Source organism: Lithobates pipiens, unplaced genomic scaffold (assembly GCF_037356315.1).
Source record: "Lithobates pipiens isolate NorthernLeopardFrog02 unplaced genomic scaffold, aLitPip1_a1.2 Scaffold_1, whole genome shotgun sequence".
In the NCBI taxonomy this organism is placed as follows: Eukaryota; Metazoa; Chordata; class Amphibia; order Anura; family Ranidae; genus Lithobates; species Lithobates pipiens.
The window spans coordinates 219836416-219980594 of record NW_027507685.1 but is presented as its reverse complement, the minus strand read 5'-3'; the positions used below and the strand labels follow the sequence as shown (position 1 = coordinate 219980594).

The window sequence follows — 144179 nt, the reverse complement described above, 5'->3', positions numbered from 1 at the left end:
TCAAAAAATGCCAAAAAAAAAAAAATTTTTTATATTAAAATGGAATAGTATAAAAATGGAATAGTATAAAAATAAAGAGAAGTAATGCGTATATGTAAGCAAAGTTGAATGAAGATTAGTGGATAGTATAATAGTCATGGTGGATATCCGTGTGGACCTTGATATGACAAATGGTATATTGAAGTCCCGGTAAAAGTCGGGAGCTCAGATAAAATCAGTGGTATTATCTTATGCGTGGTGTGATAAAATTTGCTGATTGGTGGGATGTGTTATATTCTCTCTGCTCAGTCCACATGAATTAAAAAATAGTTAAAAAATAGTTAAAAATAAGTTAAAAAATGGTTAAAAGTTAGTTAAAAAACAGTTGAGGTCCAGGTCTACATTCATTCCTCTAGGGTGTAGCGTATCTAAGTTAAAAATCCACTTAGTTTCATTCTGTGAAATCTTAATAGTCATATCTTCACCTCGCCAGTGTCCTTTGACCTTGTCAATGGCATAGAAGGTCATTTGTTTAGGGTCTTGATTATGGAATTCTTTAAAATGTCTCGAGACACTATGTTTCTCATACCCTATTTTAATATTTTTGATGTGTTCTCTTATCCTTTCATGTAGTTCGCGTGTTGTCCTTCCTACATACTGTTTGTGACAGGGGCACTCTAAAACGTATGTCACATGAGTGCTTTTGCAGGAAATTAATTCTTTTATCGAGAATTCTCTCCCGTTCGTGGTGGAGGTGAATTTAGTAGTTTTCCTATGTGTCTGCTTACTTCTGCGGCAAGGTAGGCATTGCCCACATTTGAAGAACCCTTTTAGGTGTTTGCTGATCTTAATGTTGCGTGGAGGATCAATTGTATTCTTGACAATTTTACTTCTCAGGTTGGGGGCTCTTCTATAGATGAATGCTGGGTTGTTAGGTAAAATTTGTTTTAGCACATCATCGGTTTTCAAAATGGACCAATGTTTCTTTATGATTTTTTCCACTTCCTTGTGCTGTCTGCTGAACCCCGTGAGGAAGGCTGTCTCTATATTCTTATTTTTCTTACCAATTGCTTTGTTTTCTATTAGTTTTTTCCTCTCCATTTTAGTTACGGTATCTTTGAGTGCCCTCAGATAGGGCTCTTTATACCCCTTGTGTATAAATCTTTTGATAATGGTTTCCGCTTGTTTATCAAAGTCCTCTTTTTTGGTACAATTTCTATATATTCTTAGGAGTTGTCCCTTGGGTATATTGCCAATCCATTTAGGATGGTGGCAACTAGAAGTGGGTATGTAGGCATTTCGGTCTGTGGTTTTGAAGAAGGTTCTTGTACCTAGATGACCTTCCGTTTTGAAGATTTGCAGATCTAAGTAATCAATGCTGTGGATATCCCATTTGCCGGTAAATGTGATTCCATAGATATTGTTATTTATTTCTTCCAGAAAGGACTCTAATTCTGTCTGAGATCCGCCCCATATGATTAAAATGTCATCTATGTATCTTTTATACATTTTAAGGTGCTTTCTGGGTGTTCCATAAATTTGTTCCTCCTCCCAATGGTCTAGGAAAAGATTCGCCACACTGGGTGCATATTTTGCGCCCATCGCTACTCCCTTAGTTTGTGCGTAGTATTTACCTTTGTACCAGAAGTGATTGTGGCTCATCGCCAGCTCTAATCCTTCCAATATATAATTTATTTGTGCGTGTTTTAATTCTGATTTATTGTGGAGAGCCCACTCCACTGCATTTAGGCCATCTTTTTGTCTGATGTTGGTGTATAGGGAGTTGACGTCAATTGTAACTAGTAAATCCTGGTCTTCTATTTTAATATTCTCCAACTCCTTTAGTAGTTGTCTGCTGTCCTTCAGATAGGATTTCCCTTTTGTTACTAATGGTTGTAAATATCCGTCTATATAGGCTCCCAATCTAGAAAATACGGAGTCTATTCCGCTTACTATTGGTCTTCCGGGAGGTTGCGTTTGGCTTTTGTGGATTTTTGGGACATAATAAATAACTGGAGTTTTCGGTGCATTGGGTGTTAGATACCTTGCCTCTTTTTTGTTCAGGATCCCTTTAGATAGACCCTTTTGGGTATATTTATGCAGTTTCTTATTGTATTCTTCCTTAGGGTTCTTCTTTAGTTGTTTATAGGTGTTAGGAATGTTGAGGAGGTTGGACATCTCTTGTTCATAGTCAGTCTTGTTGAGAATAACTAGTCCTCCTCCTTTATCGGCCGGTCTGATGACTATATCCCTATTCTTCTCCAATTGTTTGATGTGTTTCCAGATCCCCTTCTTCTTGGAAGGTTTGATTGTTAATGCCCTGATGTCTTTTTCCACCATTTTTTTAAAAACCTTTATACCCTCATTCTGTGGTTGGTTCGGATTAAAAGTTGAGTTGTTTCTTAGTGTTGAATGTCTATAACTAGAACTAGATTCTTCTTCCACTTTCCCTGCATTTTTTGTGTTAGCAAAATATTTTTTAATGTTTAATTTTCTGACGAATTTTTGTACATCAATGAAAGTTTCGAATTTGTCCAGATCTTTGTCTGGAGCGAATTTTAGCCCTAAATCCAATATTTTTAGTTCATCTTCGTTGAAGGTTGCATTACTCAGGTTGTAAATACCTTCTCCTAGTATTCTCGCCTTCTTTTTCTTGACACCTCCTCTCTTTCCCCTCTTGCGCTTTCTTCTGCCCATCTTGGTGGTCTGTACTCCCTTCTCTGGTTCTCTTGGTAGTCCTGATGTTCTAGATGTTCCATCCTCGTATTCCCTGGGTCCGACCATCTGGGGTTCCATCCGTTTCTTCTGAATTGGTCTTGATGTTGGCTTCTTATTGGATACCGGAACGGTCTCCATCCTCCTCTTGGCCCAAATGGGGGGTTCCTCGGGGGTCTGTATCCTTGGCCCCTGTATAAAAAATCCCTTTGGTACCTGCCTTGGGATGGGGTGGTTTGGGGGTATCTTCTAAGAGGGGAGTACCTGTTCTGGTGTCTTGGTATGCTGTGTAGGTCTGGTTCACGTTGTAGTGGTCCTCTGGGAGTGTTCCATTCTCCTCTGTTCTGGTATCTACTATTATTTGTTTCTGGCCTTCTGTAATTTGGTGTATTTGGTACCCTAATTCTTTCTATCCTGTTGGGTGTGGGAGTGGGTGGTTGCCATGTTTCTTCTGTTCCATTCGGTTGGTCTTCTTCTGAATCCTCACCCATAGAAATGTTGTTGTCCTCTTCTATATATGTGGCGTCCGTTTGCCACTTATAGACTTGTTGATTTTTATAATCGAGTACATCCCTCCGAAACTTTTTCTGTTTCTTTTGTTGTATCTCTTTATCATACTTTTTGATCATTTCTTGTAAGTTTTTTTCTTTCTCTTTGTATTCATTTGTGTTAATATGTGGTGATAGTTGGTCTTTGATTATTGAGATTTCCGTCTCAATATTTTTGAGTTTGACCTGCCTCCTAAGTACGATTTTTTGTAAGAGTAAGGTTTCGCTTTCATTGAAGAATTTGTACCAGTCCTCCATCAGATGTTTATCGTTAAGAGCATCGTTAGGGGAGACATCCCATCTTAGCCTTCTTGGAGTGATCTTTTCAGAGATGTACATTTCTAGGATGGCTATGTCCCACCATACTCTTAATTGTTTTTCTAGGCTGTGTTTGAGTTGTTTGAACAAACTATCTAGGTCTTGCTTAATGGCTACATTTTCTTGGTTAAAAATTTCCATTATATTAATTGCTCTGCTTTCAATATATTTAAAGAGGTCCATTGCTGCAACCCAATATAGGGAGTCAGTAGAGGCTCCGAATATAAAGATGTATAACTGGGGGGTGGGTTGCGCTATGGATCCTTAAGAGTGAATGTAGAAAGGAAAAGAAAAGAAAAGTTAAAAGGTAAGAGCAGCCTCTATTGATTTCCACCCACGGGTGGAACGATGCAAAGACAAAGGGGGGTAATAGATATGGCGCTTATACCTATATGTGGGGACTAGTAGTGTGTTGGTGTATAAAAATGTATTGTATTGTATAGGTCAATTTTCACATGTGTGGCAATATATAATTCTTAAAGTGCTGACTAATTTTGGGCCAAAGTGTATATAATATATATTTTCCAGCGTGCTGGTTCAAAACCCAAAATTTTAAAATTAAATGAAAATTAAATAAAAATACAATAAACTCAAAGTGCACGCCAATGGCAACATGTTACAATGTAGCGAACCATATAACTTATTAATCTAAATAGCAATATGCAGTTATTAAAGTATTAATCTAAATGGCAATATGCAGTTATTAAAGTGCGCGTGCAAATAAATTCTTACAGACCTATAGGTGAAGACTAATTGTGATAGCTGGTGGATTAGTCGTGAAAAAAGAATATTAAAGTATATTACGTATACTGTGGTGCCAAACTATAATAAATAAACATATATGAAATATCACGGTGGTAGCATAAACTGGTCTGATAGTGATGCTTTACATAAATTAGTATAAAATTAATGAAAATTAAAAATTAAAATACCATCTACATGAAGCATAAATGTGCTAAAATGATAAAACACAGAAAAATTAAATAAAATTAAAAAATCCAAAAAAAAAAAAAAAAAAAAAAAAAAAAAAAAAAAAAAAAAAAAAAAAAACGTGCAAAATTAGTGCAAGAAAATGTGCAAACAATGCAGGCAAATTTTAAACATTGGACGTGATGGAGCAAGTCTCTATTGGGTGGCGGAAAAAACCGCAGGTGCAGAAAAGGAGGGGGGTGATGTTTTCCAACTGTGTTCTTCACATTCGGTGGCTTAAAAGGGTGTTAAAATTATTATGCTCTCACCAGAAGGAGGACCCCATCCGGGGTGGATCAACATTCACAATATTAGCTATTGTGCGGCTCTCTGGCTTCCTTCCACTTTAAAGATTAGGGATCCCTCGTTCCTCCGTGAGTAGCAATAAGCCCCGTTTATATGGAGTAGAGAAGAGGCACAACCATAGTGTGATACCGTTTTTAAAGAATTTTATTGCAGAAAATAGTTAAAAAATTACTCACAAACAACTGGTTTAAAAGTGCGGTGTGTACAGCTTTTAAAATTCCCGCTGTTGCAATCTCCGTCTGAGCTCGAGGTGTACGCTGCCTGGCCACGCCCTACGCGTTTCGTCACACGGACGTCATCTGGAGCGGCCATTTTCGTACACCTTTCCTGTTTTATAGGGTGTATTGTGCCTGTTGCGCATGCGCGATCAATCGGCGCCATTTTAAGTGAGGGAAATGCCCTCTTACACATGTACTGCTCGACAAGCACTATACGCCAGGGGAATGGAGACGCTGCAACGAAAACAATATCGGACGTATATCGAACCTTATACATAATAAAATAAACTACAGATATATACTGACATTTGTACCGGCATATAAAATAAAGAAAGCGGATGGTATTAGATGTGAAGGAAGCAGATGGTATTAAATATGTGTAGTTTCAAAATAGAAGTGGGGAAGGTTAGGTATGTTATACTTGTTCATAGTGAGTGAAATGAAGGAAAAAAGTTGGAAATTAACAGGGATCAAAATAAAAAGTGTAAAGTGAAAAGACTTATGATAATAGTATATATATACTAGTGAGAGAGTTATTACTGAAAAAGATGTTATAATCCGAGCGAAAATCCAGGTATAATAGGTATATCATAAAATATGGGAAATGTATAAGAGGAATATGTATAAAATATATATAAGAAAAATTGTATATAAAAAATATATATATATAAGAAAAAATAATAAAATAATAAAAATAAATATAAAAATAAAAATAAAAATAATATAAAAATGAGAAAAAGACACTACAAAATGGGAAGAAAAGGGGAGAAATGTATATATTGAGAACCGTAAAAAATTTTTTTGAGAACCGGAAAATTTTAAAACCGAAAAATTCAGAAAAATTTAAAATTGCAAGGGGGAGTGGATATGGAAGGGCTTACTTTGCCAGGGGTATGTGTTGATCTAGTTGTATATGTGAAAAATTCTTTTGTGCTTATATAGAGCATTAGCGAGCTTTGTTAAAGGGGGGGGATCTTACAGAGACCTTCAGCCTTATTCACAAAATTCTTGAATAATTGCTGTATTAGAGGAGATGTCAAAAAATATCAAAAATTATCAAAAAATGCCAAAAAAAAAAAAAATTTTTTATATTAAAATGGAATAGTATAAAAATGGAATAGTATAAAAATAAAGAGAAGTAATGCGTATATGTAAGCAAAGTTGAATGAAGATTAGTGGATAGTATAATAGTCATGGTGGATATCCGTGTGGACCTTGATATGACAAATGGTATATTGAAGTCCCGGTAAAAGTCGGGAGCTCAGATAAAATCAGTGGTATTATCTTATGCGTGGTGTGATAAAATTTGCTGATTGGTGGGATGTGTTATATTCTCTCTGCTCAGTCCACATGAATTAAAAAATAGTTAAAAAATAGTTAAAAATAAGTTAAAAAATGGTTAAAAGTTAGTTAAAAAACAGTTGAGGTCCAGGTCTACATTCATTCCTCTAGGGTGTAGCGTATCTAAGTTAAAAATCCACTTAGTTTCATTCTGTGAAATCTTAATAGTCATATCTTCACCTCGCCAGTGTCCTTTGACCTTGTCAATGGCATAGAAGGTCATTTGTTTAGGGTCTTGATTATGGAATTCTTTAAAATGTCTCGAGACACTATGTTTCTCATACCCTATTTTAATATTTTTGATGTGTTCTCTTATCCTTTCATGTAGTTCGCGTGTTGTCCTTCCTACATACTGTTTGTGACAGGGGCACTCTAAAACGTATGTCACATGAGTGCTTTTGCAGGAAATTAATTCTTTTATCGAGAATTCTCTCCCGTTCGTGGTGGAGGTGAATTTAGTAGTTTTCCTATGTGTCTGCTTACTTCTGCGGCAAGGTAGGCATTGCCCACATTTGAAGAACCCTTTTAGGTGTTTGCTGATCTTAATGTTGCGTGGAGGATCAATTGTATTCTTGACAATTTTACTTCTCAGGTTGGGGGCTCTTCTATAGATGAATGCTGGGTTGTTAGGTAAAATTTGTTTTAGCACATCATCGGTTTTCAAAATGGACCAATGTTTCTTTATGATTTTTTCCACTTCCTTGTGCTGTCTGCTGAACCCCGTGAGGAAGGCTGTCTCTATATTCTTATTTTTCTTACCAATTGCTTTGTTTTCTATTAGTTTTTTCCTCTCCATTTTAGTTACGGTATCTTTGAGTGCCCTCAGATAGGGCTCTTTATACCCCTTGTGTATAAATCTTTTGATAATGGTTTCCGCTTGTTTATCAAAGTCCTCTTTTTTGGTACAATTTCTATATATTCTTAGGAGTTGTCCCTTGGGTATATTGCCAATCCATTTAGGATGGTGGCAACTAGAAGTGGGTATGTAGGCATTTCGGTCTGTGGTTTTGAAGAAGGTTCTTGTACCTAGATGACCTTCCGTTTTGAAGATTTGCAGATCTAAGTAATCAATGCTGTGGATATCCCATTTGCCGGTAAATGTGATTCCATAGATATTGTTATTTATTTCTTCCAGAAAGGACTCTAATTCTGTCTGAGATCCGCCCCATATGATTAAAATGTCATCTATGTATCTTTTATACATTTTAAGGTGCTTTCTGGGTGTTCCATAAATTTGTTCCTCCTCCCAATGGTCTAGGAAAAGATTCGCCACACTGGGTGCATATTTTGCGCCCATCGCTACTCCCTTAGTTTGTGCGTAGTATTTACCTTTGTACCAGAAGTGATTGTGGCTCATCGCCAGCTCTAATCCTTCCAATATATAATTTATTTGTGCGTGTTTTAATTCTGATTTATTGTGGAGAGCCCACTCCACTGCATTTAGGCCATCTTTTTGTCTGATGTTGGTGTATAGGGAGTTGACGTCAATTGTAACTAGTAAATCCTGGTCTTCTATTTTAATATTCTCCAACTCCTTTAGTAGTTGTCTGCTGTCCTTCAGATAGGATTTCCCTTTTGTTACTAATGGTTGTAAATATCCGTCTATATAGGCTCCCAATCTAGAAAATACGGAGTCTATTCCGCTTACTATTGGTCTTCCGGGAGGTTGCGTTTGGCTTTTGTGGATTTTTGGGACATAATAAATAACTGGAGTTTTCGGTGCATTGGGTGTTAGATACCTTGCCTCTTTTTTGTTCAGGATCCCTTTAGATAGACCCTTTTGGGTATATTTATGCAGTTTCTTATTGTATTCTTCCTTAGGGTTCTTCTTTAGTTGTTTATAGGTGTTAGGAATGTTGAGGAGGTTGGACATCTCTTGTTCATAGTCAGTCTTGTTGAGAATAACTAGTCCTCCTCCTTTATCGGCCGGTCTGATGACTATATCCCTATTCTTCTCCAATTGTTTGATGTGTTTCCAGATCCCCTTCTTCTTGGAAGGTTTGATTGTTAATGCCCTGATGTCTTTTTCCACCATTTTTTTAAAAACCTTTATACCCTCATTCTGTGGTTGGTTCGGATTAAAAGTTGAGTTGTTTTTTATACAGGGGCCAAGGATACAGACCCCCGAGGAACCCCCCATTTGGGCCAAGAGGAGGATGGAGACCGTTCCGGTATCCAATAAGAAGCCAACATCAAGACCAATTCAGAAGAAACGGATGGAACCCCAGATGGTCGGACCCAGGGAATACGAGGATGGAACATCTAGAACATCAGGACTACCAAGAGAACCAGAGAAGGGAGTACAGACCACCAAGATGGGCAGAAGAAAGCGCAAGAGGGGAAAGAGAGGAGGTGTCAAGAAAAAGAAGGCGAGAATACTAGGAGAAGGTATTTACAACCTGAGTAATGCAACCTTCAACGAAGATGAACTAAAAATATTGGATTTAGGGCTAAAATTCGCTCCAGACAAAGATCTGGACAAATTCGAAACTTTCATTGATGTACAAAAATTCGTCAGAAAATTAAACATTAAAAAATATTTTGCTAACACAAAAAATGCAGGGAAAGTGGAAGAAGAATCTAGTTCTAGTTATAGACATTCAACACTAAGAAACAACTCAACTTTTAATCCGAACCAACCACAGAATGAGGGTATAAAGGTTTTTAAAAAAATGGTGGAAAAAGACATCAGGGCATTAACAATCAAACCTTCCAAGAAGAAGGGGATCTGGAAACACATCAAACAATTGGAGAAGAATAGGGATATAGTCATCAGACCGGCCGATAAAGGAGGAGGACTAGTTATTCTCAACAAGACTGACTATGAACAAGAGATGTCCAACCTCCTCAACATTCCTAACACCTATAAACAACTAAAGAAGAACCCTAAGGAAGAATACAATAAGAAACTGCATAAATATACCCAAAAGGGTCTATCTAAAGGGATCCTGAACAAAAAAGAGGCAAGGTATCTAACACCCAATGCACCGAAAACTCCAGTTATTTATTATGTCCCAAAAATCCACAAAAGCCAAACGCAACCTCCCGGAAGACCAATAGTAAGCGGAATAGACTCCGTATTTTCTAGATTGGGAGCCTATATAGACGGATATTTACAACCATTAGTAACAAAAGGGAAATCCTATCTGAAGGACAGCAGACAACTACTAAAGGAGTTGGAGAATATTAAAATAGAAGACCAGGATTTACTAGTTACAATTGACGTCAACTCCCTATACACCAACATCAGACAAAAAGATGGCCTAAATGCAGTGGAGTGGGCTCTCCACAATAAATCAGAATTAAAACACGCACAAATAAATTATATATTGGAAGGATTAGAGCTGGCGATGAGCCACAATCACTTCTGGTACAAAGGTAAATACTACGCACAAACTAAGGGAGTAGCGATGGGCGCAAAATATGCACCCAGTGTGGCGAATCTTTTCCTAGACCATTGGGAGGAGGAACAAATTTATGGAACACCCAGAAAGCACCTTAAAATGTATAAAAGATACATAGATGACATTTTAATCATATGGGGCGGATCTCAGACAGAATTAGAGTCCTTTCTGGAAGAAATAAATAACAATATCTATGGAATCACATTTACCGGCAAATGGGATATCCACAGCATTGATTACTTAGATCTGCAAATCTTCAAAACGGAAGGTCATCTAGGTACAAGAACCTTCTTCAAAACCACAGACCGAAATGCCTACATACCCACTTCTAGTTGCCACCATCCTAAATGGATTGGCAATATACCCAAGGGACAACTCCTAAGAATATATAGAAATTGTACCAAAAAAGAGGACTTTGATAAACAAGCGGAAACCATTATCAAAAGATTTATACACAAGGGGTATAAAGAGCCCTATCTGAGGGCACTCAAAGATACCGTAACTAAAATGGAGAGGAAAAAACTAATAGAAAACAAAGCAATTGGTAAGAAAAATAAGAATATAGAGACAGCCTTCCTCACGGGGTTCAGCAGACAGCACAAGGAAGTGGAAAAAATCATAAAGAAACATTGGTCCATTTTGAAAACCGATGATGTGCTAAAACAAATTTTACCTAACAACCCAGCATTCATCTATAGAAGAGCCCCCAACCTGAGAAGTAAAATTGTCAAGAATACAATTGATCCTCCACGCAACATTAAGATCAGCAAACACCTAAAAGGGTTCTTCAAATGTGGGCAATGCCTACCTTGCCGCAGAAGTAAGCAGACACATAGGAAAACTACTAAATTCACCTCCACCACGAACGGGAGAGAATTCTCGATAAAAGAATTAATTTCCTGCAAAAGCACTCATGTGACATACGTTTTAGAGTGCCCCTGTCACAAACAGTATGTAGGAAGGACAACACGCGAACTACATGAAAGGATAAGAGAACACATCAAAAATATTAAAATAGGGTATGAGAAACATAGTGTCTCGAGACATTTTAAAGAATTCCATAATCAAGACCCTAAACAAATGACCTTCTATGCCATTGACAAGGTCAAAGGACACTGGCGAGGTGAAGATATGACTATTAAGATTTCACAGAATGAAACTAAGTGGATTTTTAACTTAGATACGCTACACCCTAGAGGAATGAATGTAGACCTGGACCTCAACTGTTTTTTAACTAACTTTTAACCATTTTTTAACTTATTTTTAACTATTTTTTAACTATTTTTTAATTCATGTGGACTGAGCAGAGAGAATATAACACATCCCACCAATCAGCAAATTTTATCACACCACGCATAAGATAATACCACTGATTTTATCTGAGCTCCCGACTTTTACCGGGACTTCAATATACCATTTGTCATATCAAGGTCCACACGGATATCCACCATGACTATTATACTATCCACTAATCTTCATTCAACTTTGCTTACATATACGCATTACTTCTCTTTATTTTTATACTATTCCATTTTTATACTATTCCATTTTAATATAAAAAATTTTTTTTTTTTTTTTGGCATTTTTTGATAATTTTTGATATTTTTTGACATCTCCTCTAATACAGCAATTATTCAAGAATTTTGTGAATAAGGCTGAAGGTCTCTGTAAGATCCCCCCCCTTTAACAAAGCTCGCTAATGCTCTATATAAGCACAAAAGAATTTTTCACATATACAACTAGATCAACACATACCCCTGGCAAAGTAAGCCCTTCCATATCCACTCCCCCTTGCAATTTTAAATTTTTCTGAATTTTTCGGTTTTAAAATTTTCCGGTTCTCAAAAAAATTTTTTACGGTTCTCAATATATACATTTCTCCCCTTTTCTTCCCATTTTGTAGTGTCTTTTTCTCATTTTTATATTATTTTTATTTTTATTTTTATATTTATTTTTATTATTTTATTATTTTTTCTTATATATATATATTTTTTATATACAATTTTTCTTATATATATTTTATACATATTCCTCTTATACATTTCCCATATTTTATGATATACCTATTATACCTGGATTTTCGCTCGGATTATAACATCTTTTTCAGTAATAACTCTCTCACTAGTATATATATACTATTATCATAAGTCTTTTCACTTTACACTTTTTATTTTGATCCCTGTTAATTTCCAACTTTTTTCCTTCATTTCACTCACTATGAACAAGTATAACATACCTAACCTTCCCCACTTCTATTTTGAAACTACACATATTTAATACCATCTGCTTCCTTCACATCTAATACCATCCGCTTTCTTTATTTTATATGCCGGTACAAATGTCAGTATATATCTGTAGTTTATTTTATTATGTATAAGGTTCGATATACGTCCGATATTGTTTTCGTTGCAGCGTCTCCATTCCCCTGGCGTATAGTGCTTGTCGAGCAGTACATGTGTAAGAGGGCATTTCCCTCACTTAAAATGGCGCCGATTGATCGCGCATGCGCAACAGGCACAATACACCCTATAAAACAGGAAAGGTGTACGAAAATGGCCGCTCCAGATGACGTCCGTGTGACGAAACGCGTAGGGCGTGGCCAGGCAGCGTACACCTCGAGCTCAGACGGAGATTGCAACAGCGGGAATTTTAAAAGCTGTACACACCGCACTTTTAAACCAGTTGTTTGTGAGTAATTTTTTAACTATTTTCTGCAATAAAATTCTTTAAAAACGGTATCACACTATGGTTGTGCCTCTTCTCTACTCCATATAAACGGGGCTTATTGCTACTCACGGAGGAACGAGGGATCCCTAATCTTTAAAGTGGAAGGAAGCCAGAGAGCCGCACAATAGCTAATATTGTGAATGTTGATCCACCCCGGATGGGGTCCTCCTTCTGGTGAGAGCATAATAATTTTAACACCCTTTTAAGCCACCGAATGTGAAGAACACAGTTGGAAAACATCACCCCCCTCCTTTTCTGCACCTGCGGTTTTTTCCGCCACCCAATAGAGACTTGCTCCATCACGTCCAATGTTTAAAATTTGCCTGCATTGTTTGCACATTTTCTTGCACTAATTTTGCACGTTTTTTTTTTTTTTTTTTTTTTTTTTTTTTTTTTTTTTTTTTTTTTTTGGATTTTTTAATTTTATTTAATTTTTCTGTGTTTTATCATTTTAGCACATTTATGCTTCATGTAGATGGTATTTTAATTTTTAATTTTCATTAATTTTATACTAATTTATGTAAAGCATCACTATCAGACCAGTTTATGCTACCACCGTGATATTTCATATATGTTTATTTATTATAGTTTGGCACCACAGTATACGTAATATACTTTAATATTCTTTTTTCACGACTAATCCACCAGCTATCACAATTAGTCTTCACCTATAGGTCTGTAAGAATTTATTTGCACGCGCACTTTAATAACTGCATATTGCCATTTAGATTAATACTTTAATAACTGCATATTGCTATTTAGATTAATAAGTTATATGGTTCGCTACATTGTAACATGTTGCCATTGGCGTGCACTTTGAGTTTATTGTATTTTTATTTAATTTTCATTTAATTTTAAAATTTTGGGTTTTGAACCAGCACGCTGGAAAATATATATTATATACACTTTGGCCCAAAATTAGTCAGCACTTTAAGAATTATATATTGCCACACATGTGAAAATTGACCTATACAATACAATACATTTTTATACACCAACACACTACTAGTCCCCACATATAGGTATAAGCGCCATATCTATTACCCCCCTTTGTCTTTGCATCGTTCCACCCGTGGGTGGAAATCAATAGAGGCTGCTCTTACCTTTTAACTTTTCTTTTCTTTTCCTTTCTACATTCACTCTTAAGGATCCATAGCGCAACCCACCCCCCAGTCATACATCTTTATATTCGGAGCCTCTACTGACTCCCTATATTGGGTTGCAGCAATGGACCTCTTTAAATATATTGAAAGCAGAGCAATTAATATAATGGAAATTTTTAACCAAGAAAATGTAGCCATTAAGCAAGACCTAGATAGTTTGTTCAAACAACTCAAACACAGCCTAGAAAAACAATTAAGAGTATGGTGGGACATAGCCATCCTAGAAATGTACATCTCTGAAAAGATCACTCCAAGAAGGCTAAGATGGGATGTCTCCCCTAACGATGCTCTTAACGATAAACATCTGATGGAGGACTGGTACAAATTCTTCAATGAAAGCGAAACCTTACTCTTACAAAAAATCGTACTTAGGAGGCAGGTCAAACTCAAAAATATTGAGACGGAAATCTCAATAATCAAAGACCAACTATCACCACATATTAACACAAATGAATACAAAGAGAAAGAAAAAAACTTACAAGAAATGATCAAAAAGTATGATAAAGAGATACAACAAAAGAAACAGAAAAAGTTTCGGAGGGATGTACTCGATTATAAAAATCAACAAGTCTATAAGTGGCAAACGGACGCCACATATATAGAAGAGGACAACAACATTTCTATGGGTGAGGATTCAGAAGAAGACCAACCGAATGGAACAGAAGAAACATGGCAACCACCCACTCCCACACCCAACAGGATAGAAAGAATTAGGGTACCAAATACACCAAATTACAGAAGGCCAGAAACAAATAATAGTAGATACCAGAACAGAGGAGAATGGAACACTCCCAGAGGACCACTACAACGTGAACCAGACCTACACAGCATACCAAGACACCAGAACAGGTACTCCCCTCTTAGAAGATACCCCCAAACCACCCCATCCCAAGGCAGGTACCAAAGGGATTTTTTATACAGGGGCCAAGGATACAGACCCCCGAGGAACCCCCCATTTGGGCCAAGAGGAGGATGGAGACCGTTCCGGTATCCAATAAGAAGCCAACATCAAGACCAATTCAGAAGAAACGGATGGAACCCCAGATGGTCGGACCCAGGGAATACGAGGATGGAACATCTAGAACATCAGGACTACCAAGAGAACCAGAGAAGGGAGTACAGACCACCAAGATGGGCAGAAGAAAGCGCAAGAGGGGAAAGAGAGGAGGTGTCAAGAAAAAGAAGGCGAGAATACTAGGAGAAGGTATTTACAACCTGAGTAATGCAACCTTCAACGAAGATGAACTAAAAATATTGGATTTAGGGCTAAAATTCGCTCCAGACAAAGATCTGGACAAATTCGAAACTTTCATTGATGTACAAAAATTCGTCAGAAAATTAAACATTAAAAAATATTTTGCTAACACAAAAAATGCAGGGAAAGTGGAAGAAGAATCTAGTTCTAGTTATAGACATTCAACACTAAGAAACAACTCAACTTTTAATCCGAACCAACCACAGAATGAGGGTATAAAGGTTTTTAAAAAAATGGTGGAAAAAGACATCAGGGCATTAACAATCAAACCTTCCAAGAAGAAGGGGATCTGGAAACACATCAAACAATTGGAGAAGAATAGGGATATAGTCATCAGACCGGCCGATAAAGGAGGAGGACTAGTTATTCTCAACAAGACTGACTATGAACAAGAGATGTCCAACCTCCTCAACATTCCTAACACCTATAAACAACTAAAGAAGAACCCTAAGGAAGAATACAATAAGAAACTGCATAAATATACCCAAAAGGGTCTATCTAAAGGGATCCTGAACAAAAAAGAGGCAAGGTATCTAACACCCAATGCACCGAAAACTCCAGTTATTTATTATGTCCCAAAAATCCACAAAAGCCAAACGCAACCTCCCGGAAGACCAATAGTAAGCGGAATAGACTCCGTATTTTCTAGATTGGGAGCCTATATAGACGGATATTTACAACCATTAGTAACAAAAGGGAAATCCTATCTGAAGGACAGCAGACAACTACTAAAGGAGTTGGAGAATATTAAAATAGAAGACCAGGATTTACTAGTTACAATTGACGTCAACTCCCTATACACCAACATCAGACAAAAAGATGGCCTAAATGCAGTGGAGTGGGCTCTCCACAATAAATCAGAATTAAAACACGCACAAATAAATTATATATTGGAAGGATTAGAGCTGGCGATGAGCCACAATCACTTCTGGTACAAAGGTAAATACTACGCACAAACTAAGGGAGTAGCGATGGGCGCAAAATATGCACCCAGTGTGGCGAATCTTTTCCTAGACCATTGGGAGGAGGAACAAATTTATGGAACACCCAGAAAGCACCTTAAAATGTATAAAAGATACATAGATGACATTTTAATCATATGGGGCGGATCTCAGACAGAATTAGAGTCCTTTCTGGAAGAAATAAATAACAATATCTATGGAATCACATTTACCGGCAAATGGGATATCCACAGCATTGATTACTTAGATCTGCAAATCTTCAAAACGGAAGGTCATCTAGGTACAAGAACCTTCTTCAAAACCACAGACCGAAATGCCTACATACCCACTTCTAGTTGCCACCATCCTAAATGGATTGGCAATATACCCAAGGGACAACTCCTAAGAATATATAGAAATTGTACCAAAAAAGAGGACTTTGATAAACAAGCGGAAACCATTATCAAAAGATTTATACACAAGGGGTATAAAGAGCCCTATCTGAGGGCACTCAAAGATACCGTAACTAAAATGGAGAGGAAAAAACTAATAGAAAACAAAGCAATTGGTAAGAAAAATAAGAATATAGAGACAGCCTTCCTCACGGGGTTCAGCAGACAGCACAAGGAAGTGGAAAAAATCATAAAGAAACATTGGTCCATTTTGAAAACCGATGATGTGCTAAAACAAATTTTACCTAACAACCCAGCATTCATCTATAGAAGAGCCCCCAACCTGAGAAGTAAAATTGTCAAGAATACAATTGATCCTCCACGCAACATTAAGATCAGCAAACACCTAAAAGGGTTCTTCAAATGTGGGCAATGCCTACCTTGCCGCAGAAGTAAGCAGACACATAGGAAAACTACTAAATTCACCTCCACCACGAACGGGAGAGAATTCTCGATAAAAGAATTAATTTCCTGCAAAAGCACTCATGTGACATACGTTTTAGAGTGCCCCTGTCACAAACAGTATGTAGGAAGGACAACACGCGAACTACATGAAAGGATAAGAGAACACATCAAAAATATTAAAATAGGGTATGAGAAACATAGTGTCTCGAGACATTTTAAAGAATTCCATAATCAAGACCCTAAACAAATGACCTTCTATGCCATTGACAAGGTCAAAGGACACTGGCGAGGTGAAGATATGACTATTAAGATTTCACAGAATGAAACTAAGTGGATTTTTAACTTAGATACGCTACACCCTAGAGGAATGAATGTAGACCTGGACCTCAACTGTTTTTTAACTAACTTTTAACCATTTTTTAACTTATTTTTAACTATTTTTTAACTATTTTTTAATTCATGTGGACTGAGCAGAGAGAATATAACACATCCCACCAATCAGCAAATTTTATCACACCACGCATAAGATAATACCACTGATTTTATCTGAGCTCCCGACTTTTACCGGGACTTCAATATACCATTTGTCATATCAAGGTCCACACGGATATCCACCATGACTATTATACTATCCACTAATCTTCATTCAACTTTGCTTACATATACGCATTACTTCTCTTTATTTTTATACTATTCCATTTTTATACTATTCCATTTTAATATAAAAAATTTTTTTTTTTTGGCATTTTTTGATAATTTTTGATATTTTTTGACATCTCCTCTAATACAGCAATTATTCAAGAATTTTGTGAATAAGGCTGAAGGTCTCTGTAAGATCCCCCCCCTTTAACAAAGCTCGCTAATGCTCTATATAAGCACAAAAGAATTTTTCACATATACAACTAGATCAACACATACCCCTGGCAAAGTAAGCCCTTCCATATCCACTCCCCCTTGCAATTTTAAATTTTTCTGAATTTTTCGGTTTTAAAATTTTCCGGTTCTCAAAAAAATTTTTTACGGTTCTCAATATATACATTTCTCCCCTTTTCTTCCCATTTTGTAGTGTCTTTTTCTCATTTTTATATTATTTTTATTTTTATTTTTATATTTATTTTTATTATTTTATTATTTTTTCTTATATATATATATTTTTTATATACAATTTTTCTTATATATATTTTATACATATTCCTCTTATACATTTCCCATATTTTATGATATACCTATTATACCTGGATTTTCGCTCGGATTATAACATCTTTTTCAGTAATAACTCTCTCACTAGTATATATATACTATTATCATAAGTCTTTTCACTTTACACTTTTTATTTTGATCCCTGTTAATTTCCAACTTTTTTCCTTCATTTCACTCACTATGAACAAGTATAACATACCTAACCTTCCCCACTTCTATTTTGAAACTACACATATTTAATACCATCTGCTTCCTTCACATCTAATACCATCCGCTTTCTTTATTTTATATGCCGGTACAAATGTCAGTATATATCTGTAGTTTATTTTATTATGTATAAGGTTCGATATACGTCCGATATTGTTTTCGTTGCAGCGTCTCCATTCCCCTGGCGTATAGTGCTTGTCGAGCAGTACATGTGTAAGAGGGCATTTCCCTCACTTAAAATGGCGCCGATTGATCGCGCATGCGCAACAGGCACAATACACCCTATAAAACAGGAAAGGTGTACGAAAATGGCCGCTCCAGATGACGTCCGTGTGACGAAACGCGTAGGGCGTGGCCAGGCAGCGTACACCTCGAGCTCAGACGGAGATTGCAACAGCGGGAATTTTAAAAGCTGTACACACCGCACTTTTAAACCAGTTGTTTGTGAGTAATTTTTTAACTATTTTCTGCAATAAAATTCTTTAAAAACGGTATCACACTATGGTTGTGCCTCTTCTCTACTCCATATAAACGGGGCTTATTGCTACTCACGGAGGAACGAGGGATCCCTAATCTTTAAAGTGGAAGGAAGCCAGAGAGCCGCACAATAGCTAATATTGTGAATGTTGATCCACCCCGGATGGGGTCCTCCTTCTGGTGAGAGCATAATAATTTTAACACCCTTTTAAGCCACCGAATGTGAAGAACACAGTTGGAAAACATCACCCCCCTCCTTTTCTGCACCTGCGGTTTTTTCCGCCACCCAATAGAGACTTGCTCCATCACGTCCAATGTTTAAAATTTGCCTGCATTGTTTGCACATTTTCTTGCACTAATTTTGCACGTTTTTTTTTTTTTTTTTTTTTTTTTATTTAATTTTTCTGTGTTTTATCATTTTAGCACATTTATGCTTCATGTAGATGGTATTTTAATTTTTAATTTTCATTAATTTTATACTAATTTATGTAAAGCATCACTATCAGACCAGTTTATGCTACCACCGTGATATTTCATATATGTTTATTTATTATAGTTTGGCACCACAGTATACGTAATATACTTTAATATTCTTTTTTCACGACTAATCCACCAGCTATCACAATTAGTCTTCACCTATAGGTCTGTAAGAATTTATTTGCACGCGCACTTTAATAACTGCATATTGCCATTTAGATTAATACTTTAATAACTGCATATTGCTATTTAGATTAATAAGTTATATGGTTCGCTACATTGTAACATGTTGCCATTGGCGTGCACTTTGAGTTTATTGTATTTTTATTTAATTTTCATTTAATTTTAAAATTTTGGGTTTTGAACCAGCACGCTGGAAAATATATATTATATACACTTTGGCCCAAAATTAGTCAGCACTTTAAGAATTATATATTGCCACACATGTGAAAATTGACCTATACAATACAATACATTTTTATACACCAACACACTACTAGTCCCCACATATAGGTATAAGCGCCATATCTATTACCCCCCTTTGTCTCAACAAATATTAGTGTCTGCTAATATCATTATTATAAGAAATAGCACTGTATAATGATATGACTGTATATATGATAAAGAATATTTTACCGCAATACAGAATCAGCCTTTCTCAGTCTTAAAGGTGGAATATTAGAGGTCTGTTTAGACCCCTAATATCTATGTATGGTGTTATCTGGATGGATTTCTGCCAGACATATCGTTCGGTGTTGAGACCAAATAATTACATTTTAGTCTCATCTGACCATAACACCTTTTTCCATGTGGCATCAGAATCTTCAAGATGCGTTTGGCAAAGCTCAGTCATGACTGCATATGGCCTTTCTAGAGGAGTGGCAACCCTCCCATACAAGCCACATTTGTGAAGAATTTGTGATATTGTTGTCACATGCACACAATGACCACTTTTTGTCGTAAATTCTTTCTACTGCTTCAGAGTTGCTGTAGGCCTCTTGGTATAGGGTGACCAGACATCCCCGATTTCCGGGGACAGTCCCCGGATTGAGGACACTGTTCCCGAACCAAGTTTGTCCCCGGTTTTGTCCCCGGATTGGATTTGAACAGGGGCTGGGGCAATTTTAAAGACAGTCAGTGTAGAATTAAAAAAAATATATGAATTACACCCCCCCGCGCGCCCTGCCGCTCCTACTAGCTTAGGGGGTGGGGGTGTATTATTTTTTCATTATCTGTGCCCCTTTCTGATGATTATGTGCTGGTCAGAGCAGAGAGAATATTTCTTCAGTTTCGGGTGCATGCCCGTTCCACTCCTGCTTGCATGTTCTTCTGCCTTGGCTCAAGTCCTGGCCAGCCACCTGCCCATCTCCTTGCCTTCCCTGGCGGAGTGATGTTTCTCCGCTCCCTACCCAGTAGCCCGGAGAATAAGACTTGACAGGCTGTGAGGCGGGCGGCAGAGAGTTGCTAATTGCCACCATTACTAGTAAAAAAAAAAAATGTCTCCGGATTTCATTTAAAAATTCTGGTCACCTTATCTTGGTAGCCTCTCTGACCAGTTTCCTCCTGGCTCTTTCATCCAGTTTGGAGCGATGTCCTGATCCAGGGAGGGTCTGTGTTGTACCAAATACCTTCCACTTCTTGATAATAGACTTCACTGTGCTTCTGGGCATTGATAAAGCCTTTGAAAATTTTTTGTATCCATCTCCTGACTTATGCCTGTCCACAACTTTATCTCAGAGATCTTTTGATAGCGCCTTGCCACCCATAGTTGTTTGTTTGCTTCAGTGAATGATACTTTGTGGTTAGTGTTGCATGGCCGAATGCTGATCCCATCACATGGCTGTACTTCCTCCATAGTGCTGGTATGATGCCTTCCTGCCAGGACTGCAGACATCTCAAGTCTCTCGCGAATACTCCTGCATTTGACGGCAGGCTCACGGACACCCGCGAATGCGGTATAATCTCCCAGCTGAGCCTGCATTGCCACTCAGCCTGGAGTGATCATAAACAGCGGGTGTCTCTCGCTGTGTCATGAAGCTGCAGTCTTAACTGTTCGGCGGCCATCCACTGTAACAAAGCCATGCTAGACGGAACACTGATTAAATTTCCCAGGATCGTATCAGTGTTCAGTTGACCGTCTATCATGGATGAAGAGGCGGGGCTTTGTTACAGTGGACGGCCGCCGAACAGAGACACCCGCTGTGTGTAATCAAAGGACTGGCAATGTTGTAGATGGGCACTGATGAGCATACAGATGGGCACAGTGAGGCTGCATTGGTGGCACAGGGAGGCTGCAGATGGGCACAGTGTTGCTGCAGATGGGCACTGATGAGGATACAGATGGGCACAGTGAGGCTGCAGATTAGCACAGAGAGGCTGCATTGTTGGCACGGATGAGGCTGAAAATGGGCACAGTGAGGGTGCATTGTTGGTGAGTGTGACACAACAACTTTTATATTTATCTTTAAAGATAATTAATGATATAATGCCATAATAAAATAATACTTTAAAAGTATTATTTTATTATAGTATTTTATTATGAATGGGAGGGTTTGTTGGCAGAGAGTGTGATCGCCCTGAAATGAGCTTGCCACCTCCCTGAAATGAATTTTTGCAGGTTGGGATGTCTGTGACTGTTCTTGTGCCACCACCACCCGCACATTTGAAATGGTGCAGATTAAAATTACATACAAGGAGCAGAGAGGCTTTGACATGGGTGCCTGTGGCTTGTTGCCCGGCAGGTGCCCGGTGGTAGCCCTACTAAACAGGATTATGGGTTCTTGCTATCTGTCGATGTTTCTCATTGCCATTCCTCAATGTTCTTACTATACCTGCTCAGGGTCCAAGTTGCCTTCTCGCAGATCCAGGCCTTCTCAGAGGGTTTTTATTACCTTTTCATGCAGCCTTTTCTCTTCCCTAATCAGTGCCATGCTTAGGACATATGGCTGAAAATCTAAAACAAAAGGTGCCCTTTACATAATAATCACTGCAGGGCTTTTCTTTTTACAGCATTTTAAATAATATTTTAATACCATATAGCTATTTAATCAGATACATAAATAAATACAATATGTGTAGCCTTGTTTCCCCATCTTCTGCTTTCTCAGATTATAGTTCTCTGAGGACATCCAGTGGTCTTGTTTTAAATCTACAGTGTTATGTTCTAATGATGGGCATATACTATACACTACAGTGTATATGGCAATTTTCTACTCCAACTTCTGAATGCAAAAATCATCAAAAATAGATCAAGACAATCTATAATCCATGGTAAATCACTTTTCAGAGGAGGGTGAAAAGAGTTTTTCAGGGGGTGAAGCTGCTATCTCCCCTGATGCCTGTTTTTTTTTTTTTTTTTTCCAAAACAGCAATTTTGCATTGTGGGCCTGCACTACAAATGTGAGCCAAGAGTTTGTCTTGCAGTAGCAGTGCAGTCTCATTCATTTACATGGGAGAGTTTGACAGGTGGTGCAGCCTGTCAAACTCAGCTGGTAGCATTAAAATTGCTGGCATGTAGTGTTACACCATGCAAAGCATTCTGGGTGATATGGCACCATGCCTGCTTTTAGGTGGCGCTTGGGGGCCGTGTGGTAAAAACACAAATCAACTAATTGTTTTTTACTTCCCCCTGACTGCCATGTGAAATGAGCTTAATTGTTGGCTAATATATACAGTATACATACCATATATATATACAGTATCGCACAAAAGTGAGTACACCCCTCACATTTTTGTGAATATTTTATTCAATCTTTTCATGTGACAACACTGAAGAAATGACACTTTGCTACAATGTAAAGTAGTGAGTGTACAGCTTGTATAACAGTGTAAATTTGCTGTCCCTTCAAAATAACTCAACACACAGCCATTAATGTCTAAACCGCAAAAGTGAGTACACCTCTAAGTGAAAATGTCCAGATTAGGACCAATTAGCCATTTTCCCTCCCCAGAGTCATGTGACTCGTTAGTGTTACAAGGTCTCAGGTGTGAATGGGGAGCAGGTTTGTTCAATTTGGTGTTATCGCTTTCACTCTCTCATACTGGGCACTGGAAGTTCTACATGGCACCTCATGGCAAATAACTTTCTGAGGATCTGAAAAAAAAAAAGCATTGTTGCTCTACATAAAGGGGGCTGAATACAAATGTACGCCACACTTTTCACCTATTTATTTGTAAAAAAAAAAAAAAAAATGAAAACCATTTATCATTTTCCTTCCATTTCACAATTATGTACCAGTCTGTGTTGGTCTATCACATAAAATCCCACTAAATACATTTACATTTTTGGTTGTAACATGACAAAATGTGGAAAATGTCAATGGGGCATGAATATTTTTTCAAGCACTGTATATCCATTGAGAAATCACTGCACACTGTCCAGAGAATATATGCCCAGGTGTGCTGCAGCACCACACCCCAACTCTGTTCAATATATGGACATATAAAGAATATGTAAGACCAGTAATTCATATTCCTGATATGCAGGACTTTTTTTCTCAGAGATTAGGGAGTTACCCATTGTCTTTGCCCCTACCTACCTCTGAGCACCAATCCTTGGTTCCACCCCCTACCCACCTCCCAGTACTGCTCCTTTTAGAGAATACAGAACCAAGTAACATTTGTGGTACTAAGTCATTTGTATGGAATTTGTTATTGATAATAAAAAAAGCAGTAAAATAACCCCCCCCACAGCCAACAACAATAGCCCCACCAGCAACAATAGATCCCCCCTGCAACAATGGGCCACCTACAACAAAATACCACTAAGCAACAATAGACCCTCTAGCAGCCAGCTATAATAGACTGATCCCTCAACAGTAGATCGCTCCTAGCGACAACTGACCCTCCAGCAACATAAGACCCACCCCAGCAACAATAGACCCCCCACCAGCAACAATGGACCTCCCCAGCAGCAATCAACCCTTCTGCAGAAATAGATCCCCATCCAGCAACAATAGATCCATCAACAGCCAGCATCAATAGACATTGTAGCACAACCTAGCACTCCTTGCCATTACATACATTAACTGGTGGGGGTGCCGGAACTGTGTTCCCCCTCGTTCCCCCACGTGACCCCGCGTTTCCGCTGAAAAAAAAGCCCTGCTATGTGCCTGCTGTACCATGTACTTTTATGAGAAAGTCTCCTGTTCTCTTTGTATTGCTTCCTTTGTGTGAAATCTCTGGTGTTCCTGCCAGTCCCTCTGCTTTACTATTAACAACATGGGAGATGACTTCAAACTAACTGGATGAAAGTTCAAAACGAATCTTAGAAAGTATTATTTTACTGAAAGGGTAGTTGACGATTGGAATAAACTACCAACAGAAGTAGTGAGACAGTCAACAGTAAATGGCTTCAAACATGGTCAGGATAAACAAAGATCTATAGTCAGTCAACGAGGTTAATGAAAAAAATAAATACATAAATAAATGAAATGGGAAGACTCGATGGACTACTCAGTCTTTTTCTGCCATCACTTTTTTATGTTTCTATGTTAACAACTAACCACACTAGGCATGAGAGTATAGCATGGTCAGTTCTCTAGCTATGCTGGGAACTCAGTGTACTCTCCTCCAATGATTGGACTTATCCTGACCCCCCCCCCCCATCCCCTCCCCTTGCACAATCACTTATAAAAAGGGGGAAAAAGCTCTTTTAAATGTTTTTTTTTATACCTATACACAAATGTTTTGCCGTTTATTTCTATTTTAAACGGAATGGATTGTTTTACAAGGTGAGGATTCACATATACTTTAGGAAAGATGGACTGCGCTAAATAAAACTCTTCTTGTGAAAAAGTGTCTATCTATCTCATGACTGTTGAGCGGTTACTTTGATCTATTTTATTGTTCTTGTAGTGTTTGAAATTGTTTGAAAATTGCCAATGTTTTTAACCAATTGTATCTCTGGTGACCTGCAGATATCCATATCCAAGGGGCTGGGGCGATATATAGTAATGGACAGTGGTGGCTCGTCCATTAGGGGCACTCGAGCGCTGCCCCCCTATCCATGCATCTGACCCCCTAATCTACATGCAGAGCGCCAGGCGCATGGACTCCAATGAAGAGGGGGTGTTTTTATACTGAAGCATGTGATTCGAGCCAGAGGCTCTAATAGGCTTCAAAAAAGGGTGGGCTTAGGGTACAAAGCACTGCACTCCGAGCCCACCCAGTTGTGTGACATAAGCGAATGAATATTTGCTATTGCCATACTGCTCCTCCTCATATCACCCACTTGGCTGAAAGGACAGACAATCCTATTGGAGGGAGAAAACACACAACGGAAGCCGCTGTGATGCAAAAGAGGAGGAGATGTGATAGACCCGATGACCCGACCGACCAACAGCTGTGTACTAAAACTCTTCTCTAAACTCATTCAAATCTAAAAACTTTTTTCTTTAGACAAACTTTCATGTAATTGTCTCTTTTTTCCTTTATTTTACCGTGTATTTCTTTGTAAAGCAATTTGATAAGCTACCTTTAAAGGCGCTATATAAAATAAAGATTATTTTTATTATTATTATTATCATTATTATATAGGTTATATTTATATTTTATGTATATGTCTGTATGTGGGCTATACACTTCTGGATGGACTGGTATGAACATGGATATACAAGATTGATTTCAGGATGTCCAAATCCTTTAGCTTAAAATAAGAAATAAGCACCATGTACTTAAATTGATCTGAGGATTTGTATACTTATAAGTGTAGCACTCTGATGTTTAGACAGGGTTGCTAGTAAACTTACCTGCCAGGTATAGTTGCCTTGGCCAATTGATAGGAGATCAATTGATTCCACCCTAATTCTGGAATTGCTGCACTTCTCTCTTATGCCACTAGGTGGCCGGGTATCTGGTGATATTAGATAAGACAAGGGAATTGCAAGGGCAGATTAGAAATAGATGGGGTAATGGCCAGGGATCTTCTTAGGTCCCTTGGCCTGCTGGGAGAGCCTATTTATTTGGGTGAGGTCAGGTGAACGGGGTTCTGAGCCACCTTTACGGCTGTCTGGGTGGACTTGTGTTGTTCTACCCTGAGCTGCTAGGCCAGAGTCTGAGGCCTATCCCGGGGACATCTGGCTGCTAGGCTGTCTGAGGGCCTATCCAGAAGCAAGCGAGCAGCATAGGGTTGGGACTGCGGCTTGCAGTACAACCATAAGTGACATAAGTAATTACCAGGGATCACAGTGAGTAGCTGAAGCAAGTACCAGAGCAGTATTCTCACCAACTGGGGATGGTGAAGAATTGGGAAAATTTAGCAGGCGTCAAGCCAGGGACCCAGCCAGCAGAGGTGACTCTTGCAGAGCAGCCTTGTGTGCCAAGCCAGGCAGGTCATCCAGCTCCCAGGGCAAAGATGCCAAACTGTGCCCCCCTTTCCCTTAGGGTTAGGGTTAGGGTCAGGGTGCCCCCTACCCCTGCAATAAACCATTGCGCCAGGGGCAGCTGTCCCTCCTGCCCACCCCTTGTCCCAGCCCTGAAGCCAGGGACCGAGCAGGCCAGTGGGGTGACGCTTGAGGAGTATCTGTGAGTGGCAAGATAGGGACCCAGCAGGGAAACAGGGGTGACACTTGAGGAAAGTACTCAGTGAGAAGGTTGGAAGAGCTTGGGAAGTTGGGAGATCCAGTGGCAGTGAATCTGCAAGTCTAGTGAGAGAGACTGGGAGCTCAGTGGAGTGAAGATCTACAAGAAGTGATTGTAGAGGAAGTACAGAAGTTCATTACAACTTGTGTTAGAAACTGTTATAAGACTGTGCCATAGGAGACAGCAATCCATCACATGTAGGTGTGGTGTCCTGCTGGATGGCTTTCCCTGCATGGCTGTCTACCTATAGAAGTCTCGGAGTCTGCTAATTAACATGCAACTACTAAAGGGTGTCCTGGTCCTAAACTCTCTCTCACAGAATTCTGTTTAAGAGAAAATAAATCTCTTTGCATTCGAGAAGTGTCTGGCACCCATGAATCTACTTTGCACTACATCCACCATACCTTGTAACACACTCTACATAGAAGAATGTCAGCTGTCCCTAACCCTGGAGGTAACTATAAGGAACATCTAGAAATATTAGTTGTGCCTAAGCAGTACCCTGAAAAACAACTCTTGTCTAGAATTGCTCTTGAAAAAAGGTAATGCACTTTTTTTTTACCCACGACGACACTCCTTTGCCTTCAGTGTTGTCACTGTATATCTGCTGTGCAAATCTACACGTTCACAGTCCCGCTCTTCTCTATGGGGAAACCAAATGGAAACTAACCGCTTGTCCGTTTTCATCCGATCCTATCCAATCTAATCCGCCAGGCGGATGGAAAATTAGGACCACCATCCATTTGGATTTTGCAGGCAGGATCGGACATGGGTCCGCTGACATCCACCTTTCTATAAGGGTGACTGCAAGGTCCGATCAGGCCCACCTGAAAAACTGACACCTGCTTTATCCAATGTATCTAGCCCATATGAACCACTTCTGCTGCTTCTTGGATATTCCCCCACCAGTCATCAGGGGCAACTCTAAGATTAGAAATCAAAGCCCTGCCTCTACAAAGATGGCCACCCCCGCAGATACGCACTGCAGAACAAGACATGGTAGGTCAGTAATGGAGAAAGTCTGTGCATGGAGACCATGGGCAATACTAGTCCTTCAATGTCTGTTGCCATTTTGGGTACAGCTTCCAGTATTTAGGTTTGTAAGGGTTTAAATGTGATCCTATACCTGAAGTTCCTGACTTTCCTCTTCATTGGCTGCATGCTTCTTCCAAATCAGTGTTTAAAAAATGCTGATGCCAAAGACAGCCAGACAATTAGCATTTTCATAAGTATGTCAAAGATGGCAGCCTCTGTAGCTAGCGTTATTTTAGCAGGGCAAATCTGTTTATGCACATAAGAAACTGATAACATTGACATTTCCTCCATGTGTAACGATGTTCCCAAGCTATATTAATGAAACATATGGCTAATGGGATTTCCAGCAGAGAAACAGCTCATTAGTATAGAAAGAGAAGGGAGTATTAAAGCATGGGAACTATAATAAGGCTTACACTGACAGCCGCAATAAAACATCTGGTATAAAACTGCTGCTTTTGTAGTTTCTACATTTACCTGCTACTTATCTGTGTCCAAGCTGTGTCCTATTTTTATTTTGTTTTCTATTGCTCTCTTTGGTTTTTCTAATATTACCACATTTTATATTAAAGCGATATTTTAAATGATACCAGGGTTATGATGATAGAAAGTCAGCAGTCTGGAGAAAAATACAATTTGTGCCTATGAAGCATAGCTGCTTTACTTCAGTTTTTTCAAAGGGGAAATGCCAAATTTCCGGGTTGCAGTGGTTATGCAGAACTGTTTCTCAACTCAATGAATTCTATACCCCATTATAACAGCCATGGTTTACAAACCTGGAACTTGTGTGGTAGCTGGGGCTTTGGGCCAAGCAGTCCTTGACCCGTATACTTGAAGTCTCAGAACTTCCGGTTAGTGCCAGAATTTGCTCAACCATCTTTACCTCCTACAGTTTCCTATTGGCCAGTGGAACTAGCTATCATAGTGATGGACCAAGAGTTATGTGTGGGGCAGAGCTTAACACCTATCTGTGACACAACCCAGAAGTGTTGGAGGTTTGCCTACCAGAATGGTCCAGCATTTGAACACGACAGGAAGGTTTGGTAGTATGCTAGATTAGGTACCTACACTCCATAGCACTTTCTGCTCCCCAGAATTTGTATATTTAAATGATTGTCTGATTGTCTACTCATCTTCTATTTGCTCTCTTGCTTCTCCACTTGTCTGCCTGTGAAGTGAAATATCTAAGCCCTTGTACACACGGTCGGACATTCCGACAGAAAATGTCCGATCGGACCGTGTTGTCGGATAATCCGACCGTGTGTGGGCTCAATCGGACTGTTTCCGTTGGAATATCCGACCGACAAAGTTTTAGAGCTGGGCTATAAAATTTTCCGACAACATGATCCGATTGGACTTTGTCCGATCGTTTGTAGAGAATTCCGATCGGACAAAGTGCCACGCATGCTCAGATCAAATTCCTAGACCAAAGCTATTGGCTATTAGCCTGAACGTAGTCCCATCGTAACGAAATAACGTCATCACGTTCTGAACGATCAGATTTTCCGACAACTTTGTCCGACCGTGTGTATGCAACACCAGTTTCGGACAAAATCCTTCAGACAAAATCCGACGGATTTGGTTGTCGGAATGTCCGAGCGTGTGTACAAGGGCTTAGAGTCTGCAAAAGACTTGAGACTGAGGTGGAGGTTCACCTTTCAGCAGGACAATAACCCTAAACATATTGCCAGAGATACAATGGAATGGTTTAGATCAAAGCATATTCAGAATGGCCCAGTCAAAGTCCAGACCTTAATACAAATTGAGAATCTTTGGTAAGACTGGCAAACTGCTGTTCAGAGACGCTCTCCATCCAAACTGGCAGAGCTTGAGCTATTTTGCAAAGGAGAATGGGCAAAAATGTCACTCTCTAGTTGTGCAAAGCTAGTAGAGACATACCTAAAAGAAGTGCACACCACACTTTTCACATATTTATTTATAAAAAAATTGAAAACCATTTACCATTTTCCTTCTAATTCACAATTATTTGCCACTTTGTGTTGGTCTATCACATAAAATCCCAGTAAAATACATTTATGTTTTTGGTTGTAACATGACAAAATGTGGAAAATTTCAAGGGGTATGAATACATTTTCAAGGCACTGTAATGCCGCGTACACAAGATCAGACTATCCAACGGACTTAGTCTGGCGGACAAACCGCCGTAAAGCTTATACTTCTGGTTATGATGAAGATACTTGTACTTTAGGAGCACCCACCTTATTCGATGCTTGGTGCCTGGATGAAAGCTACTTTAGCAACTGGACACGGTGGGAATGTCATTGTGTTAAATGAGAACTTGACCAGTTTTGAACGGACATGATTTTGTAAATGAGTGAAAGAGCTTTTAATACAAAGACCTGTGTGTGTGTATGTACTTTGTTTTTGCATTGTTATGACAAGGATATGACTCTTTAATTACAAAATGCAGTGCTGGGTGCCAATTGCCAGACCCAAGAGCTATCACTTGAGGTCAGTAGATAACCCTTAGCCCAGTGTAAGCTGGAACAAGATGGCCAAGAGTTGTCAGGGAACTCACCGTACTTATGCCCGCTCCCGTATAGCAGTAGTTCCCGTTCGTTCCAGGCGCCATGCGAGGTGTCTCCGTCAGAGGCGTACGAATTCCAGGACGAACGGACGTATGCTAATCCGAACACGTGGCTGTACGCCAATCCGAACACGCGAAAACACCCGCGCAAACTGAACGGATGTACGTCTTCACGCACGGACGGCCACTTCCACCAATCCTGGCTCACTTCCCTCTATATAAACAGGGTCCTGGCCTGACACCAATGCTGGATCGTCTTCAGCTGTTCCTGTAAGACCTGATCGTTGCTCCTGTGACCTTGTTCCTGAAACCTTGCTCCTGTGACCTTGCTCCTGTGATCCTTGCTCCTTTGACCCGTTCCTGATACCCACTCTTGGATTCCTGGACCACCTCTGACCTTGGCTTGGACTTTTGACTTCGGCTTGTCTCCTGATTCGGTACCTCGTTTTGCCTGCATGTTACCAGACCCCTTGCTTGTTCCTGATTTCGCACCTGTCTCCTGTCATTGTGCCGCATTGCCTGCCAGTTGCCGATCCTGCCTGTTTCAGACACGTAGTGTTCCCTGCACACCTGCTGGTCTTCTGGTGCCTACCTACGTGACCAATCTACATCTCTTCTACCGTGAGGACCCAGCATCTTCAAGGCCTTCTACTTCCATCTGCAGGCACCTGCACCCTTTCGTGTCCTCACGTTCCCTGTTCCCATCTCCAGGGGCGTGGTGACCGGAACCGTGCGAGAGGCCACCCTCAGCAGTCTGACTCCGCTGTAAGGTACGTGACAGTACGATCCAGCCAGAAACATGGAGTCAGACAGGGGGGCCTCACCTCTGGACGCTTTGTGCCAACAGATCTCTGCCCTTACCCAAGCAGTTCAAGGCTTGCAAGATGGTTACCATCAACTCGAGCAGAGGGTGGAGTTATTATCTCCAAACACTACTGCCTCCCAAGGGGCTACAGCGTCTCGGTCCGCCAGTCCGGCAACTCCAGCATCCATGCCTGCAATAGTGGTGCCATCCCCGGAGCCTCGAGTTCCTATACCAGAGCGGTTTTCCGGAGATCGCAGCAAATTCCGTGCTTTTCGTAATGCATGCCAATTATACTTCCTGCTACAGCCTCGCACCTTCTCCTTGGAAAGCACAAAAGTTGGGTTCATCGTCTCCTTGCTTCTCGGGGAACCTCAGACCTGGGCCCATCGCCTCTTGGAACAGGCCAGCCCCCTGCTTGATACCACGGACTCTTTTCTGAATGAGATGGCTAAATTATACGATGATCCTCAGCGTGCCACCACTGCTGAGGCCAGTCTCCATGCTCTACGACAGGGTCGCAGACCTGTAGAGGATTACGTGACGGACTTTAGGCGGTGGAGTTCTGACACTCAATGGAACGACGCCGCCCTACGTTACCAATTCCGCATTGGACTGTCCGAACCATTAAAAGACGAATTAGCCCGCATCGAAGTTCCCAGTTCTTTGGAAGACCTCATACAGGTATCAATCCAAATTGACCGCCGTCTTAGGGAACGGAGAGCTGAAAGAGTTGGTCAGTTTCGCCCCACCTGGATGTTACCCAAGGTTCCTAATTATCCTCCTACCTCTACACCTGCTCCCATCTCCGAAGCTCCAGAACCAATGCAACTAGGATTACTTCGCTCACCATTGTCTTCAGAGGAGAAGCTACGCCGGCGTCAGAATAACCTTTGCCTCTACTGTGGGGAAACTGGTCACTATGCGAATGCATGTCCCAATAAAATTCGTAAGTTCAAAGACTCACCTCTTGTATCCAATGCATTACCTCTGACGAAATCAATTCATATAGCTGTTCCTTTTTCCTTACAGCTTCCAGGAGGAACACTACAGGTCCAAGCTATAATTGATTCGGGCGCCTGTAGTTGCTTCATTGACCATACTCTCGTTCTGCAACACAACATTCCATTGGCACTCAAGCAACGCCAACTTTCTATACGGTTAGCAGATGGATCCAACATCAGATCAGGTCCCATTACCCATGAGACTCAACCACTGCTCGCCAACATTCTATCCGGTCACCAAGAATTAATCTGCTTGGATGTCATTTCTTCACCACTCTTTCCAATCATCTTGGGAATGCCATGGTTACAAGCCCATAATCCCCAAATAAACTGGATAACCGGTGAGGTAGTGTTTCGGTCCACTTACTGCCTCCAAAATTGTGTCAGGACCTCAAACAACCTGGTTCCGGTCATTGCCTGTTCGGGTCCTACATCTGAGCTCCAGGGGTTGGTCCCAACCACATACCACAAATTCCTGGACGTGTTTGACAAAAGAAAGGCGGACACACTACCTCCTCACCGGGTCTACGATTGCCCAATCGAGTTATTGCCTGGAGCCGAAATTCCATTCGGGAGGATATTCCCTCTATCAGAACCCGAACTCCTGGTCCTCAAAGAATACATTGATGAGAACCTCAAGAAAGGATTTATTCGACATTCATCTTCTCCAGCCGGTGCTGGAATATTTTTCGTTGAAAAAAAAGACCATTCGCTCCGCCCATGTGTGGATTATAGGGATTTAAATAAAGTAACGATTAAAAACCGCTACCCCCTTCCATTAATTCCAGAATTATTCCAGAGACTTCGATCAGCCAAAATATTCACAAAGCTGGATTTACGAGGGGCCTATAATCTAATCAGAATCCGTAAGGGGGACGAATGGAAAACGGCTTTTCGGACACGTTTTGGCCACTTTGAGTATCTGGTCATGCCATTTGGACTTTGCAACGCCCCAGCCACTTTTCAACATTTTGTTAATGACATTTTCAGGGACTTTTTGGATTTATTTGTAATTGTTTATTTGGATGATATTTTGGTATTTTCAGACTCTCTAGAAACCCATCGTGACCATGTGAAACAAGTTCTCCTGAGATTAAGGCAACATGGGCTTTACGCCAAGGCCGAGAAGTGCGAGTTCGAACGGCAGACCATTCACTTCCTGGGTCTGGTAATATCAACTGAGGGAATAGAGATGGATCCTCAAAAGGTTTCAGCCATTTTATCCTGGCCACCTCCAACTGATAAAAAAGGGGTACAACGCTTCATTGGATTCTCTAATTTTTACAGGAAGTTTATCAAAAACTTTTCCAGTGTTATAGCCCCCATCACGCAACTGACCAGCAAACAAAACCGTTTTCGATGGTCCATCGAGGCCCAAGCTGCGTTCAATAAACTAAAAGGATTATTCACATCAGCCCCAATACTCAAACACCCTGATCCTGCTCTACCTTACACTCTGGAAGTAGACGCTTCAGAAAACGCCGTAGGTGCCATTCTGTCTCAACGCCAAGGGCCTAAATCATTAATGCATCCTGTAGCGTTCTTTTCCAAAAAACTCAATACATCAGAAAGAAACTACGATGTGGGAGACCGAGAACTCCTAGCAATCAAACTGGCTTTGGAGGAATGGCGGTACCTTCTTGAGGGGGCAACACATCCAGTATTGATTTTTACAGATCATAAAAATTTGGAATATCTCAGAACAGCTAAGCGTCTCAGGCCCCGGCAGGCAAGATGGGCTCTTTTCTTTTCCCGTTTTAATTTTCACATAACCTACAGACCAGGATCCAAGAACAGTAAACCCGACGCATTGTCCCGCATGTTCTCTGAAACTGAAGCCTCATCCCCTCCAGACACTATTTTGCAAGCTGGAAACTTCCTATTAACACAAACCAGTTTTCTATCACAGGTTCGACAGTCATCTCGAGGTGCATCAATCCCTCCAGATATGAACCTTCAAGAAAAAGATGGTCTGTTTTGGCGAGGAAGCAAATTATTCATCCCTCAAAACCTTCGCGCCTCCATTTTACAGGTTTGTCATGACTATCCTCTGGCGGGTCACTTCGGGAGTCACAAAACAACAAATTTAGTTCAAAGGCATTTCTGGTGGCCAAACCTCGCGAAAGACTGCAGGAACTATGTTAGTTCTTGTTCAACCTGCCTCCGGAATAAAAACAGCAAAAATAAAGCCTGGGGATTATTGAGGCCATTACCTATCCCTGAAAGACCATGGGATAAGATCGCAATGGACTTTATTGTTGAGCTTCCCCCCTCTGAAGGATTTTCCTCTATCTTCGTGGTGGTGGATCGCTTTTCTAAAATGGCACACTTTATTCCCATGAAGGGAACCCCATCTGCAACCGAGACAGCCAGAATATTCATTAGAGAAATTGTCAGACTCCATGGAATTCCCGGTGATATTGTCTCTGATCGTGGAGTCCAATTCACGTCAAAATTCTGGAAATCATTGTGTGAAACTCTGGGTATCAAGTTAAATTTCTCTTCAGCTTACCATCCCCAAACAAACGGGCAGACCGAACGCACTAATCAAACCTTGGAACAATATTTACGTTGTTTCACTTCTTTTTCTCAGGAGGATTGGGCTTCGTTACTACCTTTAGCAGAATTCGCATTTAATAATTCTATTCATTCCGCCACTAACCAGTCACCATTTTATTCTAACTTTGGTTTTCATCCCTCTTTCTTACCAACATCCTTACCGGATTCTCCTGTACCAGCTGTCCAGGATAGGCTGAATTTCTTTGTTACCAACAATCAGGTACTTAAAGAAACCCTCTCTAAGGCTCAGGAGGACGATAAAAAATTTTTTGACAGGAAGAGAAGGGGAGAACTGGATTTAAAGATCGGTGATCGTGTATGGCTGTCAACCGCAAATCTGAAACTGGCGTGTCCCTCTAAAAAATTGGGACCCAGATATTTGGGGCCTTTTCCAATTAAGAAGAAAATTAATTCAGTAGCCTATGAACTTGAACTTCCCGGCTCATTTAAAATTCATCCTGTATTTCACACTTCTCTACTTAAGCCTGATGTACCCAATTCCTTTCCAGATCGGGAATTATGCTCTCCAGAAGCTATTTTGATAGATGGTGAGGAGGAGTTTGAGATCGAAGCCATTCTAGGTTACAGGAAGCGCCAAGGACAAAACCAATATTTGATTAAGTGGAAAGGCTTCGGCCCCGAAGAAAATTCCTGGGAACCCGAAGCGAATCTTCATGCCCAGAGGCTTATACGGGCTTTTCATCGCTCTCAAAGGTTGGTTCAAAGGGGCACCCGGAGGCTGCCCTTAAGGGGGGGGCACTGTCAGGGAACTCACCGTACTTATGCCCGCTCCCGTATAGCAGTAGTTCCCGTTCGTTCCAGGCGCCATGCGAGGTGTCTCCGTCAGAGGCGTACGAATTCCAGGACGAACGGACGTATGCTAATCCGAACACGTGGCTGTACGCCAATCCGAACACGCGAAAACACCCGCGCAAACTGAACGGATGTACGTCTTCACGCACGGACGGCCACTTCCACCAATCCTGGCTCACTTCCCTCTATATAAACAGGGTCCTGGCCTGACACCAATGCTGGATCGTCTTCAGCTGTTCCTGTAAGACCTGATCGTTGCTCCTGTGACCTTGTTCCTGAAACCTTGCTCCTGTGACCTTGCTCCTGTGATCCTTGCTCCTTTGACCCGTTCCTGATACCCACTCTTGGATTCCTGGACCACCTCTGACCTTGGCTTGGACTTTTGACTTCGGCTTGTCTCCTGATTCGGTACCTCGTTTTGCCTGCATGTTACCAGACCCCTTGCTTGTTCCTGATTTCGCACCTGTCTCCTGTCATTGTGCCGCATTGCCTGCCAGTTGCCGATCCTGCCTGTTTCAGACACGTAGTGTTCCCTGCACACCTGCTGGTCTTCTGGTGCCTACCTACGTGACCAATCTACATCTCTTCTACCGTGAGGACCCAGCATCTTCAAGGCCTTCTACTTCCATCTGCAGGCACCTGCACCCTTTCGTGTCCTCACGTTCCCTGTTCCCATCTCCAGGGGCGTGGTGACCGGAACCGTGCGAGAGGCCACCCTCAGCAGTCTGACTCCGCTGTAAGGTACGTGACAAGAGTGCAATGGTGTAGCACAGGGATATGCAATTAGCGGACCTCCAGCTGTTGCAAAACTACAAGTCCCATCATGCCTCTGCTTCTGGGTGTCATGCTTGTGGCTGTCAAAGTCTTGCTATGCCTCATGGGACTTGTAGTTCTGCAACAGCTGGAGGTCCGCTAATTGCATATCCCTGGTGTAGCAGAATAAAGGACTGTAATATCTGAATCATAATACATAGGTGCCTCATGGACACTGGCAGATGCTCATTTCTTAGCCCCAAACAGATGGATGACCCAGCAAGAAATTAAAAAAAGCTCACCTCTCCACCCTTAGATGCTTAGTGTGCATATAAATTAAGACATTTTTGAGGGCCATACTTGATCAAGATAGGCTTTCAAGACCCACTACGTTATTTGAGAACCTATTCCGAGTAGATTTCAATGTTCCCTGCTTGTCACCTACTTATACAAACTCTAATCTCTCTACCCGAGGTAATTGCCCCCTCATACTTCATACGCAAATGGGAAAATTTATTGTAAACCTTGCGCTCCCTTTTGCAATTTGACAGAGCAATCATGTTCATACATAAATCTTCCATAGCAATGAGATTTTAGGAACAAGGCTTTACATCACTGTCATGCTAGTATCAGGTCTTGGTGCTACTAAACAAAGTCTACCTACAGGTTCCCATTACTGGTTGACGACATAAATAGCACTCAAGTACGCTACTGCATATCTTTCAGGAGGTGCTCTCTGATTCAATCAGTCTAGTCTGCAGTCCACAAATTAATCCTCCAATTTATCTCAGTAGACATAGGATGGAACCCAATTGGATATCTGCTTCATATCAACAGTCCACAGCAAGTATGCAGCATGAGCCTGCATACCCTTTATCTGGAAGAAGACTGAAACTCCTCCAATGTCCTTGTAGTTTGCTTAATTGAATGAGATTCATTAAATGGAAGATCTTACAGCCTCCTATCTATAATAAAGAGGAAACATTTTGGAACATATGGTACCCATGGAAAGCCTTAATTTATTTGTCTACTTACAGGAATATACTGAGTCCTGTTGTCCCCAACTAGGACCACCTGTAGAGTTCAGCCACCCTACCTGCTCATCTTACCTGAAGATGCTTGTCAATTACTCAGACATGATAGTCTATTACCCAGAAGACCCTCTTCTCTAGATCTCTAAAACCCTCCCGTGTGTTCATACTGCGGCACCCCCCTCGTTCCCTCCCTTAAATGCCCCCTTTCCCCCCCACACCTATTCTCCCTTCAGTCTCTCATTTCTTCCCTTCTCTGTAGGGTTCCTCTCTCCCCACTATTTAGGCCTTTGCTCTACTCAGATATCCCTGCACACCAACGTTTGTCAGTGAGCCCCCAACCCTTTATTTTCGTTTCAAGAGTTTATATAAAGAAAACATTGGATGACACAAATGTAGACCACCTTCTTTATTTCAAATGATGGACACATCTCCAACAGGCTGTAGAGGAGCGCAGTATAATTTGGGAAATTTGAAATATGAATATATGTCTACTCTTGAACACTATGAAATATTTATTTTTTCTTGACTTTCGTTGACTTCCATAGTAATGTATTGTCTCACCCAGCATCGTTTGGGAGGTGTTTATGCAAGCATTTGTTTGTACTTAAGAAGAAACCTACAAAAAAAATTTTTTTTAATTAATTATTAAGGTGGGCAAATAAGTACATTTTATAAGTGATTGCCAACTTAACAAATCCATACTAACACTGCTAAATTACTGCATGTCTGAGCATCTAGACCAGCCTTTCTCAACCTTTTCAACACAGAGGAACCCTTGAAATAGTTCCCCAGTCTTGGGGGAACCCCTGCTAAAAATTAGAAATCTACAACTCATGATACATTAGTGTGATGGTCAGTGGGAAGAATGGTCCTTACACTTGTAGTCATTGGGAAGAATTACCTCCTTACAGATAGCTAAAAAGATCAAAGTTGTGAGTGGGAACTTATCTGAGAGGCAGAAATTGCCCAATGCTATAGGAACCCCTAGCAACCTCTGGAGGAACCCTAGGGTTCCACGGAACCCTGGTTGAGAATCACTGATCTAGACCATAAGGGTTAACCAGCTGCCATCTTTTAGTCATCATCATGCACTTTGGCTGCACCTCTTAGGCCTCTTTTACATTCTGTCCCCCCAACTTTAAGCCTACTATACAGCCGGAGGGTGCCAGGCTGGTTGACAGGCTGCACCCCTCACTTTTCAATTACCAATTGTGGACTTTGCTTTACCTCTACTCCTTTATGAAGGCCACAGGAATTGACAGACAGGCTGCAAAGTGCTTGAACTTTTCAATGTCTTCGGGTTTCACAAGGCCAGATTTAGCTATAAGAGATGTGAATGGTTAAACTCTGTAAGAGAACACTTCAAAATCAATATTACCAATTGCACAACAAATAGACGAATGTACATAAGGTGATAAGAGGTGCTGACTAAAATCTTATGGGAATAACATAGTTAACTACCATATTGACTATACATTCTGAGTTAGTAGAGTAAGGTTTTAACCCTTTTACTGCCAGCGATGTATGTCATAGGTCGACAGCAGCAGGGGGGCTTTACACACACATCTCACTTTCAAGCGAAAGTGATCTGGCATTTGCGTCCTTCAGACACAGCTGATCCCAGATTGTGGTAAAGGGCCAATCACAGGGACCCTTTATGTGCTCAGCTGTGTCCAATCAGCTGATCACATGTAAACAAACTTGTCGGTTATTGGCATTTCTTTCCTCACACGCTGTCACAGCGTTATGGGAAGAAGAGACGGCAACTGGCAAGTGTGGCAGGGGACATTTACACAGATAATCAAGGCACTGATCATCAGTGCATCCTATCAGTGCCCATCAGTGCCACATATCAGTTCCCATCGGCGCCCCCTATCAGTGTCGCCTCATCGGTGCCCTTCAGTGCTGCCTAGCAGTGCCCATCAGTGCCTCCTATCAGTGTCCATCAGCGACACCTATCAGTGCAGCCTCAGTAGTGCAGCCTATCAGTGCCCATCAGTACACAGCAGTAAAGGAGAAATATTACTTATTTAAAGATATTATAACAGAAACTAAGAAAAAAATTTTTTCTAAAATGTCTGTCATTTTTTGTTTGTTTAGCAAAAAATAAAAAAACCCAGTGGTAATTATATACCATGAAAGGAAAGCTGTATATGTCCTTAAACATTTTTAAACATTTAACTTGGGTACAGTGTTGCATGAATACACAATTGTCATTTAAAGTGAGACAGCACTAAAAGCTGAAAATTGGCTAGTTCAGTGTTGTGAGCTGCTGCCAGTCTGATAGCTCCATCTGCTCTCCAGAGAGCTGTGAGAAGGTTCTGGAACATAGGTGTGTGGTTATGCAGATGGAAGTATGAATGTTAATATAGCCATGGCCAATCCCAGGAAGCAAAGCCCTGAAGGCTGCTGGGAGTCTGTATATATTCTCTGAGCATACTGAGTTTGGGGCTTTTTCTTGGAGAGGATTAGTCCAGCCTGGAGGGCTTGCTGCCCTCCAAGGCAGTGCTGCCATATGCTTGCTGTTCATGAGGCCTTAGGTGGGCGACCTGAGGGCCTGGATGCTGAATCTAAGGAGAGCTAACTGAGGGTCTGTCTGCTGAAAATTTAGGCTGGTATGATTGGAGAAAGGTGTCGCTTGGAGGTTGGAAGGAGGCAACCGGCATTTCCTGGACATTTAGTGAGTACTGCTGAGAGATCTTAGAGACTTTTCGTCTGCTGCTACCCCTCTTGTGTTAGAGAGTCAGCTGTGTATTTGTCAAAGGGGACATTGGCTGATGTCCTCAAGTGACTATGCTCTTTTTGCTCTAAAGAAAGAAGCTTGTGTGCTTTAACTGCTGCTACTACAAAGGATCTGAACCTATCCAGTTTTCTGTGAAGGGACTCTGTTCTTAGTGCCCTAAAGGAAGAAGGCTGCTATTAACTACTTCTATCACAAGCCAAGTCCACAGTTTGCCATATGCAAGGACTTCTTCTTCAACTTTACAGAAAGGAGTTCACTGTCTTCAAGCTGCACATAGTTTCTGTTTTTGAAGTATCTCACGCAATCTTCTCAACCATATCGAAGTTCTTAAAAAATAAAAGAACACTCTAGATCGGTTATTAAGGAGAAGTGTGGCTGAGATTGTGTGCCTGGCTGTGGGGCAAGCCACTGGGGAAGAAACTGGGCAAATTTCCAGCGGCTTCTATGGGAGTAATCACTAAACATGGATAACTCTTAACTGATGATCTGTAGGGGCTTTTAAAGCACCACTTATTGACAATTTTTGTCACCATTTTAGGGGCAGGGACAATTTTTGTGAATACAGCCTGAATCCAAGGATCTAACAACAATATGTGTTGAACATTGATGTCAGATTGACAACATGTGGTTGATAAAGGATGGATCTATTATACTGATAAATCTGTATGCTACATTATCTCCAGGAGGTACAATTGAGTTCTTTATTGGATTTACATTATCTATTGTATGTTATATATAGTGAGTCATTGGTATATTAAACAATTTGAGAATTTAGATATTTATACAGTTATGTATTATTTGGGGCACTATCTATCCAATTCTATAAAATAAGTATTGAACACATCACCATTTTTCTAGGTAATAATTTTTATAAAGGTGTTATTGACATGAATTTTTCACCACTTTTTGGTTACCAAAAAGTGGTGAAAATTTCATGTCAATAGCACCTTTATAAAAATTATTACCTAGAAAAATGGTGATGTGTTCAATACTTATTTTATAGAATTTGATAGATAGTGACTCAAATAATACCTAATAACTGTATACATGTATAAACCCATGCAATCCATACATGCAAAGAAACCAAAACAAATAAGTTCAGAAATTAAGTTATGTGTAATAAAAATGAAATGACACATGGAGAAAGTATTGAACACAAAGAAAGGGAGGTGCAAAAAGGCATGGAAAGCCAAGACACCAGCTGAAATCTGTCAGTCATTAGAAAGCAATTCTACCCCTTGTCAGTACAAATTAATATCAGCTGGTTCAGTCTCAACGGATGGCCTATAAAAAAGGTGTCTCGTTACCAAGGTGTCACATAAAAAAAATTTCATGATGGGTAAAAGCAAAGAGCTCTCTCAAGACCTACCGAACCTTATTGTTCCGAAACATACTGATGACATTGTTTACATAAACTTCTGAATGTTCCGGTGAGAACTGTTGAGGTCATAATTCTATAGTGGAAAGAACATAATTTCATCATAAACTGGCAACGACCAGGTGCTCCTCGCAAGATTTGTGACAGAGGAGTAAAAAGGATTTTCAGAAGAAATGTCCAAGAGCCAAGGACCACTTGTGGAGAGCTTCAGAAAGACTTGGAATCAGCAGGTATGATTGTTTCAAAGAAAATAATAAGTAATACACTCAACCACCATGGCCTGTATGCACGCTTACCACACAAGACTCCATTGGCTAAAAAAAACGCGTTGAAGCTTGTTTAAAGTTTGCTGCTTAACATTTCGACAAGACTGCAAAATACTGGAAGAATATAGTCTAGTCAAGTGAGACCAAAATTGAACTCTTTGGATGCCATAACACACACCATGTTTGGAGGTCATATGACACTGCACATCACCCCAAAAACACCCCCATACCAACAGTGAAGCTTGGAGGTGGGAACATTATGGTGCCGGCATTAAGTAATGGCAAACATCATATCATTGAAGGAAGAATGATTGGAAAAATGTACCAAGACATTCTTGATAAAAATCTCCTGCCATCTACCAGGATGATGAAGATGAAACGAGGGTGGACATTTCAGCAACACAACGACCCCAAACACAAAGCCAAGGAAACTCTCAATAAAATAAAGCTGCTAGAATGGCCCAGCCAATCACCTGACTTGAATCCAGCAGAAAATCTATGGAAAGAACTAAAGATCAGAGTTCATAGAAGAGGCCTGCAAAACGTTCAAGTTTTGAAGACTGTTTGTGTGGAAGAATGGGCCAAAATCACACCTGAGCAATGCATGAGACTAGTTTCTCCATACAGTTTCTCTTGAAGCCGTCATCACCAACAAAACATTTTGTACCAAGTCAATAGCACCTTTAGAAATATATTTACCTAGAAAAATGGTGACCTGTTTAATACTTATTTTACCCGCTATTGGTCTCTCTCTGTAGTAGTCACAAATGTGGTTGTGTGTACTTAGTTTAATATAAATAATAAATGGTAGACAAGAAGAATAGAATGCCTAGCTTTATTGCCACTTTATTTTTTAGCAGCTCTCAACTCTTTTTGTGAGATGAAACAAAAATGTTTCCTATCTTTTTCATTATCCAACACAAAAGGCAGTGACTGATGTTTTTGCCTGTTATTACCACTTGCTATCTGATGTACGCCAAGAGCCGGTTCACACAGGGGCGACTCGTCAGGCGACTTAGTCGCGTCCCACTCTGTGCAATGGAACCTTTCTAATTGGAGCGACTGAAGTAGCTTTGACTTAGAAAAAGGTTCCTGTACAACTTTTGGGGCAACTTGAGGCGACTTGCATTGACTTCTATACAGAAGTCATTTTACAAGTCGCCGCAGTGGTCGAGGTCCAGGTCGCCTGAGGCAGTCGCGATGCCTCAGTGTGAATCGGACCTAGGCCCTTGTACACACGGTCGGAGATTCCGTCGGAATGTGTCCTATCGGACCGTTTTGTCGGATATTCCGACTGTGTGTGGTATGCATCGGACTGTTTCCGTCGGAATATCCGTCGGACCAAATTTTCCAACTTGCTGGACATATTTTCCGACAAACTGGTCCGATCGGACATACTCCGATCATGTGTAGAGAATTCCGATCGGACAAAGTGCCACGCATGCTCAGATCAAATTCCTGCATCAAAGCTATTGGCTACTAGCCTGAAAGTAGCCCCATCGTAACAAAATTACGTCATCACGTTCTGAAAGATCGGATTTTCCGACAACTTTGTCCGACCGTGTGTATGCAACAGTTTCGGACAAGATCCGACGGACAAAATCCGTCAGTCAAAATACAACGGATTTGGTTGTCCGTGTGTACAAGGGCTAAGAGTGTTGGAGAAGCCCTCCAGTGCTCTCAGCATACACTAGATGCAGGAGGTGGTAAGATGAGACGTGTATATTATTGCTCTACTTGTTTATTACCATTTACTTACAAAATAGGACAAGGAAAATTTTGTGTTGTGCATTTCCAACCCAGGCCAGCAGGGAATCTTCTACAGGATCATAAATTCTCATCTCCATCATTGTCTCCTCTCCTGGACAGATAAAACATCTTGAATGAAAAGCTGAAAATTTAATATTAACACATCATCTGTCTAAGCTGTAATCTCATTGTACCTTTTGCATATTGTAGCCGTCTCTCTTGTATCTTCACCACCTTACTCTTCCTGCAGTCACACAAAACTGAAATCATTTTATATTTTGCTCGATTACAGACACAAATCAGGCATTAATAGGGAAGCACAGAGACCACTAACATGCAGCAATCCACTGCAAAAATTCTGTATTTTAAATTTAGTCATATGATTCCTCATTAGTTATTATAAATTGTTGCACTTCGATACATGCCCTATTGAGCTTAGTTGGGTAAGATAAATCAAGTTATGAGTGTGCACCGGCAAAAATAAAAGGCCAAATTCCAGAACTGTTCCACCTGTCAGGGACGACATAAGCATGTGCGCAGGCTCATGGTTTCTATAAGCCCTGTTTATGGGTGTTTAGCCGGTGCGCGACCGCGCACACAGGTTTGCACGAGTGTGCATTTAAACTGTGCTAGTGTCTTGTGTCAGTGATGTTTGGTCTATTACGTTCCTGAAGCATCTGTGTATCTGTTTCTGTATTGGCCACCCATCGCCGACCCAATCTGTTTCTGACTTTGCCTGAACTCTGCCTGCACTGACCCCTGGCTTGCCACTGGACTATGCTTCAGCCTTATTTTTGTGCTCATCTGTCTTGTTGTTACCAACCCCGGCCTGACTTCTGACTACTCTAGTACTTGCCATCTGTGTCTGATCTGCCTGCTAGTTGCCGACCTGGACTGTCTGACCTTGCACCTGATCCAGCTGTAGTTGCGCCTGTCATCAGCCCTTGCTCTTCTGCCAGCATGCTACCAGCCTGTTGCTCCTGCGTATCCCGATGTACAGTAGCATTCTCCAGCAGAGAGTCCTGTGAGCCCTTGTACACACGGTCGGAGAATCCGTCGGAATGTGTCCTATCGGACCGTGTTGTCGGATAATCCGACTGTGTGTGGTATGCTTCGGACTGTTTCCATCGGAATATCCGTCGGACCAAATTTTACAACTTGCTGGAAATATTTTCGGACAAACTGGTCCGATAGGACATACTCCGATCATGTGTAGAGAATTCCGATCGGACAAAGTGCCACGCATGCTCAGATCAAATTCCTACATCAAAGCTATTGGCTACTAGCCTGAACGTAGTCCCATCGTAACAAAATTACGTCATCACGTTCTGAAAGGTCGGATTTTTTGACAACTTTGTCCGACCGTGTGTATGCAATAGGTTCGGACAAGATCCAACGGACAAAATCCGACGGATTTGGTTGTCGGAATCTCCGACCGTGTGTACAAGGGCTTAGACACTTCTGCCACTATGTGCTCCAGTGTTCCCTGTTACTCTACTAGGGCTCCTCAGCCAGAGCTGTAAAAGAGGCCTTCTTCTACACTTTGGGCTCCACCACCAGGTATGTTAAACTATCATTATGTATTTAGATTGATCTTGTTACTCCTCAGGGATTTTCAAATAGAGATCACTGTGCTGGCAGTGCTGGAGGTGGATTTTGTAAATCAAAGCATTTCTTCTGGTTCTGGGATCTTAAAGCGGAGGTCCACCCTAAAGTAGACCTTCCGCTCATCGGAACCCTCCCCCCCTCCGGCGCCACAATTGGCACCTTTCAGCGGGGAGGGGGGTGCAGGTACCTATACAGTACAGGTATCTGCACCCACTTCCGGGATAGCTCTCTGCGGAAAGGGGCGTAGATTACGCCCCTTTCCAAAAGTCCCCCGCTGCCTGCTGGAAAACACACACATCCCAGAGGCAGCGGGTCCATCCTTATTGCGCAGCACGACTCGCGCATGCGCAGTAGGGAACCGGGAAATGAAGCCGAAAGGCTCCACTTCCTGATTTCCATACCCAAGATGGCGGCGGCAGCACCCGAGAGACGATCGAGAGATCGGCTTCGGGTGCCGACATCGCGGGCGCGCTGGACAGGTAAGTGTCACTATTTTAAAAGTCAGCAGCTGCAGTATTTGTAGCTGCTGGCTTTTAAAAAAAAAAAAAAAACACGGAGTCCTGGCGGACTCCCGCTTTAATGATCCTTGATTTCAGTGTTCAACCTAAAGTTTATCTCTATGCCAGCCATTCCCAACCAGAGTTCTGTGGAACCCTAGGGTTCCTCCAGAAGCTGGTAGTGGTTCCTTGAGATGTGGCTGATTGAACTATCTTTTGATAAAACTGCAAAACTCCAGGGTCAAAACCACTAGGCAGAGTCAGCAGCAAAACATCAAGGATCTTTTTAGCCAGGTGTAAGGGCACGGAGACCACCACTCTAAGGGGAGAATTATTTCTACTGACCACTAATGATTTCAGCAGTGGTTTCCCTAAGACCTGAAAATTATTTCAGAGATTCCTCGGACATGGGGGCTCAACCTGTGGCCCTCCAGCTGTTGCAAAACTACAAGTCCCATGAAGCATTGCAAGGCTGACAGTTATAAGCCTGACTCCCAAGGGCTGAGGCATGATGGGACTTGCAGTTCCGAAAACAGCTGGAGGGCCACAGGATGAGCGGCCTTGCTTTAGGGTAAACCGCTGAGAAAGGCTGCTCTAGGTAAAACCTTTTTTTTTGTTTTGAAAAGTGTGAGGAAGAGTTATATCTTCTGTTAATTTTTAATGCTGTCTCTGCCTTCATTGGGGGGGGCAAGAAAGTAATGGTGAATCTGCCATTTTGGAGATGTCCCCAGAACAAGAGATAACTGTCTTTGATGAGATTTTTCCCTCACTTTGAGAGATTTCTCTTAACTTCCTGTTGCATCTCTGGAACAGGAAGTGAAGGAAAATTCCCCAATGGTACACAGACAGCAAAAAAAAAGACCTAGCAGTGGGTTTAAAGCTTCCCTAATTGGGAAGTGTGATGGGCCATGGTGTGTGTAGCTCAGTGGTGAAAAATGTATATATATATATATATATATATATATATATATATATATATATATAAGCCACCTAAAGTGTATATATAGCAAAATAATTTACTCTAGCTAAAACTGAAAACAAAAGATTTTGCTATCCATTTTGCACCACTGAGCTACACTCACAATGGCCCATCTCGCTTTTAAAAAAAAATCAGGCCGTGGTATGTAGCTGGCGCACCCCATACTCATCCCGACAAAGTCCTATCTGTTCAACGAAGCAGAGAGAGTGCTGTGACTCGAGGAAAGCAGGTCATGTGACTTTGAAAAATCACATGACCAGGCTCTCCTCTCGCACTGCAGTGCAGCACTCTTTTAAAATGAGCCTCTAAGTGTTTAGGGAGAGGTTAGGTATCAAGGGTTCCTTTTAAATGTTAGAAACCAGGCTAAAGTGAACCTGTGCTTTTCCTAGGTAAGGCAAAGCAATAGGTTTACTTTAATATCAGTCCTGCTGTAGCATTGTATATTTACCTTTCATTTACTGCCCTGACATCCTATTTTCCACTGGAAGCTAGAAATAAAAACCTTGTGTAAGTTTCAAGCTGATCTGGATCTGAGGATCCCCATCTAGGTGACCACTCCATTTTGACTGCACTGGACCAATCACCAACCATAGCCTGGAACTACTACTCCTGAGAGTTGGAGGGATGAAAGGTAACTATAAAGCAATTATAACATCTATGATGGGGCTTGATTTAAGGTGACCCTATTGCATGATTCTACCCTTCCCTATTTGGCCACAAATATCTTTGTCAGGATTTCCCATCACTTACTGTGGCAATCAGCTTCTCCCAACAAATGTTCTCATGAAATTGCTTGATATATGTAATATCTACAGACAACCCACAACAATTATAGTAAATTCATAAAGGATGTCTCTTACCAGCTACCATCTGTGATGACCAACTCCCCATCATTGATGAGAAACTGTATTTCAGATGGAAAGTTCACATTCTCTTTGGGCACATTAGAGGCAACAGCAGCTAGCTTCCAGCTCCTTGCGATCTGCGGCATAGAGAAGACATAGACATTGAGTCCCAAGCCTTTTAAAATATATTTGGAGTGGTTTCAAGCCAAGATAAAAATGCGATGTACTCTGCACTGTGTACCCTTCACTTTGTATGTAGCACACACCTGAAGCCTACACTCTGTGCATAGTGCACTCCTGAACCCTGCACTCACTCTCTACACACTGCAAGCCTGAACCCTGCACTCTTTATGTAGCACACTACTGAACCCTACACTCACTCTGTACACAATGCACGCCTGAACCCTGCACTCTTTATGTAGCACACTCCTGAACCCTACACTCACTCTGTACACAATGCACGCCTGAACTCTGCACTCTGTACCTAGCACACTCCTGAACACTTCACTCTGTATGTAGCATATTTCTGAACTCTCTACTTAACATACTACTGCAGCCTGCACTTGGGGGCTAAGAATATGCATGCACCATACATACTAGGGGGAGTACAAATGGGGGAATCAGTAGTGGAGAAGGATCTGGGGGTTTTGGTAGAACATAAGCTCAATAATAGCATGCAATGCCAAGCTGCGGTTTCCAAAGCGAGCAAAGTAATTTCCTGTATTAAGAGAGGTATGGACTCCAGAGTGAGAGATATAATTGTGCCCATGTACAAATCATTAGTAAGACCTCATCTGGAATATGCAGTTCAGTTTTTGGCACCAATTGTCAAAAAGGATATCGGGAAATAGGAAAGTGCAGAGAAGGGCAATCAAACTGATAAGAGACATGGAGGAGCTCAGCTATGAGGAAAAACTAGAGGAACTGTATCTAGTCCCTCTTGAGAAGAGGAGATTAAGGGGGATATGATAAACATGTATAAATACATAAGTGGTCCATATAGTGGACTTGGTGTTGAGTTATTCACTTTAACTGTTTGCCCACTAGCCGCCGTCATTTTACAGCGGCAGGTTGGTACGATCCATGATGAAAGGTTTAGCACTGGGAAACACTTTTTGAAAGAGAAAAAGTGCATTTTATATACAACTATGAGGATCAGACCAAAATGAGGGACAAATGAGGAGGAATGAGGGACAGAGGGACATTGCTCTAAATCAGGGACAGTCCCTCGAAATCAGGGACAGTTGGGAGCTATGGGTTCTTTGTGCTTTCCTTTTCAGGGCATGGCATTTCTGACAGGATCAGCAGGTATTTTCTGTGTTTGCCGAAAATGTTCTTACCAAGAAACAGGAAGAACTAATGCAGCCACCACATCTAAGGGCTGGTGAGCTGCAATAAATTACATTTTTGGCTTTAGGTTTATATATGATTTTAATCCCAGCTCTGGGAAATCTAAAAATTCCTTGTTTAGTGGAGAGTAAAAACACTTTTACCTACCTGATCCTCCACTCCCCTGGCAGATGGTGCTTCCCCATGCTTTGGCGGTGGACTGTCATTCTGCGTCATCACCTCCAATGCAAGGCTATAGACCCTGCTTTTGTTTTGATGACGCCAGGACCTTAGAGCACTGGACCGTGGGGGAGAAGACACTTAGGTCCCTTTCATACTGACGGACCGATCGGGTCCACCTTTCAGTTTTTCAGGCGGATGATCCATAGCCCTCTGCTGGCATCCGATCCAGTCTGCTAAAAACAGATGGTTGGGGATCCCCCCCCCCATCCGTCCATTGGATTGAATGACAGTCGGATAGAAATAGACAGGTGGTCCGTTTCATCCAACAGCCCCATAGAGGACAGCGGTGTGTCCATATCTGCTCTACATAGCGGAGCAAACGCAGACCTGTCATCTGCCTGCTCTACAGGGATCAGTGGGCAGATCCCTTGCTGAACAGACGAATCCACTTGGATTGGGGCATAAGAAGTCTAGCAGCTTTGAAGGAGCGGAGGATCAGGTACGTAAACAGTGGCGGCTAGTAGTTTTTTCTTTGGAGGGGGCAGCAAACAATCACCTCAAAACCCCCCCGCTGTCTGCCGGTCCACCGGCACTTACCCCATCTGCAGCAGGGATCGGCACGCACATCGGGCAAGGGATCAGGCTGTGGCAGGCATCTGGCAGCGTCTCCGGTGTTCTCTTCTCTTCTGAGATCACGACTGCTTCTTCCCCTCCTCATAGGCATCCAACAGGATGCCCCAAGATGACGTCAGGTGTGACGAAATGCACAGGGAGGAGTGACGTGCTGACGTCATGGCGATACACAGAAGTCCCAGACCACGGCTGTTACAGAGAGCCGGCCGGCTTGGTTTTTACTTTGCATATGATTCTTTTATATAAATGTAAGTGCAATATCTCCTATTATTTTTTGTAAAGTAAATTATTTATGGGTTTACGCTATGGGAGCTCTTTATTACTCTTTTCTGGGAAACATCTGCTATAACCTTCCTGTATGAGCCATAAACCCCTATGAAGACACTGGGATCTCAGCTGTGTACAACCAAAGGCCCGGACTGGGTATCAAGCCACAGGCGTGTATGATCTCCTATAATTAGAGATCCACAGGAGCCGGTAAGTGGCAGTGTGGAGGAGGAAGACAGACCTTTTTCTTTTATCACCATTCCTGGGTGTTTTGTGTGATACTTGCAGAGTGGAGAACAACTATCAATCTGAATGGACTTTCAATTATACACTATTTGACTAGTTTTTCACTTCACTGTTTGACTGAAATAAGGTTTTAGTACCATATTTATCATTTGTTTAACCTACAGCGCGACTTAATATTTGGAAATCCAATAAGATCGCCTGACCTTTCAGCCAATCGGGAAACGGGTATCAGACCTGCACTTCCCAAATGGCAGAGAGGCGGTTCAGTGTTAGAAACTGTAATTCAGGCGCCTGCCATCCTAAAAGGGGCCGGATGCATGAATAAGAGGTGGCCACGGCTATGCATGAAGCTATCCATTAACCATATGGGGGGGTGGCGTGCCCATGTGCCCCTAAATGGACGGGCCGCCCCTGTGCGTAAATCTTCTTTTCCATGCACTCTAGACCGTAAAGGGATTGTAAAGGCAGAAGGTTTTTTATATTAATACATTCTATGCATTAAGATAAAAAAGGCTTCTGTGTGCAGCAGCCCCCCTAATACTTACCTGAGTGATGTTGCAGGAGTGTTCCAGCTGCCCGGGACTCCCCTCCTCATTGACTAAGACAGCAGTGTGGCATGATTGGCTCCCGCTGCTGTCAAATCAAAATCAGTCAGCCAATCAGGAGAGAGAGGGGGCAGGGCCGGGTCGCAGCTCCGTGTCTGAAGAGCTGTAACTCGGCTTGGGTGTCCCTATAGCAAGCTGCTTTCTATGGGGGCACTCAACAGGAGGGAGGAGCCAGGAGCGCCAAAGAGGGAAGAGCCTCAGATTTCCTGAAGTGGGTCGTTAATGATGACATTGATTGGTTTTTATTCACTTTTTTGTGACTGGTTAATGTACAACATATTTATTTCACATACTAATGATAATACCTACCTTATCCACATCTAGAACTGTAACTTCATCAGGCAAATCTGAGCAAGAAGCTTTAAAAAAATAAAAAATAAAAATACTGTTTTTCTTATGTACACACATCTTTTTTTTTACCATATCAAGAATAAACTTTCAGATTGCCCAAGTTTTTTTTATTTGCAGGAACATGCCCAATTTATTATTGTTTTATCATTGTTCTGTTTTGACAGGGCAAGAGGTAAGACTTTTGCCGCGTACACACGATCAAACAAGCGGGTGGAAAAGTCCGGCAAACTCAAGTCCGCCCGTGTGTAGCCTCCGGCATACTTTTTTGACCCGAAAGTACGGCGGACTTAGAATGCTGTGTTGCACTCCAATCTTCCCGCCAGACTCGCATTTCGGCGGACAATCCGGCCGTGTGTATGCCAGTCCGCCGTACTTTTGAAATGAGCGTACTTTTCCCACCCGGAGAAAAGTCCGCTCATTTTGAGCGGGTCTCCAGATAGGCGGGGCCCGCGAAGGAGACTCCGCCGGTCCCGCCACCTGGTATGGACTTAAAGGGGACCCCCAACGCCGAAAAAAATCGGTGTGGGGGTCCCCCCCAAGTCCACAACAGACCCTTGTCCGAGCACGCTACCCGGCCGGCCAGGAAAGGGGGGGCAAGCGAGCGCCTCCCCCCTAAGCCGTACCAGGCCATGTGCCCTCAACATGGGGGGTGCCTTGGGGAAGGGGGGGCCGCGCGGCCCCCCCACCCCAAAGCACCTTGTCCCCATGTTGATGAGGACAGGGGCCTCTTCCCGACAACCCTGGCCGATGGTTGTCGGGGTCTGCGGGCGGGGGGCTTATCGGAATCCGGGAGCCCCCTTTAATAAGGGGGCCCCCGGATACCGGCCCCCCACCCTATGTGAATGAGTATGGGGTACAATGTACCCCTACCCATTCACCTGTAAAATAAAAGTACAAAAAAAACACAACACACGAGATAAAATACTTTATTGCACACCTCCGGGGGTCTTCCGTCTTCAGGGGTCTTCTCGCCGGACTCCTCCGCTATCTTCTTGTAGCTCTTTTGCTAGCAGAGGAGCCCGGCTTTCTTCCTCGCCGCCGGCCTCTTCTTCCGACTTCGGGGGTCTTGTCCCCCTCTTCGGTTCTTCTGCCGGGCCACCGCGCCTTCTTCTAGCTCTTTTACAGGCGGTGGCCCGGTCTTCTGTCGCCGCCGCTGCCTTCCGTTCTTCTGTTCTTCTCTTCTTCTTCTTCAGATGTTGCCTCGCCGAGTCCTCCGCTCACAATGACAGGGAACGGGCACGCAACGACTTATATATATGTCACAGTCCCGGAGGATGCTGGGACTGTCGCCATGTGACATCAACCCATGTGACACTGTACCCCATACTCATTCATATAGGGTGGGGGGCCGGTATCCGGGGGCCCCCTTATTAAAGGGGGCTCCCGGATTCCGATAAGCCCCCCGCCCGCAGACCCCGACAACCAACGGCCAGGGTTGTCGGGAAGAGGCCCTTGTCCTCATCAACATGGGGACAAGGTACTTTGGGGTGGGGGAGCCGCGTGGCCCCCCCTTCCCCAAGGCACCCCCCATGTTGAAGGCACACGGCCTGGTACGGCTCAGGGGGGGAGGCGCTCGCTCGCCCCCCTTTCCTGGCCGGCCGGGTAGCGTGCTCGGACAAGGGTCTGTTGTGGACTTGGGGGGGACCCCCACGCCGTTTTTTTCGGCGTTGGGGTTCCCCTTTCCGTTCATTTCAAAAGTAGGGCAGATAGTACGGCGGACTTAGTACGCCGTATTAGTCCGATCAAAAAGTGCCGTGTGTGGGCAAGTAGCCCGTTCGGAAAGTCCGACGGACAGTCTGGCGGGAAGTCCGCCAGACTAAGTACGTCGGACAGACGGCTACGTGTGTACGTGGCTTTTGGGATACATTTTTAAGAAATGTTCTGTGTGGCTGCCTCAAGTAGACATGTGCGATTCGTTTAGTTCCAAATTAATTTAATGAATTTTAACAAATTCGTTAATTCCGAAATTTTTCTGAAATTTAAAATTTCTAAAATTCTAAATTCGGAAATTTGAAAATTCTAAATTCGGAAATTTGAAAATTCTAAATCCGAATATTTGAAAATTCTAAATTCAGAAATTCGAAAATTCAGAAATTCAAAATTTTGTAAATTGGAAAATTTGAAATCTCTGAAATTGCGAATTTCCAAAATTCTAAATTTAGAAATTTGAAAATTCTGAAATCTGAAAATTCTAAATTCAGAATTTTCAAAAATTCTGACTTTTGGAAATTCGGAAATTGAAAATTTGGAAATTCAGAAATTGAATATTTTGGAAATTCTAAATTTTCCAAAGTTGGAAATTCGGAAATTCTAAATTTCTGAAATTCTAAATTTCTGAAATTCTAAATTTCTGAAATTGCTAAATTTCGGAAATTGGAACATTTAGGAAATTAGAAAATCCGAATTTGGAAATTCAAAAATTTTAATTAGGAAATTCAAACATTTTAAATTGAAAAACCAAAATCCAAAAATAAGAATGAAAATCTGAAAATTCAAAAACCTAAAAAACCTGAAATAAGTAATAATAAATATAAAGTTTATTCAAGTATTGGAATTTCCTTTCAAATTTGGCTGTTAGTGAACGCAAGTACGAATTTATCCAAAGCTACGAATTATCTGAAATAACGATGCCTTATCTAAACGTATAGAATGTAACAATCTAATAATAATAAGTAATAATAATAATAAAACCTTTTTATTATTATTAATAATTTGTTCCATTCCATTTGTTTAGATGTGGCATTCGTTATTTCAGATAATTCCTAACTTCAGATACATTTGTATTTGTTACATTCACAAACAGCCAAATTTGAAAGGAAATTCTAATGCCTATAATGTAATAGTTAGTTATTATTAGTTAGTTATTATTTCAAATTTTACTGATTTTCTTTCTTTTTTTAAGATTTTCGAAATTTTTGGATTTTCGAATTTCCGAATTTTTGAATTCCGAAAATTTGGAAATTATAAATTTGGAAATGATAAATTCAGAAATTTGAAAATTCTAAATTTGGAAATCTGAAAATTCTAAATTCGCAAATTCAGAAATTCGGAAGTTTGAAATTCTAAAATTCGGAAATTCGAAAATTCTGAAATCCGAATTTTCAGATTTCCGAATTTCCCAAAAAAAAAGCAAAAAAACGAATGAAACTAAAACAAACAAATTTTTTGTCAGTGCACATGTCTAGCCTCAAGTATCACAAATAATGTGTCTAATGCATTTATTTCTTGCCATCATCATCACAAATAATGTATCTAATGCATTTATTTCCTGGCATCATCAGGCCCATCTAGTGGCCATTTTGTAGTATTTTCCTGATTGAGGTATTTCAGGAATATGGCACATTATGGTCACCAAATGAAGCTGACTATCAAAGAAAATAACTTATTAGACACAGCGCTGCCATTATTTGTGACCTCTATGTGAATGCTTGAGGCATTCATACTACACATTTTTTTTAACAGAAAAGTTTGTAATTCATATTTCTTTTATCATTGTTCTGAAGTGTTTTGACAGGGCAAGAGGTAAGACTTTTGGGTCAGCTTTTCAGAAATGTGCTGTGTGGTTGACTCAAGTATTTTTCACAAGCATCACAAATATTGGGGGGTTATTTGCTAAAACTGGAGAGTGCAAAATCTGGTGCAGCTCCGCATAGAAACCAATCAGCTTCCAGGTTTTATTACCAAAGCTTAATTGAAGAAGCTGAAGTTAAAAGCTGATTGGCTACCATGCACAGCTGAACCAGATTCCGAGTGCTCCAGTTTTAGTAAATCTACCCCAGTATGTCTAATACATTTATTTTCTGGCATCATCAGGTCCATCTAGTGGCCATTTTGCAGTATTTTCCTGATTAAGGTGTTTCAGGAAAATGCCACATTATGGTCACTAGATGGCGCTGACTATCAAAGAAAATTATCCTATTACAACACTGCCATTATTTGTGACCGCTGTGTGAATGCTTGAGGAATTCTTACTACATTTTTTTTTTTGTTGTTAAATATACTCCCGTACATTGAGTTTTTACTAAAATCCTTGCAATTTATGTAACTGAGAATTACTTTTTTTCAACAAAAGAAAAGTTATAATTTAAACCACAGACTCTGTATCAATTCTGGCATATTGTTATTGACTTTGGATTTGTGTTGGTAGAGAACTAACTCAACTTTTTTATACTTTACAAATCAAACAAGACCAACACACACAGTATCTTGTCATTGAACTTTGGTCTACTTACACGAATGCCCCCTTATTACTATAGTGTTATATTTGCGACAGTTTGCGTACTGTATGAATTTTGTGATGTCGTCTGATAAAGAGTTATTGTTTGGGTGACCTGTAATAAGAAGTTAGATAGGACATTCATTGAAAACAGCAAGTGAAAAATGCAAATTTTAAGTAGAGGTAGGGCAAGGACCCCATTGTGCCCCTAGTCGCAGATAGGACAGATACGTACAATTCAGGTACAGCTTGCCCGGGAGAAGTTCCGGTAAGAACATGATACAGTTGGGGCTCACTCTGTAGATGGGGGATCTGGTGCCTTCGGCAGTATCTGCAAAGAGGCAGAGAACACGTGTAGGTCAGTGCCATGGGGCTCACATTAACATCATATATACGGTTGCTTGACTTCCATTGTTTCAGCCTTCAGATTGCTCAACGTTATATAGACATTGTAGTCATGTGTGAAATTGTAGTCTTTAATTAAAGCTGAAAGGCAAACAGATTACCAAAAGTATTGGGACACCTGCCTTTACACGCAACTTTATGAACTTTAATGGCATCCCAGTCTTAGTCCGTAGGGTCCAATATTGAGTTGGCCCACCCTTTGCAGCTATAACAGCTTCAACTCTTCGGGGAAGGACCTCCACAAGGTTTAGCAGTGTGTATGAGAATTTTTCATTATCCTTCCAGAAGCACATTTGTGAGGTCAGGCACTGATGTTGGACGAGAAAGCCTGACTCGCAGACACCGCTCTAATTCATCCCAAGGTCCATAAAGACATGGATGAGTGAGTTTGGATTGGAGGAACTTGACTGGCGTGCACAGAGTCCTGACCTCAACCCGATATAACTCCTTGGTAATGAATTAGAGTGGAGACTGCAAGCCAGACCTTCTCATCCAACATCAGTGCCTGACCTCAACAATGCGCTTCTGGAAGAATGGTCAAACATTCTAATGGACACACTCCTAAACCTTATGGACAGCCTTCCCAGAAGAGTTGAAGCTGTTATAGCTGCAAAGGGTGGGCCAACTCAATATTGAACCCTACGGACTAAGACCAGGGGTGGCCCATCCATTGAGGGAGCACGGGCATTGCCACCACAATCACGTCACCCCCCTATATGACTAATGGATAGATTCATGCATTTAATAGCCCTATTCAGGCGTCCGGCCCCTTTTCGGATGCCGGGTGCCTGAATTACAGTGTTTTTTTTTTCTTTTTTTAAAGCACCCGATTAGAGCGATATGCTGTAATAGGCTTAAAAAAAAAAAAAAAAAAAGTGGACTCAGAGCGCAGAGACACCCAGATGTGTTAGAAAAGCAAATTAATATTTGCTTTTCTAACACTGAACCGCCTCTCTGCCAATCAGGAAGCGCGGGTCTAATACCCGTCTCCTGATTGGCTGAAGGCACAGATGCCTATATTGAACGCCTATTAGAACGGAAGAAGAGAGAAGGGGGAAGCATGGAGGACACAGGAGCCATTCCACAGCTCACCGCCATCCCCTGCTACCTGACCCGCCACCAAGATGGGGTAAGTGCCAGGCAGACAGCAGGCGGACGGGGTCACAGTGGCTGCATATGATGAGCACAAATGGCTGCATATGATGAGTACAAGTGGCTGCATTTGATGGGCACAAGTAGCTGCATTTGATGGGCAGAGTGGTTGCATTTGATGGGCACAGTGGCTGCATTTGATGGGCGCAGTGGTTGCATTTGATGGGCGCAGTGGTTGCATTTGATGGGCACAGTGGTTGCATTTGATGGACACAATGAGGCTGCAATTGATGGGGTTTTTTTTTTTTAAGTATTTTTCAGTTTGTTCGCACTCCCCAAAAAATTATGAGCACCAGCCACCATTGACTAAGACTGGGATGGCATTAAAGTGTAAAGGCAGGCGTCCCAATACTTTTAGTATTATAGTGTAATTACACTACATGGAAGCTGTTATACCTGCGAAGGCATTCGTATTTATCCATCCAGTCCTGAGATTTTCAGAGCCTTGCCACACAGCCCATCCCTATCTGGCAGAGCAGGAGACCTGATTTTTCTCCTCCACATTCAGGGATCATTCACACCATACTACATTATCAAAACTGATGGAAAAATTGCACAGATTTCACTTGCAGAGACATGAGATTACATCAGTTTCCCATCAGTTTTCATACGCGTTTCAGTGAGTTTTTTGCACCTTGACATCAGTTTTCATGCACGTCAGTTATGTGCCCAACTCACACCAATATTAATGTTGTGTCCGTTTTTTTTCCTGTGTGGAACTGCATACACATTGCAGATACCTTTGCAAAAAACTGACGTCTCTGCACCATGGTGTGAACGAGGCCTTATAGGTCTCTCCCTCCTCCAGCCTGTGATTGGACAGTAAAGGAGAAGCAGCAGACTAACGTGCTCATCTCTCTGCTCTCTCCTATTAGCCGTGTCTCTTGATAGCATGTGACCACTGTAGCAAAATTCATTGGCTTCTTGTATTGCTTCTCCCTCTCCCAGCATGAGCTCTGTTGTACAGGGACTGCAGGTCACATTCAGGTGTTTATATTGCTTGAATGAAAAAAAAAAAATCCTAATCATGTGTTCATGATTTGCTTTTTTATTCTACCTTGAGTTTAGCTTTAAAATGTTATTTCAACCACAAATTTATTTTTAGTTTTGTTTACAGAGATCACAACATACAATCTACACCACTGCATAGAAAGTCATAATCAAAAATGATTTTACAAAGTGGTTTTAAAGGGTGAAGCTTTTTTACCTTCATGCATTCTATATGCACTCACCGGCCACTTTATTAGGTACACCTGTTCAATCATTTGGTAACACAAATTGCTAATCAGCCAATCACACTGCAGCAGCTCATTGCATTTAGGCATCTAGATGTGGTGAAGACAGCTTGCTGAATTTCAAACTGAGCATCAGAATGGAGAAGAAAGGGGATTTAAGTGACTTTGAACGTGGCATGGTTGTTGGTGCCAGGCGGGCTGGTCTGAGTATTTCAAAAACTGCTGATCTACTGGGATTTTCACACACAACCATCTCTCGGGTTTAAAGCGGAGGGCCGGTTATAAAAAAAAAAAAAAAAAAGTCAGCAGCTGCAAACACTGCAGCTGCTGACTTAATAAACACACTCACCTGTCCAGGGCGCCCGCGATGTCGGCCGCCCGAGGCCGACCCGTCCCTCGGCTCTCGGATCCCGGCGCCGCCATCCCTTGTAAGGGAAACAGGCAGCGGAGCCTTATGGCTTCACTGCCCGTTTCCTACTGCGCATGCGCGAGTCCCGCAGCTACTGCGCATGCGCGAGTCCCGCATCGCTTTCTGAATGGGACGCGCTGTGTTCTGGAACACACAGTTCCCAGAACACAGCGCGACTCATTACCCAGAAGACGCCGCGACGAAGAGAGAAGACAGAAGATCTCCGCGGAGGAGGAAGAGGAAGATTAGGAGAAAGTGCCTAGCAACAGGCATTTCTGGTAAGTAAAAAAAAAAATTTTTTTCATTTTTTTTTTTTTAGATTTTTTGTAATTTTTAACATTTTTTTGTTTTTCAGGGTGGCCCTCCCCTTTAAAGAGAATAGTCAGAAGAAGAGAAAATATCCAGTGAGTGGCAGTTGTATGGAGGAAAATGCCTTGTTGATGTCAAAGGAGAATGAGCAGACTGGTTGGAGATGATAGAAAGGCAACAGTAACGCAAATAACCATTTGTTACAACCATAGTATGCAGAATACAATCTCTGAATGCACAACACATTGAACCTTGAAGCAGATGGGCTACAGCACCAGAAGACCACAACGGGTGCCACTCCTGTCAGCTAAGAACAGGAAACGGAGGCTACAATTTGCACAGGCTCGCCAACATTGGACAATAAAAGAGTGGAAAAACCTTGCCTGGTCTGATGAGTTTCGATTTCAGCTGCGACATTCAGATGGTAGGGTCAGAATTTGGTGTAAACAACATGAAAGCATGGATCCATCCTGCCTTGTGCGGGATATTTTCTTGGCACACTTTGGGCCCCTTAGTACCAACTGAGGATCATTTAAACACTATGGCTTACCTGAGTATTGCTGCTGACCATGTCCATCCCTTTATGACTACAGTGTCCCCATCTTCTGATGGCTCCTTCCAGCAGGATAATGCACCATGTCACAAAGCTCCAATCATCTCACCACTGGTTTCTTGAACATGACAATGAGGTCACTGTACTCCAATGGCCTCCACACTCACCAGATCTCAATCCAATCTCAATGTTTCCAACACCTTGTTGAATCTATGCCATGAAGAATAAGGGCAGTTCTGAAGGCAAAAGGGGGTCCAACCCGATACTAGCAAGGTGTACCCAATAAAGTGGGCGGTGAGCGTATATAAAACTTGTATTATTTCCATACTGGTGTGCATCAGAAAGCTAATGGTTAATTTTATATGCTTGTTGCAATTGTTCTTCTGCTTCCAATAACTTTGTTTAAAATACTGATTAATTTCCCAGGAAGGGAACTGGAAGCAGTAGCAACTTTATTTTTAATTCTACTCTTCCTCTTAGCAAAGGTTCTGGTTCTCTTAAATACCTACAGGTTTAGCCCACTATCCTGCTTGGGGAGGGTCATTTATAAAAGAGGGCTACACAATGATGGCTGTAAAAACGTTGAATTCCCCCATACTTTGTCTTTCGGTGACAAAAAACAAAAACAAAGGTTCAAACCCATCCCCACTCTATCCAAAGCTAGAAAAAGAGCTTTGCCTGTAGTTCTTTTTCATTAGGGAACTTCCTATACCACCTTCCTGCCTGGTCTGCTTGATTGAGCTGCAATAAGTGTAGCGCCCCCCTGGGTCTACTGGGAGCTGAAAGGTAGCTTAAAGTGGTTGAAAACCCTTACAAACCACTTTGACCTACAGGTAAGCCTAGATTAAGGCTTACCTGTAGGTCCAAGAAATATCTCCTAAACCTATACGGTTTAGGAGATATTTGCTCGAAGACAGGCACCGCTGTCTACGGCGCATGCACCGTAGACAGCGGCGTGCAGGCGCACTGAGCGCGGCTTCGTCAATGACAAAGATGCCGCGCGTGTCGGCTCCCGTGCGCATGTGCGGGAGTGACGTCATTGCGGCTTCACCCAATAGTTTCATAGTCAGTAAGGTTGAATAAAGACACCAGTCCATCCAGTTCAACCTGAGTGAGTGTCTACCCCTATCCCTGTACATTGCAAACTCACATTGGTCCCTACCCTCAAGGAGCCCACAATCCAAAGTTCCCATTCATATACTAGGGCCAATTTTGGACAGAAGCCAATTAACCTAGCTGCATGTCTTTGGAGTGTGGGAGGAAACCGGAGTACCTGGAGGAAACCCACGCAGGCACAGGGAGAACATGCAAACTCCAGGCAGGTAGTGTCATGGTTGGGATACGAACCCGCAACCCTTTTTACTGCTAGGTGAGAGTGCTAACCACTACACCACTGTGCCGCCCAATGAATGACAGCGGCGGAGCTGCGAGACCCACCGAGAAGATGGATGCGCCGGACTACAGGGGACAGCGGTGACTTCGCTGGCTCCTGTGTCAGGTAAGTGACACATAATGGGCTACTATGCGATGCATAGTAGTCCATTATGCTTTGCCTTTGCAGGGAATGAAAGAGGAAGTAAACTCATCAGGGTTTACTTCCTCTTTAATGGGAAGTTTGAACAGACTATAGGTTCCAGTCACTTTAGGTATTTTTAATTTTCAATGCTTTAATCAAACTTTAGAAAGGTTGTAGAAAAGAGGTTGAGAGGTAGTTTCAGATACCCTTTTTAGCAGATCACTTACAGACTCCTTGAATCAAAGGACAACACAGTTTTTCTTCTAGCAGATCTTGAATACCTGGGTAGGTCTCTTACACAGACCTAGCAGCCAGTAGATGTCTGGATAAGTCTCTGTCAAAGACTTAGCAGCCAGGAGCATGTTACCTTGATTGGATTGTAGAGCAGCTTGACAGTACCAGAACCTTTAAGCCATCCGGCGATACTGTGAGGGTAGTTAGACATAGGTGCGTCCTCCAAACGAGTTACCAGGCCCTTCTGAGAGACCAGCCTTCATCCTGGCTCTCTCCAGCAAGGGTCCTCCCCTGGATCCCCTCAGCTTGGCTCGGCTTCTTCCAAACAGGCAAGAAAGCCTAGGACCACCTCAGGATTAGTAGGCCACAGTCAGGCTTCTGGGCCTACTTGCAGAGCTTGCAGCAACGTAGCCTCAGGCCAGAAGGGAACTGACTAGAGCACCTGGCATCTGTTCAACAAATACCCATTCCCAGAATGCACAGTGGCCAGGAACCTCCTAATGGGCTGTTTCCAGAAAAAAAAATATTCATTACAGCTCAACCTAGTTATTATTCTTACACAGTCCTGTGGTACCAATGACACCTACTGGCAATAGTGAGAAATGCACAACACAGTCAAGTTTAGAACAGAACCAAATAAACTATGTACAATCAATCTGAGTTATTTACAGCTCAGCCAAAATCTAAATTTATATTATAGCCCCATTTTTAGGAACAGAGGGCTACATAAGATACTCACATGCTCAGCAAATCCAGCACTGTCCAGCTGTAGCCTGCCAAAACCACAGTCAGGTCATGAGCCACCATTTTCTATGTGACATCATCAGGAGGTTTCCAGGTCCAAGGAGTTGGCTTCCTCATGACGCTCTAGTGTGTCAAACATGGCATCGAAGCCTCCTGATGTTGCTATTCCAAGAAGCTTTGGGCTTGGAGGGGACATATCATTCTCACGTAGGTGAGGAATTTGGAAGTGTTGGATGTGTTCCGTCAAAAATAGGTATCCCCTGCAAAAATGTTTATTTGCATTTTGCTAAAGTGGTGGGTGGCATTAGTGAAAGAACATTAAAAAGTGAAGGAAAGTTCACTTTATGGTCTGGTCAAGGAATCACTACTGAAAACACTTATCAACCAACCCATCAGCTGCTACACTGCATGGACTGGCTGTAGGCATGCTCTAGTTTGACAACAACCAAAGACAATCAGGAATCCTCCTTAAAAAAATATTTAGAATGAATAAATTAGAGAAATAAACTCCACTAAAATGATCAAAATGTCACAATCCAATGAGGCCACTGCACAGCAAACACTCTGCTTCCAGAATATTTATATTCAGGTGTTACCTTTGTATAAAATATGTCCTAAACTCTCATCCACGTCAATGTCACTCTTCTCCAGTAAGTAGAGGATTCCGGGGCTGAAAGGAAAATGCAAAATACATTTAATTAATCGTCAATCCTGCAAATTTTTTACTGTTCCCATCTAAATGATTGACAACTGGAGTTTGATTGGTTGCCACTAGGGATGAGCCGAACACCACCCGGTTCCAGGTTCCAGAACCTTCAAACGGACCAAAAATTTGTACGAACTTTAGAACCCTATTAAAGTCTATGGGACTGGAACGTTCAAAATCAAAAGTGCTAATCTTAAAGGCTAATATGCAAGATAGGCAACAGACAACACCAGCAATAAAGGGTAGATACAGGTGTATACTGTGCTGGAGGCGCACAACACCCACTTTAACTCCTGCAGATGCCTGCATTAGAGAACACCAGCAATAAAGGGTAGATACAGGTGTATACTGTGCTGGAGGCACACAACATCCACTAACTCCTGCAGATGCCTGTATTAGAGAACACCAGTAATAAACGGTAGATACAGGTGTATACTGTGCTGGAGGCACACAACACCCACTTTAACTCCTGCAGATGCCTGAGAAAATAACACACTATCCCTGCCTATCTTGCTCTTTCCCTGCACACCGGAACACACTACACAAGGCTGGCGGCCTTATATAGTGTGGGGCGTGTACTAAACCCCCTGAGCTATAATTGGCCACAAGCATCCTGCACTTCTGGTGCGACTTGGAAGACATCTATGTGGATTCATGCACAGATGTCTAAGCAAGTTGCACCCAAAATCACAAAAAGTAGTTTTTCAAATCGCTGCGGCACCGCAAAGTCAGCATTGCACCAATCTGAACACTGACTTTGCCGACAAATAGGAATAGGAATAGCAATTTGATAGGTCAAATCACATGACAAGTCACTCCGGTGTGTGAACAGGGGTGCTTAGACAGATTTCAGGTTTGCCACAAAACAACAGACACTGGAAAGACCAAACAAGGATGGACTGCATACACAAGAACAATAGGTGGAGAATTCTCATTAAAGGTTAGCTATCACAAAAAAATAGTGTATTCTGATAAATTTATATAATTGGCACATTAAAGGGGTTGTAAAGGTAAATTTTTTATTTGCTACATAGGTTCCTTTAAGCTAGTGCATTGTTGGTTCACTTACCTTTTCCTTTGATTTCCCTTCTAAATGTTTTTTTTCTTTGTCTGAATATCTCACTTCCTGTTTCTCCTCAGTAAACTTCTCACCATCATCCGAGCTGGTGGTTAGTCAGCCAGAACAGCTTACTGAACATCTTACTGAGGAGGAACAGGAAGTGAGAAATTCAGACAAAGAAAATAAAGAAAAAAAACATTTAGAAAGGAAATCGAAGGAAAAGATAAGTGAACCAACAATGCACTAGCTTAAAGGATAAAAAAACAACAGCGCTTTCCAAAAAAGACACACACATTTAAAGACAACCAACCAATTACATAGTAGCTAAAAGTTGCAACACTTAAAAAAAGAAGGAGGCGCTTACTATTTGCACTCCCATGACCCAGAATCAGCCAGTGTTGGTCATCTTACTTTAAAAAAGTAATTTGTTAAGTTACAAATTACTTCTCCCAAAAAGTAATTGCGTTAGTAACTCGGTTACTACATTGGAAAAGTAATTAGTTACTCACCAAAGTAACTTTGACAGGGATAGCAGTGGTGGTACTTGAGGGGGTAGCAGCGGTGGTACTTGAGGGGGTGGCAGCGGTGGTACTTGAGGGGGTGGCAGCGGTGGTACTTCAAGGGGTGGCAGTGGTGGTTGTGTACTTGGGGGGGTGGCAGTGGTGGTGGTGTACTTGGGGGGGGTGGCAGTGGTGGTGGTGTGTAAAACTTGGGGGGGTGGCAGCGGTGGGGTACTTGGGGGGGTGGCAGGTAGCGGTGGTACTTGGGGGGGTGGTAGTGGTGGTGGTGCCATCCTCTCCCATCATCACCTCTGCCTCTTACTGATCCCATCCCCCACCACCACTGATCTCATCCCTACCGTACCCCCCCCATCACCTCTGTTGTAGAAGTGATGGTGGGTAGGTAGTGATGGGATCAGTAAGAAGCAGAGGTAGTGGAGGACTTGGGATGGATCGATTTCACTGCAATTCGAATCGTCAGACAGTCACTTACTTGAATGCCTCCAGGGATGTCTTTCCTCATGGGGAGAGAGAGAGAGAGACCCTCCCCTTCACTCGTTTGGTGTCAGCTGCTCAGCTGACTTCATTTTTCAGTGTCTCTGGATAGGCGGGGGGTTCCAGACAGTCTCTCTGAGTCTCAGCCTCTTCTCAGCTCAGCGGGCGAAAGCCCCCCTCCCCGCAGCGGAATGAACGGCCAAGCAGCGCGGCCATGGTGGGTCTCCCGGGTAGTAGATGTAATTGCGGTAAGTAATGGGAACCGAGTTACCATGAGGGGAAGAGTAATCAGTTCGATTACTCGTTACCCTCTAAAGTAACTGCCTTAAGTAACTCTGTTTATTTTAACTGAGTTACTTACTTTACTGGAATCAGCCAACATCAAGCTAAAGTCCGGTGCCAGCTGAAGTTACAGAGCCTCTCCAGCACTGGTGGCTGGTGCTCAATATTTTGGGGGGGGGGAGCAGCAAACTAACACCACTATTCCCCCCAAGGGGGGCTGTTGGGAAGGTGGTGAACCCCTCCCCCGCGGGAGATGGACATGCAGGCGGTGATTCTCCCCTGCCCTGCGTCGCAGAAGGCAGTGATCTCCCACCCCCTCTACCTCATGAGAGACAGACGATCAGAGGCCTCCGGTTGGAGGCAGATGACAAGGGAAGAACCGGGCCAACTGTAGACACGTAAGGCTTTGTACCACTCGGGATCTGGGTGCTTCCTCTCCCGGCGGAACAGGAAGTGGGTCCTGAGACCCGATTGGCTGGGAGTCCTAAGACTCCCTGGCCAATCGGGTCTCAGGACCCGCTTCCTGATTGGCTGGGAGGAGAATCAGGAAGACAATAGCGAATATTAATTCCCTAGTGTCACACAACTGGGATGAGCCCACCCTTTTTTGAAGCCAATTAGAGTTCCCGGCTCTAATCATATGCTTAAAAAAACAACAAAAAAACCCACTGAAATCCATGCATCCGGTGCCCTGCATGAAGATTAGGGGCCGGGCGCATGGATTAGGGGGGCAGTGCCTCTGCGCCCTTTATGGATGGGTCGCCACTGCTCTCCAGGCTCTGAAAGGATCCCGATCTACATACATACATGAATCAGTTATAGTCACTATGTTAAAGCTGAACAGGGAATATATACACTAAATATATAGGTGAAACACTGTACATTCAGTATATTGGCACTATTCTGCCTGTTGAAGTTTTAGTATTGCTATCCATCCAGTCCTGATATTTACACAGTCTTGCCACACAGCATGGCCAGTCTAGCAAGGAGTGGACCTGATTTGTTTCTGCTACCATTAAAGTGGAATTAAAATCAAATTTCAAAATGTATTATTTATTTTTAATTGGCTTCATAGCCTAAATGTGCATTTTTTTTTACAAATAAACAATTGGCCATCCACAAGTGTTTGACCCAATGACAGGTTCTCTTTAACCTTTGGATATTTCTGAGAGATGAAAGGGTAAAGTCACTTATCTTTGTCATACTCACTGGATGGAGGTGTGAGACAGGTGCACTTTATTATTGGCAATACTGATCTCAGTAAAGCCATGGAGAGCTGTGATATCTGGCAGAGCCGCTTCCGCCTTCTCATGTGCTGAAACTGTCAATATCCATTTACCTACAGACTAAAAACAATAAAAGTGAGAAAAATAAAATAAAATTATATATATATATATATGGTAGCATGATGCCAATGATCTTTTTAGCTGTCTGTAAGGGAGGGATTCTGACCACCACTATAAGGTGGACAGCCTACCTACTGACCTCCGATGTAATGGGCATTCTTCTCTATGACCACCAATGCAATGGGAATTCTTCCCACTGACCACCAGTGCAATGGACATTCTTCCCACTCACCACCAATGTAATGGGCATTCTTTCCACTGATCACCAATGAAAGAAGGTTCCTCTCTCTGAACAAAAATGTAAAGCCATTCTTCCCACTGAACACCAATGTAATTAACATTCTTTGTACAGTACTGAATACCAATGTAAGGGGCATTCTTACTGCTCATCACCAATGTAATGGGCATTCTTTCAACTGACCACCAATGAAAGAAGGTTCTTCTCTCTGAACACCAATGTATTGGGCATTCTTCCCACTGAACACGAGAGTAATGGGCATTCTTCCCACTGAACACCAATGTAATGAGCATTCTTTGTAGAGTACCAGACACCAATGTAAGGGGAATTCTTCCAACTGACCACCAATGAAAAAAAGTTCTTCTCTCTAAACACCAACGTAATGGGCATTCTTCCCCTTGAACACCAATGTAAGGATTATTATTCCTACTGGGTACCAATGTAAGGAACATTTTCCCAATGACCCATGAGGGACCTAATGGGACCTGAACATTTTTAAAGGGGTTCCTCTGGCGTGAAAAAGCTGAGAAAGACTGCCATAGAAGGATGTAATATTCTAAGCTCTGAGTAGCAAGATGTAATAATGACTCAAGTCATTGCCAAATCCAGAGTTCATTAAGTGAACATTTGCTTCACCTGGGACATATTTGCTAAGTGCCAACTTAAGCTTTAATTAATAGATCTTACTTTTGCAAAGCAAAACCTGAAAACAGGTTGCCATACTGATCCAATGGCTTCAATACTGAGACAATTCTAAAGCCTCGTACACACAGTACGATTGTTGGCAGGGGATTGTCTGTTGACAGACTGTTGTCCAAAAATCTTACTGTTAGTACACTCCTTTTGACAATTGTTGTCCAACTTTCAGCCAAATGTTGGATGACAAGCTAGTAAATTTTCAGCGGACAGCAATTTGATGTCAGATTTTCATATGGTCAGTACACAAATACGTCACACAAAAGTCAAAAGTACAAACATGCATGCTCAAAATCAACGCTCACCAAACACAAAAAAAACAAACAGAAAGAGCCCAATGGGTGGTGCTCAAGACCTGAAATTCCTTGTAGTATGTCACTACATTCGTGTTTGTGGCACAACAATTGTGTAAGATTAGTATGCAAGACAAGATCCTTGCAGATGCCCTTTTGACAAAAATCAGACGCTCGGTTGGCCAACAATTGTACTGTGTGTACGAGGCTTAAGTCACTGACCTAAAACTAGTATGTAATCTCTACAGGTTGTGATATCTAGCATTTTCAGAAGGATGTCAGGGATGGAAACCCCCATATTTCCCTTAAAACAGGTTTCCTGTAAGACCTGAGTACACCCAAAGGTGATCATTTATTCATAGGCAGATCTTGGTGGACTGAATCAACCCTAGATAAACTAGACACCCCAACAGTAAGATCTTCCTACCATAATTCTGGGCCCTGTTACATTCCCCATAATATAAAATAAAGCAGGGAGAGTAGCAACCCATCATAGTGGGCATGGTTGATGTGTAGACATCTCACCAATAATGTCCTAGAGAGATAGATGAAACTCTAGGCATATAACAAAATACCAGCATTTCAGTTTTGATGGACCGACCCTTTCTGAATCCTTAAGGATCTGTTTATAAACTTTTTTAACACAAACTTCACACAATTTTCACCCAAAATTTACACATTTTTCTGATTGGATTAGATTGGGAAAATACTTGAGTCGTGAGTAAAAGTTGAAGTCTTGGGTGAAAACATTTATAAATTGACCCTTTAAAGTGTCTAAGGCTACCAGTAATGTGATTTACAGTAATGCCGTGTACACACAACCGGACTTTCCAGCAGACTAGGTCCGACGGACTTCCCAACTGACTTTTGGCGGAGTTCCGATGGACTAAGTCTGTTCGTAAGTCCTTTAGTTTTGAACATGATGACGTAAACGGGACTAAACAAGGACGTTCAATAGCCAGTAGCCAATAGCTTCCCTTGCGTCGTATTTGGTCTGTCGGACCAGCAGACAGACGAACAGTTTTCCCAATTTTAATCCGTCGGAATTGAGTCCGTCGGATAGTTTTGAAACATGTTCTATTTCTGGGTCCGTCAGATTTTTTTCCGAAAAACGATCGGACTAGCCCACACACAATTGGATTGTTCGATGGACTAATCCCTTCGGACCTAGTCTGCCGGAAAGTCCGGTCGTGTGTACGTGGCATAACAGTGATTTTGGAGGCTGCTGTCTGCTGCGGTGTTGGTGCTTGTGATCATCCATGACATGCTCACACTTACTTCTCGGAAGTTAATGGGGACCATTTGCTCCAGCTTATCAGCACAACTCTCAGCTGTTGAAATATCAGAAATAACATTTAAAAGCAAGTACACATTTAAAATATGTGTTAAAAAAATTTGTCAAAATGTCATTTTAAATTTGAACTAAATACCTAGAATGAACTTCCATCATTTGGACTTTTTGGTCTGTTAAATATATGATTAAAGGATTTTTTTTTATAGTTGGTTAATAAGTGCAAATAAATACCTGTTGATCCTGCCAGAAATGCAGTGAGCTGATAACTCTCAGTACTCTCTGCCCCTTCTACACTCTTATCAGTTAACATTGTTTCACGTTCTTCCTCTGTAAATTGTAGGACATCTCCCCCTCTTCTTTTCTCATTGACATCGGGGGGGTGTTCTCTAATTCACAGAGGTGAACTTGGAACGTTGTTCACTCATAAGTGTATACCTCCCCTTATGTTATGGAGAAGAGGAAAGGGGGAGGTGTTCTGTAGGCTTCATACGTTTCTTGCCCTAGGGCAGGGGTCTCCAAACTTTCTAAACAAAGGGCCACTGTCTTTTAAACTTGAGGGGGACATTATCTTGGCGACAGTGGGAGTAAACAGTGCACCTTTGGCATTAGGGGGAGAAATAGTGCCACATCATTGGTGTCAGTGGGAGAAATAGTGCACTGTCGTTTATATCAGTGGTAAGAATAGTGCCCCATCATTGGTACCAGTGGGAGGATTAGTGCCCTATCGTGTCAGTGGATGAATAATGCTTCATTGTTGGTATCAGTGGGAGGATTAGTGCCTCATTGTTGGTTTCAGTGGGAGAAATAGTGCCCCATCATGGGCGTCAGTGGGAGGAATAGTGCCCCATCTTTGATAACATTGGGAGGAATAGTACCCCATTGTTGGGTTCAGTGGGAGGAATAGTGCCCCATCTTTGGTGTCAGTAACATGAATTATACCCCATTGTTGGTGTCAGTAGGAGGATTAGTGGCTCATTGTTGGTGTCAGTCGGAGGAATAGTGCCCCATCATTGGTGTTAGTGGGAGGAATAGTGCCCCATCATTGGTAACATTGAGAGGAATGGTGCGCCATCATTAGTGTCAGTGGGAGGAATAGTACCCCATTGTTGGTGTCAGTGGGAGGAATAGTGCCCCATCTTTGGTGTCAGTAACAGTAATTATACCCCATTGTTGGTGTCAGTGAAAAGAATAGCAAAAGACAGCATCTGACCTCTGGGCTGCAGTTTGGAGAACACTGCCCTAGGGTGACGACGTTGCTCCTCCATAGATACAGTACACAATGTTGTCACTCTTGGACAAAAAGTTTTACTGGCAGGATTAATAAGTGAAAATAATGCAAAAAAAAAAGTCTAAAAAAAGAAAACTAAAGCTGGACATAAGTAAAATTGAAACTTAAAAAAAAAAAATTCTAATAGTTAACAGGGTCAAATCAACAATTATTTTCGATAAAATATTTCTCGGATGAACAAAATTCTACTAATGCTTTTCATTTGAAAAATTCCACCCAATCTAAAATTGAATGTTAAAAGCAAACTAAACTTTAAAGTACTGTCAAACGAAATTTGTCAAGTGTCTGATGGCATTACCCAATGTACTGATGAGATTTTTGGTACAAACATTTGTACCAAAATCTGCCAGTGTATGACCACATTTATGCAGTCACCACATCTAATGACTGATAAGCTGCAATATATTACATTTTTGTTCTTGGGTTTAGATAACTTATAATGACTCTTCCTGCACCCCCAATAGCCAATAAGGTAAGACCCAGCACCCCAATCGCCAAATCCATATCTAGTATAAATGGCCCCTAATGCTGCGTACACACGAACGGACTTTTCGTCAGACTAGGTCCGACGGTCTTCCTGACGGAGGTCCAACGGACTTTCTGAACGAAACGGACTTAGCCACACACGACCGGAGCTAAGTCCATTCGAAAGTCCATTAGTTTTGAACGTGATGGCATAAACGGACTAAAAAAAGGAAGTTCAATAGCCAATAGCTGCCCTTGCGTCGTATTTGCTCTGTCGGACAAGCACACAAACGAGCGGTTTTCCCGATTTTTAGTCCGTCGGATAGATTTGAAACATGTTTTCTTTCTAGGTCCGCCGGACCAAGTCTGCCGGAAAGTCTGATCGTGTGTACGCGGCATAAGGATTCTTGTACAGTATACTGCAGAGGGAGCATTAGATATTCCTGGCAATAAGTTCCTGCATAAAAATGTGAGAATGGGCTGTATAGTACAAACATATACACTATATTGTCAAAAGTATTGGGACCACTGCCTTTACATGCACATAAACTTTAATGGCAACCCAGTCTTAGTCCATATGGTTCAATATTGAGTTGGCCCACCCTTTGCAGCTATAATAGCTTCAACCCTTCTGGGAAAGCCGTCCACAAGGTTTAGGAGTGTGTCTATGTGCAAGAGCCTTAAGTTTAAAGGTGCAAATGTTATGTCCATCCTTGCATAGGCAGCAGGTAAGCTACTTGTAATACTCAGAGCCTTTGACTTGGTGGGAATGTGTACATCCATTATTGGGGGGCTCTAGGTGGAGGTCAGAACTGCTTGTTAAGTACCCCCTTTGCAATGGTTGTTTGAATAAGACATAAAGGTTCCACTTGGAGGTACAACTGACTTTTGTGCTTCATGAAGGACAGAGAGCCCATTATTGGCCGACTCTACCACAATGCACGTTTATCTCACTTACCGTCATCATCTTCATCAATGCCTCCCGGTATAAAGTAATGATATTTTGTTTCAAAGCACAAAGCCTGTGTCTTAAATCTGTTAATGACGGACTGCTTCGCTGTAGGGTTCCTTGCTGCAAGACAAAAGAAATGAGCTTTGCTTGAGCTAATATAAAGTACCTGTCACTTACACCAATTGCTGTCCTATTGTGCCTATCATTTGGGTTTGTTGGCAAGATACAGAATACTCAAACTAAAGCCATATTTATCTTAGCAGTATTGATTTTCAGGAGGCAACTGGAGCAACCTAGTCTCTTGCTGAAATCCTTCAACATAAGTGTTAAGTGAAAGTTCGAACTATACTATATTTTCCCAGTGCAACATACCTCCGGACATTACCGGGGATGCCATATACCAACAGCCTTTCTGTGATTTGACTTTGTGCTGTTTGCATAGATATTCAATTCTACAAACACTTGCAGTAACAGTAATTAAAGCAGAGATAAACTTTTTCTGAGCAGTAGTATTTACTTTGTGGAATCTATCTGCCCTTAGCTCAGGCATGCAGGCTGGAGGGTGTGCTATGCTGAGAAAGCCCTCCTCCAGATGAAAGGAATAAAAATGCTCATCAAGACTATTGGCATGTATGACATAATTTTGGCCTAGGCCAAAAAAACTGGAAGCAACTGAGGAAATGTATAAAAATGTACAATAACATGCCTTCCTATCTATTTACTAATGCTAGCAGCATAATGATTAAAAAGAGTTAAAAGAGAAGTATGGGAATCGCAAAAAATATATATATATATATATATATTATATTCATCTAGATGGCTGCAGCACAGATCCCAGCTGCAGCTGTCCCTCGCTGCCTCTAAGATGTAGAACTGAGCGATCAAACACCACTGATCACTCAGCTCTGGGTCCTCAGCCTGCAGAGAGCCGTTGACTGTCAGTCACTGGCTCTCTGCTCTGCCCCTCCAGTGCTCACCGGAGCACTGGGCTTTGGAGGGGGTGGAAATGGCTGGCTCAGTCTCCAAGCAGCTCAGTGAGAGGCTTAGCCAGCTACCGCTCCAGGCTTCTGGATGGATCTTAACCATATGATTGGGATCTTTTCAGAGCCTGGACCGGCTCTGTCATGTCAACCGACAGTGAGCTTTAGCTGAAAATGCTTCAGAGCAGTGAACAAGTGACTGCACTCCTGTGATCCACAGGAGAAATATAGTCAAAAAATCTTTGGCCATACTCCTCCTTTAATGTTGACTGAGAGCAATTACAGTGCCTTGAAAAAGTATTCATCACACTTTGAAATTTTCCCCATTTTGTCATGTTGCAACCAAAAATGTAAATGTATTTTATTAGGATTTTGTGTGATAGACCAACACAAAATGGCACATAATTGTGAAGTGGAAAGAAAAATGTTAAATATTTTTCCAAAATGTTCACAAATAATTATCTGAAAAGTGTGACGTGCATTTGTATTCAGCCCCCTTTACTCTAATACCCTTAGCTAAAATCTAGTGGAACCAATTGCCTTCAGAAGTCACCTAATTAGTAAATAGAGTCCACTTGTTTGTAATTTAATCTCATTATAAATACAGCTGTTCTGTGAAGCCCTCAGAGGTTTGTTAGAGAGCATCCGTGAAAAAAAAAAACACCACGAAGGCCAAGGAACACACCAGACAGGTCAAGGATAACGTTGTGGAGAAGTTTAAAGCAGGGTTAGGTTATAAAAAAAATATACCAAGATTTGAACATCTCACAGAGCACTCTTCAATCCATCAACTGAAAATGGAAAGAGTATGGCACAACTGCAAACCTACCAAGACATTGCTTTCTACCTAAACTAACAGGCCGGGCAAGGAGAGCATTCATCAGAGAAGCAGCCAAGAGGCCCATGGTAACTCTGGAGGAACTGCAGAGATCCACAGCTCAGGTGGGAGAATCTGGACAACTATTAGTTGTGCTCTCCACAAATCTGGCCTTTATGGAAGAGTGGCAAGAAAAAGAAACACATTGTTGAAAGAAAGCCATAAGAAGACCTGTTTGCAGTTTGTAATAAGCTGTGTGGGGGACACAGCAAACATGTGGAAGAAGGTGCTCTGGTTAGATGAGACCAAAATTTAACTTTTTGGCCTAAAAGCAAAATGCTATACGTGGCTGAAAACTAACACTGTACATCACCCTGAATTCACCATCCCCATCGTGAAACATGGTGGTGGAAGCATCATATTGCAGGGATGCTTTTCTTCAGCAGGGACAGGGAAGCTGGTCAGAATGAAGGGAAGATGGATGGAGCCAAATACATTACAAGAAAACCTGTTAGTCTGCAAAATACTTGAGACTGGGGCGGAGGTTCACCTTCCAGCAGGACAACGACCCCAAACATACTGCCAGAGCTACAATAGAATGGTTTAGATAAAAGCATATTCATGGCTTAGAATGGCCAAGTCAAAGTCCAGACCTAAATCCAATTGAGAATCTGTGGCAAGACTTGAAAATTGCTGTTCACAGACGCTCTCCATCCAATCTGACAGAGCTTGAGCTATATAGCAAAGAAGAATGAGCAAAAATTTCACTCTGTAGATGTGCAAAGCTGGTAGAGACATCCCCAAAAAGACTTGAAGCTGTAATTACAGCGAAAGGTGGTTCTACAAAGAACCATTTGAAAACCATTTATTATTTTTCTTCCACTTCACAATTATGTGCCACTTTGTGTTGGTCTATCAAATTAAATCCCCAAAAAATACATTTACGTGGTTGTAACATGACAAAATGTGAAAAATTTCAAGGGGTATGTATACATTTTTAAGGCACTGTAGTCTGCTTTAAAGCCTTAGGCCCCTTTCACACTTGTGCGACACAACAGTGGTACGACTTTGCCCTGTAACTTGAAGTCCGACATCCTCCCGACTTCAATGAACGGGGATCCGACTTTGATCCCGACAATGCCAGGCACTTTGTGTATGGTATAAATCTTTAGTGGGAACTCCACGTAAAAAATGAAAAAAAAAAAAAAATGGCATGGGTTCCCCCTCCAAAACCATACCAGAGCCTTTAGTCTTGCATGGATTTTAAGGGGAACCCCTACGCCATTTTTTAACGTATGGGGTGGGCCACCCGTTGACCCCCACCCTGTGCCAATATAAGTAGTGTCATACCATGCACCCAGCATTAGAGCGGGAGAGAGCGTTGAGTCAACATCAGAAGAACAGAGGCAGAAGACAGTGGACAAGACCCGGCAGAGACAGAAGACAGCGGACAGAGGGAGAAGAACTGGAGAGGGCTAGAATACATCAGCGGAGACCGCAGAAGACCCGGAGAGGGGAGAAGAACTAGCAGAGGCAGAAGACATCAGCAGAGGAGGCAGAAGAGCCAAAGAGGGGAGAAGAAGTCGGAAGAGACGCTGAAGCTGCCTAAATAAATTACTTTAGAAACCTGTGTACTGCGTTTTATTTTTGACACTTTTTTTTAGGTGAATGGGTAGGTGTAAAATGTACTCTATACTCATTCACATAGGATGGGGGGCTGGTTAAATTTAAAGGGGGCTTCAAGATTCCCACCCGCAGACCCCGAGAACCAACAGCCAGGGTTGTCACGAGAAGGCCCTTGTCCTCATCAACATTGGGACAAGGTGCTTAGGGGTGGGGGGCACAGGGCCCCCTCTGCCCCAAAGCACCCACCCCCCCATGTTGAGGGCATGTAGCCTGGTATGGTTCAGAAGGGAGGGGGCGCCCACTCGTCCCCACTCCCTTTCCTGATCTGTGTGCTCAGATAAGGGTTTGATATGGATTTTGGGGGGGCCCCCACACAGTTTTTTTCGGCATGGGGTTCCCCTTAAAATCCATACCAGACTGAAGGGCCTGGTATGCTCTTAGAGGGGAAACCCATGCCATTTTTTTTCACATGCAAAATCGGATCAGTTAAGACGGAGATCAGACTTTGATCCTACTTTAATGATATTCGGTGGGCTGAAGTAGGGTCAAAGTGCAGGGACTACTTTGAAGTCAGCAGTACTTGAAGTTGTACTAATATGAATGATTGTCATTGGAAATCATGTTAAATGACTTGTCATGTGACTTTGCAGTCCCAAGTCCCACGACAAGTAGTACAAGTTTGAAAGGGGCCTTAGTTTAGCTAAACACAAGAAACATAAAAATCAGTACAAGGTACATAACTTACAGTTAGTATAATATGTCCCTTCTTCTACTTTTAGCTATACTATACCCATCCTTTCCTGCCAGATCCACCATTCATAGAAGCCATACTACAGCTTCTATGAATAACACAGGATCTGTGAATGTAGAGGGCAGAGCTATCTAACACAGGGTGCTCTGATGACAGTATTTGCAGAGTGTTATAGGTTTTTTAAAGAGAGGTTACTACAGAAGCTGTTTCCTTTCAGAAGGTTTCTCTCTAACTGAAACTACTGGTAATCACCTGAACAGATCATTCAAGGTTTATGTTATACCTCTAATGCAATCCGGCTGGATAAAATGTAACTATGTATAGGTCTCTTTCTTTTATGTGACCCAAAAAGACAAAATGTAGGTGCCGCTCAGGTAGAGGGGTAAAGTCTAGACCGCTGTGAGTGCAGGCAGTGACAGTGAACTGCTAGCTCCCAGCTCCAAGCTGCAGCACTGTCAAAGGAGAAGGTCCATAAGCCGCACATTATGAACCAGACCATAGGTTTGCACCCCAAAGTTTAAACACACATGCAGCCTCAGTTGCAAGGGGCAGTGAATGAATGGGAAGTGCTCTGTGCTGAACAGCTTCCTGTTCATTCAGAAAATGAATACAGTGTTTACTATGCTCCGTTTTCAATTAACACAGTGAGCGAGTGGGTTCACTGTGTTCATTTATAAAAGGGAGGGGCTGGTAAATTACATATTTTCTAGCACCTTCCCCTGCTGCCCATCCTGAAACATTCCCTGCAGCAGCCAGGGGAGAGGGGAGGCGGGAAGCCAGTAGCACTGCAGGGTGGGGGGGGGGAGCAACATGGGGGGGGGGCAAAACAGTAGGGGGAATTGGCACTGCACATACTGATAAGGCTATTACCAGGCACAGCTGGCATACCTCCTGCACACTCCTCTGAACCATGTACATGAAGTTAGATGAATGGCATCCTCAGCCCTGGACTCCAGCCAGTCCACTCCCTCAATAGGTTTTGCTCTGCCTCTTGGAGCTTATTAATGGCAATGGGGATCTCTTTTTATTTATAGTGTTGGATTATTGCTGAAAACCTATGTTAAGTTGCCTAGTGCTGGAAACATGCTGCAGATCTCCTGGAGTCAGACACTCCCCCACACGGTGCTCCAATGAACAACACTTATGCCGCGTACACACGACCGGACTTTTCGACGGACTTGGTCTGGCGGACTGGAATCCGTCAAATAATTCGATTGTGTGTGGGCTCTAGCTCTTCCCAAAAGTCCGGCAGACCTAGAAATAAAACTTGCTTCAAATCTTTCCAACGGACTCGAGTCTGGTCGAAAAATCCGGTCATCTGTATGCTAGTCCAATGGACTAAAACCGAGGCTAGGGCAGCTATTGGCTACTGGCTATGAACTTCCTTATACTACGTCATCATGTCCGAATCCATCTGACTTTTGGAGTGATCGTGTGTTGCCAAGTCCGTTTGTTTGAAAGTCCGGTGGACCTCAGCTGCAATGTCCATCAGATTGCCCGCCGGACCAAGTCCGTTGAAAAGTACGGTCGTGTGTACGCGGCATTACACGTTCTGAGCAGTGTTGTTGATTGGAGAATGTCAACATGTGAAAAAGGAGTCTACCACTCCATCTGCTGGCTGAATAGTAGACTACATAATATACATTATTTCATAATTACCTAAATAAAGATGAAATATGCATTGCTTAATCCAGAACATAATAGATTTTCTTGAAAGCTGAACTGGGCTGGACAAAAAGAAACCCTTGCAATGGGGCTCTGCATTGCTAGAGTTAAATTCAAATTTTGTCTAGATGGATAGGAATAAGGCGAAATACTTAATTTATTCCTTGCTCCCACAGACTTATGACTGGTCCTTCTAAGCTGTTTCTCTCTGTGAAATTGTCACTTACAATGCAGGACCAGCATTTCTGCACTAAACGCAAGGACACAGAAGCCCCTTTCACATCTTAGAAGCATTGGAGATCGCTGCCTGCCAAGGGAGTGAGGAATAAGGTAAGTAATTCAACTTGTTCATCAATCCTTAGACAAAAAAATAGAATTTAACCCTTGCAGTGTGGAAGGGGCTTCACTACAAGGGTTGCTTTATATCCAGGCTGCCTAGTCAAGCTTTACTCAACTCTCTTGGTTCCTCTGCTAGGTTAATATATTTAAAGCTATGTATTTGCCTCTTATTTTTTTAGAGTCAAATGCCTCCAATAAAGAACTTTCAGGCAATATAGTCCATGCACCACATGATCCATTTACAGTCCAAAGCATATACTCACATGCCAAGTACAAGGTTTTTCCCGTTTCTGTCTGGACTCCGAGCAACAGTAAATCTTCCCCAGTCTGGAAGTCTAGGACCTTATATCCATCTAAAAAATACCATTTAGTTATCAAAAATTTGCTTTTAAAACATGTGATTATGCAAATGTTCAGTGTTATTGAGCTACGTATTATAGGATGGCATGCTGGGCAGCTGGAGGAAGAGCATGAAGTGGACCTGCCAATGTTCAGTTGAACCCCAAGCTTCCTCCAGAGGTTACTAGGGGTATCTTGAGTTGTGGCTGATTGACCTCCCATTTAATGGTGCCTACATAGTTATAAGGTCAACACCACTGGGCAGCGTTAGCATTATGATGCCAGTGATTTTTTTTTTAAGGATTCTGTAAGGGTGGCATTCTGACCACCAGTGTAAGGGGGGCTGTTGATCAGCAATGTAATTTACATTCTTCCTGCTGACCACCAATGTAATGGGCAATGGGAATGGTAGAGAGTATGACATCATCTCCTGGCAGATACTATGATCTTTTTAGCTGTCTGTACAGGAGGGATTCTGACAACTAGCCACCAATATATGGAGCATTATTTCACTGGCCACCAATGAATTCATTTTAGAAGGGATCCCCAAGACCTGAAAATGATTTCAAAGGTCCCTGAGGTAAACAGGTTGAGAAAGGTTGGTCTAGATGCTTCATATCATCATGTCCTCCCTGTGCTGCACTTAAATTTTTTTTCTAAAATGATAAACTAACTCTTTAAAAGCCACATATACAGTGTCTCACATTTTGGCCCTTTCCTGAAGGAGCAGGATAGACCAAGACTTATGTGACATGTTACATCTTTGGGCGACCAGATGTAAATGGACTTGAACCCATTTACATAGGAATACCTAAGATGCCTCATGTTTAGGTCTGAAAATATGAAAAAAGAAACAAATGTTTGCCTTTTTTTTTGATGGGGATGGGAAACTGAATAGACTTGAAGGGTAATCAGATATCCAGCCACCAATTGACTAACATGGAGCTTCTTAATAGGTGAACCTGATTGAACCGTCTGCGTGAAAGAGGCCTTTGATGCACAAATAACATTTCTATAATAGCTAAAACGTGGCATTCAATAGGGATGCAAAGTGTACACAATAGGGTTACAACAGAGGCAGTTGGATAGCCAGTCATAAAGAAGGTTATCCGCACACCACATTATTACTGATGAAATCCACGCATGCTTTCGTCCATTAGTGTTATAATCTCTGTTCGTTATTCTCCAATCCTTATGATATAGACTTTTTGGGTCTGTTTTGTAATGTGATCCTTTCCAAATTCTTGAAAAATTTGGTTTTCTGTACCTGGGCCTCCTCTGTTGGTAAACGTCAGCTCTAGCAGGGTGTTGTCAGTTGGCCTGAGGAAGAGAATAGGTGAGGAAATTGTAAAAAGTAGGAGCACAGAGATATTTTGTATTATAAAATAAAGTATTTTTGGGATAGGAGTACACTGGGCTGAATTACCCCCTGGCTTTGTATACTGTATGAAAAACACAGACAGCGAGGTCTTGTTGCCTAATTCCTGGCTCTGATCCTTGGATGTGTTTTGAGGATCACCTGATACAAAAATGTATTTCACTTAAAGGCCTTTTTTAAATGTTTAATGGATAAAAATACAATCAACACATTTCAAGGGAAAACAGTCCCTCCATCCTTCAAGGCTTAAGAATTCAATGGTATTTGAATCACAACAGAAGGCACTTGAAGAAGAGAAATTGGCTTGACAGGGGCAGACTGACCATTAGGCCACTCGGGGACTGCGCAAGGGCCCCCGAGACACTAGGGGGCCCCATCAGGGTTGCCAGCCTCAGTAAAACCAGGGACAGTATGTAAAAATCTTCCTTTTGGTCTAAAAATCCCAAGATTATAGCTGCCCCACCTCTCAAGTACCTTCTCAGCCAATAGAAACATGCCTGTGTATACTGTGTGTACATGTAGGTGTATACTGTGTGATTGTATACTGTATGTGTGTATACTGCGTGGCCCCATAATCTCGGATTGCCTGGGGGCCCCATAATCTCCTATTGCCCAGGGGCCCCATGAGTTGTCAGTCCACCCCTGGGGCTTGATGAAGACTAGCATCTCCCGATGGCACTAAGAGCAGCCGGCTGAGTCTTTTCAAATACCTTTAATTGAGATTAAATTTTATACCAGACATCCAAGAATTTACTATTAAGTGCTTACTTTGTTGTTATCAAAGGTAGCAGCCTAGGAGCAGAGCGAGGTCCACCTACACTAAATTTTTTACCATGGATCTACTTCTTTGAAGAAAAAAAAATATATCCATCAGATTGAGTTCTCACTTCTATTGGTCCAGAGCCATACACACTATGTTCCTGTCCACATCTAGAAGTTTGGGGTCTTCCAACCCACCTTTGTATTTTCCAACTCCTCCTATTACATTCTCCATAATATAAGTTAAATAAACATCCAACAGGGATGTTGAGATCCCCTCATAATTGCCACAGCCTGGAAACTCAGTGCAAAAATCTAGATTTCCAACATCTCCGATAAATATATTAACAGTGGCTTGGTGGTTAGCGCTAGGGCCCCTGGTACGAATCTCAGGCACGACACTATCTTCAGGTAGTTTGCATGTTCCCCATATGCAGGTTGTAAAGTTTATTTTTTATTAAAATAATAAATAGGTCATACTTGCCTGGTCTTCTCTTCTGGGGTCTCCTGCTGGCACTCTCTGCTCCTCCTCTTCTCTGTGTGCCACCAATGTGGCACATAGTTTCATAGCATTTTAGGTTGAATAAAGACACCAGTCCATCCAGTTCAACCTGAGTGAGTGTCTACAATTGTCCCTATCCCTGTACATTGCACACTCATGTCAGTCTCTACCCTCAAGGAGCCCACAATCCAAGGTCCCCATTCATATACTAGAGCCAATTTTTGACAGAAGCCAATTAACCTACCTGCATGTCTTTGGATTGCGGGAGGAAACCGGAGTACCCAGAGGAAACCCGTACAGGGAGAACATGCAAACTGTAGGCAGGTAGTGTCATGGTTGGGATTCGAACCAGCGACCCTTCAATGCTGCTAGGTGAGAGTGCTAACCACTACACCACTGTGCTGCCCACATGTGTGGGTTTGATCCCGAGTTGGGCTGTGTGCATCTATTGACACACAGCGTGGCTTTGGCCTTGCCACCTGCTCCCACCTCACTGGATTTGACTCACAGCAGCAAGAGAAAATGGATCCCACTGCTGCTGCATCGCCTGTGATGACAGAGAGGGGCTACAGAGGTTTGTTTTTATTTAATGCAAAGAATGAATTAAGGTAAAATATATTTTTCCTTTATAACCACTTTAAGGTGTTCTTTACATATTATCTCCTATTTGTTTAATTGTTATACTTGAAATTGTAGAGCCTGCTATTTAAAAGTCCATGCGGGTTACTTTATTTTTACTTTACGTATTTTGGCAGGAAGCCTTGAACACAGCTGTAATCAAGGCTTCCTGCCGAAACGCGTAAGCCCCTGTTTTATACTAACTATCATGTACAAATAAAGTAACTCGCATGGACTTTGGAGTTGCTGGCTCTATCATTTCATTCAAGTATCACTTGCAACTGATGGACGGAGAAAATCTGAGCCAGAGCACCCGTTTGTGGATCCTACTACAAGTTTGCATACTCGTTCCACTGTTCTGAGCGCTGTACCTGTTTCACATTTGTTTATTTGAGTCACTGCTTTTCCCTGCATTGCCATCTTATTACAATCCTGGGACTAGGTAATGTATTGTAGCTGGCAGGCTCCCCTACTTCGAACTCCCACTAACTTTAGTGAAAGTTAGCAGAGTTTTCTGTCTGGGTATCTACAGAGCCAAAGCAGATAAGAATTTGCTGAAACGTTTGCAGAGTTTCAATGGGAATTGTAGCATTGTTTGCTGAAGCAACTGATAAAATTAGACACTCACGCTGTAATAATCTCCCGCAATATATATTCTTCTCCCTTTTTTGAGATCTCTAGCCTCGCTTTATAGAGGATTCTGAGCTCATAATGTCGATCAAAGGTGCTGGAAGATTTAGCTATAAGATGCCAGGAAGTAACATTGTCCTACAGCATGGAGACGCAAGGAATAGAAAGAAACAAGGTTCAGTCAAGTTATAAGGAAGTAAAGAGTAAAAAAAAAAAAAAAAAATCAATTTGAAGGTACACTAAAATACCCATAAAAATATATATCTACTATTTCTCATTATAGGGACCGTTGATCCTTTGGAATGAAGTGCCTCTGTCTTCTTCAACTGTCCCTCTTTTTGCTCGATTATGCAGACCTTTTTAAAAATGTTAAATTTAGCAAAAAGTGTCACACTACTGTAGCACTCCCCTGACCCCAAAAGCATATGGGGTACTTCAGAGGCGAGATGAGATAGCATTTTATCTCAGGTTCTAGCCCTCGGCAATAATGGAACAAGGTGGACTGATGGGCAAAAGTCACTTTGCAAGAAACTGAGTTTATTGACTCCCACTCAACACTCCATGGAGAGAGGTTTAGGGCACAGGACAGCCATGGACTTGGCAGACTCCAGATGAGGGATAAAAGTACTTACTGTCTTCACAGTCAAAGGACCATAAAAGCCAACCGAACATTCTGTGAAATCAGCTCCCAACTGCAAAACACGAAATAGTTAAGCTACTCCTTGGGGAAAATCCACATACATTAGTGGATCACCAAGCTTCGCCAAGATTCTTAGATTTACCCCAGTTAGGCTGAAGTTTCTCCACGAGGCTTCAATCATCTTGTTCAGTACACTAACCCTCCAACCTAGGCCCCTCTCCAAGAACCCATCACCCTCCTCATGTAGCAAGCCTGAGTGGATATGGCAGTCACCCTCCTTAGCGAGGAGGCCTGGGAGAAGACTGATTTACCAAGGTCACTCTTGAACATTTGTACAATATTTATATCCTCTCTCAACCTGCACCACTGGCAATAAGCCCCCTAGTGGCCAAGAAGATATATATATATTCCTAACTCAGATTAGAGATAAGGGACTAAAGTACTTACTGCCTTCATGGATAAATGACCTTCAAGCCAACCAGGCATTCTGTGAAAGCAGCTCCTGACTGCAAGACACTAAATGATTCAGTTACTGACTCCTTGGGGAAAATCCACCACACTTCAGTTGAGGAACAAGCTTTGGCAGCTTCTCACGTACCCTGATTACCCCTTGCTCAGCATACTAGGCATCCAACCTAGGCTTCTGTCCAAGTACAAGGTCACCCTCCTCAGGCAGCAGCAGGTCTGAGAGGATCTGACAGCCATCTACACTTCTCTCCCAGACAGGAGGCCAGGAAAAGACTTATTTTTCAAGGTCACTCCTGAATATCTATACCTTCTCCCAGCCTGCACCACTGGCAGTGAACTTCCTAATGGTTGTCCATAGAGATAAATATTTCTGATTAGTGCATCCTTCCACACTATTGCCAGGGACAATCCCCAGCAGAAGGCAGAGGCAAACTATAACTAGAGTTCTGAAGAGACCCAAGGACATTGAACTATCAATCAAGCTCAGGCTGACTGAGGTATGGAACTAACTACAATTGTGCTCATAAGTTTACATACCCCGGCAGAATTTATGATTTCTTGGCCATTTTTCAGAGAATATGAATGATAACACAAAAACTTTTCTTTCATTAATGGTTAGTGTTTGGCTGAAGCCATTTATTATCAATCAACTGTGTTTACTCTTTTTAAATCATAATGACAACAGAAACGACCCAAATGTCCCTGATCAAATGTTTACATACCCCAGTTCATAATACCATGTATCAGTGGCGGTGCGTCCATAAGGACACACGGGCGCCACCCCCTCTTTCCAGCCAACCCCTTTATGACCAATGGATAGATTCATGCATTGCATGAATCTATCCACAGCCACCGCTGCCACCCCCTATTCAGGCGCCCATCTGAATTACAGAGGCGGGTGTGTTTTTGAAGCACCCGATTAGAGCCTTAGGCTTTAATAGGCGTCAAAAAAGGTGACCTGTGAGCGCCATGCTTGGCGCTCACACTTCACCCAGGTGTGTTAGAACAGCGAATGAATATTCTCTGAATCTCGAAACCACCTCACCACCAATCAGGTGCTCGAGTCTGTTACCCATCTCCTGATTGGCTGAAACGACAGATTGGACACCTGACGGGAGGAGAAAATGGGAGGAGACACACAGAGAACATCGCTCACTGCTGTCACCCGCTGCCCCACCAAGACAGGGTAAGTGCTGGACAGATGGCGAGCGGGCAGGGGGGGGTCACAGTGGCAGCATTGCATGGCACAATGGCAGCAATGGATAGGCAGAGTGGCAGCATTGGATAGGCAGAGTGGCAGCATTGGATGGGCACAGTGAGGCTGCAATTGATGTTTTTTTTTTCAGTATTTTTCAGTTTGTTTGCGCCACCCCAAAAAATTTGAGCTCCAGCTGCCATTGACAGACTGGGATGCCATTACAGTTCATGTGCATGTAAAGGCAGGCGTCCCAATACGTTTGGTAATATCGTGTAATTACACATATATGGAAGCTGTTTTACCTGCAAAGGGATTCGTATTTCACAGCCTTGCCACACAGCCCATCCCTATCTGGCAGAGCAGGAGACCTGATTTTTCGCCTCTACATTCAGGGATCATTCACACCATACTACATTATAAAAACTGATGGCAGCATTTGATGGGCACAGTGGCTGCATTTGATGGCACAGCGACTGCATTTGATGGCACAGTGGCTGCTATTGATGTTTTTTTTCTGTATTTTTCATTCTGTATAAACCCCACCCCAAAAATTTTGAGCATCAGCCGCCACTACCGTGTATTGCCCCTTTAACATCAATGACAACTTAATGTCTTTTGTGGTATTTGTGGATGAGGCTCTTTATCTTCTCAGATGGTAAAGCTGCACACTCCTCTTGGCAAAAAGCCTCCAGTTCCTGTAAATTCTTGGGCTGTCTTGCATGAACTGCACATTTGAGATCTCCCCAGAGTGGCTCAATGATATTGAGGTCAGGAGACTGAGATGGACACTCCAGAACCTTCTCTTTATTCTGCTGTAACCAATGACAGGTCGGCTTGGCCTTGTGTTTTGGATACTTGTCAAATTGGAATGTCCAAGCACATCCCATACGCAGCTTCCTGGCTGATGAATGTAAATGTTCCTCCAGTATTTTTTGATAACATACTGTATTCATCTTGCCATCAATTTTGACCAAATTTCCTGTGCCTTTGTAGCTCACACATAGGGTTGCCACCTCATCCCTTAAAACCCAAACACATATGAGGTTCTGAGGCTAATTTAATTCAAATAAGGCAAAACGTGTGTATAATTACCACCTTAATCAGCCACAGAACCTGGGTAATCATTATGTGTTCGGTTTTAAAGGGATGAGGTGGCAACTCCCTACCTTTTATCATAGGCCTTGTTGACTCCTCTCCAAATGTAACTTTTATGGTTGTGGCCAAAAAGCTCAATTTTGGTCTCATCACTCCAAATGACTTTGTGCTAGAAGGTTTGATTCTTGTCTCTGTGCTGTTTGGAAATGTTTTCAGAGAGTCCTGTATTTCACCTGAAGTTATTTGAAACCTTAGTTGGTCTACCTGACCGTGGTTTGGTTTCAACAGAATCCCTCATTTTCCACTTCTTGATTAGAGTTTGAACACTGCTGATTGGCATTCTCAATTCCTTGGATATCTCTTTATATCCCTCTCCTGTTGTATACAGTTCAACTACCTTTTCCTGCAGATCCTTTGACAATTCTTTTGCTTTCCAATGACTCAGAATCCAGAAACGTCAGTGCAGCACTGGATGAAAGATGCAAGGGTCTGTCAGGAGTTCAGAAAAGCATTGAACTTCTATACACACACTAATTATAAGCAAACAGATCACAGGTGAGGATGGTTACCTTTAATAGCCATTCAAACCCCTTTATGTCAACTTGTGTGCATGGAATCTGTCCCAAATCACCAGGGTATGTAAACTTTTGATCAGGGTCATTTGGGTAGTTTCTGTTGCCATTATAATATAAAAAGTGTAAACACAGGTGATTAATAATAAATGGCTTCAGCCAAACTCTAACCATGAGTGAAAGAAAAGTTTTTGTGTTATCATTCATATTCTCTGAAAAAGGGCCAAGAAATAAATTCTGCCAGGGTATGTAAACTTATGAGCACAACTGACCTATGCAGTGTTACTGTAGTTATTGCCCCAGGATCTATTCCAGTCATGTGCTAGTAAAATTATATCCCCCACCCCAAGTGGCCTAGGAGAAATAGAATACCTTAATTAATAACATTCTTCAGTGAATAGAAAATTCTTCACTACAACATGGCAGGTAGGCTGGCAGCATGGCAGAGGGTAGGAGCCTTTAGGCATAGCAGACCTGCGTGAATTCTGGGGCAAGCACTGGGCTGAGCCATGGCGGCTATGTGTTATCCCTTGTACACATGGTCGGACATTCCGACGGAAGATGTCCAATTGGACCGTGTTGTCGGATAATCCGACCGTGTTTGGACTCCATCTGACTTTTTCCGTCGGAATGTCCGACCAACAAAGTTTGAGAGCTGGATATAAAATTTTCCGACAACATGATCCGATCGGACTTTGTCCGATCGTTTGTAGAAACAAAGTGTCACGCATGCTCAGATCAAATTACGAGACCAAATCTATTGGCTACTAGCCTGAATGTAGTCCCGTCGCAACGAACGAACGTCATCGCGTTCCGAATGATTGGATTTTACGAGAACTTTGTCTGACCGTGTGTATGCAACACCAGTTTCGGACAAAAAATCTGACGGATTTTGTGGTCGGAATGTCCGACCGTGTTTACAAGGGCTTAGCCGTGCCTCATCATTGGTTACTAGGATGCTGGAGGTGGGGGGGCTGCCAGTGTCCTAGCAACCAGTGATGCTGCATGGACAGCCTTCATGTATCCTGGCAGGCAGGAAGCCAGCACGATCCCACCAGCATCCTAGTAGGCAACGGAGAACGGGGGAGCCCACAGACTGAAGACTGCTCTGCACTGTTGAGGCAATTACAGAATATATTATTGTTATGTGAACCAAGTCTAAAAAGAGATAAAATGAATTTCTGTTAAGTTGCAATAAACACATTTAAATGACCAAAAACTCAGAAAAAAAGACACCAACCTTCATCTCATCCAACTGCTTAGACATGTGAAACATACCAAAACATTTCTGTGCTAAACAGGAAAAGAATGTTAGATTACATGTGACATGTAGTGAGGTAATAAAAGGCTGAACATGCAATTTGAGACATTTTCATACCATAGTTGATACTTATGTTCAGCTCTCTGTAGCCCTGAAGTCCATTGCACTCCCCCCACTGTTTAAATTCTTCCAGCTCAGCTTCGGAAAGAAAAGTCCCCTTTGCTAAAGGAAGGACATAACAAAATGTTAAAGTATATATCAGGGAAAAATAGAAAAAGCAGAAAACATATGAAGTACTTCTCTGCAATACAGGCACATTTCCCAATTTTTTTTATTGTTGCAACAAACAACATTTGCGTGGGCTAGGTGGTGTCAGCCCTGCCTACTTGTCTTTGTATAAATTACTAAAATCCTCCAATTCTCCTACTATAATTACTAATTATTCTGTAGTCCAAGATGAGAACTAGGAGGGCTAATTAGACTCCTTAAGCTAACACAGGAAATGTGCACAGAACATTGGACAGCTCTGAATTTCCTATATAATCAGGCATTTTTTGCACCTATCAAATAGAGAGAACAAAATGATTTCAATGGTATATTTAATAAAACAGCATAACCAAACAGATTATCGTGAGAAGGGCTAAAGCAGGAATGTCCAACCTTTTGACCTTCTTGGGCCACATTGGAAGAAGAGGAATTGTCTTGTGCCACATATAAAATACACTAAAATAAGGATAACTGATGAAAAAGGTCGAGCAGATCACAAGTTAATGATCACTGATATATATAATGCCCCTATCTCAGTAAAAAATTCATTTTTATTGTAATAATTTTCATTATAAAAGTAAAAGAGGACATCTTACAGCCATAGGCTGTATCTAAGGGGGTGCTGAGGTTGGTTGTGCCCCCCACCCCTCATATTTCCGCAGATCTGGCATCCCTTCAGCTGTGCCTGTGCCATACCTTTTTTCACTTTTAGGTTGTAGTGGGGGGGTCAGGGGCACACTGGAACAGGGCGGGCTACGCTCTCGGAGCTTCAGCTCCTTCTACTGTGGCTGCAAAATGTCTGTACAGTACCCGCAAGGCACTTTACATACACTTGTGGGTATGTCTGTATTCGCAAGTGAGTGTATCTAAACATAGCTCCCAACTGTCCCTGATTTTGAGGGACTGTCCCTGATTCTGAGCAATGTCCCTCTGTCCCTCATTCCTCCTCATTTGTCCCTCATTTTGGTCTGATCTATATAGTTGTATATAAAATGCACTTTTTATCTTTCAAAAAGTGTTTCCCAGTGCTAAACCTTCATCCAAATTTCTAAATGGCTGCATTTGCACGTTTTAAAAGCCAATATAAAGGAATAGTAGTGGTAAAAAAAAGCACTTGTGGATTTAATTAACCTTTTTTTTGTTGTATAATTCTACTTTAAGGGGGTGTGGCAGGGGGGCGTGTTATATGCGTGTTATATGCCTACATACATTTGATAGTAGGTGTCCCTCATTCCCATCTCAAAATGTTGGGAGGTATGCCTAAAGTGGGGTATGCCTGTATAAGGTTGTACATTTTGTAGTACAATAAACATTTTAGTACAATAAAATTACCACAAGATGGTAGAAGAACACCACCTCTACCTTTTAGTGTAAAGTTGGTTTATGTTTGTGTTAAAGATGCATATAAAATAGTCTTGACAACTGTAGATGATACATGATGTATTTGTCAAAACTCAATAAAAACTATTGAAAGAGATTAAAATAGTCTTGACAATTGCAGTACAATAAAAGTACCACAAGATGGCGGAGAAACACCACCTCCATATCGCTAATGGCATTAATTATAAAGAAACCATGTAGTCAACATAAATAAATCAGTAAAGCAAAAGGAAAGCATAAGCTTTAGGGCTTGTTCACATCTATGTGTTCTAAAACGCAATATGCTTTTTTTGTAAACACATATTGTGCTTTTAGCAAGTTTTTAATGTATTACGTTAAAATTCAACACATACTGTAGGGGGTTTATTTACTAAAGGAAAATCCACTTTGCACTACAAGTGCACTTGGAAGTAAAGTCGCTGTAGATCTGAGGGGAACATGCAAGGAAAATAAAAAAACAGTATTTTAGCTTGCACATGATTGGATGATAAAATCAGCAGAGCTTCCCCTCATTTCAGATCTACCCCTTAGATTTAGAGTGACTGCACTTCCACTGCACTTGCAGTGCAAAGCGGATTTTTCCCTTAGTAAGTAACCCCTTTAATATATTTTATATGCTTTCTGCATTCTTTTCCTCCATGGTCACCTGGGAAAAATTTATATGTGAAAAAAAACCACTTACAAATGTGCATTGGACTGGTGTGCTACCACTGACTATAACAGAAGGTGCGTTTTTCACAAACGCAAGAAAGCAGAAATTATTCAAAAGTCCAATGCTCTGCAGCACACCAATTTGTTTGTTAGATGGAATTCAGAGCTGCCATAAACCTACACTAAGAAGGTTTATTTACAAAAGGAAAATCCTTGTGCACTTGGAAGTAAAGTTGCTGTAGATACGAGGGGGACATACAAGGAAAATAAAAAACAGCATTTTAGCTTGCACATGATTGGATGATAAAATCAGCAGAGCTTCCCCTCATTTCAGATCTACCCCTTATATTTAGAGCGACTGCACTTCCAAGTGAACTTGCAGTGCAAAGTGTAGTTGCCTTTCGTAAATAACCTTTTAAACAAAAAATCAATCAGCGCTGAACACAATAAAATAAATGAAAAATAAAATGGTGAAAAGAAATTAATGCAGCTAGAGTACTATAGGTCAAAATACCAAATCCCACATTACAAAGTAAAAAGTAACAGTACAGCGCAAATAAACATAAGAAATCAATGAAATCAATCCATTAATATAGTGCATATACAAATACAAAAGTCTATAAGTGAAAAAAAGAAAATAGGTGAATTGTCAAGAAGAGTCTGCTTGTGCAGTGTGTCTTCAATCAAAAAAACAGGTGATGATGTGATCCCTTCACCAAAGAGCAAGATGGACTCTCACCTCAAAAAATGGATCCCTGATAAATCAGACAGGTCAAAAACGCATGTTCCCATCATCACCTGTTTTTTTGATTGAAGACACACTGCACAAGCAGACTCTTCTTGACAATTCACCTATTTTCTTTTTTTCACTTATAGACTTTTGTATTTGTATATGCACTATATTGATGGATTGATTTCATTGATTTCTTATGTTTATTTGCGCTGTACTGTTACTTTTTATTTCGTAAATAACCCCCTAAGTCTGTGAAAGACTCCTAATGAGTCGTAAATGGTCCTGTTGTGAATAATCCCAGCAGAGCAGCTTAAAGTAGAACTAAAAGTTTTTTTTTTTTTATTATTATTTTTTATTTTTTTATACATTTTTTATTATTATTATTTTTAAATTTGGATAGAGTAAGAGAGGGTTATAACCCCTGTCAGTTGTTGTTTTTGTTTTTTTTTGCCATCTGTGTCCCATTGGGGAGATTTTCCTTCACTTCCAGTCCCATAAAACAGGACCTGAGAGGAAATCCCTCCAGAGTGAGGGGCACCCAGAACTGGTGTCCCCAAGAAGATTTCCCCTCTATTGCTGTTCTGGTGACAACTGAAAATCTGGGATTTTCTTTTATTTTCACTTTCAGTGATAATAGTAAACAGGACAAATAGAGAGGGTGAATTTCCCTAACATGAAGTTCTCTCCTTGTAACATGTGAACGCCATTTTAAGGGTTAAAGGTCAGAAATGCAACTGCAGATGCTGTGAATGGTGCATGCTTACATAAAAACACAGGGTAGTGACAATTCTTTGTGTGTTTGTGTAACTGCTCAGTTAACCTGCCCCAGTGATAATCACTCTCTATATGCCTGTGCTTAGATTATTTTTCAGCGAGCTGGAAAATCTTTGGGCAGGGTAAGATTTGGGGGGGGCAAATACAGCCAAGTGTGACCCTCATTGCATTATGTTGGCAACAAAAGTTTGAGAACCTCTGCGTTATTGAGTAATGCTTCTTGCGGCTATGATAAGTATACTTACTAAACAAAGCAGATACTTCCACCTTGTTATTTGTTCTCAGCTGTATGATCACACTGTCTGGCTGAGTCTGGGTAAATGTCATAATACCAGCAATTCCTAAAACAGAGGAGAAACGGAGAGATTATCATAGCTGCTCTCATCAGTTTCAATCTTATTATGGTATAAACAGCATGCCACGCTAAACCATGCAAATATAACTCAATGAAAACATAAAAAAACATGAAAAACTTGAGTGACTCATGGGAGAAAAGTTAATATAATTGATGTGAACAGTCCACAACTATATGCTGAATCCAAGTACTTTTGGTCACCACACCACATGTGACTACACCAGTGAATATGTCTCCTTACCATAACATGTGTGACTATCAAGAGAAGTCTGAAAGCGTTTGTGTGGAAATTCTCTCCAATATGGTTTGAGTTTCCCCACACGGGGAAACTCAAACAAGTGTAAAATCCTCTTGGATGTTTATTAAAATAACAAACTGTTAAAAGCTGTACAAAGGCCGACATACAAAGGGACTTCAATGTCCTCAATTCAGCAGGGCAAAACGTAGAACAGGGTGACATCACGACCTCCGGTTACCGCCTCAATACTCACAATCCAGTGGGGCAAAACGTAGAACGGGGTGATGTCACGACCTCCGGTTACTTCCTAAATACCCACAATCCATTGGGGCAAAGCATAGAACGTGGTGACGTCACGACTTCCGGTTACTGCCCCAATACCCACAATGCAGTGGGACAAAACATATAACGTGGTGACGTCACAACCTCAGGTTACCACCCCAATACCCACAATACAGTGGCGCAAAACATAGAACCTGGTGACGTCACAACCTCCAGCTACCACCCCAAAACCAACAATCCAGCGTGGCAAAACATTGAACGTGGTGAAGTTATGACCTCTGTTTACCACCCCAAAACCCACAATCCAGTGGGGCAAAATGTAGAACGTGGTGACGTTATGGCCTCTGGTTACCACTCCAAAATCACCATCCAGTGGGGCAAAACGTAGAATAGGGTGACTTCATGACCTCTGGTTACCACTCCAATATCCACAATCCAGTGGGGCAAAATGGAGAACGTGGTGACGTCACAACCTCCAGTTACCACCCCAAAACCCACAATCCAGCGGGGCAACGCACTGAATGTCGTGAAGTTATGACCTCCGGTTACCATTCCCAAAACCTACAATCCAGTGGGGCAAAATGTAGAATGTGGTGACGTCACGGCCTCCGGTCACTGCCTTCATGGTAAGGAAACATCTTCACTGGTGTATGCACATGTGGTGTTTTAAAGCAGTTTAAATTGTGGCTGGTTTAAAAAAAATAAAACACCTGTAAGAAAATGTCACCACATACTAGCACATTATGAAATGCTTACCTTAAAACTTAGCCCTCCAGCGCCTTGCTGTTACAACTGAGAGTACTGACATCTTCTCCTGGTCTTTCTTCCAGGTTTGCGTGCTCCAGCTGTGTGATTGGCTGGAGCCGCATTGACGCCACTTAAGCGCATGTGCGTGGGAGCCCTTGGTTCTGGCACAATTGCTGGACCTTCAGAGCGCATGCGCTGGTGATATCACTGGCTGCACCCAGGGTGAATATCCCCTAAACGGCACATGTTTAGGAGAAATTCATTTTACCCACAGGTAAGCCTTATTATAGGCTTACCTTTAGATAAAAATCACAACGCGGGCTTTATTATCGCTTTAAGCGAAGCTGGGACACACAGAATCTTTGACCAAAAGCACCTGGATTCAGCATATGGTTGTGGACTGTTCACATCAATTATATTAACTTTTCTCCTATGTTTCACTCAAGTTTTAAATTTTTTTAATGTTTTCATTGATTTATATTTACATGGTTTAGCGTGGGATTAATTTTCATGTATGTTATCCTATTTATATTCTTGCTGCAGGTTGTTGAGGGTGATTTACACTACCGTTTCACTCAGATTGACTTATTATGGTATAGATAATCTTGTCTCACCTTTGACTGGTTCATAGCTGTAGGCCAGGCTTCCTTCTTTAGGGTGAATTCTTGTTGATCCAACAATTCCACCATTAAACCGTGTCATGCTACAAATATTAGAACAAAACTTGAAAACATCTGGAGTTTATCTTTTAAACACATAAATGAAAATATTAACCAATCCCAGGTTTGCAAAATCTCTGGCTACTTCCATTTGGAAAGTACCTACTACAGAATCTATTCTCAACCAGGCTTTTGTAGAAGCCTAGGGTTCCTCCAGTTGTCAGGGGGTTTCTTCAGCAATGACCGACTAACCTTCTATCTGATGGCACCTGCTTAGTTCCAGGGCCAACACAATTTATCAGAGCCAGCGACATGAAGCTGGCAATGATCTTTTTGCTGTGTGTAATGGTGGCATCCCTACCACCAAAGTAAAGGCCATTTTTCTCACTGACCATAAATGCTGGAGGCTATTTCCCAATGACCCCTGTTTTTTTTTGTTTTTTTTTGTTTTTTTTTGGGGGGGGGGGGCAGGATTACCTGGGACCTGAAAAATATTTAAAGTGTTACTACACCGAGGAGCCTGCATTCACTATATCTGGTCTCCCACAGTCACAGAATATGGAAATGCAATTATTTTAGTAAATATAAACGGCTTAATACCTTATTATCATCAGCAGTAAATAGCAGTCTTGTGACTTCTATAAGTATTTGGTTAAAGCTTGTAGGAGGAGTTTTCATTCTCCTCGGACTGTCCTATGACGCAGACCCCTAACTCTCTGTCTGGACAGTGCTTATTGGCCCTGTGCTGATCATTCTTCCAAGTAAAAAAACCTCTAGCAATACACACCAAACTGAACATATGCAGAGTGCCCCCAAGGTCCTGTACTATCAGCAGATAGATTGGAGACAGTAAAAGTAGGGGAGGATCAGAATCAAAGAGAGAAGACAGGATCAAACAGCCTTTTTACACACTGCGGAGGATTAACCGCTTAAGTTCCACAGTGAGTATAACAAGCATGCTTTACTACATATACAGTACAGACTGATTTCACTGTTGTGGGTTTAGTAACACTTCAAAGGGTTACTCTAAGGTAAAAACTGGTCCTATAGAATAGTTTACAGCATATTGCCTTGGGCCTAACCTACAGCCTGGGGGCCACATGCAACCCTTTTGCACCTATTGTGGGGCTCTAAGGCGCTTGATTACAGAAGTCTGTGTTTTTCTTGCCTGGTTTCTTTCCCGGGGCATTAAAGGAAAATATTCTTTAGAATGGATTCTAGTAAGTAAATTGCTTGGTTTATTTCTTGTAAATTATCTTGTACCAATGTTAGAATGTTGATTTGTAAAGGGGCTGTAAAAACAGAGATCTCTAGCACTCTTATGTAAGAATGTCTCCAGTCTATGACTATCTCCTGAAACATGTCCCCAGTCTCCTATAGCAGTGGTTCTCAACCCTCTCCTCGAGTACCCCCAACAGGCCATGTTTGCAGGTTTTCCTTTATCTTGCACAGGTGCTTTAACTCAGAGTCAATGGCTTGGTATTTTGGACAGCTATTTTGTCTAATGCCACGCACACACGACTGGACTTTCCGCTGGAATGAATTCTAATGCCCCGTACACACAAACCGGACTTTTCAACATCAAAAGTCTGACGGAATGATTCCGGCAGACTATTCGATCGTGTGTGGGCTGCAACGGACTTTTGATTCGCAAAAGTCTGACAGACTTTAGAAATGGAACATGCTTCAAATTTTTCCGCCAGAACTCTGCCGGACCCAGTTCCTACTGAGAAATCCGCTCGTGTGTATGCTAGTCCGACGGAACCAACTAAACCGACTAAAACCAATGCTAGGGCAGCTATTGGCTACTGGCTATGAACTTCCTTATTCGAGTCCAGTCGTACGTCATCACGTTCGAATCCGTCGGAGTTTGGTGTGATTGTGTGTGGCTCATTCTGAAAGTCCGTCAGAACTCTGTCAGAACTCCTTCGAAAGTCTGTCGGACATAAGTCTGGTCGTGTGTACGCGGCATAACGGACTTTTCGACTGACTTTTCAACAGAGTTCTGATGGAGTTCCGCTGAAACGGACTTGCCTACACACGATCACACCAAAAGGAAAAAGGAAGTTCAATAGCCAATAGCTGCCCTTGTGTCGTTGTTGGTCAGTCAGACCTGCATACATACGACCATTTTTTTTTCGATAGGAACGGGTTCCGACGGAAAGCTTTGAAACATGTTCTATTTCTAAAGTCCGTCAGATTTTTCGACAGAAAAGGTCCGATGAAGCCCACACACGATCCATTTGGATTTGTCCGAAGGATTCGTTCCGTCTGAACTTTGCTGACGAAAAAAGTCCAGTCGTGTGTACACGGCATTAGATAAATTCCCAAAACATGGCCTGTTGCGGGTACTTGAGAACAGGGTTGAGGACCACTGTCCTATAGCATGTTTGCAGCCTCTGACTATCTCCTGTTCCATGTCCCCTCTATCAAGAAAGTTAATCACCACTGGTGAATAGTGTACTGTAGGATACTTCCAGCACCAAAGCAATTATCTAGTTTTAAGAAGTATTTAGGGTTAAAGTCTATCTAGGGTAAGGTTAAAGCTCCTGTAATGTTATTTTTTGGTGTTGCTGTTCAGAACAGGAGGTTTCCCTTCACTTCCTGTCCTGGAGACACAACAAAAAATAAGTGGAAATCTCTCCAAAGTGAATTGAATTCTCATCATCGATATCATGTTTTTTGCACCATAAGACGCACTTTTTTCCCCCAGAAATATGGGGGGAAATGTCTCTGTGTCTTATGGAGCGAATGTATGCTAGGCACCGCCCCCCCCCCCCCCCCACCACCACCGCCACTGCCCCTGCCGTCTCTGGCAACGCCCCCCACTGCCACCTCCATAAGAGAGGTAGGAGAGCCCCTGTGAGCACTGGGCAATCTCCCGGCTGGGCTTGACATTGTTGCTGAGACAGAAGACAGAGCATTCGGCCACTCGGGCTGCTCTGTCTTCTGTCAGGAGGATGGAATGACATGAGGTAAGGCTGTGTTAAGCCCCTAGTAAGGCTACATTTATGGCAATAGTAAGGCTGCATTTCTTTGGCATTGGTAAATATTTTAGGACACCATTTGGTTCAGAATCTTTTTTTTCTTGTTTTCATCCTCTAAAACCTAAGTGCGTCTTATGGTCAGGTGCTTATGAGGTGAAAAATATGGTAGTTGTCACAGGAACCATTGTCCCTGTTTATATGCATATACTAAAGGACTAAAGAAAAATTAATGTTCACCTACAAAATAACACAAAGAATTTTTGTGTTGTACAGGGCTTGCAAAAACAAACATTATTACATTAATAAATGTGAAACAAAAAATATGAAAAAGTAATGATATGTGCTCAGCCCTATATATTAAAGGGGGTTACCGTAAAGGTTCAATTTTTTTTAAATAAAAATAATAAACATGTTATACTTTTTTGCACAGAGCAACGTCTATCCTCATCTTCTGGGGTCCCCCTCCGCTGGCACTCCTGGCTTCTCCCCTTCATCAGGAATCCCTTGGGGATGCCAAGGTCACTAGAACTAGTGTCCCCATTGGAAAAGTTCTCTTCTATTACTTTTCTAGGGACTAACCTAAACGTGGGATTTTCTTTTACTTTCACTTTCAATGATAATGGTAAACAGGACAAACACTGTATAAAGGATGGCTCACTCTAATGGGGACACAGACTGCAATAAAAACGAATCCCTCTCTACTCTATCCAAAACTAAAAAAAATAAGTTTTGCCTTTAGTTATACTTTAACGAAAAGGAAATAATTTGTTACTGAAAGGCAATAATTTGCATACAGTGCATCCAAAAAGTATTCACAGTGCTTAATTTTTTTCCACATTTTGTTATGTTACAGCCTTATTCCAAAACAGATTAAATGTATTATTTTCCTCAAAATTCTACAAACAATACCCTATAATGACAACGAAAAGATTGTTTGAAATCTTTGCAAATTTATTAAAAATAGAAAATGAAAAAATACCATCTACATAAGTAGTTACAGCCCTTGCCATGACACTCAAAACTGAGCTTAGGTGCCTCCTGTTCCCACTGATCATCCTTGAGATGTTTCTGCAACTTGATTGGAGTCCACCTGTAGCAAATTTAGTTGATTGGACATGATTTGGAAAGGTACACACCTGTCTATATAAGGTCCCACAGTTAACAGTGCATGTCAGAGCACAAATCAAGCCATGAAGTCCAAGGAATTGTATGTAGACCTCCGAGACAGGATTGTACCAAAGCACAGATCTGGGGAAGGGTACAGAAAAATGTCTGCAGCAGGTCCCAATGAGCACAGTGACCTCCATCATCTGTAAATGGAAGGACTCTTCCTAGAGCTGGCCACCCACCAAACTGTGGGATCGGGGGAGAAGGGCCCTAGTCAGGGAGGTGACCAAGAACCCAATGATCACTATGACAGAGCTTCAGCAATTCTCTGTGGAGAGAGGAGAACCTTCCAGAAGAACAACCATCTATGCAGTACTCCACCAATCAGGTGTGCATGGTAGAGTGGCCAGACGGAAGCCACTCCTCAGTAAATGACATGACAGCCCACCTGGAGTTTTCCAAAAAGAAGAAACATAAGAAACAAAAATTCTCTGGTCTGATAAAACAAAGATTGAACTCTTTGGCCTGAATGACAAGTTTTGTGTCTGGAGGAAACCAGGCACCGCTCATCACCTGTCCAATACCATCCCTACAGTGAAGCATGGTGGTGGCAACCCCATGCCGTGGCTATGTTTTTCAGTGACAAGAACTGGGAGATTAGTCAGGATTGAGGAAAGATAAATGCAGCAATGTACAGAGACATCCTTGATGAAAACCTGCTCCAGTGCGCTCTGAACCTCAGCCTGGTGAGTAGGTTCATATTTCGAACAGAACAATGACCCTAAGCACACAGCCAAGATAACAAAGGCGTGGAAATGGGACAACTCTGTGAATGTCCTTGAGTGACCCAGCCAGAGCCAGATTGAACATCTCTGGAGAGATCTGAAAATCTTTGTGCACCGACGTTCCCCATCCAATGGGAGAAACTGCCCAAAAATAAGTGTACCAAGCTTGTGGCATCATACCGAAAAACTTGCGGCTGTAATTGATGCCAAAGGTGCTTCAACAAAGTATTGCACAAAGGTTGTGAATACTTATGTACATGGGATTTTTTTGTTTTTTATTTTTTATAAATTTGCAAAGATTTCATACAAACTTCTTTCACTTTGTCATTATGGGGTATTGTTTGTAGAATTTTGAGGAAAATAAGGAATTGGATCTTTTTTGGAATAGGGCTGTAACATAACAAAATGTGGAAAAAGTGAATACTTTCCTGATGCACTGTATCTCCATGCACAAGCAAGTGCCAAAAAAAAGTATCTTATGCTTACATGTATAAAGGAAGAGAAACATACAAGGTTAAATAAATATTGAACTTGGCTACCCAATGGTATTACCAGCAAGTGACCTTAAAGCGGGAGTCCACCGGGACTCCGCGTTTTTTTTTTTTTTTTAAAAGCCAGCAGCTACAAATACTGCAGCTGCTGACTTTTAAAATAGTGACACTTACCTGTCCAGCGCGCCCGCGATGTCGGCACCCGAAGCCGATCTCTAGGTCGCCTGTCGGGTCCTGCCGCCGCCATCTTGGGTATGGGAATCAGGAAATGGAGCCTTTCGGCTTCATTTCCCGGTTCCCTACTGCGCATGCGCGAATCGCGCTGCGCAATAAGGACGCTCCCCGCTGCCTCTGGGATCTGTGTGTTTCCCAGCAGGCAGCGGGCCACTTGCGGGAAGGGGCGGGCACTTGCGGAAAGGGGCGTAAGTTACGCCCCTTTCCGCAGAGAGCTATCCCGGAAGTGGGTGCAGTTACCTGGATTATCCAGGTAACTGCACCCCCCTCCCCCCTGAAAGGTGCCGATTGTGGCACCGGAGGGGGGGAGGGTTCCGATGAGCGGAAGGTCCACTTTAGGGTGGACCTCCGCTTTAAGGCCTAATGTACACAAGATGCTGCGGCAACATCTTCTGAACGATTTTTTTGACAGCTTGAAACCAGCATTTATAAAGTCCCGTTTAGCGCGCTTGCATGTCTCGTTTAGTGGCGTTTTGCTGCGTTCGCGTCTAGGAGCGCTTATTTCAGATATCATCACAAGACCCTCCCAAAGGACAAAAAACAGTATTATTTAACTATTTCAGCCGTTCTGTGAGACCAGAGTGAGTAGCAGCAGCTGAGAGAGCAGCAGTGTCCTTGTATCTACCTCAATTTTGGTACTTTTACTATGGATCCCATAATAAGCACATGTGAGGAAATGAAAAAAGCCATTTATTACATTTCATGCAACTATGTTTGATCAGGTCAGGGGTCAAGCTCAATGGTGGGGTCATCTGGTTGAAATCTAACAACATATAGGTCAAATTCCAATTCTACTTTGGCTAACAGCAATGCTAGTGGTGTATTGGATTGGGTCATGGGCTCATTAGGGGTATCTAAATGGTCTATGAAGCATTGCAAGAAATTACAAGTTTTAAAAAAAAAATTTTTGTGGTTTTTCATCATTTTTGCTATCAATGTAATGTAATGTAAACAAAATAGGGTACCTTTAAAAACGCTTCTAAATGAAAGTGCGGCTAAACGCTGGTACTGTGTTTAGACGCATTTGGCGTCAGAAACGTCAGCGTTTGAACTCAAAAGCCTCTAAACGCAACTGCCTAAAAACGACATTAAACTAACCTGTGTACATGTACACATAAGATAACATTGGATGATTTCAGGGGCAGCTGAAAAAAGCATCCAACTAACTCTGAATGTCTGTAGTAGCAGTGGACATGAGGCCAGTATAGCAAAGATAGGTTTTAGGTCATCATCCTCATATTGTTGTACCCGGAAAAGCTGTCACTATGGGTTCTTTTTTTTAAATTGTATTTATTTTATTTACCATGCCTATGATTTGGGTAATCTCTGTAAATGAATTTTCATTGCGTTCACTAAGGTATGTGAAACATTTACTTAGCAAAGGAAACATGCTCTAGTTCTTTAGTAAATGACAATGTATTTTTCTGTGTGCGCAATAAAACTATGTGGACTTACGGACTGAAGAATCCCCATAAACGAGCTTCGTTCTCGGATACTCTTATGTTTGAGTAGGAATACGTTAATTTAGGTAGGTCGGACATGCCCATGACTGCCTTCAGGTTCCACAGACCATTTAGCTGTTAAGAAATAATGCCGAAATGTTAAAGGAACAAAACCAAACAATTCATTTTAATATTTCTGGCATTTTTCACATTATAGTCAGAGCTGTTCAGAGAAATACAGATTAAACCCATTCATGATGGAAGATAAAATAAATCCTAACACCTAAATACAGTTTTGCAACTTTGACACTTGTTAATAAAACTGCACATATCATTGTAACTATATTGTGTATTCAGGAGGATTATAACGCTTTTTTTTTAAAACAGAACAAAAGGAAGGCATGCACACCTAGTGCATTACCAAACACATTGAATAAATATTAAACAGTTAAAAGTGCATAAGCTTGGCTCTGAGGAAGGGGGTGCTCTTCCCCAAAATGCGTCAACCTGTTCCCTTGCTGTGTCCGCAGCCTGTAACATTTTGCAGTTGTGTGGCTCAGCGTGGATCGCCACTTTTGTGAATATCCACTTTTAACCTTTTAAAACGTATTAAATGTGTTTGGTGATGCACTAGGCATGCACTCCTTCCTTTTTGTTCTGTTTTATAGTTTTTACTGGATTACCCCATCTGAGGAGGGCAGCATCTGTCTGGTTTTGGAACACTAATGTCCTTGTTGCTGTTTAAATTATGAAAGACCTTTTTAGTGCTGGAAGTGACTGTTTTTTTCACGCTTTTTTTTTAAGGACAAATTGGGCCTTCATTTGGTGGTAAAATTGTGATGGATTTCTCCTGTTTTTTATTATCAAGTAAAAACTGACACAAAATAGTTTAATAAAAAATGACATTTAAAAAAAAAATGTATCTGTATATTTCTTGCTAATACCAAAACCTATCACAAATTCTCCTGCTCCTGACGATCGCTGCATTACCACATATGTGTATGTTTTTTGTTGTTTGTACCATAGTAGGGCCCAGAAACAATAGTGCACATTTTTCTTTTTGCAATCCTACTGTAGCACCCTCTAGTGTGTGTGCTAGGTGTTAGTGTAGGCAAAATATCGTTTGGGCTCAAGGCTAGGCCTGAACCATGGAATCTGGGTCAGGGTTCATTAAAGTTCAGGGTTGGGTGACTCATCATGGCAGCTCTCTGGTGCCTTTATTCTGGTCTAGAAGGTTAGAGAATCTTCTAGAACTAGAAGGCGGGGGTTAGGAGGTACTGCCATGCATATCTATGAGGCCTCAGCCAAGCCCCAGTAATGGACTGGCAGAGGGCAGAGAATACCTCATAAACAGACATGGGCCAGGCCAGCACTGACAGTCAGATGGAAGATGGAGATGCAGTGTTGAGGAGGCTGTCGGTGGCCCTTGAGGGAAACTCTCTATTCTGGGGGGTGTCCTTTCTTGGGCCAGGGCTCCGGTGCTGGAAGGATTCTGCCAAAAACACACGGGAAAAAACACGTGTTATACGATTTACACCATGGGGAGCTTTTTCCTTCTGGGTATTTGCCTGATCCATGACCACGATCACTGAAATCGAGTCTTCCTGGTGTCTTGCCCATATCATACTAAGCATCTGTCTGTGAGCTGTCATCTCAACACCTCCTGGATAAAGGCCCTGGCTGGGTTGATAGCCGCAAGCTCATGATAGCTTGCCTTTCGGTAAGCACGCACTTTATGTGGTGGAGATCTTGAGTCTTTTGGGGGATATTTATTATAGCAAAATGTAAAAAATTATACGTTTTTTTCAAAATTGTCGCTCATTTTTGTTTATAGCGCAAAAAATAAAAACCGCAGAGGTGATCAAATACCACCAAAAGAAAGCTCTATTTGTGTCAATTTTGTTTGGGAGCCACGTCGCACGACTGCGCAATTGTCAGTTAAAGCGATGTAGTGCCGAATCGCCAAAAGTGCTCTGGTCAGGAAGGGGGTAAACTCTTCCAGGGCTGAAGCGGTTAAATGCCTAAACTGAAATAATAAAATATTAAATTCCTTTTAAATAACATGCCTAGAGGGTGTCCTAATCCTGCCTGTGAAGGAGCGCATCTCTACAATATACAGGAAGTGCTGCAGCAGCACCAACATTTATCCCAGGTTCACATTGCTGTGGCACTCAGCTGAACTCACACAATTTCCTACCCGCATGTCAGTCCGAATTAGGGGGGCAATTTCAGAGACATCTGTGGAGGTTCTTGCACAGATGTCCATTGAAATCGCACTGGAAGTCACCAAAAGTAATACAAAAACTACTCTTGGGAATCGGTGTGGGGCCACAAAGCTGGCATCACACTGATTCGGACAATGCTATTGCTGGCAATAGCCGTCAATTTGGCATGCGATTTGACATGTCGAATCGCATGCCAAATCACATCAATGTGAACCTAGGCTCTTGAAGAAAAAAGTTGTAAATTTGCAAGCAAATGATTTTGACAGCTGTCATTGATGGCTTCTTTGTTTAAAAAAAAATCCTACACAGATCTGTTCAGCGGGAGCCATGCATCAAATACAGAAGCAGTATTTCTACTGCTTCTACTGTTTATATGACAACTTCCTGTTGTTGGGTGCTTGCAACCGCAGTGTCCCTATGAACCACAGATGTCACTGGGAATCCCTGGTCCATTTAAGCAAAGGGGTGGATACATCACTGCCAGAATATGGCCCTCTCCAATATTTGATCAATGATTTCACCACTATCCCCGCCCCTTCTCTTATAGAGCCAATGGCAGCTTGGGGTTGTCATTCGGCTAGCGTTACCATTGGGATCAAATGTATGCTCTGGGTTTTTTTTGTCCCCAACTCCAGGAATTAAATTGCTTGGTATGTCTAGGGGTTCCAGAATAAGGAGAAATCTTAATCTGTGTGCTAAGCTGTGAGACCAGTTCAACATTGCCCTCCTCTGTAAGCAGCTCCTGGCTACAGTTATGTTATGGCCTCCTCAATGTACAATACGGGGTTAATTGCCGTGAATTGTATGTGATGACACCAAGGAACCTCTTACAGACAGACACTTCTAAGAGAAGAGGGCAGTGCCAGATCTGGTTGAAGCGGGGGCATATTGTAAGTAATAATGCCTGTTACTGTACCCCCTAAAAATAAGCTTCTAACCCTTGCAGCGTGGGGGGCAAGGGTCAATTTTTTTTATTGTTTACCGTTCCCCATTGATAACGTCTGTTGATGACGAAACACATCTGGAGAAAGGCATGTAGTGACGTCACCACGCTATCCGACTAGGAGGACAGGCTCTGTTCGTGTTTGCCGGCCGGCATTCTTTTTTTTATGCATTTTACTACTATGGAATTGTAAGTGTAACTTTTAACTATTAAATACAATAAGTTTTTGACATACTACACTATGGTGGTCCTTTTCTTTTCCCTGAGCATTTAATGAGAGCGCATGGATATTGGGACGGATGATTTAACAGCTTCATCCCAATAGCATCTGCGTCCTAGTCATCTGCAAGCTTAAAGGCCCAGGCTGGGTTAAGCCACTCGCCTTTTAATGCTTGCCATTTGGTAAGCTTAATCAGCAGCTATGGTGATTGGGCATGTTTATTGTTTGTGCATGTACACTGCAGTGTTCATTAATCAGTGATTACAGCATCCATATATGTTTGTGACATTGTGTGTTTCTTATAGACTCAATTATATGAAATGTTGTGCTTCTTATGGACATTATGTGTCTCTTATGGACTCAATTATATGAAATCTTATAGCGCAGCTTTTCTTACTTTTATTGATATTCTGTGTTATCGCACTATATGCTGCTGCTGTTTGTGATCTTTCTTATTATTCCAGCGCAGTTACACTCCCATTGTTTTTCTATACAATTTTTTTTACTACTTTTTTTTTTTTTTTACTTTTATGCTTTAAGTTACCTGTAGTCAAGAGATGACAAATGGCTGATCTGTCAGATTACCCACATCCCTGCCCTCGCTAACACTTACACCAGCCAGCTGCAGTCTAGGGCAGTGGTCTCAAAACTGGGCACTTCGGGGCACTATTCATCCCAATAACACCAACAATGATGCACAATTTTACCAATGACTTCAACTATGGGGCCCAATGACACCAATGATGGAGCACAATTGCTCCCACTGACGCCAATAATGAGGCTCAACTACTCCCACTGAAAGAAATGATGAGGCATTCGTTTTACCCCCACTGACATCGGGACCTTTTCTACCCCCAATAGCCACAGTGCGGCCCACATAAAGTCTGATGGACAGTAAACTGGCCCTTTGTTTAATATGTTTGGAGACCTCTGGCCTAAAGGACTGTTTGCTTAGGCATGTACATCCTGTCCTTATCAGTGTGTGGTTAACCTGAAAGGACAGTAAAGCATACCTCCAAAGTTTTGAGATGGGAACGAGGGACACCTATTAGCAAAAGTATGTAGGCATAGGACACCCTTTGCCACGCCCCCTTAAAGAAGAATTATACATAAAAAATGATTACTTAAACCCACAAGTTCTTTTTTTTTTTACCACTACTATTCCTTTATACTGGCTGTTGAAATATACAAATGCAGCAATTTAGAAATTGGATGAAAGGTTTAGCACTGGGAAACACTTTTTTGAGGAATAAAAAGTTAATTTTATATACAACTATATAGATCAGACCAAAATGAGGGACAAATGAGGAGGAAAGAGGGACAGAGACACTGTTCCAAATCAGGGACAGCCCCTCAAAATCAGGGACAGTTGGGAGCTATGATTTAAGAGGCTTCCATAGCAGAACCCCCCTTCTAGGGGGTTGCCTTACTGTCGTGCTGTCCGCATAGCTTCCGGGACTACAAACTGAGTATGGAGCTTTGGAGTTCTGACTTTCCTGATTCATGTTTGTGCCCGATCATTGTCTCAGAAAATATTGAAGCCATTAACACCCAGACAACTTATGTTTACAGAAGGAGGTCGGCAATGACACCTTCCATATTCTTTCAGGGCAGGCTCCCTTGAATAAAATAAAGTTATATCACTTAAAAAAATAATTTTTCTTGACTATGTTGAACTTTCCTCTATTTTTAGTATTATTTCTTTACATAGCTAACATTCTTTTCAAAAAAATCACTTACCCTTTTGACTTCTGGCGGTATGCCTCTTATCTCTGTGCTGCAGTTTAAGGGACTTCCCAAGATGGCATGGGCGAGGTAGGTTGAGAAAATGTAGAGTATGAGGGTCCCCATGGTACAGTATGGCAGCGACAAAAGTGACCAGATTCCCATGGTCAGTGTATGAATACACTGCACAAGGACTTTTGAACACTATCCCACCCCACGTTTTTTTCAGAAGTCACGGGTCAGAGGTCCGTAGAGGACAAGATAACAGAGGGAACGTCAAGCAAACTAAATATTGATACATGCCTTGCAAGCTGGGCTGTTTAATGTTTATTGCTACACAATACACAAATAAAGGCAGAATTTACTAGCTATCGTGTGAAATATCCAAAGACAAAAGAGTAAGTACATAACACGTATTGTGTTTTGCAACAGTCCTCAGAATAACATGCGCCTTTTGCTTAAGGCTGGACTAGTCCTGATTAAGAAAATATTATCTAAATATAAGAGACATGTGTATGTCTTCCAGATCTGTGCAGTAATCAAGCATGGAACATTGCCTCTGTGCAGGAGCTTCCTTTCGTAAAGACCAGTCTCTGCTTGTGACTGGTCTTGTCTCCGCCCCCTCCTATAGTTTTCTGCTGGCAGCCTATATTAGTTGGATCTGCTGGGTCCCTCTCACAGCTCTGGTCACTGTATAGGATATACAGAGTCCAGTGATGATGTCTCTGCTACTTTTACAAGATAATATTTGGGTTTTAAAGAAATCTGAGGCCGCGTACACACGCGGGGACTGTTCGCTGAAACTGTCCGCTGAAACCAAGTTTCAGCGGACAGTCCGCTCGTGTGTGGGCTTTCAGCGGACAGTTTCAGCGAACAGTCCGCTGAACAAGGTTTTTCGGAAATTCCGAAAAACTGTCCGCTGAAACCTTGTTTCAGCGGACAGTCCCCGCGTGTGTAGGCTTGTTCGTCAAACAAAGTTGCGCGCATGCTCAGAAAGGATTTTCACGCCGAAAGTTATAATGCAGTGTATAGGACGTCGTATTTTTCGTCCCGTCGTACGTGCCGTTCATGTCATCGCGCACGGTTTCAGCAAACTGTTCGTCCGTCGTGTGTGGCCATGTCCGTCCATGCTAATTTTGAGCGGACTGTTTGCCGAAACTGTTTGACGGACAAAGTTGGGCGAACAGTCCCCGCGTGTGTACGCGGCCTCATGCACACAAAGTGGATTTTTATTCTCTGTGGCTATTAATGAATTGCATTACTACATTTTTTGGGTGGAGTAACCATTCAGGCTTTGGGACTCCTTGGGGTTAGATGAGTAGGAGGTGAAGTTTCTCACCCAAGTTTTCTAACTAACTATGCAGTGGGGGTTCCCCTGGGATTTGAGTATTTCATGCAGACTGTAACACACTGGATAGTGTCCCTGTATGATACCTGATTGCTGAGAGCAAGGTTTTCATTCATATCTTGGAACTGTGCCAGGTTCTGGTCTTGGTGTGGTACAAAACAGTTTTGCAGTCTGTGTAGGAAGATGCATTTGACAAGGCTCTGTGTTGACCACAGGCTACTGCCACGGGACCAGAGTTACCTATGTATTGAAGGAGTGCACCCTGCTTACACAGGACTTGATATCTTTGATTTCAGGACCTGAGACAATGAAAAGTCAGCTTTAGGTTTGTGGAATGGCATTCATGGACAAGTTGATATCCAATCATGTGAGTGGCATGATCCTAAAAATGCCAAGTTTTGACTAATGGTGAAGATTTGCACAGTGATGGAGGATGAGATGGGGGTATGGTTTTGGAAAATCATGGGGGATGAGGTTCCCTCATGCCCATTTATTATGTTATGAGCATAACAACTTAGGCCAGGTAAATACCAGGGGGCCAGTGGCAGGTAGAGTTTATTGGGTATTGTCAGGGGACTGGTAGAAGGTCAATTGATTCCATTGCACTTCTTGTTGTGTAACTTGTTTATGGCTTATTTGCACTGTAGAACATTTAGAAAATTAATATTTATAGTAGTACCCCCCGAGGAAGTCCCTCTAGTGAGGAAGTGCATCAAGAATAATTTTAGCTTGGCATGTCCTGTGAGACATGGTAGCTATGCAGCTGCTACTATAGTACTACAGCACAATAGTATTATACCACGTTCAAACTAGTAATGACTATATGGACCCGGTGATATGTTTCCCCAGAGTGTGGGCTTGGCGATATAGTGAAAAATTGGGGCTCCCTCATGGAGAAATAACACCTAGCATATGAACATACCTTATACTAACATGCCAATGGAGAGGTTCAGGAAATGATAAATGTTAGAATGCAGCTTACAAACTAAATCCAGCTAAGCCAGATATTTCTCTGCATTGCTATGGGCCTACATTTTACTAGAAAAGTGTGTATTTATGTCATAACTAGTATATGCCTTTTTTTCAATGACTTAGGGTAGGGACTAGCTCCTGTCAAAGCCATGTGAAACTAATACCCATGTGATAGCACAGCAGTGGTGGAATTATCCTAAGATCCTAAGAGGACTTTGATCTATACATAAGAGTACATGTGCAATAGTTGGGCAGTTTGAATTTCTTGCACAACCATCGCTCATAGGGAATACAGATAACAAACAATGAGACAGGAGTTCCAAGGTAAGGAGGATTGTCATCTTCAAACCAAGAGTTGCCCTGTTTGTATACAGCCATTCTGGAAAATATTGGTGCACATTTGCACACCCAATTGCTAATACAGTTCCCTACTAGTACTGCATTTTGGTTGGACTTACTTGGAACACAGCAGTATTTACAATAACATTCAAAAATTGAACTCCGATCAGCTCAGATAGTGTGTGTATTGATGTAGATATGCTGGTGTTACATCTATTAACAGCACCTCTGGGACCTTTGTAAAGGGACTGGGATGTTTGCCTATGGCAGCGTGAGTTTTTATATAGCCATTAGAGACATTTGTTAGATGGGGCTGAGTTTTAGCACTCTTGTGGGGTCCAATGGAGTATGGACTGAGCTGTGGAGATTTGCATGAATGGGGCCTCCGTGTGTATGCCAGTGTGGAGTACATATTGGAGGTCACCTTGAGGCCAATAGAATAAGATTGTGTAGCGCTGACTTCTGACAAGCAGGCGCTATGGTTTTTTCAAAGTTAACTTTCCTGAAACCACAGTTGGGTTTTGGGGCTAATTTTCTAAATTTCTGGTTTCAGTGCCAGTCTAGCTGGGTTGCACTGGGTTCTCCTTGACCGCGGGGGTCACTGTCACCGCCAGCAAGGTTGAGAATGCAGTCTAGCTGGTGTATTGAATGCCACAGTTCTTTCGGAACCAGCCCAGTGGGAGTGTTCTCCTGCTGTGCATTCTGGGAGGTGGTATTTAACGTGCTGACATCACGTTCTTGGATCTGTTCTGTTCCAGAGATTAGTTTGTGCCTGTTTGGTTCTAGTCCTCCTGACCAGCCCCCCGTAACTCTCCTGGCTTGGGGTGCGGAACCATGCATTTCAAGTCTCGGGGCTGGCTAGCCCGAGGCGACACAACTGCATGGACAGGCCTGAATGAATTTCGGGGCCTATTGATCCAAAGGTGGTCTGGTGCCGTCTCATCCAAGGGAGAGGCCCAGCAACTGGAGAAACCCCAAGGGAGGACTCTTCAGGAGAAGGCCGTGCACAAGGCTGGCTTCTCTGAAGGAGCCTGGAGGCTTAGTTGAAAGACACTACATGGATCTGCACTCATACGGTATCGCCGGATCGGCTGAGAGATACTGGTACCGTATGATAGCTCTTTAACCGGTTCCCGACCAGCTCACGCCGATGTACGTCGGCAGAATAGCACGTGCAGACATATTGGCGTACAAGTACGTCCAATCTTCAATGCCGCCCTGCCATCGCAAGTGCACCGCCGGCGGCATGCTCGCATGCCAGTCGGGACCCCCGTGAGTCTGGTCGCGGGTCCCGTGGACTTGATCGCCGCGGGCAAACCCGCGATCGTCTCAAGGGCAGCTGAATGGAGGAAATGCCATTGTAAACAGCATTTCCCCATTCTGCCTAGCAACTAGTGATGCTGATCTCTGCTCCATGTGATTGGAGCAGAGATCAGTGTTCACTAAATGAAAGCCCAGCCCCCCCACAGTTAGTAACACACCCCTAGGAACACTTAACCCCTACACTGCCACCCACTGCTTAACCCCTTCACTGCCAGTGTCATTTACACAGGAATCACTGCATTTATATAGCATTGATTACTGTATAAATGACAATGGTCCCAAAAATGTCCGATGTGTCCGCCGCAATGTCGCAGTCACAATAAAAATCTATAAAATATATAAAAAAAACAATAAGCAATTATTGATTGGTTTGCGCTATAACTTTTGCGCAAACCAATCAATAATTGCTTATTGTTTTTTTTATATATTTTTGGGGGATATTTATTATAACAAAAAGTAAAAAATAATGTGTTTTTTTCAAAATTGTCGCTCTATTTTTGTTTATAGCGCAAAAAATAAAAACCGCAGGGGTGATCAAATACCACCAAAAGAAAGCTCTATTTGTGAGAAAAAAAGACGTAAATTTTGTTTGGGAGCCACGTCGCACGACCGCGCAATTGTCAGTTAAAGCGACGCAGTGCCGAATAGCAAAAAGTGGTCTGGTCTTCGACCAGCAAAATGGTCCGGTCTGTGAGTGGTTAAATTTGTCTATTAAAATATCCTACACTCAAGTCTGTGGTAGAGACTTTGCTTAATACCCTACTGGCTGCTAGGCCTAGTGAGAGGAGGTCTATCCAGGGGTTGTAAAATATAGCTTTGAAACGGTTGCTATTCTCTGGATTTTTTCCTATAAGAGACTTTCCATTTTTGCAGTCTAAAGTATCTGAGCTTAATCCTAACCCTCTACCCTTGCTATGGTGTGCAAATCACCAAACTCCCGTGTGCCTCCCAGGGATGGAAGTGCTCGAGCTCTGCCCAGGCTTGCACGGTCCCAGCGGCTGCTGAACAAGCGTGTGGCTACAGAATATGGTTTGGAGTTCCCTTATGTTCCCAAGGAGATTATGCAGGAAATTGAAAAGAATCGAGAACACTGGTATGCCAGTGATGTGTGGGACTACTTGAAGGTACCAAAACCTTTCGGGAAGCAAGGATGTTCCCCTGCTGGCAGACACCCCCTCATTGCAAGCCGACAACCCCCCCCCCCCCCCTGCTACCACACCTTCTCAGCGGGCAGGGCGGGGCGAGCGGCTCAAGTAAATGTTACACCCGGGTGGCAGCTGGAGAGGAGAGGCCAGAGAGGACAGTTTGCAGCTGCGCCACCCAGACGCACCCAGACGCAGATAGAGACAGGCTGTGAAGTAGGAGGTGGAAGACACAGGCATGGCTGCGGCGCTGGCTGAAGGTGTCAGCTGAAAAAAAAAAAAAAACTGCCAAAGGGAGCCAGGGCTCTTGGATGGTGTCACCCGGGTGGAGACCAAACCGCCCACACCCTCCTAGCAGCGCCACTGGTGTCATCTGCAATCACTGAAATAGTACTTTTAATCCCAGACCCTATATCATTTATAAAGATATTAAAAAGTAAGGGTTCCGACACTGAACCTTGGGGTACACCACTGATAATTCTTACCATTCAGAGTAAGAACAATTAACCACTACTCTCTGAATTTTGTCTTTTAGCCAGTTTCCTATCCATTTACATACTGATCTTACCAAGCCTATACACTTGCCGTGTGTGGGTAACTGTGTCAAAGGCTTTTGCAAAATCCAAGTATACCACATCCACAGCCACCCCTCTGTCCAAAGTTTTACACACCTCCTTATAAAAAGAAATCAGATTGACAACTTCTGTCTTTCATGAATCCAAAAGTCCTGGACGGCTTAACTCCAATGTAAAAATGCATATAAAAGCAAAGGAGAAGGTCTTCAAAAAATAAAAGGTTCAGGGATCCTCATCAGCATTCAGACTTTATAAAGAATGCAACAAGAAGTGTAAGGGTGCAATTAGGGCGGCTAAGATAAAACATAAAATACACATAGCGAAAGAGAGCAAAAAAAATCCCAAGAAATTCTTTAAGTATGTAAACAGTAAAAAAGGGAGGTGTGGCAGCAGGCAGGTAAAGTCACCTGGTTGTATCCAGGATGGGAAATATGTGTGCCCTAGATTCAGGCTTTATGCAGACTTGTACAACTAGAGGGGAAGAGTTAATGAGCCCAGCTGAAGTAAGTGGGCTCATTAAGACCTCTACAAAAAACCCCAGCATGCTTAGGGAGATGCTCCATCCTGGAACCAGTTTTGTGTTGTATAGACTGGGGAGTGTGATATCTGTTCTGTGCGGTGAGTTAACGCCTGTGTGGCAAACCTCTACAACAGAGACAGGGACTGGTGCTGCACAAGGCTGCACCCAGTTGTTAGACAGGGAATCTAAGTGTGTAGTTAGAGGTCAAGCTGACCAGGATTTATTTTCATGTTTTATTTTTGTTTGGCTGTTATATGTATCACTGCATGTAGCATAAATAAACTGCATCTTTTGTTTTTTGCACCTACAATACTGCCTGCTGTGCCTGATTTTGTGTTGTGAACCCATCCAGGGGGTCACACACACCCGCTGCCGAGCTAACCCCTCACAGTTGGTGGAGAATTTTGGCAGTTTTTTTTCAATTTTTTTTAAAGGCCAGCATGGAGGAGATACTGAGACAGCTGGCTCTAGCAAATGCAAATCAGCAGCAAACAAATGCGGCTTTACAAAAGAGCCTTGCAGCCCAGCAGAAAGCTCATCAGCAGAGTCTGGAAGCTCAGCAACAAGCCCAGCAGCAGACAAATGCAAATCAGCAGCAGACAAATGCAACTTTGCAGCAGAGTTTGGAAGCTCAGCAACAAGCCCAGCAGCGATCTGAAGCCCGCTTCATAGACCTGTTGCAGAAGCAAGAGCAGAGTTTTCAACAGCAAATAGAGACGTTGATACAGCAACGTCCGCAGACCAATGAAGCAAGTGGTTACAATAATACCGCATCCTTTGGTGTGAGCCGTTTACTGACAAAAATGACTGGAGAGGATGATCCGGAGGTGTTTTTGACCACATTTGAAAGGACTGCTGAAAGGGAAAAGTGGCCTAAGGAGCAATGGGCTGGACTGGTGGCCCCTCTGTTAACTGGGGAATCGCAGAAAGCTTATTATGACCTAGAGCCTGACCAAGCAAAAGACTATGTGGTACTAAAAACAGAAATATTGGCACGGCTGGGTGTCACCCTGGCCGTCCGGGCTCAGCGTGTGCATAATTGGACTTTTTAGGTTGGAAAACCCCCCAGATCTCAAATGTATGATCTCATTCACCTGAGCAGGAAGTGGCTGCAGCCAGAGATTTTGACCGCACCAAACATTGTGGAACGTGTTGTTATGGATCGTTTCCTGAGAGCTCTTCCTACTGCCATCCAAAAATGGGTAAGCCATGGAGACCCAGAAAATGCAGATAAACTTGTGGATCTGGTTGAGAGGTACTTGGCTACAGAGAACTTGACCACCTCTTCCAGGGACTCACGGACTTTCCATCCTAAGACCAGATCATCCCCAGTGGCGGGTAAGATGACTCCAAGGGGTGAGGGTGGAGAGAGTGAGAGGATGGGAGTTCTACCTAAGGTCTGGCGGGAGCAGCCCGGGAAGCCCAGGCTGCAAGAGGCAGCGAAAAAGATTATTTGCTACCGCTGCCGGCAAGAGGGACATATTGCAGCCAATTGCCCAGTTGTGGATGAGCCTATGCAATGTGACTTTATAAGGGAGAGACGTCAGTCGCTGTTTGCGACAGTTGCATGCACTGCCATTCGGGGACCTGAGAAACATTTATGTAAAATGTGTATTAATGGTAGAAATGTTGATGTGTTGCTGGATTCAGGTAGCCTGGTAACATTGATAAAAGCTGAATTAGTTACTACAGAGGTCTCTGGGAAGAACAGGGTGGCTGTTATTTGTGTGCATGGGGACACCCGAGAGTATCCTGTAACTTCAGTGTTTTTTGAGACCCCCAAAGGTAACCTCTCTCATCAGGTGGGGTTAGTGTCTCACTTACCACATGATGCTATTGTGGGAAGGGATTTTCCAAAATTCTGGGAACTCTGGGATTGTCCTGAGCCCCCCACTGGTGCCCCTATAAACCAGGAAGATGACCAGAATTCCTCTGGGAGTGGTGAGGACTCTCCTGAATTTCCCTTGTCGGTATTGGCGGGGGAAACTCGAGAAACTGGGGAGGAGCCAACATCCTCAGATGAAAACATGCTGTCTGTGGAGTTTTCGGATCTTGAGGTTCACAGGGAAAATTTTTGCCACAGAACAGTTAAAAGACCCCACCCTAATAAAGGCACGGGAAAATGTGGTGAAAATAGATGGCGAGTTAGTGAACCTAGATAAGACTTGCCCTTATCCTTACTTCACTATGGAAAGGGACCTGCTGTATCGAGTGGCTCAAAGGGCAGAAGAAACCATTGAGCAACTTGTAGTGCCCAAACCTTACAGGAAGTTGGTGTTAGAATTGGCTCATGGGCACATTCTGGGAGGTCATCTGGGGACAGAGAAAACCAGAGAGAGGGTACTGCAGAGATTCTATTGGCCTGTGGTCATGAAGGAAATAGAAAATTATTGTTCCTCCTGCCCTGTGTGTCAGAAGTCGGCACCTATGCCACATTTCCGTAACCCACTGGTACCTCTTCCTATCATTGAAGTCCCCTTTGAAAGGATCGCAATGGATTTGGTAGGTCCGATAATGAAGTCCGCCAGGGGGCATCAGTATATTTTGGTTATATTGGACTATGCCACCCGTTATCCGGAAGCAATTCCTCTCCGAAATACCTCGGCCAAAACCATAGCCAAAGAGCTATCTCTTGTTTTTAGCCGCGTGGTTATTTGTAAGGAACTGCTTACGGACCAAGGTACACCCTTTATGTCCCGGGTTATGAAAGAATTATGCAAGTTGTACAAAGTGACGCAATTGCGTACATCTGTGTATCACCCCAAAACAGATGGGTTGGTTGAAAGATTTAACAAAACCCTTAAACAAATGTTAAAGAAGGTGGTGGATAGAGCTGGGAAGAATTGGGACTGTCTAATACCCTATCTAATGTTTGCCATTAGGGAGGTACCCCAATCCTCTACGGGTTTCTCACCCTTCGAGTTGCTCTATGGGAGACACCCCAGAGGGCTGCTGGATATCGCCAAGGAAACTTGGGAAAATGAGAGTTCTCCTCACAGGAGTGTGATTGAGCATGTCGCCCTGATGCAAGATAGAATTGCACAGGTAATGCCAATTGTAAAGGAACATTTAACCCAAGCGCAGTTAGCACAGCAGAGAGTGTACAACCGTGGGGCCAAGACCCGTACTTTTTCCCCGGGGGATAGGGTCTTGGTGCTAGTCCCTATGGTTGAAAGCAAATTTCTGGCCAAATGGCAAGGTCCATACGAAGTAATTGAAAAAATTAGTGAGGTGAACTACAGGGTTAGACAGCCAGGAAGGCAAAAGCCGGAGCAGATCTATCACGTCAATCTGCTGAAAGCCTGGAGGGATAGGGAATCCCTAGTCGCAGAGACTTTGTCACAAGCACAGCCTGATTGCTTAGTTCCTGAGGTTGGAATAGCAGACACCTTATCGAAAGCCCAACAACAGGAGGTTAAAGAGTTTGTACTTCGTAACAAAGAGATTTTCTCTGAGCTGCCGGGACAAACATCTGGCGTAGAGCATGACATTATCAGCCCGCCAGGAGAAAGGGTAAAACTAAAACCTTATAGAATACCAGAGGCCCGACGGGAGGCAATACGTGGGGAGGTAAAAAGGATGCTGGAATTGAGTGTGATAGAGGAGTCCCAGAGTGACTGGTCCAGTCCTATCGTACTAGTGCCCAAACCTGATGGGAGCTGGCGGTTTTGTAACGATTTTCGACAATTGAATAAAGTTACAAAATTTGACACCTACCCCATGCCGCGTATAGATGAGTTGATTGACCGGCTGGGAACAGCCCGATATATGACAACTCTTGATCTCACCAAAGGGTATTGGCAAATTCCCCTGGCCGAGTCGGCCAAGGAGAAAACTGCGTTTGTAACCCCAGATGGGGCATTCCAATATAAGAGAATGCCGTTTGGGTTACAGAATGCACCGGCAACATTCCAGCGGAAAATGGATAAGATTCTGAGGCCCCATCAGAAATATGCTGCAGCTTACCTGGATGATGTAATTATCCATAGCACAGACTGGGTCTCACATTTGCCAAAAGTACAAGCAGTCCTAGACTCTATCCGGGAAGCTGGGTTTACGGCCAATCCAAAGAAGTGTACCATTGGACAGGAGGAGGCCAAATATCTTGGGTACACTATTGGGAGGGGGGTGATAAAACCCCAAGTCAATAAAGTCGAGGCCATACAGAGTTGGCCACGTCCCAACAGCAAGAAACAGGTACGAGCCTTTCTGGAAATCGCTGGATATTATCGACGATTCATTCCCCATTTTGCTTCTCAGGCTGTGCCCCTCACCAACCTGACAAAAGGGAAAGAGTTGGTCATGGTTAAATGGTCCCCAGAGGCTGAAGAAGCATTTCAGTCCTTAAAAACAGCCTTATGTAGCCAGCCAGTGTTGTACTCACCAGACTTCTCTAAGGACTTCGTGGTACAAACTGATGCATCAGACGTTGGGTTAGGAGCAGTGTTATCCCAGGTCTGGAATGGGGAAGAGCACCCAGTCATTTACCTCAGCAGGAAGTTGAAGTCCCATGAGGTAAATTACTCCACGATTGAGAAGGAATGTTTAGCAGTGAAGTGGGCTCTAGATTCCCTTCGGTACTATCTGCTAGGCAGGCACTTTGACCTGGTGACTGATCACGCTCCTTTAAAGTGGATGGCTCAGAACAAGGAGACCAATAGGAGGGTAAATAGGTGGTTCCTGGCCCTACAAGAATTTAACTTTACAGTTAAGCATCGCCCTGGTGTTAAAATGGGGAATGTGGATGCTTTGTCTCGGATAGATGCGTGTCTGACTGCTTGTGTTACAACCCCAAGGTTGAAACAAGAGGGGGGGGGTATGTGGCAGCAGGCAGGTAAAGTCACCTGGTTGTATCCAGGATGGGAAATATGTGTGCCCTAGATTCAGGCTTTATGCAGACTTGTACAACTAGAGGGGAAGAGTTAATGAGCCCAGCTGAAGTAAGTGGGCTCATTAAGACCTCTACAAAAAACCCCAGCATGCTTAGGGAGATGCTCCATCCTGGAACCAGTTTTGTGTTGTATAGACTAGGGAGTGTGATATCTGTTCTGTGCGGTGAGTTAACGCCTGTGTGGCAAACCTCTACAACAGAGACAGGGACTGGTGCTGCACAAGGTTGCACCCAGTTGTTAGACAGGGAATCTAAGTGTGTAGTTAGAGGTCAAGCTGACCAGGATTTATTTTCATGTTTTATTTTTGTTTGGCTGTTATATGTATCACTGCATGTAGCATAAATAAACCGCATCTTTTGTTTTTTGCACCTACAACGCTGCCTGCTGTGCCTAATTTTGTGTTGTGAACCCATCCAGGGGGTCACACACACCCGCTGCCGAGCTAACCCCTCACAGAGGATAGACCATAATGGCCCCATAAAGAATGAGGAAGGACATCTGGTTACAAAGAATGAGGAGATGGCGAAGGTATTGAATTTATTCTTCTCCTCAGACTTCACAAGATAATCCAGGGGCTCTTCAGTAACCAAAACTGCAATCCTCATGACACATCACAGAAAGCACCTCCATGGTTAACGGAGGACAGAATTAAAATTAGACTTAGGAAACATAACATTAATAAATCACCGGGACCAGATGGCTTGCACCCGAGGGTACTTAAGGAACTCACCCAAGTAATAACCAGTCCATTGTTCCTAATTTTTACTGACAGTCTACTGACTAGAATGGTACCAGCTGATGGAAGAAGAGCCAGTGTCGCACCAATATTTAAAAAGGGCCCAAAATACATCCCTGGGAATTACAGACCAGTTAGCCTAACATCAACATGCAAGCTCTTGGAGGGGATGATAAGGGATTATATACAAGATCTTAGTAATAAGAACGGTATCATTAGCAGTAATCAGCATGGATTCATGAAGAATTGTTCTTGTCAAACCAATCTATTAACCTTCTATGAGGAGGTGAGTTGCCATCTAGATAAAGGAAGGCCCGTAGATGTGGTGTATCTGGATTTTGCAAAAGCATTTCATACAGTTCCCCATAAACGTTTATTGTATAAAATAAGGGTGAGTACATGGATTGAAAACTGGCTACAAGGGCGAGTTCTGAGGGTGGTGATAAATGGGGAGTACTTGGAATGGATGTGGAAACCTTGCAAAAAGATCTGAACAAATTAATGGGGTGGGCAACTACATGGCAAATGAGGTTTAATGTAGAAAAATGTAAAATAATGCATCTGGGTGGCAAAAATATGAATGCAATCTATACATTGGGGGGAGATCTGCTGGGGGAATCCAGGTAAAGCTTACTTACCTTGTCCCCAGAATCCTGCAATGTCTCCCTGCACTGTGTGCGAGCCATCCTGAGCTCGATCTATCATATCGTTCCCTGCGAGTGGTGTGATGCACGGGGACGGAGAATGGCGCCAAATTCAAAAAGTATAACACACAATACATATACAGTACACTGTAATCTTACAGATTACATTACTGTATCAATTTATTTCACATCCCCTTTGTCCCTAGTGGTCTGTACAGTGCCCTGCATGCAGTTTTATATTATAAATACTGTTTCTGCCTGGAAACTGGAGATTGTCCATAGCAACCAAAACCGTTACTTACACCAAAAGTGGTTTTAGACCAGCTATAAAACAGCGATAATAAATTAGAATCACTTGCAGAGTTGAGCGATAGTAATTTGTGGGGAAATCCGTTGTCAAATCTGAAAGTAATGACAGCGACAATTCTGCAACTGAGCAAATTTCAGTGTGATTTGATTACATTATTGAAGAATTTTTATTATTATATTATTATTTGTTATAATTATTTATAGTTATTATATTATAATTTATGATTTTGTTTTTCAAACTTTATCATACCCGGGATGTCTACTAGACTTGTTTGGACAGATTTAAGTGAGTTATTGCTAATGCCGCGTACACACGAGCGGACTGTATGGCGTACTTAGTCCGTCATACAATCCGACGGACAGTCCGTCATACTTTCCACTGAACGGACTTGACCACACACGGATGCACAAACAGTCCGTCGAAAGCTTGCGCGATGACGTGTACAGCACGTACTACGGGACTAGAAATAGGAAGTCCAATACACAGCAAAGCACCCTTCAGCCGTGTAAATCCTTTCTGGGCATGCGCCATTCTTAGTCCGTTGAACTAGCATACTGACGAGCGGATTGTCCGCTGAAACCAAAGTATGACAGACAGAATTTTGAAAAATCCGAAATACTTAGTACGCCGGACTGCACGCTGAAAAAGTCCGCTGAAGCCCACACACGAGCGGACTGTCCGCTGAAATGTGTTTCGACGGACTAAGTACGCCATACAGTCCGCCCGTGTGTACGCGGCATTAGAATTACAGGCCTACAGTATAAAACACCAAATTTCCATGCAAAATAATTGTACTGCTTTCAGCATCAATAATCATGAAATAATCATACCGCCAGGGAGGTTAATGATCAGGAACCAGGCCTCCCGATCTCGAATTGGCTATCACAGTGATCATTTAATGTACAGCCCACCCATGTGTCGTTTCTTCTTTTGAATGGAGAAAAAGATACATCCATTCATCTTTTTAGTTTTCTGTAGGGGTGGCAGTCTGACCACGATCGTAAGAGTGGCCTTCTTCTGTTTGTCCACCAATGTAACGGGCATTCTTTCCATTGAATTGATTTTAACACGGATTCCACAAGAAAATTATTTCAAGTGTTCCTCTGGGGTAAAAAGGTTGATAAAGGCTGGTTTACACAATTTTGCACATACTGTATCCCATATATTATATATATTACTATATATCTATAAGTTACTATATATCTAAAATATCTCCATAAAACCATCTTACTTCAGTTAGTTTAAAAAGTTTAGTTTAAAAAAAAAACACTCACACCAAAAAATAAAACAAAAGTTCTACTGTAGATGTTTATACAGAATATTTTATTAAAATCTCCACTGCAAGACACGAGTGTCTGTAGAATGCATGGAAGGATAGATACAGTCTCCAGCTGTCCTCAAAGACACTTCCTTAAAAACAAAAAAAGATTAAGGATAAGCATTTTACGCCTGTCTGGTCACGCAAATGAACTTTAATGGCATCCCAGTCTTAGTCCGTGGGGCTCAATATTGAGAGTTGGTCCACCCTTTGCCACTATACCAGCTTCAACACTTGCATGCATGTAAAGGCGGGCATCCCAATACTTTTGACAATATAGTGTATGTTCATCCCATGCATTACATTAATGGATTGCACTTCTTATATGTTGTAATTTATATGGATTTTTGGCACTAAAACTGCTGCAGTGGTGCAGCTTTCAGGTTATATTGCCAAAGCTTATTTGTACAAGCTGTAGTTAGAAGCTGATTAGCAACCATGAACAGCTGCACCGGATTTTGTACTCTCCAGTTTTAATAATTCAACCCCATAGATTTAGATATTTTTATGTATAGATTAATAATATTTTTTTCTAAGTCACAGACATAATTTGTTGGTATTAACCTCTTATTACATTATATGTTTAATAGTAGGCAATTTTTAATTTTTTCTATTTTTAGCACAGAGAAACTATTTTTCCTCAGAGTACCCCTCTTCTGCTCCATGCATTGCCGCTCAGTCCGATGTCTGTTCTCCCCAGCCAGATGGGGCACCTTAAAATAAAAATAAAATAAAAACTACTGATGCCAGTGGTGAAACTACAGGGCTCACAAAGGTCATACCTGTGACCACACCCTGAAGTTCCACCGCCGGACTCGGAGGGAAGGGCCCTGGCTGGGGTTCAGGGGGGGCCCTGAAGGTTCTAGTTACACCACTGATTTGTATTAAAGCCTGTTATAATATAAATCATACTTACTGACTAGGGATGAGCTTCGTGTTCGAGTCGAACGTACGTTCGACTCGAACATTGGCTGTTCGGGCGTTCGGTGAATTCCGAACGTTTGGGCCGTTCGCGTCAAAATTCGAGTGACGCGCGCGCAGACCACAATGCACTGCGGTGGCGCAGTGCATTGCTGCCCCATGATTGGCCAAGCATGCACTGTGACCCCGCATGCTTGGCCAATCGCAGCGCCGGCAGTGAGGAGAGCCATGATTGGCCACAGGCATCCTGCCTGTGGCCAATCATAGCTCAGGCTGTGTAGTGCACGCCCCACACTATATAAGGCCGCCTTTGAGGCGGCCTCGTGTAGTGTGTTAGTTAGCATCTGAAGCAGTGGGTGTTCTGTGTACCTTCAACACAGTTACACACCAATCGTTTTTGGCTGATTTCCTATCTTGCTGCTGTGTAGTGGTTGTTGTCTGTGCCCTGACTGCAGTATACACCACTATATTCACCTCACCTATATAGCTAGTGATCTAGCTTTAACCACTTAACAACTGCCCATTGCCGATTAACGGCTTCAGGGCGGTTGTTTAACTCTGAGAGGCTGTTAATTAACGGCCTCCCAGAATTCTGCTCTCGCGTGCCCCCTGGTGCGCGCACTCGAGAGCATCCGTGACCGCCGGGTCCACAGGACCCGGCGCATCACAGATCACGATAAACGGCCGCTCATAGCGGCCGTTTACCACGTGATTGCTCCGTCAAATGACGGAGTGATCACTTGGAAACAAACCGGCGTCATGTTATGACGCCGGTTCCTCCCTCCCCTCTCTGTACCGATCGGTACAGCGGAGGGGAAAGAGATCGGTGTCAGCAGCGATGTGGGCTGCATCTGCAGTGCCCACATCGCTGCTCACCGAATTTAACCCCTCAATTCCCTGCCAATACTCTGCAATACCAGTGCATACTCTGCAGTACCCTGCCATTACTCTGCAGTACCCCGCCATTACTCTGCAGTACCCCGCCATTACTCTGCAGTGCAGTACCCTGCCATTACTCTGCAGTACCCTGCCATTACTCTGCAGTACCCCCCATTACTCTGCAGTAACCCCCATTACTCTGCAGTAACCCCCATTACTCTGCAGTACCCCCCAATACTCTGCAGTACCCGCCATTACTCTGCAGTACCCGCCATTACTCTGCAGTACCCCCAATACTCTGCAGTACCCTGCCATTACTCTGTAGTACCCCCCAATACTCTGCAGTACCCTGCTATTACTCTGTAGTACCCCGCCAATACCCCGCCAATACTCTGTAATACCCTGCCATAAATTGCCATACCCAGCCATACTCAGAGATACCCAGCCATACTCGGTGATACCCTGAAATACCCAGCCATAGACGCCCCCCACCCCTCACCGCCCTCCGGTGCTTCTACCAACTCGCCAGTACGATCAAAGCCAGAATCTTTTTTTTATTTTTTATTTCAGGCTTCCCAGCCTAGAGGTGAGATGTGGGGTCATATTGACCCCCCAGATTTCACTGTAAAGAGGACCTGTCACCCCATATTCCTATTACAAGGGATGTTTACATTTCTTGTAATAGGAATAAAAGTGATCAAAAATATATTTTTGGGGAAAAAAATGTCAAACTAAAATAAATAAAGTAAAATGAACAATAAAAAAATAAAATAAAAATTAAAGCGCCCATGTCCCCATGTGCTCGCATGTGCCACACATGTGAGGTATCGCCGAGAATGTTAGAGCGAGAGCAATAATTCTAGTCCTAGACCTCCTCTGCAACTCAAAACATGTAACCAGTAAAAAAAAAAAATTTAAAGCGTCGCCTATGGGGATTTTTTAAGTAGCGACGTTTGGCGCCATTCCACGGGCATGTGCAATTTTGAAGAGTGACATGTTTGATATCTATTTACTCAGCATAACTTCATCTTTCACTTTATGCAAACATTGGGCTAACTTTACTGTTTTTTTTGTTTGTTTTTTAAGCACAAAACTGTTTTTTCCCCCCAAAAAACGCGTTTGAAAAATTGCTGTGCAAATACCGTGTGAGATAAAAATTTGCAACGACCACCATTGTATTCTCCAGGGTCTTTGCTAAAAAAAAATATATATATAATGTTTTGGGGTTCTCTGTAATTTTCTAGCAAATAAATGATGATTTTTACATGTAGGAGAGAAATGTCAGAATTGGCCTGGGTGCTCCAGAACGCCTGATGGCGCTCCCTGCATGTTGGGCCTCTGTATGTGGCCACGCTGTGTAAAAGTCTCACACATGTGGTATCGCCGTACTCGGGAGTAATAGCAGAATGTGTTTTGGGGTGTAATTTGTGGTATGCATATGCTGTGTGTGTGAAATAACCTGATAATATGACAATTTTGTGGAAAAAAAAAAAAAGGAAATAGGCCGTCAGTACTTCAGGTGTGATCAATTTTCAGATATTGGCACCATAGCTTGTGGACTCTATAACTTTCACAAAGACCAAATAATATCCACCAATTTGTACTTATTTTTACCAAAGATATGTAGTAGTATGAATTTTGGCCAAAATTTATGAAGAAAAAATGACTAATCTGCTAAATTTTATAACAGAAACGAAGAAAAATTCATTTTTTCGCAGAATTTTCGGTCTTTTTTCTTTTATAGCACAAAAAATAAAAAACTGAGAGGTGATTAAATACCACCAAAAGAAAGCTCTATTTGTGTGAAAAAAGGACAAACATTTCCTATAGGTCCAGTGTTGCATGACTGAGTAATTGTCATTCAAAATGTGAGGGCACCGAAAGCTGAAAATTGGTCTGGTTATTAAGGGTGTTTAAGTGCCCAGTGGTCAAGTGGTTAATAATAGAGCTTGCAGTCAGTAGTGTTAGGAGATAGTGCGTGCTGTCTGCGTGCTCTGTACCCAGTACATACCGCTATAATATAGGGCAGGCCCCTACTTTCAAACATCCAACTTACAAACATCTCCTACTTGCAAACGCAAGGAGACAGCAGCAAGTGAGATGAAAAAAGATGGACGACAAAACAAATTATACAGGGGTGATAACCCTTCCCTATGTTTTCCAAAAAGCTTAAAAATAGTTTTTTTGACTGGAGCTACACTTTAAAAATGTACCGGTTGAAAATGACAAACAGATTCAACTTAACACAACAAACCTACACAGTCCCTGTCTTGTTTGCACTGCCTGTATACTGCTGTTCTGAGTATATAGGGCCTGGGGGCCACACGCATTTCCTTTTTTTAATATGGGTACGGGGTTCCCCTTAATATGCGTACAAGACCCAAATAGGCTGGTAATGGGCAGGGAGGGCTACCCATGCCATGTTTCTCAATGATTTTCAACCATATTGCAGGAACCACAGACACCCCCCAGGCACCATATTTAAATGAATATTTCACCTTTTTTTTTCACTTTAATCGTCATTAAAATCAGTGCTCCCGCCAAAACGGCAGTTTTTAAAACTTTTTTTTGCAGTGACCCATGTCCCCTGAGGCAGGAGGCAGGTCCCCAAACCCTTTTTAGGACACTATCTTGCATATTAGCCGTTAAAATTAGCACTTTCCATTTCGAACGTTCGAGTCCCATAGACTTCAATGGGGTTCTAACGTTCGTACCGAACGCGGGGGTCGTTCGCAAGTTCTGGTGCGAACCGAACCGGGGGGTGTTCGGCTCATCCCTATTACTGACTATTCATTTACAAACACCACTCTGGCAGACATACAAGAGGCAAAGTTTTTGAATTTTACAATTTCTTTATCCTGGAGATGACCAGTTCTTGCTGTAAAAATGTAAAATACAAATCTATTACTAAAGAACAGCATATACAGAAGGTACCATTTTTGTATGACTGAGAACATGGAGCGATTGCCTGCGGCTAGGGACATATGAGCAGCCCTGGATGCAAACCTTAACTGATAGAGTGCCTTGAAAAAGTATTCACACCCCTTGGAATTTTCCACATTTTGTCATGTTACAACCAAAAACGTAAACAAATTTTATTGGAATTTTACGTGATAGAAACACAAAATGGCACATAATTGTGAAGTGGAAGGGAAATAAATATGTGAAAAGTGCGACGTGCATTTGTATTCAGCCCCCCTGAGTCAATACTTTGTAGAACCACCTTTTTCTGCAATTACAGCTTGAAGTCTATTTGGGGATGTCTCTACTGGCTTTGCACATCTATAGAGTGACATTTTTGCCCATTCTTCTTTGTAAATTAGCTCAAGCTCTGTCAGAACGGTCTCATCTGACCAGAACACCTTCTTCTACATGTTTGCTGTCTCTCCCACATGGCTTCTTGCAAACTGCAAATGGGACTTCTTATGGCTTTCTTTCAACATCATCTTTCTTCTTATCACTCTTCCATAGGCCAGATTTGTGGAGTGCATGACTAATGGTTGTCCTGTAGACAGATTCTCCCACCTATGGACCTTTGAAGCTCCTCCAGAGTTACCATGGACCTCTTGGCTGCTTCTCTGATTAATACTCTCCTTGCCCGGCCTGTCAGTTTAGGCGGACAGCCATGTCTTAACCCTTTCATGACTAGGCCTATTTTTGACATTTGGTATTTACAAGCTAAAATCCATATTTTTTGCTAGAAAATTACTTGGAACCCCCAAACATTATATATATTTTTTTAGCAGAGACTCTAGAGAATAAAACGGCGATTGTTGCAATATTTTATGTCACGCGGTATTTGCGCAGCTGTGTTTTAAACTCAACTTTTTGGGGAAAAGGACACTTTCATGAATTTAAAAAAAAACTAAACAATAAAATTAGCCCATTTTTTTTGCATAATGTGAAAGATAATGTTACGCCGAGTAAATAGATACCAAACATGTCACACTTTATAATTTTACGCACTCGTGAAATGACAAGAAACTACGGTACCTAAAAATCTCAATAGGCGACGCTTTAAAAAAAAATTCTGGTTACCAGGTTAGAGTTACAGAGGAGGTCTAGTGCTAGAATTATTGCTCTTGCTCTGACGATCGTGTCGATACGTCACATGTGTGATTTGAACACCGTTTACATATGTGGGCGCGACTTCCGTCTGCGTTTTCTTTGCTGTGTGAGCTCGCAGCCACGGGGGGGGTGGGCTTTAAATTTTTTTTTATAATTTTTCTTATTTATTTTATTAATTTTTAAATTAATAAATTGTTTTAAAAATAAAATAAAATTTGATCACTTTTATTGCTGTCACAAGGAATGTAAGCATCCCTTGTGGCAGTAATAGGTGGTGACAGGTACTCTTTATGGAGGGATGGGGGGGTCTAAAAGACCCCCCATCCCTCCTTTACACTTCAAAGTATTCAGATCGTTGAAAACGGTGATTCTGAATACTGTATATTTTTTTAAATCCGGCGCCATTGGCAGCCAAGTAAACAGGAAGTGATGTCATGACGTCGCTTCCGTGTTTACAATTAGGAGGCTGGAATGACGCCACTTACGGCGTCATTCCAGTCCCTCCCTAGCCGCTGGAAGTGGCGGATGTGAGATCGGTGCTCCCGATTGAGCGGGAGCACTGGTAAGAGCGGCGGGAGGGGGGGACGTCCCCTCCCGCTCCTCCGGCATAACAGCCGAGCGGCTTTTAGCTGCATCGGTTGTTATGACTGGAAAGCCAATCGCCCGCTCAGAATAACGATACCAGGACGATGCCTGCAGGTGCGGGCAAATCTTCCCGGTATAACCCCCGGAAGCCGAGTACGCACATCTGCGTATGCTCGGCGGGATTAATAGGTTTGAGGGTTGTGCCATACTCTTTCCATTTTCGGATGATAGATTTGTTGTGGAAATTTTAGATGTATTTATTGTATATATTGTCATAAGAGTCCTCCTGTGTTCATTCTCCCCCAACCCGCTCTTTTAGAGCTGACTGGGGCAGACTGACACTGGTTGAGATCCGTTAGGTAGTGGATAATATCTTGGGGTTGGAAAGAAAGGTGTTTGCGGAGTGGGGGTATGTCCACCAGCAAAAGGGCCTCTGTACATTGTACAGACGATCGTCTGGGGACATATGCTGGCTCTGCGGGCATTGGTTGTGTGCGGATGTGTGCACATCGTCTCTGCTGTGTCTGATCAGCACATGGAGATAGGCGGTGCACATCGGTAGATAGCTTTCCATTCACAAGAGATGAAGAATTATCCAAGTATACATTGTTCTCTGGAACAATGTATATATTAAGGATTTCTATCAACGGAATTATAGTCATCGTTCATTGGTTTTGTATGGTTTCCATCATTGAAAGCATTTGGTCAGTCTGTGTAACAGACTTTTTGAATGTATACATGTCTGTAAAGGTACCTTCTATTGTATTGTATGGTATTGTATTGTATTGTCCTTATATGGGCATTAACATCCTGTTACTGCTGTGAGGTCACATCCTTTGTGGGAGGTGTTCAGCTGTTGGAGGCAAACCCTCCAGGGCGTGGCTTCCAGTGGGAAAAGTAAATAAAAAGCTTGGTCAAGGGCTCTCTGGGGGGCTGACGATGAAGCAGAAGGAAACACGACTGTTGATGTCTCTTTAATGGGTAAAAGGGCGGCCTGGCTGAGGAGCAGCCAGGCTGAGATGAGGATGTAGGTTGCATTGGGGATGTTTGGTCATTGGGATGAATGTGTTGGAGAAGGTAAGCCTAAAGCATTATATCATTAAGACGGAAATGGGTGCTTATTGGAAGCACAGCGGTAGATGGAGCTGTGTGCATAGCATATAGCCGAATTACCACAACAGATTGAACAGTACTCAGTGAGATGTTCAAAGCTTGGGATATTTTTTAAGACCTAACCCTGCTTTAAGCTTCTCCACAGCTTTATCTCTGACTTGTCTGGTGTGTTTCTTTGCCTTCATGATGCTTTTCTTTTTTACTAAGGTTCTCTAACAAACCTCTGAGGGCTTCACAGAACAACTATATTTATAGTGAGATTAAATTACACACAGGTGGTCTCCATTTACTAATTGGGTGACTTCTGAAAGAAATTGGTTCCACTTTTAGTTAAGGGTATCAGAGTAAAGGGGGTGAATACAAATGCACACCACACTTTTCAGATATGTATTTGTAAAAAAATTTGAAAACCATTTTTCTTGATCATACATCACGGGACACAGGAGCTTCATTACATAGTGGGTTATATAGGCACCTCTGGTGATTGGACACTGGTTGACCCTAATTAAGGAGAATTCCTCCCCTATATAACCCCTCCCATCTGGGAGGCACCTCAGTTTTTTCACCAGTGTCTGGGTGATGGTCACGTAAAACTTAGCTCTATGCAGGTCCCTGCGAGGGCCGAAGGGCTACAACAAACCGGATCCATACCTCGGGCCGATATTTGACTCCCAAGATGGTATGGTACCCGGGCCTCGTCTGCCGAAGAAGCGAGGTTTTGCCTGTAAGTCCTCTCCATTGGAAGACTGGGCTCTGGGAAAACCAGACTTGGGGTACTGTTTACTCAGAGCGCCCGAAAGTTTCTGGCAGAGCTTTCTACATGGCCCAGGTGGGAGGATCTTTTCGTAAGAACCCCAGATATACCTGAAGGTTGGCTAACAATACCCGCCGTGATGGGTGAAGGCTGGAATTGGTCTGATTCAGCAATTCCTGCAGCGGGGACAGGTAAGGGAAGTCATCCTGTATATTTAAATATATGAATGGATTTCTTCATTGTGAGTAGTTGTATGTCTTACCTGGTTTCCACCACTAGAGGGAGTAAGAGCAGCCTGATGCATACTTACATGCCTTTCAATACAAACACGCTCAGTGAAAGCCTGGTTTCTCCAGCTACTCACGTCTCCATTACAGTCCCTGCCACAGATGAAGGTAAACAGGGGTCCCACGCAGTTCAGGGGTCCCACGCTGCTCCATTTTGGGTTCTCCTCCCCCCCCCGGATTCCGCGGTCCTCGTGCACGCTCCCGGCCTTATGGAGGAGGGGGGGGTGTGGTTGCGAGCCGCGCATGTCAGTGTGCACGGCGCTGTACTGCGCAGGCGCCAGGCGGCAGTTTTTAAAAAGCCCAGAGCGTCAGGGGACTGTAACTGGAGACACAGGAGCTGTGGGCAGTAAGCATCCGTGGGGATTGGATCCAGGCAAACCTTAAGACACCTACTCAGCATCAGGTTGTGCAGTTTAAGCACATATTGATTTATTGTGAGACTTTAAGCGCAACAGTGATCGCACTTGTACTAGTACCTCTGCTTTGTAGCCTAGTACTATGTCTCCTCGTAAGAGGGTTTCAGGGGGAGGTAATAAGAGCACTGGCAAGTCACCGCCTAGGTCCAGGGGTTCCAAAAGTGCCTGTAAATTACCATCCCCCTCTGCAAGACTGGAGCCAGCCTCTCATAACGAGTCAGTGCACCTGTCAGGTTTTGCAGCCTCTCCTAATGTCGCAGCCCCGGTTTATGTCACTGAGGACTCCCTTAGGGCTACATTGGAGGGTTTTGAAGGGAGAATCATGAATTTTATTTCTGCTTCCCTAAAAGATAGCAGGAAAAGGGGTAGATCCCCTCCCTCTGCTGGAATCCCTCTCTCGGATAGTTGTTCTGAAAATGAGGAGGGATCCCTATCTTTGGATAGGGATCATGAGCAGTCGGATGAGTCAGAGGAAGAGGAGATAGTCCCCTCCTCCCAGGCACTCAGAAAGCAGGTGCAGTATTATACTGAATTGGTGCGTACCACATTCAGAATGCCTGCTGCTGAAGTCGCTATGTCCTCTGTCTCTTCCCTGGGAGTCAGGAAAGCCCCACAGACTGCCTATTCCTTTCCGATTCATCCTTTAATGGATAAATTGATGTATGAGGATTGGGGACATCCCGATAAACTGTTTACTCCTCCCAAAAGGTTTTCCATGCATTATCCTGTGGAGGAAAGTTTCACCAAGAAGTGGGGGTCCCATCTGTCGATGCGGCTGTTTCTTGTGTGAATAAAAACCTAACTTGTCCTTTGGATAATGTGCAGGTATTCAAGGATCCAACTGATAAAAGGCTGGAAACCTTATTAAAAACCTCCTTTTCCATAGCTGGCGCTGTGGTGCAACCTACAGTCGCAGCCGTGGGGTTGTGTCAGTTCCTCAAGGAACAGGTTAAACAGATGTTTGGACTCCTTCCCAGTGAGGAAGTAGAGAAATATGCAGAGATGCCTCACATCTTGTGTTTCATAATTGATGCGATTTTGGATTCTGTCCAACAAGCATCACGTTTATCCCTCATGTTGGTACACATGCGTAGGGCTCTATGGCTAAAGAATTGGGCTGCTGAGATGTCATGCAAAAAGCATTTGACTGGGTTCCCGTTTAAAGTGGAGCGTTTGTTTGGGGAAGAATTAGATAAATTCGTCCAAAATATTTCGGGAGGTAAGTCTACTCTCCTTCCAGTCAAAAAGAGCAAACGTCCTTCATTCAGGTGTACTCTCTCTCCCGAAGCATCAAGCTCTAAACAGTGGCGACGGCCTTCCCAGCCCTCCTCTGCTAGAAAGCCTCAGGGCCGAGCCCAGGGACAGAAAAAGACTTGGGGGCGAAAGCCTGCCAAGCAGACCCCCAAGACCTCCTTGTGAAGGGGCGCCCCCGCTCGGCAGAGTGGGGGGGAGGCTCCTGCAGTTTGCAGGCGCCTGGCGGGAAGAGATTCAGGACAAATGGGTGATCTCTTCAGTATCTCTGGGCTACAGGCTAGAGTTTCAGAAGATTCCACCTTCTCGTTTTCTAAGGTCAAGGATCCCCAAGGATCCAGTAAAGCAGAAACCGCTATTCCTGGCCTTAGATCAGTTACTATCCCAGGGTGTGATAGTAGAAGTGAGCCCGAAAGATCAGGGTTCAGGTTTTTATTCAAATCTCTTCACCGTTCCAAAACCAAACGTAAGTGTCAGACCTATCTTGGATCTGAGAGACTTAAACCGGTTTTTACACATCCAGACCTTCCGGATGCAGTCAATACGCACTGTGGTCTCCTCCCTGCAAGGGGGAGAATTCATGGCATCAATAGATATCAAAGATGCATATCTCCATGTGCCAATATTTCCCGCACACCAGAAGTTTCTAAGGTTCGCGGTAGAGCGGCGCCATTTTCAATTTGTGGCCCTGCCGTTCGGGCTAGCTACGGCCCCTCGAGTCTTCACGAAGATTCTGGACCCTCTCTTAGCAATCTTAAGAGTTCAGGGCATAGCCGTCATGGCTTACCTAGACGACTTGCTTCTCGTAGAGAGAACTGCAGCGTGCCTAAGTCGCAGCGTCACCAGGACGCTAGAACATCTAGAGCGCCTAGGTTGGATTATAAACCTAGAAAAGTCGTCCTTGCAACCGACCACCAGGTTGGATTACCTGGGTTTGATTATCGACACCGCTCAGGGCAGGGTGTTTCTTCCAAGGCCAAAGGCCTTGGCCATTGGAGATCTGGTGCGCCTGATTCTGGGCAGAAGATCTTCCTCCATTTGGTTATGTATGAGACTGGGAAAGATGGTCGCCTCATTCGAGGCCGTCCCATTCGCCCAGTTCCACTCAAGGCCTCTGCAAAGATGCATCCTTGCGGTTTGGAACAGGAAGCCCCAATCCCTGGATCTTCCTATGCGTTTATCCCCCGGGACACGCAAAAGTCTTGTCTGGTGGTTACAAACCAGGAATTTGCTGAAAGGCAAAACTTTTCTTCCCCTCTCATGGAAGATTGTCACAACGGATGCCAGCCTGACAGGCTGGGGAGCCGTATTGGAGGGAACGTGCTCGCAGGGAAAATGGTCTGCGACCGAAGGTCTGCTGCCCATAAATATCTTGGAGATTCGGGCAGTTTATATGGCACTCATAGAGTGGTCTTACAGACTGCGAGGTTTCCCGGTTCGGATTCAGTCCGACAATGCCACCGCAGTGGCTTACATCAATCACCAGGGTGGTACCAGAAGTCTGGTGGCCCAAAAGGAGGTGAATCGCATACTTGTCTGGGCAGAAGAGCATGTTCCGTGTCTTTCTGCAGTCTTCATCCCAGGAGTGGAGAATTGGCAGGCGGATTTTCTCAGCCGCCAGCAGTTGTGCCCAGGAGAATGGGCTCTGCACCCCGATGTGTTTCAGAACATATGTCACAAGTGGGGCACTCCAGACGTGGATCTGTTTGCGTCCAGATTCAACAGGAAACTGGACAGGTTTGTGTCAAGGACAAGAGATGCGCTTGCCCAGGGGTCAGTCGCTCTGACGGTTCCCTGGGATCAGTACAATCTGATCTATGCCTTCCCCCCGAGCCCGCTGCTATCGCGGTTCCTGGGAAGGGTCAAGAGGGAGTCGAAGTCGGTCCTTTTAGTGGCCTCAGCTTGGCCCAGGCGACCATGGTTTGCAGAAATCATGAAGTTGGCAGTGGGCAGGCCATGGACCCTCCCTCTCCGGCCAGATCTGCTCTCACAGGGTCCAATCTACCATCCTGCTTTACGCAGTCTGAATTTGACGGTCTGGCTGCTGAGACCCACATTCTGAGAGACCGTGGCCTTTCGGGGCCAGTCCTTTCCACTCTGGTCAATGCCAGAAAGCCGGCCTCCAGGCGTATCTATTACAAGATCTGGAGGACATATGTTTCCTGGTGTGAACTCAGGAGATGGCATCCTAGAAAGTATGTCATTAGCAGAATCTTGGCCTTTCTCCAGTCAGGCCTAGAAATGAATTTTGCCATAAGCACCATCAAGGTGCAGATTTCGGCCCTATCGGTATTTTTTCAAAGACCTCTTGCATCACACTCCCTAGTACGGGCTTTTATCCAGGGGGCTATGCGGATAAAACCGCCAGTTAAACCTCCGGTATGCCCATGGGATCTGAATTTGGTTCTCTCGGCCTTAGAGGCCCAACCATTTGAACCTTTGCATCTGGCTTCTTTAGCTCTCTTGACTAAAAAGCTGGTCTTCTTAGTAGCCATATCCACGGCTAGAAGAGTATCAGAATTGGCAGCTCTTTCCTGTAAAGAGCCCTATTTAATTATCCATAAGGACCGGGTGGTTATGCGTCCCAACGGGTCCTTTCTACCTAAGGTGGTTTCGGGTTTCCATCTGAATCAGGATATAATCCTACCATCCTTTTTTCCAAATCCTCAGTCCATAAAGGAAGAGTCTTTACACACTTTAGATGTGGTTAGAGCAAGCAGTCTTTATCTTCAGGCAACTGCTCAGATAAGAAAAACTGACTGTTTATTTATTCTGCCAGAAGGCCCTAGAAGGGGTCAGGCAGCGTCAAAGTCCACTCTCTCAAGGTGGATCAGACAGGTTATTTCTCAGGCCTATAGCTTAAAGGGGAAGATTCCTCCTTTTCAGGTGAAAGCGCACTCTACTAGGGCTGTCAGTGCTTCTTGGGCAGTGCATCACCAGGCCTCCCTGGCTCAGATCTGTAAGGCTGCGACTTGGTCATCAGTCCACACATTCACCAGATTCTATCAGGTGGATGTCAGAGGGCAAGAGGATATCGCCTTTGGGCGCAGTGTACTGCAGACTGCAGTTTAGGTCCTCAGGTCCCTGGCGGTCTATATTTATGATCTGTGTCTCCCTCCCCTCAACCTGAGCATTGCTATGGGACATCCCACTATGTAATGAAGCTCCTGTGTCCCGTGATGTATGATCAAGAAAATGGGATTTTTATATACAGCTTACCTGTAAAATCCTTTTCTTGAGAGTACATCACTGGACACAGGGCTCCCGCCCCTCTTGGGTTTTACGTGGTTTCTTATTGCTTTGCTACAAAACTGAGGTGCCTCCCAGATGGGAGGGGTTATATAGGGGAGGAATTCTCTTTAATTAGGGTCAACCAGTGTCCAATCACCAGAGGTGCCTATATAACCCACTATGTAATGAAGCTCCTGTGTCCCGTGATGTACTCTCAAGAAAAGGATTTTACAGGTAAGCTGTATATAAAAATCCCATTATTTCTTATGTGAACAAATACAATTCTAATCATGAATATCATTTCTGTTCTGCAAAAATTGTGAATATTGTGATGTACATGTTCTGGGCACAAAAGAAACCTGTTTGTCCATTCAAGTAGCAGGTGTGAACATCATTTTAATAGGTTACAGCAATTTTGGAGCGAACAAAAAGGCAAAAAAAAAAAACTAACAAAAAACACAGCATATACAATTGCTACACAAGCCACATTGTCATTGAATTTTATTAAAAATGACTTTTCCTTTTCAATCTACAGCTGCTGTAAGTGTACAGAAATTCCACAGACTTGTCATTTCCTGCTTGTGTGATTGGCTCTCTTATTTTCCCCGAGGTCTGCACTAAGACACAGGTCAGATTTTAGGCATCGTCTGCAGTAGGAATTTTTTATTTTGGTGAGATGACCCCTATTGGTTAAATACTTAAAAAATGCATGCCGTCCCTGTAGATTTTCTTATTAGAAAACTGTAAGTGTATCAGCTGATTAATAAGGAAAAGTCACTCCCTTTCACTTTGCACATGGACATAACTAAACATCTATTTGTTAATAGCAGAAAAGGATAAATCTGCAAAACAATTTGTTAAATACCCAAGAAGAGATTTTTTTTTCCTCGATAAAATAGAGATACTCTTTAACCACATGCGAACCGGCTGTCATTTTACGCTGCACCGTAGAGGAGGTCAGTGACAGAGCCGCCAGGCCAGTCTGGGGGGGTGTCACTGATGTAAGGGGGGAGTGAATGCAATTATGTAAGAGGGCACTGATATAAAGGTTTCCCATCATCTCCGTAACACCCCCGCCCCCCTCTAAGTATATTCACTCTGCGGAAGGTGGTCTCTGGTAACCAGAGTCTCGAACCCCCCCATTACATTTCCCGGCATTCCCCTTTACATCAGTGTCCGCAGGGGAACTCAGATGTAAAGGAAAATGCTTCAGAACATGATCTAAGGAAGAACTCTGATGAAAGGGTTGCTCTGGTCACCAGAGACCACTTTATATCAGAGTCCACTGCATTCCCATTTACATCAGAGTTCCCGCTTACATCAGGGTCTTCAGCATTGCCCTTTACATTAGTGTTCCCCTTTACATTAGGGTTCGCAGAGTTCCCCCTGTAAGATTAGAAGGGATGGAGGCCCAGAGACATGTCCAGAGTACACAGAGGATACATGGGATAGATTAGAAGGGATATAGGCCTCCTCTGTTTTCCCTGGACATCCATCCCATCTAATCTAACCCATGTATCCTCTGCCTCACTGCGCCCAACAAGCGCCTCACTGCGCCCATCAAACGCCACCTCACTGTGCCCTTTAAACGCTGCCTCACTGTGCCCATCAAACGCAGGCACTGTACCCATCAATTGCTGCCAGTCTGACAAGCCATAGCTGTGCTCCCTGGGGATATGCTGATCGCCCATCCGTGCTGCTGGAGAGAGCCCAGACAACCATAAATGAGGGACCTGCATGTCATGGTAAGTGAAGCCATCCCATATCCCACTCCATCTTCCCCGAGAACAGGGACCCCCTTCCAACCCCCCCCAGGAGAAAGGGATGGAGTCCATATGGATAAGAAAGGATCTAATGACAGTGGTAGATGTAAGCCCTTGTACACACGGTCGGACATTCTGACAACCAAATCCGTTGGATTTTGTCCGACGGATTTTGTCCGAAACTGTTGCATACACACGGTCAGGCAAAGTTGTCGGACAATCCGATAGTTCAGAACGTGGTGGCGTTATTGCGTTACGATGGGACTACGTTCAGGCTAGAAGCCAACAGCTTTGGTCTACAAATTTCATCTGAGCATGCGTGGCACTTTGTCCGATCAGAATTCTCTACACACGATCGGACTTTGGATCATGTTGTCGGAAAATTTTATAGCCCTGCTCTAAAACTTTATTGGTCGGATATTCAGACGGAAACAGTCCGATGGAGCCCACACACGGTCGGATTATCCGACAACACGATCCGATCGGACATTTTCCGTCGGAATGTCCAACCGTGTGTACAAGGGCTAAAGATGGGAGAAGTAATGAGAAAATAAATAGATATTCATATTTTTGTAGATGACATGCTGGACTGCCCCTGGAGGACCTTTTTAGTGAGGAGTATTACATGTATGCATTCTTGAGCGGACTTGTACAGCGACGGTGGAACACATGGTTCACTTATTGGGGCCTTTGCTGTTTGGAATGATCTATGTTACATATATGGACTTTATTTAGCCTATACTGTAATATTGTACTTCATCAGGCTGGATGTCTTCACCTTCCACGAAAAACACTATCTTGCAATCATCAGTGGTTGGATGGATGGTTGGATGTGTCTGCCATGTCTATATCACTTTACTTGAATTCATCTACAGTAGTGAAGATAACTTGGTGGACAGATCTGAATTTACCAACTCACTAAAGAACCGTACACACAATCAGAAAATTGTACAAAAAAAATACTTTCAAACCGATCGCACAATTATCTGATCGCTAGTACATAGCTTTCGTCCGAAATTATCCGAAGGGACAAATATGAAAAATGTTCTCGTACGATACCAGATCATACGATTTTCATTTAACCAGTACAACTTTTGTCTGCAAAAATGCAATACAAACACAATACAATATATTACATCAGTTTAGAATTTTTATTCTGTCGTTCGAGAATTTTTGAACTTTAGTAACCTCTTCATTTTCAATATGGAGACTAATGCCGCGTACACACGACCAGACTTTTCAACATCAAAAGTCTGACGGAATGATTCCGGCAGACTATTTGATCGTGTGTGGGCTGCAGCGGACTTTTGATTCGCAAAAGTCTGACAGACTTTAGAAATGGAACATGTTTCAAATTTTTCCGAAAGAACTCCGCCGGACCCAGTTCGTACCGAGAAATCTGCTCGTGACAAAAACCGATGCGAGGGCAGCTATTGGCTACTGGCTATGAACTTCCTTATTCTAGTCCGGTCGTACGTCATCACATTAGAATCTGTCGGACTTTGGTGTGATTGTGTGTGGCCAAGTCCGTTCATTCGGAAAGTCCGTCAGAACTCTGTCAGAACTCTGTCAGAACTCTGTCAGAACTCTGTCAGAACTCCGTCAGAACTCCGTCGAAAGTCTGTCGGACCTAGGCCCGGTCGTGTGTACGCGGCATTACAGGAAAAAAACAAACAGATGTTCATTCATCCAATAATCTCATTGTGTGTACCAAGTTTAAGGGCTTGTGTCTGTGGCATCCCCCCCAAAACCCAGGGGCATTTGAGGGACCCCTAGTGACTGGGTGGGCTGACATTTACCCCAGGGCTGAGTCCATAGCTCAAAGGGAATGAAAAACATTGAGCGTCAGTCACTATAAAGGCCCGTACACACGGTCGGACTTTTTGACAACAAACATGCAAATTAGCTGTTTTGGAGCAACATCCGACTGTGTGTACGCTCCATCGGATAAACTTTTTCTGTTTTCATCGGACTTTTGTTGGCTGTGCGAACGGACAAACTTTCTGGCAACAAAAGTCCGATGGAGCAAAGTCCGACCGTGTGTACACAAAAGCATCGGACTTTTGTACAAGGTACAAACACGCATGCTCAGAACCTATGCAAACGATCAGACTACAATACAGAAGTTGACCAAAGGTGGCGCTGGAGTCATTGAACGTCCTCTTTTGATGTGGCGTCCGTACGTTGTGACGTCACCACGTTCGTGTTTGTTGTCAAAAAGTCCGACCGTGTGTATGCAATACAAACTTGTGGACCACGCCCTTTGTACAAAAGTCCACGAAAAAGTTTGTACAAGTCCGACCGTGTGTATGAGGCTTTAGTGTGTTTTCAATTATTTGTTTTTTGCTTAGCACACAAGGAGAGAGCAATAAGGGCTGGAGATACCCAAAAGCAACACTTAAGGCCTGTACACACGATCAAACTGTTTTGCTGGTGATACTGATGGAGTTATTGCAAACAAATTTTCAAAGGCTTTTTTTCCTAGTGATCTCAAGAATAATATTATTATTTTTTTTATTATTATTATGGATGCAAGTTTCCACAACACCATTATCCCATCGTTTTTACGATCAAAGATACAACTATGTTGGTGTCCTTTGTCAATATTTACATTATATTTTTTAAAATGTAACTGCCTACTCCCAAACTGTCATTTGAAGTAAAACAGACATGCTATCTGCCAATAGAACTTAACCAAAAAGTGCATTCTATGCATCCAAAAATATAGAAAATATACCAAATCAAATCATTATTCAATCAAAAAAATAATGTCAGAGCAATAACTCCAAGGCCAATAATAAATAACACGTTATCTCCTCCGATTCCACAACATGTCTGGTGGACGAACAGGCCGTTCAGAAACAAACTGAAAAGCACCAAATGGAAATCACGAACTGAAAAGCGCTAAATGATAAAACGCAAAAAGAAAATCGCAAATCAACACTCAGCAAACTTCTAGTAACAAGAAATTAGAAGGAGTCCACAGGGTGGCGCTAAAGAGCTGAAAAAACACGCAGTACATCACTACATGCGTAATTGTTGGCCAACATTTGTGTGACCGTGTGTATGCAAGACATGTTTGAGCCAACGGCCTTCGGACAAAATGCCGCGGTTTTGTTGGCGGAAAGTCCGATCGTGTGTACGAGGCATTACACTTAACGTCTCCCAGGAGAGTTACCTGGCACCTACGGATATCCAGCTCCAGATTATTATTGTATCTGCTGACATCAGTGTTGTGGGTTATTGTGTCAAATGACACCAATGCTGAGAGTTATTATTGTGTCCACTGACATCAATGTTGGTGGTTATTATTGTGTCAACGAGCACTGACACCAATGTTGGGGGTAATTTTGCATCTGATGACACCAAAATTGTGGATTAATATTGACTCCACTGACACCAATGGCGAGAGTTATTATTGCATTCACTAACAATGTTGGTGGATTAATAATGAGTCCACTGACACCAATGTTAGGGATTAATATTGTGTCCACATCAATGTCGGGTGTTAATATTTCATTCAGTGACACCAATGTAGAGGGCCTTTTTTTCATTCACTGACACCAAAGTTGAAGGTTATAATGGCATCCACTGGCACAAATGTTGAGGCTTATTGTTACCACTAACACGAATGCCACTGGTGGGTATCCAGCTCCAGTTTATTACTGTATCCACGGACACCAATGTTGGGGTTATCATTGTGTCAAATGACTATACTGAGAGTTATTACTGTGTCCACTGACACCAATGTTGTCAACAAGTGCCAGTAATCAGTGGCCATTAGTGATGATAGTCAGTGCTGCTCATCACTGCTGTCCATAAATGCCACCCATCAATGCCCACCAGTGCCGCCTATCTGTGCCCACCACTGCCACCTATCTGTGCCACCCATCAGTGCCACCTATCAGTGGCCATAAGTGTGGCATATTCGTGCCTCCTCATCAGTGCCACCTAATCAGTGCCCATAAGAACCACCTCATCAGTGCAGCCTATCAGTGCCCATCAGTGCTGCCTCGTCAGCGCCCATCAGTGAAGGAGAAAATTACTAATTTACTGACAGAAACTAAGAAAAACTTTTAAAAAAAAAATGTGATCCCTTATTTTTTTCCTAAATATCCCCCCCCCCCAAAAAAAACAACCCAGGAGTGATTAACCACTTAACAACCGCTCATAGCCGATTAACGGCTTCAGGGCGGTTGTTTAACTCTGAGAGGCCGTTAATTAACGGCCTCCCAGAATTCTGCTCCCACGCGCCCCCCTGGGGCGTGCACACGAAAGCATCACGGATCATGGTAAACGGGCGATCATCACGGCCGTTTACCACGTGATCGCTCCGTCAAATGACGGAGTGATCACTTGTAAACAAACCGGCGTCATGTTATGACGCCGGTTCCTCCCTCCCCCCCTCTGTACCGATCGGTACAGCGGAGGGGAAAGAGATCGGTGTCACCCTCCATACCCTGGCAATACTCTGCAATACCCACCAATACTCTGCAATACCCCCCAATACTCTGCAATACCCGCCAATACTCTGCAATACCCGCCCATACCCGCCAATACTCTCCAATACCCGCCAATACTCTGCAATACCCCCCCAATACTCTGCAATACCCTGCCATAAATTGCCATACCCAGCCATACTTGGAGATACCCTGCAATACCCAGCCATACGTGGAGATACCCAGCCATACTCGGAGATACCCAGCCATACTCTGTGATACCCTGCAATACCCAGCCATAGACGGCCCCCCCTGACCGCCCTCCGGTGCTTCTACCAACATGCCAATACGATCAAAGCCAGAATCTTTTTATTTTTTTTATTTTTATTTCAGGCTTCCCAGCCTAGAGGTGAGATGTGGGGTCCTATTGACCCCCAGATCTCACTGTAAAGAGGACCTGTCATCCCATATTCCTATTACAAGGGATGTTTACATTCCTTGTAATAGGATTAAAAGTGATCAAAAATTTATTTTTGAGGAAAAAAATGTCAAACTAAAATAAATAAAGTAAAATGAACAATAAAAAAAAAAAAAAAAAATTTAAAGCACCCCTGTCCCCATGTGCTCGCATGCAGAAGCGAATGCATACTTAAGCCCCGCCCACATATGAAAACGGTGTTCAAACCACACATGTGAGGTATCGCCGCAAACGTTAGAGTGAGAGCAATAATTCTAGCCCTAGACCTCCACTGTAACTCAAAACATGTAACCAGTAAAAAAAATTTAAAGCGTCGCCTATGGGGATTTTTAAGTAGCGACGTTTGGCGCCATTCCACGGGCATGTGCAATTTTGAAGAGTGACATGTTCGATATCTATTTACTCAACATAACTTCATCTTTCACTTTATGCAAAAATTGTGCTAACTTTACTGTTTTTTTTTTCTTAAAGCACAAAACTGTTTTTTCCCCCAAAAAAAACGTGTTCGAAAAATTGCTGCGCAAATACTGTGTGAGATAAAAATTTGCAACGACCACCATTGTATTCTCTAGGGTCTTTGCTAAAAATAAATATAATGTTTTGGGGTTCTATGTAATTTTCTAGCAAATAAATGACGATTTTTACTTGTAGGAGAGAAATGTCAGAATTGTCCTGGGTGCTCCAGAACGCCTGATGGCGCTCCCTGCATTTTGGGCCTCTGTATGTGGCCACGCTGTGTAAAAATCTCACACATGTGGTATCGCCGTACTCAGGAGTAATAGCAGAATGTGTTTTGGGGTGTAATTTGTGGTATGCATATGCTGTGTGTGAGAAATAAACTTATAATATGACAATTTTGTGGGGAAAAAAAGGAAAAAAATCTTGATTTTGCAAAGAATTGTGGGAAAAAATGACAATTTCAAAAAACTCATCATGCCTCTTACTAAATACCTTGGAATGTCTTCTTTCCAAAAAGGGGTCATTTGGGGGGTATTTGTAATTTTCTGGCATGTTAGGGTCTTAAGAATTGAAATAGGCCGTCAGTACTTCAGGTGTGATCAATTTTCAGATATTGGCACCATAGCTTGTGGACTCTATAACTTTCACAAAGACCAAATAATATCTACCAATTTTACTATTTTTACCAAAGATATGTAGTGGTATAAATTTTGGCCAAAATTTATGAAGAAAAATTACTAATCTGCTAAATTTTATAACAGAAACGAAGAAAAATTAATTTTTTTACAGAATTTTCGGTCTTTTTTCTTTTATAGCACAAAAAATAAAAAACCGAGAGGTGATTAAATACCAACAAAAGAAAGCTCTATTTATGTGAAAAAAAGGACAAAAATTTCACATGGGTACAGTGTTGCATGACTGAGTAATTGTCATTCAAAATGTGAAAGCACCAAAAGCTGAAAATTGGTCTGGTTATTAAGGGTGTTTAAGTGCCCAGTGGTCAAGTGGTTAAATACCACACAAATAGCAAAGAATACCAAAGAAAGCTCTATTTGTGTGAAGAAAATTATACAAATTTCACATGGTTACAGTGTAGCATGACCGCAATTGTCATTCAAAGTGTGACAGTGCTGAAATCTGAAAAATGGCTTGTATTGAGGTGGTTAATCTAGATTCATATGCTATTTAGGTTTAGAGGAGCTTAGTTATGTAATATTATTATGTAACATTGTGATCTATAGTGTGTGTTTGGTTATGCTGCTTTTATGCACTGGGTTATGGTGTGGTTTGGGCTGGCTGTATCCAACCGTTCTGGCCCAATTCCGGGAGCTGCAATTGGCTCCTGGGGCCCTCCCCTTCCCCTTCCTTCGGGTGATGCAGGGATCTGGGCAGACGCCCAGCTGCCCAACGACACCACGCATCCAGCACCATGCACACTGCATCGCCACCAGTGATGTTGGCGAGCCAACGCTGTTCATTCGACTCTGGCGTCGTCCACGAGGTAGCTGGCACCGGATGGTGAGCAGCCTACGCCGCTCAGTTGTTTGGCGCCGTCTCCTCCTATTGGCTGCTACCTTGTCATTGGTGGACACCCACGACCACATTAAAGTATTTATACTCCCTCTAGTTGATTCAGACCCCCTTATGGCTGATCCCCCCGTGGTCATTATGCACCATTGGACCTCTATTGGTTACATAGTAATCCAGGTAATCTTTTTGGCCCCTTCTCACTCCTTTTTTCCCTCACCTATTCTTTTTCAAAAAAAAAATTTAAATTCTTATTGTGTCCCAATTTAACTTTTGTCTTTGGTTCAACATCTCAGCGTTGGGGTTTGGTCTGTAATCCTATTCACCATTTATTTTGCTATCACAATGGGGCATATCTTGTAATCCCAATCACCCTGCATCTATCCAACACCTTGTTTTATATCCCTACCACCGATCAGTCCCTGCACTATCATATTGCTTTTCATTAGTTACTTATTGTATATTTCCACGCTACAGTTCATATTCTACTATATATCCCTTTTTTATAGAGATGGTTACATTTACGTGGATCATACGAATTTCAAAATCCATGGGGACTTATCCCCAGGGACTACTGCCTCCTGCTGGATTCCCATCGTTGTACATCGGAGTCAGTCCACCTCAGCTCCCGGGGCTGATGTTCTTCGGGTCAGCCTCCAGCCCTCCACACCTGCACCCAGATTCATAGGCATAGTAAATTTTGGGAAATCATTTTTCCCCTCCTCTCCCTATAGAAAGACCTACTATACAATATTTCCACAATTAAAATATATGTTTTAATATTTAAAAACATCTACCTCATACCCACTCCTGAAGAGTGGCAGTCACATGATGCCCCCTCACTCATATATTGCATTATTAATATTAACTACCTCATATACCAATTGGATTGTACCAATTAATCAGGGTTATGGTTATTTACTGTGGAGACACTCTTCAATGAATTTGGTTCTTTATAATGTTTACAGTATGAACTAATTATGCTAATATATTATCATGTTATTATTATCATATTTTATATACAAATAAACTATTGATTGCCAGTTGTTGTCATGCAACGTTCATAGTTTTGCATAGTTAGTAAGGTTGAATAAAGACACCAGTCCAACCTTAGTGAGTGTCTACAATTGTCCTATCCCTGTACATTGCACTCTCACATTGGTCCCTCCCCTCAAGGAGCCCACAATCCAAGGTCCCCATTCATATACTAGGACCAATTTTGGACAGAAACCAATTAACCTACCTGCATGTCTTTGGAGTGCGGGAGGAAACCGAAGTACCTGGAGGAAACCTACACAGGCACAGGGAGAACATGCAAACTCAAGGAAGGTAGTGTCATGGATGGAATTTGAACCAGCGACCCTTTTTTACTGCTAGGCGAGAGCGCTAACCACTACACCACTGTACTGTTTTATTATATTAGGTACATTAGGACAGGAAGTATGTTGCTGGCAATATCATCAGAGAAAAACAAATGCGACCACCATATCTTAGGAATGGTAAACAGTAATGTATTACATTTTTATTGCTTCCTTCTTCAGGTGTGCACACTCACCTTCCTTTCACTCTCCTGCCACTCCATTAAAAACACAAATGAATATTTCATTTAAATCAGCTAATTCCTGTATGTTTCAGGTGCATCATGACAAAAAGGCATTCAGTGTATTGCAGATGAAAAAACAGCCGCACCCTGCCAGCAGCTGCAAAGTGTGGCCCTTGATTTCCATGTGGAAGCAATTATCTCTATGCGGAGGTCCAACATTGCCCCTGCTGAGTCTGAGCTATAGCACTTCAATCAATATAGCTCAAGCTCCCTGCTATTGGAGAGCTCTAACTCTGACCTTTCAGGGAGCAAGCTGTTCCTCTGCAGAGAGACTTCTGCTTCCCCATGTAGAGCAAGGAACCTTTCCTGCAGCATGCTGGTAGGGCATGCTTTTCTAATTAGGTTGTGGCTGATGTTTAAAGATCCCAACCTGTCTGGCTTTACACACCTTTTGTTTTTATGTCTCTGGTTTGTACTGAGCTGATTGAAAATAAAAGTTTGGTTTGGCCTTAAGGTCAGGGGTTAAAGTGAGCCTGTGGTGTGCCTATAGAGAGCAGTTCAATTTGTCAGCAGCTAACAGATTAACTCAGTCGTGTTGTAGAGATTGATCGCTAAACAGAAACCACACAAGAATAGTATATAATGCTACAACTGCCCATTTTGTTGTGTTCAGAACAGACAAAAAATATCTGGCCAGCACAATGGCTGTGTGTTGATGTGCGCTGTGGTGCAATGCATACAGTATGTGTTGGAAGTGCGCTGGTTCAATGTGCTGAGGTATCATTGACAATGAATGATACTGCAACACACTAAGCATGTAACATGTGATAACATGTATTGCAATAATGCTCAAAAGTTTGATTCAGTGCGGGTTACTAAAGATTTTTTTTTTTAATAACAAACATTTCATAATTGCCTCCACTGTGCCATTGATTAAGCACAGAGTGGCCCGATCCTCCTCTTCTGGGGTTCCTCAGCTGCGCTAGTAGCTCCTCCTCTTCTCGAGTGACCTGTGGGAGAAGCACTTGCTTTCGGGACACCCGCGCGGGTGCGCTCCGGAGTCCTGCTTCTGCGTCTATAGACACATAAAGCAGTACACTGCATCGCGCCCCGGCTCCCGCATCATTGGATTTGATTGACACCTACTAGAGCTGGTTTGCTGGTC

General features: G+C 42.7%; 1 protein-coding gene across 2 annotated transcripts; it reads right to left on the bottom strand.

The window, feature by feature from the left end:
• Positions 1-37622: 37622 nt before the first annotated feature.
• LOC143983366 (uncharacterized) lies at positions 37623-105383 on the bottom strand. 2 transcript variants are annotated; one of them, XM_077482964.1, is made up of 21 exons: positions 105197-105382; positions 100082-100203; positions 92978-93066; positions 90987-91082; positions 87054-87158; positions 86916-86968; positions 81701-81840; positions 79083-79135; positions 77740-77829; positions 71305-71418; positions 68578-68630; positions 65936-66072; positions 62280-62353; positions 55362-55457; positions 55143-55241; positions 50869-50918; positions 47312-47433; positions 43562-43611; positions 43378-43479; positions 38459-38552; positions 37623-37847 (listed from the first exon to the last, which is right to left on the bottom strand). In XM_077482964.1, exons 1-20 carry the CDS (start codon positions 105344-105346, stop codon positions 38461-38463), a joined length of 1887 nt encoding a protein of 628 aa, XP_077339090.1. In that variant the 5' UTR covers positions 105347-105382; the 3' UTR covers positions 37623-37847; positions 38459-38460. The 2 variants fall into 2 exon arrangements, with proteins under 2 accessions (XP_077339090.1, XP_077339099.1); XM_077482973.1 differs by lacking the exons at positions 37623-37847; positions 38459-38552; positions 43378-43479 and having other exon boundaries at positions 43562-43627; positions 105197-105383.
• Between the last annotated feature and the right edge of the window lie 38796 nt (positions 105384-144179).

What these genes read in the sequence shown, in the direction of transcription:
- LOC143983366 (XM_077482964.1), bottom strand. Translation starts at nt 105,346, where the DNA reads ATGGGAATCTGGTCACTTTTGTCGCTGCCATACTGTACCATGGGGACC. An exon ending in TTATGGGGATTCTTCAGTCC is followed by an intron (nt 93,067 to 100,081) that starts GTAAGTCCACAT and finishes TAATATTTGTAG; the next exon opens with CATGACACGGTTTAATGGTG. An exon ending in AGGACATATTTTATACAAAG is followed by an intron (nt 55,458 to 62,279) that starts GTAACACCTGAA and finishes GCCTCTTTGCAG; the next exon opens with ATACTGCCGAAGGCACCAGA.